This window comes from Pseudophryne corroboree, chromosome 6, assembly GCF_028390025.1.
Source record: "Pseudophryne corroboree isolate aPseCor3 chromosome 6, aPseCor3.hap2, whole genome shotgun sequence".
Lineage (NCBI taxonomy): Eukaryota > Metazoa > Chordata > Amphibia > Anura > Myobatrachidae > Pseudophryne > Pseudophryne corroboree.
The window spans coordinates 435,706,231-435,850,409 of NC_086449.1; the positions used below are offsets into that span (position 1 = coordinate 435,706,231).

General features: G+C 44.8%; 1 protein-coding gene across 1 annotated transcript; it reads right to left on the bottom strand.

Moving 5' to 3' along the window:
• Positions 1-25,405: 25,405 nt before the first annotated feature.
• Positions 25,406-86,288, bottom strand: LOC134934587 (integumentary mucin B.1-like). Its single transcript, XM_063929993.1, has 7 exons — positions 86,280-86,288; positions 84,610-84,781; positions 58,055-58,092; positions 35,571-35,681; positions 33,515-33,554; positions 27,166-27,304; positions 25,406-25,681 (listed from the first exon to the last, which is right to left on the bottom strand). Exons 1-7 carry the CDS (start codon positions 86,286-86,288, stop codon positions 25,525-25,527), a joined length of 666 nt encoding a protein of 221 aa, XP_063786063.1. The 3' UTR covers positions 25,406-25,524.
• Positions 86,289-144,179: the final 57,891 nt, after the last annotated feature.

The following is a 144,179-nucleotide window of genomic DNA, read 5'->3' on the forward strand; positions in this document are numbered from 1 at the left end:
CGGTTAACCCGAGCGCGCCCGAACGTCATCATGACGCTGTCGGATTCTCGCGAGACTCGGATTCTATATAAGGAGCCGCGCGTCGCCGCCATTTTCACACGTGCATTGAGATTGATAGGGAGAGGACGTGGCTGGCGTCCTCTCCATTAGAAATTAGATTAGAAGAGAGAGAGAGATTGTGCAGAGTCAGACAGAGTTTACCACAGTGACCAGTGCAGTTGTTGTTAGTTAACTTTTATTTATTTTAATATAATATATCCGTTCTCTGCTATATCCGTTCTCTGCCTGAAAAAAAACGATACACAGCAGCAGCCAGTCACACAGTGTGACTCAGTCTGTGTGCACTCAGCTCAGCCCAGTGTGCTGCACATCAATGTATAAAAGGCAAAGCTTATAATAATTGTGGGGGAGACTGGGGAGCACTGCAGGTTGTTATAGCAGGAGCCCCCAGGAGTACATAATATTATATTAATTTAAAATTAAACAGTGCACACTTTTGCTGCAGGAGTGCCACTGCCAGTGTGACTAGTGGTGACCAGTGCCTGACCACCAGTATAGTAGTATATTGTTGTATGTATTGTATACTATCTCTTTATCAACCAGTCTATATTAGCAGCAGACACAGTACAGTGCGGTAGTTCACGGCTGTGGCTACCTCTGTGTCGGCAGTCGGAACTCGGCAGGCAGTCCGTCCATCCATAATTGTATTACAATATATACCACCTAACCGTGGTATTTTTTTTTCTTTCTTTATACCGTCGTCATAGTGTCATACTAGTTGTTACGAGTATACTACTATCTCTTTATCAACCAGTGTACAGTGCGGTAGTTCACGGCTGTGGCTAACTCTGTGTCGGCAGGCAGTCCGTCCATCCATAATTGTATTATTATTATAATATATACCACCTAACCGTGGTTTTTTTTTCATTCTTTATACCGTCATAGTGTCATACTAGTTGTTACGAGTATACTACTATCTCTTTATCAACCAGTGTACAGTGCGGTAGTTCACGGCTGTGGCTACCTCTGTGTCGGCAGTCGGCAGGCAGTCCGTCCATCCATAATTGTATTATTATTATAATATATACCACCTAACCGTGGTTTTTTTTTCATTCTTTATACCGTCGTCATAGTGTCATACTAGTTGTTACGAGTATACTACTATCTCTTTATCAACCAGTGTACAGTGCGGTAGTTCACGGCTGTGGCTACCTCTGTGTCGGCAGTCGGCAGGCAGTCCGTCCATCCATAATTGTATTATTATTATAATATATACCACCTAACCGTGGTTTTTTTTTCATTCTTTATACCGTCGTCATAGTGTCATACTAGTTGTTACGAGTATACTACTATCTCTTTATCAACCAGTGTACAGTGCGGTAGTTCACGGCTGTGGCTACCTCTGTGTCGGCAGTCGGCAGGCAGTCCGTCCATCCATAATTGTATTATTATTATAATATATACCACCTAACTGTGGTATTTTTTTTTCTTTCTTTATACCGTCGTCATAGTGTCATACTAGTTGTTACGAGTATACTACTATCTCTTTATCAACCAGTGTACAGTGCGGTAGTTCACGGCTGTGGCTACCTCTGTGTCGGCAGTCGGCAGGCAGTCCGTCCATCCATAATTGTATTATTATTATAATATATACCACCTAACTGTGGTATTTTTTTTTCTTTCTTTATACCGTCGTCATAGTGTCATACTAGTTGTTACGAGTATACTACTATCTCTTTATCAACCAGTGTACAGTGCGGTAGTTCACGGCTGTGGCTACCTCTGTGTCGGCAGTCGGCAGGCAGTCCGTCCATCCATAATTGTATTATTATTATAATATATACCACCTAACCGTGGTTTTATTTTCATTCTTTATACCGTCGTCATAGTGTCATACTAGTTGTTACGAGTATACTACTATCTCTTTATCAACCAGTGTACAGTGCGGTAGTTCACGGCTGTGGCTACCTCTGTGTCGGCAGTCGGCAGGCAGTCCGTCCATCCATAATTGTATTATTATTATAATATATACCACCTAACTGTGGTATTTTTTTTTCTTTCTTTATACCGTCGTCATAGTGTCATACTAGTTGTTACGAGTATACTACTATCTCTTTATCAACCAGTGTACAGTGCGGTAGTTCACGGCTGTGGCTACCTCTGTGTCGGCACTCGGCAGGCAGTCCGTCCATCCATAATTGTATTATTATTATAATATATACCACCTAACCGTGGTTTTTTTTTCATTCTTTATACCGTCGTCATAGTGTCATACTAGTTGTTACGAGTATACTACTATCTCTTTATCAACCAGTGTACAGTGCGGTAGTTCACGGCTGTGGCTACCTCTGTGTCGGCAGTCGGCAGGCAGTCCGTCCATCCATAATTGTATTATTATTATAATATATACCACCTAACCGTGGTTTTTTTATACCACCTAACCGTGGCAGTCCGTCCATAATTGTATACTAGTATCCAATCCATCCATCTCCATTGTTTACCTGAGGTGCCTTTTAGTTCTGCCTATAAAATATGGAGAACAAAAAAGTTGAGGTTCCAAAATTAGGGAAAGATCAAGATCCACTTCCACCTCGTGCTGAAGCTGCTGCCACTAGTCATGGCCGAGACGATGAAATGCCAGCAACGTCGTCTGCCAAGGCCGATGCCCAATGTCATAGTACAGAGCATGTCAAATCCAAAACACCAAATATCAGAAAAAAAAGGACTCCAAAACCTAAAATAAAATTGTCGGAGGAGAAGCGTAAACTTGCCAATATGCCATTTACCACACGGAGTGGCAAGGAACGGCTGAGGCCCTGGCCTATGTTCATGGCTAGTGGTTCAGCTTCACATGAGGATGGAAGCACTCAGCCTCTCGCTAGAAAACTGAAAAGACTCAAGCTGGCAAAAGCACCGCAAAGAACTGTGCGTTCTTTGAAATCCCAAATCCACAAGGAGAGTCCAATTGTGTCGTTTGCGATGCCTGACCTTCCCAACACTGGACGTGAAGAGCATGCGCCTTCCACTATTTGCATGCCCCCTGCAAGTGCTGGAAGGAGCACCCGCAGTCCAGTTCCTGATAGTCAGATTGAAGATGTCAGTGTTGAAGTACACCAGGATGAGGAGGATATGGGTGTTGCTGGCGCTGGGGAGGAAATTGACCAGGAGGATTCTGATGGTGAGGTGGTTTGTTTAAGTCAGGCACCCGGGGAGACACCTGTTGTCCGTGGGAGGAATATGGCCGTTGACATGCCAGGTGAAAATACCAAAAAAATCAGCTCTTCGGTGTGGAGGTATTTCACCAGAAATGCGGACAACAGGTGTCAAGCCGTGTGTTCCCTTTGTCAAGCTGTAATAAGTAGGGGTAAGGACGTTAACCACCTCGGAACATCCTCCCTTATACGTCACCTGCAGCGCATTCATAATAAGTCAGTGACAAGTTCAAAAACTTTGGGTGACAGCGGAAGCAGTCCACTGACCAGTAAATCCCTTCCTCTTGTAACCAAGCTCACGCAAACCACCCCACCAACTCCCTCAGTGTCAATTTCCTCCTTCCCCAGGAATGCCAATAGTCCTGCAGGCCATGTCACTGGCAAGTCTGACGAGTCCTCTCCTGCCTGTGATTCCTCCGATGCATCCTTGCGTGTAACGCCTACTGCTGCTGGCGCTGCTGTTGTTGCCGCTGGGAGTCGATGGTCATCCCAGAGGGGAAGTCGTAAGCCCACTTGTACTACTTCCAGTAAGCAATTGACTGTTCAACAGTCCTTTGCGAGGAAGATGAAATATCACAGCAGTCATCCTACTGCAAAGCGGATAACTGAGTCCTTGACAACTATGTTGGTGTTAGACGTGCGTCCGGTATCCGCCGTTAGTTCACAGGGAACTAGACAATTTATTGAGGCAGTGTGCCCCCGTTACCAAATACCATCTAGGTTCCACTTCTCTAGGCAGGCGATACCGAGAATGTACACGGACGTCAGAAAAAGACTCACCAGTGTCCTAAAAAATGCAGTTGTACCCAATGTCCACTTAACCACGGACATGTGGACAAGTGGAGCAGGGCAGGGTCAGGACTATATGACTGTGACAGCCCACTGGGTAGATGTATGGACTCCCGCCGCAAGAACAGCAGCGGCGGCACCAGTAGCAGCATCTCGCAAACGCCAACTCTTTCCTAGGCAGGCTACGCTTTGTATCACCGCTTTCCAGAATACGCACACAGCTGAAAACCTCTTACGGCAACTGAGGAAGATCATCGCGGAATGGCTTACCCCAATTGGACTCTCCTGTGGATTTGTGGCATCGGACAACGCCAGCAATATTGTGTGTGCATTAAATATGGGCAAATTCCAGCACGTCCCATGTTTTGCACATACCTTGAATTTGGTGGTGCAGAATTTTTTAAAAAACGACAGGGGCGTGCAAGAGATGCTGTCGGTGGCCAGAAAAATTGCGGGACACTTTCGGCGTACAGGCACCACGTACAGAAGACTGGAGCACCACCAAAAACTACTGAACCTGCCCTGCCATCATCTGAAGCAAGAAGTGGTAACGAGGTGGAATTCAACCCTCTATATGCTTCAGAGGTTGGAGGAGCAGCAAAAGGCCATTCAAGCCTATACAATTGAGCACGATATAGGAGATGGAATGCACCTGTCTCAAGTGCAGTGGAGAATGATTTCAACGTTGTGCAAGGTTCTGATGCCCTTTGAACTTGCCACACGTGAAGTCAGTTCAGACACTGCCAGCCTGAGTCAGGTCATTCCCCTCATCAGGCTTTTGCAGAAGAAGCTGGAGGCATTGAAGAAGGAGCTAACACGGAGCGATTCCGCTAGGCATGTGGGACTTGTGGATGCAGCCCTTAATTCGCTTAACAAGGATTCACGGGTGGTCAATCTGTTGAAATCAGAGCACTACATTTTGGCCACCGTGCTCGATCCTAGATTTAAAGCCTACCTTGGATCTCTCTTTCCGGCAGACACAGGTCTGCTGGGGTTGAAAGACCTGCTGGTGACAAAATTGTCAAGTCAAGCGGAACGCGACCTGTCAACATCTCCTCCTTCACATTCTCCCGCAACTGGGGGTGCGAGGAAAAGGCTCAGAATTCCGAGCCCACCCGCTGGCGGTGATGCAGGGCAGTCTGGAGCGACTGCTGATGCTGACATCTGGTCCGGACTGAAGGACCTGACAACGATTACGGACATGTCGTCTACTGTCACTGCATATGATTCTCTCAACATTGATAGAATGGTGGAGGATTATATGAGTGACCGCATCCAAGTAGGCACGTCACACAGTCCGTACTTATACTGGCAGGAAAAAGAGGCAATTTGGAGGCCCTTGCACAAACTGGCTTTATTCTACCTAAGTTGCCCTCCCACAAGTGTGTACTCCGAAAGAGTGTTTAGTGCCGCCGCTCACCTTGTCAGCAATCGGCGTACGAGGTTACATCCAGAAAATGTGGAGAAGATGATGTTCATTAAAATGAATTATAATCAATTCCTCCGCGGAGACATTGACCAGCAGCAATTGCCTCCACAAAGTACACAGGGAGCTGAGATGGTGGATTCCAGTGGGGACGAATTGATAATCTGTGAGGAGGGGGATGTACACGGTGATATATCGGAGGGTGAAGATGAGGTGGACATCTTGCCTCTGTAGAGCCAGTTTGTGCAAGGAGAGATTAATTGCTTCTTTTTTGGGGGGGGTCCAAACCAACCCGTCATATCAGTCACAGTCGTGTGGCAGACCCTGTCACTGAAATGATGGGTTGGTTAAAGTGTGCATGTCCTGTTTTGTTTATACAACATAAGGGTGGGTGGGAGGGCCCAAGGATAATTCCATCTTGCACCTCTTTTTTCTTTTCTTTTTCTTTGCATCATGTGCTGATTGGGGAGGGTTTTTTGGAAGGGACATCCTGCGTGACACTGCAGTGCCACTCCTAAATGGGCCCGGTGTTTGTGTCGGCCACTAGGGTCGCTAATCTTTCTCACACAGTCAGCTACCTCATTGCGCCTCTTTTTTTCTTTGCGTCATGTGCTGTTTGGGGAGGGTTTTTTGGAAGGGACATCCTGCGTGACACTGCAGTGCCACTCCTAGATGGGCCCGGTGTTTGTGTCGGCCACTAGGGTCGCTTATCTTACTCACACAGCGACCTCGGTGCAAATTTTAGGACTAAAAATAATATTGTGAGGTGTGATGTGTTCAGAATAGGCTGAAAATGAGTGTAAATTATGTTTTTTGAGGTTAATAATACTTTGGGATCAAAATTACCCCCAAATTCTATGATTTAAGCTGTTTTTTAGGGTTTTTTGAAAAAAACACCCGAATCCAAAACACACCCGAATCCGACAAAAAAAATTCGGTGAGGTTTTGCCAAAACGTGGTCGAACCCAAAACACGGCCGCGGAACCGAACCCAAAACCAAAACACAAAACCCGAAAAATTTCAGGCGCTCATCTCTAGTATAGACTAGTGATGAGCGGGTTCGGTTTCTCGGAAACCGAACCCCCCCGAACTTCACCTTTTTTACACGGGTCCGAGGCAGGTTAGAACCTTCCCGCCTTGCTCGGCTAACCCGAGCACGCCCGAACGTCATCATCCCGCTGTCGGATTCTCGCGAGATTCGGATTCTATATAAGCAGCTGCGCGTCGCCGCCATTTTCACTCGTGCATTGGAGATGATAGGGAGAGGACGTGGCTGGCGTCCTCTCCGTTTATTGTAGAAGTTGATTGGTTTATTTCTTATTTGTGGGGAGGATTGGGGAGCAGCTGTTAGGAGGAGTACAGTGCAGAGTTTTGCTGATAAGTGACCACCAGTTTTTATCCGTTCTCTGCCTGAAAAAAACGCTCCATACCATATCTGTGCTCCGTGTGCTGCATAATATATCTGTGCTGAGTGCTCACACTGCTTAATTGTGGGGACTGGGGATCAGCTATAGCAGGAGTACAGTGCAGAGTTTTGCTGACAGTGACCACCAGTATACGTTGTCTGCCTGAAAAACACTCCATATCTGTGCTCAGTGTGCTGCTTTATTGTGGGGACTGGGGACCACCAGTATAATTAATATTATATAGGAGGAGTACAGTGCAGAGTGCACCAACTTGCCTACTTTTTGGCAGCTCTCTCCGAGAGAGAGCTGCCAGGACGGCTCAACGGAGGGGCTGGGCAGGAAAATGACGAGGAGTGGGCAGGAAGGAGGCGGAACGGGGCGGGGTGGAGGAGGGACAGAGGAGGAACGAGGGCTGGGTTACACAATTGAGCCACGCCCCCCGCTCGGTAATGCCGCTATAACCGGCATTTTATAGCAGGGGGCGTGACTATGATGACGCGATTCAACAAGAATCGCGTCATCTACTGTCCTGACCGCCCACTTTACTCTCAAAGTGGGCGGCCGGGCAGGGGGTAAGTTAAAAACCGGGAGACTTGTCTGCTCTTCCGTGGGGCGGGAGGGTCACCCGATTTTCGGGAGCCTCCCGGCCATTCCGGGAGATTAGGCAAGAATGGAGTGCACTGCTGTACCTACCTCACTCGTCACTCGTCATCCATTAAGTATACTATCCATCTACATTCTATACCTGTGGTGCATTTTAGTTTTGCAGTTTGCTGACAGTGTCCACCACTATACTATATATATACTTATAGCAGTACGGTAGGCCACTGCTGTACCTACCTCTGTGTCGTCATCCATTAAGTATACTATCCATCTACATTCTATACCTGTGGTGCATTTTAGTTTTGCAGTTTGCTGACAGTGTCCACCAGTATACTATATATAGCAGTACGGTAGGCCACTGCTGTACCTACCTCTGTGTCGTCACTCATCATCCATTAAGTATACTATCCATCTACATTCTATACCTGTGGTGCATTTTAGTTTTGCAGTTTGCTGACAGTGTCCACCAGTATACTATATATAGCAGTACGGTAGGCCACTGCTGTACCTACCTCTGTGTCGTCATCCATTAAGTATACTATCCATCTACATTCTATACCTGTGGTGCATTTTAGTTTTGCAGTTTGCTGACAGTGTCCACCAGTATACTATATATAGCAGTACGGTAGGCCACTGCTGTACCTACCACTGAGTCGTCACTCGTCATCCATTAAGTATACTATCCATCTACATTCTATACCTGTGGTGCATTTTAGTTTTGCAGTTTGCTGACAGTGTCCACCAGTATACTATATATAGCAGTACGGTAGGCCACTGCTGTACCTACCTCTGTGTCGTCACTCGTCATCCATTAAGTACACTATCCATCTACATTCTATACCTGTGGTGCATTTTAGTTTTGCAGTTTGCTGACAGTGTCCACCAGTATACTATATATATATATATACTTATAGCAGTACGGTAGGCCACTGCTGTACCTACCTCTGTGTCGTCACTCGTCATCCATTAAGTATACTATCCATCTACATTCTATACCTGTGGTGCATTTTAGTTTTGCAGTTTGCTGACAGTGTCCACCAGTATACTATATATAGCAGTACGGTAGGCCACTACTGTACCTACCTCTGTGTCGTCACTCGTCATCCATTAAGTATACTATCCATCTACATTCTATACCTGTGGTGCATTTTAGTTTTGCAGTTTGCTGACAGTGTCCACCAGTATACTATATATATACTTATAGCAGTACGGTAGGCCACTGCTGTACCTACCTCTGTGTCGTCACTCGTCATCCATTAAGTTTACTATCCATCTACATTCTATACCTGTGGTGCATTTTAGTTTTGCAGTTTGCTGACAGTGTCCACCAGTATACTATATATAGCAGTACGGTAGGCCACTGCTGTACCTACCTCTGTGTCGTCACTCGTCATCCATTAAGTATACTATCCATCTACATTCTATACCTGTGGTGCATTTTAGTTGTGCACAGTAAATATAGTAGTAGGCCATTGCTATTGATACTGGCATATAATTCCACACATTAAAAAATGGAGAACAAAAATCTGGAGGTTAAAATAGGGAAAGATCAAGATCCACTTCCACCTCGTGCTGAAGCTGCTGCCACTAGTCATGGCCGAGACGATGAAATGCCATCAACGTCGTCTGCCAAGGCCGATGCCCAATGTCATAGTAGAGAGCATGTAAAATCCAAAACACAAAAGTTCAGTAAAATGACCCAAAAATCTAAATTAAAAGCGTCTGAGGAGTAGCGTAAACTTGCCAATATGCCATTTACGACACGGAGTGGCAAGGAACGGCTGAGGCCCTGGCCTATGATCATGGCTAGTGGTTCAGCTTCACATGAGGATGGAAGCACTCATCCTCTCACTAGAAAAAAGAAAAGACTTAAGCTGGCAAAAGCACAGCAAAGAACTGTGCGTTCTTCTAAATCACAAATCCCCGAGAGTCCAATTGTGTCGGTTGCGATGCCTGACCTTCCCAACACTGGACGGGAAGAGCTTGCGCCTTCCACCATTTGCACGCCCCCTGCAAGTGCTGGAAGGAGCACCCGCAGTCCAGTTCCTGATAGTCAAATTGAAGATGTCACTGTTGAAGTACACCAGGATGAGGATATGGGTGTTGCTGGCGCTGAGGAGGAAATTGACAAGGAGGATTCTGATGGTGAGGTGGTTTGTTTAAGTCAGGCACCCGGGGAGACACCTGTTGTCCGTGGGACGAATATGGCCATTGACATGCCTGGTCAAAATACAAAAAAAATCAGCTCTTCGGTGTGGAATTATTTCAACAGAAATGCGGACAACAGGTGTCAAGCCGTGTGATGCCTTTGTCAAGCTGTAATAAGTAGGGGTAAGGACGTTAACCACCTCGGAAACATCCTCCCTTATACGTCACCTGCAGCGCATTCATCATAAGTCAGTGACAAGTTCAAAAACTTTGGGTGACAGCGGAAGCAGTCCACTGACCACTAAATCCCTTCCTCTTGTAACCAAGCTCCTGCAAACCACACCACCAACTCCCTCAGTGTCAATTTCCTCCTTACCCAGGAAAGCCGATAGTCCAGCAGGCCATGTCACTGTCAAGTCTGACGAGTCCTCTTCTGCCTGGGATTCCTCCGATGCATCCTTGAGTGTAACGCCTACTGCTGCTGGCGCTGCTGTTGTTGCTGCTGGGAGTGGATCGTCATCCAAGAGGGGAAGTCGGAAGACCACTTGTACTACTTCCAGTAAGCAATTGACTGTCCAACAGTCCTTTGCGAGGAAGATGAAATATCACAGCAGTCATCCTGCTGCAAAGTAGATAACTCAGGCCTTGGCAGCCTGGGCGGTGAGAAACGTGGTTCCGGTATCCATCGTTAATTCAGAGGCAACTATAGACTTGATTGAGGTACTGTGTCCCCGGTACCAAATACCATCTAGGTTCCATTTCTCTAGGCAGTCGATACCGAAAATGTACACAGACCTCAGAAAAAGACTCACCAGTGTCCTAAAAAATGCAGTTGTACCCAATGTCCACTTAACCATGGACATGTGGACAAGTGGAGCAGGGCAGACTCAGGACTATATGACTGTGACAGCCCACTGGGTAGATGTATTGCCTCCCGCAGCAAGAACAGCAGCGGCGGCACCAGTAGCAGCATCTCGCAAACGCCAACTCGTTCCTAGGCAGGCTACGCTTTGTATCACCACTTTCCAGAATAGGCACACAGCTGACAACCTATTACGGCAACTGAGGAAGATCATCGCAGAATGGCTTACCCCAATTGGACTCTCCTGGGGATTTGTGACATCGGACAACGCCAGCAATATTGTGCGTGCATTACATCTGGGCAAATTCCAGCATGTCCCATGTTTTGCACATACATTGAATTTGGTGGTGCAGAATTATTTAAAAAACGACAGGGGCGTGCAAGAGATGCTGTCGGTGGACCGAAGAATTGCGGGCCACTTTCGGCATTCAGGCACCGCATACAGAAGACTGGAGCACCACCAAACATTCCTGAACCTGCCCTGCCATCATCTGAAGCAAGAGGTGGTAACGAGGTGGAATTCAACCCTCTATATGCTTCAGAGGATGGAGGAGCAGAAAAAGGCCATTCAAGCCTATACATCTGCCCACGATATAGGCAAAGGAGGGGGAATGCACCTGACTCAAGCGCAGTGGAGAATGATTTCAACGTTGTGCAAGGTTCTGCAACCCTTTGAACTTGCCACACGTGAAGTCAGTTCAGACACTGCCAGCCTGAGTCAGGTCATTCCCCTCATCAGGCTTTTGCAGAAGAAGCTGGAGACATTGAAGGAGGAGCTAAAACAGAGCAATTCCGCTAGGCATGTGGGACTTGTGGATGGAGCCCTTAATTCGCTTAACCAGGATTCACGGGTGGTCAATCTGTTGAAATCAGAGCACTACATTTTGGCCACCGTGCTCGATCCTAGATTTAAAACCTACGTTGTATCTCTCTTTCCGGCAGACACAAGTCTGCAGAGGTTCAAAGACCTGCTGGTGAGAAAATTGTCAAGTCAAGCGGAACGTGACCCGTCAACATCTCCTCCTTCACATTCTCCCGCAACTGGGGGTGCGAGGAAAAGGCTAAGAATTCCGAGCCCACCCGCTGGCGGTGATGCAGGGCAGTCTGGAGCGAGTGCTGACATCTGGTCCGGACTGAAGGACCTGCCAATGATTACTGACATGTCGTCTACTGTCACTGCATATGATTCTCTCACCATGGAAAGAATGGTGGAGGATTATATTTGTCACCGCATCCAAGTAGGCACGTCAGACAGTCCGTACGTATACTGGCAGGAAAAAGAGGCAATTTGGAGGCCCTTGCACAAACTGGCTTTATTCTACCTAAGTTGCCCTCCCTCCAGTGTGTACTCCGAAAGAGTGTTTAGTGCAGCCGCTCACCTTGTCAGCAATCGGCGTACGAGGTTACTTCCAGAAAATGTGGAGAAGATGATGTTCATCAAAATTAATTATAATCAATTCCTCCGTGGAGACATTCACCAGCAGCAATTGCCTCCAGAAAGTACACGGGGACCTGAGATGGTGGATTCCAGTGGGGACGAATTAATAATCTGTGAGGAGGGGGATGTACACAGTGAAAGGGGTGAGGAATCGGAGGATGATGATGAGGTGGACATCTTGCCTCTGTAGAGCCAGTTTGTGCAAGGAGAGATTGATTGCTTCTTTTTTGGTGGGGGCACAAACCAACCAGTCATTTCAGTCACAGTCGTGTGGCAGACCCTGTCGCTGAAATGATGGGTTCGTTAAAGTGTGCATGTCCTGTTTATACAACATAAGGGTGGGTGGGAGGGCCCAAGGACAATTCCATCTTGCACCTCTTTTTTCTTTCATTTTTCTTTGCATCATGTGCTGTTTGGGGACAATTTTTTGGAAGTGCCATCCTGTCTTGATTGACACTGCAGTGCCACTCCTAGATGGGCCAGGTGTTTGTGTCGGCCACTTGTGTCGCTTAGCTTAGTCACACAGCCACCTTGGTGCGCCTCTTTTTTTCTTTGCATCATGTGCTGTTTGGGGACAATTTTTTGGAAGTGCCATCCTGCCTGACACTGCAGTGCCACTCCTAGATGGGTCAGGTGTTTGTGTCGGCCACTTGTGTCGCTTAGCTTAGTCACACAGCCACCTTGGTGCGCCTCTTTTTTTCTTTGTATCATGTGCTGTTTGGGGAAATTTTTTGGAAGTGCCATCCTGTCTTGATTGACACTGCAGTGCCACTCCTAGATGGGCCAGGTGTTTGTGTTGGCCACTTGTGTCGCTTAGCTTAGTCAAACAGCCACCTTGGTGCGCCTCTTTTTTTCTTTGCATCATGTGCTGTTTGGGGACAATTTTTTGGAAGTGCCATCCTGTCTTGATTGACACTGCAGTGCCACTCCTAGATGGGCCAGGTGTTTGTGTCGGACACTTGTGTCGCTTAGCTTAGTCACACAGCCACCTTGGTGCGCCTCTTTTTTTCTTTGCATCATGTGCTGTTTGGGGACAATTTTTTGGAAGTGCCATCCTGTCTTAATTGACACTGCAGTGCCACTCCTAGATGGGCCAGGTGTTTGTGTCGGCCACTTGTGTCGCTTAGCTTAGTCAAACAGCCACCTTGGTGCGCCTCTTTTTTTCTTTGCATCATGTGCTGTTTGGGGCTATTTTTTAAATCGGCCATCCTGTCTGACACTGCAGTGCCACTCCTAGATGGGCCAGGTGTTTGTGTCGGCCACTTGGGTCGCTTAGCTTAGTCATCCAGCGACCTTGGTGCAAATTGTAGGACTAAAAATAATATTGTGAGGTGTGAGGTGTTCAGAATAGACTGGAAATGAGTGGAAATTATGGTAATTGAGGTTAATAATACTATGGGATCAAAATCACCCCCGAATTCTATGATTTAAGCTGTTTTTTAGGGGTTTTTGAAAAAAACACCCGAATCCAAAACACACCCGAATCCGACAAAAAATTTCCGGTGAAGTTTTGCCAAAACGCGTCCGAATCCAAAACACGGCCGCGGAACCGAATCCAAAACCAAAACACAAAACCCGAAAAATTTCCGGTGCACATCACTAGTATAGACGGGGCTACCAGGAGCCATTGGCACTTTAAGAGTTTGAGAGTGTGGGCTGGCTCCTCCCTCTATGCCCCTTCTACCAGACTCAGTTTAGAAAATGTGCCCGGAGGAGCCGGTCACAGCTAGGGGAGCTCTACAAAGCTTCTTTAGTAAAAGTTTTTCAAGTTTATTATTTTACAGGGAGGCTGCTGGCAACAGCCTCCCTGCTTTGTGGGACTAAGGGGGGAGTAGTCTCCACCCTGCGGCATCTGAGCCACTATCTCCGCTGACAGGACACTGAGTTCCTGAGGGGATAGATCATTCCCTGCCACAGGGGATCACTCACCCCAGCAGCATGCCGCCACCCCCTTACAGAGCCAGAAGATCAGTGGCGAGTGAGTCACCGACCCCCCTAGCAAGCAGGGGGGGGCTGGTTTGAAGATTGCGGCAACAGGGTACAAAGCGCGGTTTTTAACTGCGTTCTGGAGCTCAGAGGTACACTGTGCAGCGCTGTGAGGGGCGCCCTGAGCCCCAGCGCCTGAACCCTGCACTGTTCAGCAAGCCTGTCGGGGTCCATGGATCTCAGCCAGCATATATATCAGGCCAGTATAATCCTTGTGAAGAGCGGGAAGACAGCGCCATTTTGGTGGCGGAGCTTCTCCTCAGAGGGGACCCAGCAGCGTTCAGCGTCATTTTCCTGCCTGCACAGCACTGTCCAGGAAGAGCAAGTCCCTCCACAGCAGCTCCAGCTATCTCTCATGGTACCAGGGGGTTGTAGAAGGGGGGGGGGGGGGGCTGAATAAAGACTGTGTAACCTATTATGGTGCACATTCAGCACTGGTAGGGGGTCTCCCTTTACCTTAAAAGCACTGTATGTGGGTTGTCTCCAATCTCTGTGTCTCTCTTGCCATTCTTGGGGGTGAAACTCTGTCTGTCCACCCCTGTGTATGTGTGGAGTGTCTGTGGTCTCCTATACGCTGTGTCCAGGGACTCTGTGTCATATGCTGCAGAGGATATGTCCTCTCAGGATGATCCCATTCCATGTAATCAGGATTTCACTGTTTTAGCACAGACACCAGCTAGGGAGCCTGAATGGTTATCCTCTATCAAATCTATGATTTCTCAGATTTCTAATAGGGTTGCGCAAAATTAATCTGCAACTCAGGCTTTACAGAACTCTATGGCAGTCTGGCCCAGTTCTGGTGCCTCAGGACCCCCCCGCTGTATATTCCCAAAAACATGCTCTTGCACAGATCATGCAAGACGACACGGATACCGATTCTGACACTGTGGACGGTGATGGGGATGTGTTGCGGGGGGCAGCGTCTCTTGCAAAAGGGGTGCAGTTGGTGATAGAGGCCATTAGGGATGTGTTGACTATTGCTGATACACCACCTGAGCAGGTTGAGGAGGCTTACTTCACAAAAAATAAGAAAGCCTCGCTAACTTTTCCTGCATCAAAAGAATTAAATGCTATTTCTGAAAAGGCTTGGGAAAACCCTGACAAAAAATTCCAGATCCCTAAAAGGGTCCAGGTGGCGTTTCCTTTCCCTGTGGAGGATTGGAAAAAATGGGGAATCCCTCCCATTGTTGATGCGTCTGTATCCAGACTCTCAAAAAATGTGGTTTTACCTGTTCCAGGATCTACCGCCTTGAAAGATCCGGCTGATCGTAAAATTGATAATACGCTTAAGTCCAAGTCCTGCTTCAGGGGCAATACTACGTCCCACTATTGCCAGTGCTTGGATTGCCAAAGCTATAGTAATGTGGTCAGGCACGTTACTTGAAGATTTGGACACTATGGATAAATGTGATGTTGAATTGTTTTTGCGTCACATTCAGGATTTGGCAGGATTTCTAGTAGAATCCATGAAAGATCTGGGTTCCATGGCTGCAGGAATTTCTTCCATGTCTGTCTCAGCTCGTCGTGGACTGTGGCTGCGTCAGTTGTCTGCGGATGCGGAATCCAGGAGAAGTGTGGAGACCCTACCCTACACAGGTCAGGCTCCCTTTGGGAAAGCGCTAGATGTGTGGATCTCCACGGCTACAGCGGGTAAGTCACCTTTTCTTCCCTCTGCTACACCTGCTCCGAAGAAACCCTTTTCTTCAACTACATCACAGCCCTTTCGGGCTGTCAAGCCCAGAAAGGCCAGGCCGTCCAACTCCTTTTTTCAGGTAGGTCGGCCCAAGTCAAAGAAACCTGCTGCTGCAGGTTCCCAGGAACAGAAACCTGCTTCAGGTACACCAAAGTCCTCCGCATGATGATGGACTGTTCGCCCCAGAGGTGGGGCTGGTGAAAGCGAGACTCAGGCATTTCAGTCACGTCTGGGTGTCATCCGGCCTGGACCCCTGGGTGCAAGATATTGTGTTCCAGGGGTACAGGCTGGAATTTCAAAATCTCCCTCCTCACTGATTTTTCAAATCAGACTTGCCAGCTCTGATGGCAGACAGGACCGTCTTGCAAGGAGCCGTCCAGAAGCTGGTGGAGGCATAGGTCATTGTGCCAGTACGACCTCATAACAAAGGTTACTATTCGAACCTTTTCGTGGTGCCGAAACCAGATGGTTCGGTCAGACCCATTTTGAACCTAAAATCGCTAAACCCCTTTCTGAAGGAGTTCAAGTTCAAAATGGAATTTCTAAGAGCGGTGATATCAGGTCTGGAAGAGGGGAAATTCCTGGTTTCCCTGGATATCAAGGATGCGTACCTCCGCATTCCGATTTGGCCACCGCATCAAGCTTATCTCCGAGTCGCACTGTTGGACTGTTACTATCACTTCCAGGTCCTGCCATTCGGCCTCTCCACAGCACCGAGGGTATTCACCAAGGTGATGACGGAAATGATGGTTCTCCTCCGCAGACAGGGGTTGAACATAATTCCATATCTGGACGATTTGCTGATAAAGACATCGTCCAAGGAGAAGCTGTTACAGTCCATTCTTCTCACGACCCACCTACTCATGGAACATGGTTGGATCCTGAATCTTCCAAAATCAAATTTGGAACCAACCAGGAGGTTTTTCTTTCTGGGAATGATCCTCGACACAGAAGTGCAGAGGAAAAAGCGTTGGTGATACAAACAATGATCCGGGATGTCCTGAAGCCAGCCCGGGTGTCGGTTCATCAGTGGATTCGCCTTCTGGGAAAGATAGTGGCCTCTTACGAGGCTCTGTAGTATGGGAGGTTCCATGCTCGGTCCTTCCAACTGGATCTCCTGGACAAGTGGTCGGGATCCCATCTACATATGCACCAGAGAATACATCTGTCGCCAAAGGCCAGGATTTCACTCCTCTGGTGGCTGCAATTACCTCACCTTCTGGAGGGCTGCAGGTTCAGGATTCAGGACTGGATCCTTCTAACCATGGATGCAAGTCTCCGGGGCTGGGGTGCAGTCACTCAAGGGGAGACCTTCCAAAGAAGGTGGTCAAGTCTGGAAACCGGCCTGCAGATAAACATTCTAGAACTAAGAGCTGTCTATAACGGTCTTCTCCAAGCGGCCCATCTTCTGAGAAATTGAGCCATTCAAGTGCAGACGGGCAATGTAACGACAGTGGCTTACATCAACCGACAGGACGGAACAAAGAACAGAGCTGCAATGTCAGAGGTAACAAGAATCATCCTCTGGGCAGAAAAACACATGTTGGTGCTGTCAGCAATCTTCATTCCGGGAGAAGACAACTGGGAAGCGGACTTCCTCAGCAGACACGATCTCCATCCAGGAGAGTAGGGTCTCCATCCGGAGGTGTTCAAGGAGGTAACCGATCTTTGGGGTGTACCTCAAATAGACATGATGGCCTCTCGTCTCAACAAGAAGCTTCGGTGATTTTGTTCCAGGTCGAGGGACTCGCAAGTAGTGGCGGTGGACGACCTAGTGACTCCGTGGGTTTTCCACTTGGTGTACGTGTTTCCTCCACTCTTCCTCATTCCAAGAGTGTTAAAGCTCATAAGGAGAACAAGGGTTCAAGCAATCCTCATTGCTCCAGATTGGCCAAGAAGGTCTTGGTACGCGGATCTTCTGGATCTACTGCTAGAAGAGCCGAGGCCTCTTCCTCTTCGGGAGGACCTGCTGCAGCAAGGGCTGTTCACCTATCAAGACTTACCGTGGCTGCATTTGACGGCATGGAAGTTGAACGCCAGATACTAGCTCGGAAGGGCATTCCGAACAAGGTTATTCTTACCCTGATACAGGCTAGGAAAGGAGTAACGTCTAAACATTACCATCGTATTTGGGAAAAAAAATTATCTTAGTGTGAGTCCAAGAAGTTTCCTACGGTGGAATTTTAACTGGGACATTTTCTCCTCTTCCTGCAAGCAGGTGTGGATTTGAGCCTGAGGTTGGGATCCATTAAGATCCAAATTTCGGCCCTATACATTTTCTTTCAGAAACAGTTGGCTGCCCTCCCTGAGGTTCAGACTCTTTTGAAGGGAGTTCTGCACATCCAGCCCCACTTTGTACCGCCTATGGCGCCCTGGGATCTTAACGTGGTGTTGCAGTTCCTCCAGTCGGACTGGTTTGAACCTCTACAGGAGGTTGAGGTCAAGTTTCTCAAGTGGAAGGCTGTCACTTTGTTGGCCTTAGCTTCTGCTAGACGTGTGTCGGAGTTGGGGGCTTTGTCATGTAAATGCCCATATTTGATCATCCATGAAGATAGAGCTGAGCTTTGGACACGTCAGCAATTTCTTCCAAAGGTTGTGTCGGCATTTCATATCAACCAACCTATTGTGGTGCCAGTTGCGACTGACTCCTCCATTTCATCAAAGTCCTTAGACGTTGTAAGGGCTCTGAAAATCTATGTGAAGAGAACTGCTCATCACAGAAAATCAGACTCTCTCTTTGTCCTGTATGATCCCAAGAAAATTGGGTGTCCTGCTTCTAAACAGACGATCTCTCGCTGGATCAGGTTTCACTATCCAGCATGCTTATTCTACGGCAGGATTGCCGTGTCCTGCGTTTGTTAAAGCCCACTCTACTCGTAAGGTGGGGTCTTCCTGAGCGTCTGCCTGGGGTGTCTCGGCATTACAACTTTGCCGAGCAGCAACTTGGTCTGGGTCAAACACGTTTGCAAAGTTTTACAAGTTCAATACTTTGGCCTCTGAGGACCTGAAGTTTGGTCTATCGGTTCTGCAAGAGCCTCCACGCTCTCCCTCCCATTCTCGGAGCTTTGGTACATTCCCATTGTACTAATGTGGACCCCAGCATCCTCTAGGACTTAAGAAAACATAGGATTTTGTTTACCTACGGGTAAATCCTTTTCTCGTAGTCCGTAGAGGATGCTGGGAGCCCGCCCGCCCAGTGCTTCGTTTTCCTGCTATCGTTATTTTGTTCAGTTCAACTTCGTTTTAGTTGAGTACTGTATTGTTACTTGGTAAGTAATGTTTCAGCGGTTGCTGAGTTTCAAGCTAGTTAGCTTGATGTGCCTTGTATGTGTGAGCTGGTGTGAATCTCGCCACTATCTGTGTAAAATCCTTCTCTCGAAGATGTCCGTCTCCTCGGGCACAGTTTCTAGACTGAGTCTGGTAGATGGGGCATACAGGGAGGAGCCAGCCAACACTCTCAAACTCTTAAAGTGCCAATGGCTCCTGGTGGGCCCCATCTATACCCCATGGTACTAATGTGGACCCCAGCATCCTCGAACTTCAAGAAAAGGATGTACCGGTAGGTAAACAAAATCCTATTTTTCACAGCACCCCTGTATTTTTACAGTATACAGGACCAGTGTACTTTTATTTTATCAACAGCACCCTTGAATTTTTACAGCTTACAGGACCAGTGTACTTTTATTTTAACAACAGCCCTCCGTATTTTTACAGCACATAGGACCAGTATACTTTTATTTTGACAGCAGTACCCCTGTATTTTTACAGCATATAAGACAGGGCCAGTGTACTTTAATTTTAACAACAGCACCCCTATATTTTTACAGCATACAGGACCAGTGTACTTTTATTTTAACAACAGCACCCCTGTTGTCATGAACCGATCACTCACTGCTGTGGGTTCTGGGGTCCGTCCATTGCTGGTGTGGTTGCTCGCGGTGCTGTGTGGCCATGTGGTGATGCGGCGTTATCGGCAGCAGAGGTGATGCAGGTTCTGGGAGCTGGGAGTGCGGGTACCGAATGGCCAGAGGCACTGCTGTGTATCTGCAGTATAGGAGGTGGCCATGTTGGAGATCAAATGCAGCACCTGTGGTTAAGTGTTAGCTAATCCTGTGCTTGTGCTGCCTATAAGTAGGCTGGTATTATTTTACTCTTGGCCAGTGGTTTGTTGTAGCTACTCTGTACCCTAGCTCTGTACTCTCCCTGTGGTTTCTGTGTGATTTCAGTGGTCCTGATATCGCCTCCGCTCCCAGAAGTCTGCCTGCAGCCTACACCAGCACCCCAGAATTTTTTACAGCATACAGGACCAGTGTACTTTTATTTTAACAACAGCTCCTCTGTATTTTTACAGCATACAGAACCAGTGTACTTTTAACAACAGCACCCCAGAATTTTAACAGCATACAGGGCCAGTGTACTTTTATTTTAATAATAGCGCCTCTGTATTTTTACAGCATACAGGACCAGTGTACTTTTATTTTAACAACAGCACCCCAGAATTTTTAAGCATACAAGACAGGGCACCCCTGTATTTTCACTGTATACAGGAGGACAGTGCCCCTGCTTCCTGTACAACACAGTGACAGCCAGGATGGCAACATCCATGTACAGCTGCAGCACACTTAACAACACATGAAACACCAGTGACAGCCAGGACAGCACCATTAACATCACAGGGATACCACAGTGGCAGGAACAGCACCTCTACAGAGCACACAGTGACCCCACCCGATGCCATCACCCACTGAGAGAGGCAGAGGTCTATCTTCCTCACTCTCCAAGTCTGGAGTGAAAATGGCAGCAATGCACGGCTGTTTATATGGTATCCAAAACCTGCGATAATCTGACTGTGGGATGATGACGTTTTGCCTGGCACATTGTTTCTAAAATTGCCAGCCCGTGAGCCAATCAGAGCTTGCTGCCCGGCAGCCAACATCAGGAGCATTAGCTGCCATGCCGTGAGCTTTGATTGGCTAATGGACCGGCGCCTAATCGAAGATAGACACCGCCACTGGAGAGGTGCATGCTGCGCTCTCCTCCGCTCTCCTCCCTACCCTCACCACGGTGAGCAGCACTTGGGGGGGCACAGTGGGGATATATGTATTAGTGATGAGCGAGGTTCGGTTTTACTCGGTTTTACTCGGTTTTACTCGGTTCTCAAAACGGCATCTTATTGGCTATCCAAAACACGTGACATCCGTGAGCCAATAAGATGCCGTTTTGAGAACCGAGTAAAACCGAGTAAAACCGAGTAAAACCGAACCCGCTCATCACTAAATTATGTATCTGGCACTGGGGGCATATCTGGCACTGTGGGGACCAGTGACGTGCGGTGGGGTGAGGCAAGTGAGGCAGAGCCTTTCCTGTCATAATAATTGTGCCAGAGTTTTGACTGTATAAAATATATGAAAAATACAAAGAATATGTTTGAAATATCTTCTTTGCATTATTATAATAATTTTTATTGCCAAAACTCTGGAGTAAAAAGTCTATGGCAGGTGAGGCAGTGCCTCACCTGGCTTACTTTTCCGCACATCTCTTATCAAAACTCACCATATTTCCAGGAGTTTATACTGCTGCACCTGTGTATAATGCCCAGATATATGCTTTGGCTCATATATTGCATGTAAATCTGGCTCTGGTGCCAGCCAGTGCCTCCTGATCTATTTAGCTCACCGTACGTCCCTGGTGGGGACATGTGTATCTGTCACTGGGGGCATTTCTGGCACTGTGGGGACGTGTGTATCTGGCACTGGGGGCATATCTGGCACTGTTGGGATGTTGGTATCTGGCACTGGGGGCATATCTGGCACTGTGGGTACCTGTGTATCTGGCACTGGGGGCATATCTAGCACTGTGAGGACATGTGTATCTGGCACTGGGGCAAATCTAGCACTGTGGAGATGTGTGTATCTGGCACTGGGGGCATATCTGTATCTGGAACTGTGGAAACGTGTATCTGGCACTGGGGGCATATATGGCACTGTGGGGACATGTGTATCTGGCACTGAGGGCATATCTGTATCTGGCACTGTGGGGACATATGTTTCTGGCACTGTGGAGACGTGTGTATCTGGCACTGTGGGGGACATGTGAATCTGGCACTGGGGGCATATCTGGCACTGTAGGGATGTGTATATCTGGCACTGTGGGGATATGTGTATCTGATACTGGGGGCATATCTGTATCTGGCACTGTGGGGACATATGTATCTGGCACTGTGGAGACGTGTGTATCTGGCACTGGGGGCATATCTGGCATTGGGGATGAGTATTTGGCAGTAGGGATGTGTGTATCTGGCAATGTGGCAAATCTGGCACTCTTGGGCCATGTGTATCTGGCACTGGGGGGGCATGCGGCATGTGTGTATCTGGCACTGTGGGGGCATGTGTATCTGACACTGTTGTGGCATGTGTATCTGGCACTGTGGGGGCATGTGTATCTGGCACTGTGGGGGCATGTGTATCTGGCACTGTGTGGCATATGTGTATCTGGTACTGTGGGAACATATCTGGCACTGTGGGGACATGTGTGTCTGGCACTGTGGGGGCATATATGTATCTGGTACTGTGAGGACTGTGTGTATATGGCATTGTGGGTACTGTGTGTATCTAGCACTGTGGGGATGTGTATCTGGCACTGTGGGCATATATGTATCTGGCACTGTGGGGCATGTATGTATCTTACACTGTGGAGCATACAGTATATGTATTTGGCACTGTGGGGCATATATGTATCTGGCACTGTGGGGCATATATGTATTGGCATTGTGGGGCATATATGTATCTGGCACTGTGGGGTATATCTGGCACTGTGGGGACATGTGTATCTGGCACTGGGGGCATATCTGTATCTGGCACTGTGGAGACATGTGTATCTGGCACTGTGGGGGACATGTGAATCTGCCATAAATGGGGGCATATCTGGCACTGTAGGGATGTGTATATCTAGCACTGTGGGGATATGGTGTATCTGGCACTGGGGGCATATCTGGCAATGGGGATGAGTATTTGGCAGTAGGGATGTGTGTGTCTGGCAATGTGGCAAATCTGGCACTCTTAGGCCATGTGTATCTGGCACTGTGGGGGCATGTGTGTATCTGGCACTGGGGGGGGGGCATGTGTGTATCTGGCACTGTGGGGGCATGTGTATCTGACACTGTTGTGGCATGTGTATCTGGCACTGTGGGGGCATGTGCATCTGGCACTGTGGGGGCATGTGTATCTGGCACTGTGTGGCATATGTGTATCTGGTACTGTGGGAACATATCTGGCACTGTGGGGACATGTGTATCTGGCACTGTGAGGCATATGTGTATCTGGCACTGTGTGGACATATCTGGCACTGTGGGACATGTGTATCTGGCACTGTGGGGGCATATATATATATATATATATATATATCTGGTACCGTGAGGACTGTGTGTATCTGGCACTGTGGGTACTGTGTGTATCTGGCACTGTGGGGCATATGTGTATCTAGCACTGTGGGGACGTGTATCTGGCACTGTGTGGCATGTATGTATCTTACACTGTGGAGCATACAGTATATGTATTTGGCACTGTGTGGCATATATGTATCTGGCACTGTGGGGTATATATGTATCTGGCACTGTGGGGCATATATGTATCTGGCACTGGGGGCATATCTGGCACTGTGGGGACATGTGTATCTGGCACTGGGGGAATATCTGTATCTGGCACTGTGGGGACATATGTATCTGGCACTGTGGAGACGTGTGTATCTGGCACTGTGGGGGACATGTGAATCTGGCACTGTGGGGGACATGTGAATCTGGCACTGGGGGCATATCTGGCACTGTAGGGATGTATATATCTAGCACTGTGGGGATATGTGTATCTGGCACTGGGGGCATATCTGGCAATGGGGATGAGTATTTGGCAGTAGGGATATGTGTATCTGGCAATGTGGCAAATCTGGCACTCTTGGGCCATGTGTATCTGGCACTGTGGGGGCATGTGTATCTGGCACTGTGGGGACATGTGTATCTGACACTGTGGGGGCATGTGTATCTGACACTGTGGGAGCATGTGTATCTGGCACTGTGGGAGCATGTGTGTATCTGGCACTGTGGGGACATATCTGGCACTGTGGGGACATGTGTATCTGGTACTGTGGGGGCATATATGTATCTGGTACTGTGAGGACTGTGTGTATCTGGCACTGTGGGTACTGTGTGTATCTGGCACTGTGGGGCATGTATGTATCTTACACTGTAGAGCATACAGTATATGTATTTGGCACTGTGGGGCATATATGTATCTGGCACTGTGGGGTATATATGTATCTGGCACTGTGGGGCATACATGTATCTGGCACTGTGGGGCATATGTGTATTTGGCACTGTGGGGCATATATGTATTTGGCACTGTGGGGCATATATGTATCTGTCACTGTGGGGCATACATGTATCTGGCACTGTGGGGCATGTATGTATCTTACACTGTGGAGCATACAGTATATGTATTTGGCACTGTGGGGCATATGTGTACCTGGCACTGTGGGGGCATATATGTATCTCACACTGTGGAGGCAGATATTGTTTGTTGTATTTATATGTATGTGGCATTATATGTATGTAGCACTGTACAACATGACTAATAATGGGATTATGACACAAGGTCATACTCTTACAAACGTCATACCAAAAGTTGTGCACACAATAATGGGGAGTGGCTTTCTGACAACTAGGCCATGCCCCTATTTTGCACACACACATTATAGTGGCTCTTATCCTTGACTACAGATCTTTTCTGGCTCTTGCTTCTGACTGATTGGCCACCCCTGCTCTACACACTTCAAGATTTTTTTTCTCTGTTACCAAGTTTCTGCCACATCACACTGCATTTGCATATGTCCGTCCACAAGGAGGATGACATAGTGACAGAATAACATAGGAAATATGGGCAGATTATTGAGAATGCACACACACTGCTAGATATTGGAAGATTGTGGCCAAGATTTTTGGTTTAGGACAAGAGTCTAAAATCGATTGCTCATGTGTGTGGCCAAGATTTTACAGAATTATCGGCGAAACTATTGTTCGTACACACTATAAGATAAATCAGTCCGATGTCCCAATTATTGGCAACTTGGCCTAATAATTGTATAGTGTGCACTTAGCTTTAGTGTGTTTTGTCAGTCTGAACTGTGTATAGTGATCAGTATATTTCTGATGTGTAATGTCAGTGTGACTTGTGTATCAGTGTGTATAGGGTAGGTAAATATAGTGGTATCGACATATTAAAAGAGGGTGTTTCAAAACTGAGTGCAGAGATCAGTCCCCTGATGTGCTGCTCTTCTTGAGTGTGTGAAGGGGTTAATAACAGGGGGAGGGTATCTCATGGTCACTGGAGAGTACTCTAAACCTTTGTACATTATAATCATCTTCACAGTGTTTATTATTAAAGTTTGTGACTTTATTATTTTACTAGTTATCAGCCCGTAAAAATGCTGAAACAACACAACAGTAATGTCAGCGTCGGCAGCTGTGCATGCCAGAACAGAACAACACTTGAATTGCTCTGTCAGGCACCACCTTGTGGCCACCGGTGCGCAACACACTTGAATTTCCCCCACAGAGGTGATGTTTATTTTACACTCCTGGGTCTTTCAGTTTGTTTGTTTTTTATTATTGAAATAAAAGCTAAAGTCCGGTAATGTAGTCTATCATTATGTATCTCTTCAGATTATTTAATATTTTGTGGACTACGACAATACATTTTACTGTAATTATCAAATAAACCATGCAAGAAAAATAGAGAATAAATGTTTTATTACTGAAGCAACAGTGTAATACATGATGCAGTATTATTACCCCAATGCTCACTACAAATATACCTATAAAGCTTGGCACTAGCAGGTCTCAATATAATTTTGTCTTTGTTTAATAATGTGCATTCATTTAATCAATGTTTGAATATTTCTAAATTATTATTTATTAGGCACAATCAATGCATTTGCAAGAGGTTATGTGCTTGTACAAATATGTCCTATTGCTGCCGTCTTTACATGCCAGTGTAATGTTCCTGTCTTCCGTAGATTGTTGTTTGCAGCAGAAGCAATCATTCTTCACTATATGAACATCGGAGTCGTATCTGAAAAATATAAGTTATTAATGAGATGCCTTTCTGATATAAAAAAGGGCAGACCATTTCGTTACTAATTCACATGGTTATATTGATGGATATTTCTGTGAAGTTATAGGACACTCTTTCTTGCATGACCCAACTTTGAGCTGAAGGGGTTACCCCCTTTTGGTCAACAGTTCTCATTACATCCTGTCTTCCTATGTAGCAGATAAAGGGAAAATAGAGTAAAATGATTTTCATGCTTCTCAATTACTGTATGGATTTAGAAATATTGCTATGTTAGCCGCATCAGTCGATAAGTTAATAACTTAAGTTAAGAATGCCCAGGCAGGGGGGTTAACACATGAACCTACACTTGGTTGAGATAGATATTGCATCTAACGTCAGGTGTTATCAGGCTTTAGAGGAACGCTAAACTGAAAGCACAGTGGTCAACCAATCACAATATAGTATCAACAAAATGGCATGGCTGCAAATTGTACCATGGAGATCACTGTCAAATTCCTGTTCAATTGGTAGAGAAATGTGCTCTTGTGAGTACAAGCTAACAGTAGTTGGCCTGCGAATGCAGTATACTCCCCACAAGATTAAAAAGGTGTTCCACACCTTTCTGGTGCCTGATGCAGACCACTATGTTGAAAGTCAGCAGCTAAGATAAGAGATACCTCAGGGGGGCTGAGAAGTATCTGGAGAAAAATCATGTTTGATGGCCAAAAAAAGTTAATTAATGTTTAAAAAATAATAATTATATATATATATATATATATATATATATATATATATATATACAATCACTGTAGGGTGGCACTCACGGGACTTGCTGTACGTGAATAAAGGACTGTCTGAGTCAGTTCAGTTCAAGAACTGAACTGACTCAGACAGTCCTTTATTCACGTACAGCAAGTCCCGTGAGTGCCACCCTACAGTGATTGGATAGATTGGGGTGCAGCAGACCCGGGAGGGCACCAGGGCACGTAATGTTTTTTTTGCAATGGAGTGCCGGCACTCGTGAAATATATATATATATATATATATATATATATATATGTGTGTGTGTGTGTGTGTGTACGTATATATATCCTGAATACTCCAAGCTTTAGAAAGGCGTGACAACAATTGCCTTATTGAGTCTACTGGTGAGGGCCTGAACTGATGTCTCTCTGACTAATTTTAGTCTGCACCACCTGCACTAAAAGATGATCAGCATGCGTATAGCAATTAAATCCTCTTTCTCCTTTTAATAGATGTAGACCACAATATACCTACGAAGTACTGTAAGGTATAAAGTACAATTGTGATCTATAATAAGTATTTGGTGCAAGTACTGCAGTTTCGTCCTTTCATCATACAAGTTTCAAAATAAAACTTCTTTGAAATTATTATAAAATATGGAATATGGTGGCACACATCATAAAATAATGCAATACAAACGAGACATTGTTTTTCATGTTTAAAGCTTTAAGAAAGATTTGACAGCTGTGAAAATGTACCTTAGTACATCTTTACACTCTCCATTGCATTTTGCCATTTGAACAGACGCTGAGCATTTTTGGAGGACCTTATCTTTTGAATCTGCATATGTAACCGATAAATTCATTGATGTTGATACTGGTTTACATGATGTGTCACCTACATAAAAAAAGGAAACATACAGTATGTCAAAGTCTGGAATACATCAATTGCAACTTAGCCCATTGTAACAGCTGGCTTCATGTAGCAGCCCTGCAACATTTCCCTTTAGAACTAGACAGGAGATCTTGATCTGTACTTGTTTTATGTGATTGCAGCATATATTCTAGGAACATGGCTTGCAGGTTTACTGTAGACTCCAAGGAAAATATTCTATATTCTACTATTATTCTAGCACTCATAAAATGTATTATTGCATAGACCTCACGTGCATTGGCTCTTTCCTCACCTAACATTTGTCAGAAGCTGGAATCACTTTGGATTACAGTGCTAGCTCAAATAAAAGATTTGCTATGATTACTATCTGTGATACCCACAAAGCCCTGCATATGCAGCAAACTGATCAGCTCCATCACCTTCACCAGCGGCACTGTACACTCCCGCGCCCTCGTTGCCGGGTATCTACAGCGGAGGCTTCGGTTCCTCTTTGTCAGTCACACACACCACCACTGTCCTCCTGGATCACGTGGCTGCACACAGGGAGGAGGTAAGAGGGTCCTCCAGGCGGGACCCGTGGGAAATCGCGATCCGGCACTGCCGGAGGGAGGCGGGTCGTGCTCGCTGGTGTGGACACTGTGACAGTACAGGGACCCCACTAGATTACCAGGGCAAGGGCACAGGTCGGTTTTATTAAAAACCGTTTATTATACAGCCCACAGTACCCTGTGGTGAAGTCCAGCAAGGGGATAAAGCTCTGACCTGTAGCCCCTCCTCCAGCGCCAGGGTGCCATTTAGAGTAAATGTTCCCACCCTGGAGCTGCATATCTCTCCCTCACTCCCTGTCAGCATTTGGGTGCCATTAGGACAAGCTGAGCTGATCCTGGGACTGTTTGGACAAATCCTCCTCTGTAAAGCCACCTGCATGTTAGCGCTGTGCATTTTACAGGACACTTAAGTATTCTACATGTCTGTTGACAGTGTTAGTTAAGAAAGAGTGCATTTAGTCAGGGTTATTTAGTACAAGTATCCTGTGATATACATCCAGTATTTACTGTGCATTGTTATATCTATTGTTTGTATAGCCATACTTAGTATTACTCTGTATTGCTAGTCCAGTGCAGTTTTATTGCATGTCATAATTTCTGCACTGTTTATTGTGACTCTATGTGTGTGCATATAGCTGCTGTGTGACCTCCATTTTGTGTATCTCACTCAGATTGCTTTTCCTATATTCTATAACCTGAGGGGGCTACGTGCGTCAGGGTTATTATCTAATATAGGTGTTTCACAAGATATACTTATTGTGTATTTTTCTCTGTGAATTTTAGTCACCATATACCTCTGGAATTCTCTGTTTGTGCACATACACTGCACAGGGGGTTCTTGTCAGGTATTGTGCTGCTGTTATTGTACTGGGTTGCCTCGCATTGCGCTTTCAGATATGTCAGCTACAAGGGGTGACGGAGCTGGGGCTGATCCCACATTGCATGGTGGTGACGCTGCAGACTTGTTTGAGGAGAATATAGCAGCTGAGGGTTCTGGTTCTGGGGGGTACTTTTTCCACATTATTGAGTACGCTAGTAACTAGACTTGTGCCCCCTATGGGACCTTCTGTGCTGGTACAACCGCTTATGGTCCCTGTGGTTAATCCGCCATGGGCAGATTAACTGTCCTCTCAGTTACAGCAATTGAACCAATCTCTGACTAAACAGAAATCTAACTCTCGCCCGCCTAAGATGACGGGGTCCTCTAAGCGGGCTATTACTTCCTCACAATCCACCAACATCCCAGACACCTCGTCTGATGAGGATGGCGTATATACTGACTCCACAGATTCTGATCCTGATGCTTCTGATGGGGAATCTGTTTCACAGGTGGATGTTCCTGACTTGTTGGAGGCTATCAGGCAAATTCTTCAAATTACTGATGACCCAGAGCCGGATGCTGCCCCTAAGAAACCGGACATGTTTAAACATCAGAAAGTGGTTAAACAAGTTTTACCTCATTCTGACCATTTAGGTGATTTACATCTGGAATCCTGGGAAAATCCAGGAAAGAAATTCACGCATCACAGGAAGATTCTGGTTCACTTTCCCCTCGCGGCGGAACTGAGTAAAAATTGGGAGACACCCCCGCCAGTGGATTCGCAGGTGGTGTGGCTGGTGGTATCCTCTGCTCTGCCTGGAACTACCATCATGTCTCTGAAAGAACTGACAGATAAGCATGTGGAGGGTTGTTTAAAGGCGATTTACACTCTAACGGGTGCTGTGCATCGGCCCACCATTGCAGCGACTTGGGCTGCAGAGGCTATTGAAGCGTGGGCTCAGGAGTTGGAAGCTGAGATGTCTTCCAACGCTTCTGATCATGCTAGACAATGTCTATCGTATATTGTCACAGCTTCTCATTACGTTAAGGAGGTGGCTTCTGATGCTGGTATTCTGGCGGCAAAGACTTCTACTACGTCCATACTGGCTCATCGGAATCTCTGGCTGCGGTCCTGGTCTGTGGATCTGGACTCTAAGAAAACCCTGGAGGTGCTCCCTTTTAAGACATTCTTTTTGGAGAAGACCTCAACAAGATAGTGGCTGACTTAGCTTCTGCTAAATCAGCATGTCTGCCTAATATTGCTCCTTCGGTACAGAAGGCTAAGAGTACTTCCTTTCGCTCCTTTTGTCCTTCAGGGAAAGCAAAGGGTCAGGCATACCTGAAACAGGCTCGCACTTCCAAACCTACTATGCCCAAACCCAAACGGGCCTGGGCTGCCCGTCAGCCTGCTTCCAAGACTGACAAGCCTGCCACATGACAGGGCGGGCCTCCCTCTGGGGGATCCCAGGGTGGGGGGATGACTTCTAGGGTATACCCAGGAATGATTAAAGATTACGTCCAATGCCTGGGTATGGGAAGCCGTCACTTGAGGTTACGCCATATCCTTCAAAAATCGTCCCACTCATCGATTTTGCCTGACAGATGTACCTTCGGATCAGGTGAAGGCAAAAACTCTTTAGTCGGTGGTACAGTCCCTCCTGGACACAGGAGTGGTAGTACAGGTGCCTCTGGCTCAGAGAGGCAAGGGGTACTATTCACCGCGATTCCTAGTCCCGAAACCGAATGGGTCTTCCCAGACCATTCTCAACCTCAATTCCTTGAACAAATTTGTGAGGGTCTCCGAGTTTCATATGGAAACTCCTCATCCTATTGTTCTGGCCTTGGAACCTGGCGATTATATGGTCTCCCTGGACATACAGGATGCTTACCTGCATATTACCATTGCAATGTCACATCAGAAGTACCTGAGGTTTGCGGTTGGCAACCTCTATTACCAGTTTCGGGCGTTACCTTTTGGTTTGACCACGGCTCCGCGAGTCTTCACCAAGGTCATGGTGGTAATGATGGCTGTGCTCCGCCGTCAAGGGGTCAGGATACTGCTGTATCTGGATGACTTGTTGAGCCTGGCGAAGTCCCCAGAAATTCTCCTACGCCATCTGGATCTGACGCTCCATTTTCTGCAAGCCCACGGGTGGCTCATCAACTGGAAGAAATCTTCCCTGGTCCCTGCTCAGAGCATGGTGCACCTGGGGGCATTGTTGGACACTCACAACCAGCGGTTGTTCTTGTCTCAGGAGAAAGTCCTGAAGCTTCAGGTCAGGATTCGATGCTTCCTATCTCATCCACAAGTGTCGATACATTCGGTGATGCAAGTGCTAGGTCTCACGGTGTCGGCTTTCGACATGGTTGAGTATGCTCAATTCCATTCCCGCCCTCTACAGAAGCTGATTCTTACCAAGTGGGTTGGCCTGCCTCCCCGGATCAGGTCTCAAATGATCTCTTTGTCTCCGGAGGTCCATCTGTCACTGAGCTGGTGGCTTCAGGACCAATGATTAAGCAGGGGTCATCCCCTCTGGATTTCCAACTGGGTCCTTCTGACAACGGATGCCAGTCTGAGGTTGGGGCATGGTGTTAGAGCAACACTCCCTTCAGAATCGGTGGACCAAGGAGGAGTCTCTCCTCCCGATAAACATTCTGGAGTTGCGGGCAGTGTTCAACTCATTGAACTTGGCCCAGCATTTAATACAACACAGACCTTTTCAAGTACAGTTGGACAACGCCACCATGGTGGCATACACCAATCATCAAGGCAGCACTCGAAGCCGCATGACAATGAGGGAAGTATCACGGATACTTCAGTGAGCGGAAGCCATCTGCCAGCCATATCGGCAGTATTCATTCCGGGGGTCCTAAACTGGGAAGCGGACTTTCTCAGTCATCAGGACGTACACGACGGACAGTGGAGCCTCCATCCAGAAGTGTTTCAAACTCCTCGTGGACAGGTGGGGCCTTCCAGATGTGGACCTGATGGCATCTCGACACAATCACAAGGTTCCGGTTTTCGGAACAAGGACAAGGGATCCTCAAGCAGCGTTCATGGATGCACACTGGCAATTCCATGGAACTTTCAGCTGCCATACGTGTTCCCTCCAGTGTCACTACTGCCCAGAGTAATAAGGAAGTTCAACCAAGACGGAGGAATCCTACTTCTGATTGCGCCCGCGTGGCCCAGACGGCATTGGTTCTCAGACCTTCATGGTCTCTCGATAGAGCATCCCCTTCTTCTTCCACAGTGCCCAAATCTCCTCGTTCAGGGCCCTTGTGTATATCAGGATTCAACCCGGTTGGCTTTGACGGCGTGGCTCTTGAAGCTTCCGTCTTGAGGGCCAAAGGATTTTCTGAGGCGGTCATTCAAACCATGTTGAAGGCCCGGAAACCGGCTTCAGCTTGGATTTACCATAGGGTCTGGAATTCTTACTTTGCTTGGTGCGCATCTAACAATTATGACGCTTACAAGTTTAGTATGGCCACATTTTTGGCCATTCTACAACAGGGCCTGGACTTGGGCCTTCATCTGGCCTCCATCAAGGTTCATATTTCTGCCTTGTCGGTTTGGTTTCAGAGAAAATTGCGATCTTACCTGATGTGTTCACTCAGGGTGTGTTGTGGATTCAACCTTCTTATGTCCCGCCTGTGGCTCCTTGGGACTTGTCGGTGGTTCTAGAGGCATTGCAGGGATCTCCGTTTGAGCCTCTTTATTCTGCAGACCTTAAGTAGCTTTCTCTTAAGGTAGTGTTTCTGCTGGCTATTGCCTCTGCTAGACGGGTGTCAGATTTGGGTGCCTTGTCTTGTAGGTCACCATATCTGATTTTTCATCATGATCGGGCGTATCTTAGAACGCGTCCCGGGTATTTACCTAAGGTGGTGTCTTCTTTCCACCTTAATCAGGAGATTGTGGTTCCGGCCTTTGCCTTTCCTGAATTGTTCTTCAAAGAGCGGTCTTTGGATGTGGTACGTGCTCTCCGTATCTATGTGAAGAGAACTGCTTCCATTTGGAAGTTGGATTCCCTCTTTGTACTGTTTGGTTTTCACAAACGTGGCTGGCCTGCTCACAAGCAGACCTTGAGCAGATGGATTAGAATGGTGAATGCACATGCTTATGTACAGGCTGGCCTTCCAGCTCCTGCTACCATCAAGGCCCATTCTACTCGGTCTGTTGGACCATCTTGGGCGGCCCACCGTGGTGCGACCCTTGAACAATTGTGCAAGGCGGCTATGTGGTCCTCAGTGAACACGTTAATAAGGTTTTATGCCTCCGATACATCCACCTCCCAGGATGCTTCCTTTGGACGCTGGGTTCTTGTGCCAGCTACAGTGTGTCCCCTCCCATAAGGAACTGCTTTAGGATATCCCCAATGTCATTCCCTGTGGAGCCTAGTGTACCCCGCAGCAGAAAACGAGATTTATGGTAAGAACTTACCGTTGTTAAATCTTTTTCTGCAAGGTACACTGTGCTCCACAGGACGCCCACCCTAACGCACTTGGCTTCTTTGGGTTGGTAAGGCATTAGCCGCTGACACCTTCTCCTGTCGTGAGAATGTGGTGTATGTGGCTACTAACTGCCTGCTACTGCATTGGACTGGTTAGCAAAAACTGAACTACTGTGCACGGAGGCGGGGTTATAGAGGAGGCGGCGCTATGCATTCTGGGAACAGTCAAAGATTTTAGCTTGCTGGTGCCTCGGATCAAGATCCTACACTACACCCCAATGTCATTCCCTGCGGAGCCCAGTGTACCTCGCAGAAAGAGATTTAACAATGGTAAGTTCTTACTATAAATCTCATTTATACTGTACATACAGTTTCAATGCATAGTTTCACTTACATGTATAGCAGCAATTATGTTCATCATACTCTCTTCTATCCTAAAAATACAAATATAAGCAGAAAGTACAGTAGTAAGTGCAACTGAATAAGAATTTATTTTATTTTAAATATACATTTAGGGGCTAATATAGAATTGAATGCAAGTCAGTCATAATTGCTTTACTATTGTGTGCATGGAACTAAATGAGTATATTCACCAGTGAGCATTTTTGCATGCATCTTTGAGTAGATCAACCCTATCAGTATGTTTAGGTTTTTTTTCTAGCATCATCATTGGTGTGCTCTTGTATTAGTCCTATAATTGGTGCAAAAGAATTGTCTGAAAACTGTGCATTTATGATTCTGGCCAACTCTGCATAGCTCACAATTATTTCAAACACACACTCACTGAATATTGCATATGTGAATATTATTACACCCCTTCATTAACATATGCAGATCCAACTGAAGTGGGCACGACTATGTGTACGCTTGATTAATGAGCGTACACAGTGCAAAAACACACACAATACGCTATGCAAACAGCTGGAAATTCACATAATCATAGCTTCATAACTGCATTTCTTACCATATTAAGGCATTGCAGTGTGTGCTCCTGGCCGCTCTTATCTCTGATAGCCGCTCAGTGTGTCCTCAAATGCAGAGTTTTAGGGCTGGAGCAGTCGGGTCAGGGTCACAGCACAGCCAGCCTTACCTATACAGCTGCAGTCTGAGATTATTGGGGCCCATCCCCTAGGACCAACCATCAATGAGCTGAGCTTCTATACTGGCTGGCCCCTCCTCTCCTGTCTCCCAATCTCTTCCCTCCTGATTCACTTCTCCCACCACGGTCATCATCATTCTACTCACTTCCTTCTCCACCCACCAGGTAAAAAAATGCTTGGAGGTGTTGGGGGCTAAATAATTTGTAAAAAAAATTAAGAAAAAGTATGGCATACATTTGTGTGTGTGTGTGTGTACACACACACTAAGTGTGTCTATGCTGTGGTTCCGAGGGGAGGGGTACTAATTACCTGGGCCAAGGTCTGATTGGGTTACCCAGTGGGGGCCACTGCAGTGTGATGGGCAGCAGTGAGGCCAGGGAGGCGCTTAAAATACAATTTTTTCACTATTTTTTTCCTAAGGATGCATGACCACGCCTTCTGTGATTAGTCCACACCCCCTGAAAAGTACCTGGGCCCAGCCAGACTCTCTACTGTCACCTGTCTGTAGGTGAGTGTGTGTATATGGCAATATACATATGTAGGTGTGGCATACAACTGTGTGTGGCGTGGGAGGGTTATTGTTTTGTTCTTTATTAAATGTGTGTGTGTGTTTACAAATATGCCTTGGGGTCTGTGGAGCACAAAGGTTGTGTGTAAAAAAGTGTCAGTGTGGCATACATTTGAGTGTGCGAATGAAGTGCGTCTGTATGTGGGTTGTGTGTGTGTGTGTGTGTCTGTGAAACAATACATGTGTAAGTGTGGCATACATATCTGCAGGCAAACCACGCCTCCAACATTGTGATGCCCATTTTTACATTGCATGTGCTGGTAGACAGAGCGGGGCCACTTGCTTGTGTGTGCACCCTCCAGACTGAAAGTTACCAGCTAGTCCTTGCTCCAGAGAGAGACAGAGACAATGTACAGTTGATTAAGAAAAACTGAGTGTTGGAAGAAGTTACTAGAGTTAGGTCTAGGCAGGGAAGGTAATATTAAAAGACTAAAGGAGAATCCGTCTTTAGAGATTTTTCTAACACCACATGGGTCAAGGAGTGAGATCAGAAAGCAGAAGTGGTGGAGGAGATTAGAGTCATTTTGCATGTGCTTTTCCTGAATTACCTCCCATGTAAATATGGATTTTATTGATTTTAAGTGTTGCTAAATTATTAATCAAACATTATACATTTTCAATGATGTTAGTATAGTACATACAGTATTACATTTATCATACCAACCTCGAGTTTGTGAATATTATTGTATGATTTTAATGCTGTTATTCCTACATCTATTGGATGGATTTAAATATATAATATCAATGTGATTTATAGGAGACAACATTGTTCCGCATGTTACCTTTGTGCAGTACTTCTGTTTTGGACATGTGTCAACCCATGCTGTCAAACCAGTCGCATTACATGTGTAAACTACACATGGATTCTCTGGATCCCTGAAGGAGTCATTCATCTAGAACATTAGAAGAACAGGATTTACTAAGGCAACATGAAATCATATCACAGAATCATATTTCATTAATATTCAACTGAAAAATTTATTTTCTGGGTTGGGTATACAAACTAATTTTACATATATAGGGATGTGTGCTGACCCCCGTGTTTGGTTTTGGTTCTAATTCATCATTGTGTTTTAGTTTTGGATTTGTATTATTTTCAAAAATGTATAAAAACAGCTAAAATCACATAATTTGAGCCTTTTTTTGATCCAACAGTATTATTAAACTTGTTCACTCATTGCTAGTCAATTTGGATCACCTCACAACTCATAATATATATTATTATTTTTTTAATATTGGCCAAAGGCTGCAGCGAGCTGGATGGTTACTAAGTGACAGAGCAGTGCCACAAACGTAATTCAGTTTATATCACATCTATGAAACATTGCAACACAGCAGTGGCAGAAAATAAAAGCTAACAAAACAAGATACCAATGCGTTTAAGGCAGCTACAGTAAGCTAACAGTGCTGTCAATAATCTCTACAGTGGCAAGATGTCATCATCATTATCATCTTCATCCTCATTAGTGAATACATCATCTTCACAAAATTTTAATTCATCTCTGCTGGTATCCCCAAATACAGAAGTCTCTATACTTTGACACAATTTCTGGTAACGGTCTTCCTTGTGGAATTTGTAATTCATTTTAAACAACATCCTTTTCCATATTTTGAAGTAGCCTCCTATGCCGATCACTGACAAAGTTCCTGGCTGTGCTGAAAACTTTTTCTAAGTATACCCTGGAGAGTGGGCAGCTTAAGTAAAGAAAAGCAAGGGCTTCCAGATTGCCTTTTTTCCTTCCAGTAGTCAAAGGGAATCTGTGACTACTGGAAGTCTATTTGTATTTGGTTATTAAAATAATTTTCCACCATTTTTTTTATGGTGACCATTTCAGATGCAGTTACAGTAGAGGTGTCACTAATTTTGAGCAATTCTTTTAGACCAGACTAAATATCAAAATGTTGTGTTGACTCATCTGCATCATCAGTGGGTCTCTCTTAGGAAAGCTCAGTTTTTTCCTGGTAGCAGCAGTTGCTAGAGAAACTGAAGGAGGAGAGCACTTGAGCTGCCAACTAGCTCACCAGGAGTTCTTTGTACTGTATCTCTTAAAATCTGGGACAGTTGGAAAGAAAGAAATTACATATGACTTAAACCTAGAAACAAGCACTGTTACCAAAATGTAGTGATCCAATTTCAAGATTTTGGCAATCCTTGGATCTTGGCAAAGTGAATAAAGGACTTGATCTATAAGCCCAACATATTAAAAGGAATCACCTCATTTCATCTAATCTTTCAGTTTCTTGACCTGTTTTTCAAAAATCTAATTATGGGAATCACTTGACTCATGGAGCTGCTGGAGGAAGCCGTAGCAGAAGCCGCTGGAGGGAGACATGTAGCCCACTGCCAGTTGGAGGAGCCTAGCCAGGGGGATGCCAGTCATAGGTACCTGCCCACCGGTAAGCACTCTCTCTCTCCCTCCCTCGCCCCGTTTCCCCAACTCATCTTCTCAATCCGACTTTTTTTCAAGTCAGATTGAGATTGTCAGAAACGGGGCCAAAACCTGCAGATTTGGCCACATTTCCAACAAAAGCACGTGGATCCGTGGCTATTCTGACGATCCACATGTTTTCCGACAAGTCGGGAATTCCCGAGTTGTCAGAAAAGAACAGCCCCTATTGAATAGGTCGGAAAACACTTTCCGACTTAAGTCAGTCGGAAGCTGCTGTCTTTCTGACAAGATGGCAGCTTCCGACTCTTATTGAATACACCCCCTAATTGGGGTAAGATTTTTTGCTGTGGAATGCCATCATTTTTCTAAAAGGTTGTCAGCAGTATACCTCTTGGTGAAGCTGGTGATACAGAGAGTAGGTTGTCTCTGAGTGAGCTGCAATTGTTTGTAAGATGCTGCTGGGCTTTCATAGTGGGTTGGGTTCACATGACCGGTCACCATACCGATGCTGGGATCCCAGCTTATAGATGGCCAGCGGTGGGGACAAGTGCAACGAAGCCCCTTCCAGGCTCTCTGTGCTCACCACTTTGCAAGCTTGGTGGTGAGCTGCGCTCACCACAGGTTCTATTCCCACAATATGGGTGTTGTGGACACTCACAACATGCAGACTGTCAGGAATGTGAGGGGGCAGGATCCCAGCACCAGTATTGTCACGTAACTACATCTTGTCACAGTCATGTAATCTTTAGTTTGTCCGGTTCCACTTGCCTACATATCTGTGGATAAGTGGACAGTGGGTACAATGACATTTTGTATGCCAATAATAAATATACTTTATGTCCTCGTACAGGTGAAAAAATGCTTTTCTAGTAAAATGGAATTGAGATGGAATTTGGTAGTGGGGACACAGTACCAAATGTAATTGTCTAAAACCTGCTGCATTAATGGCAGATATTGGATGTAGATGTAATACTAGCATAGCTGTCATAGCATCAGTGATCCTCTGTGCAACTGGGTAATAGCTATCATACTTGCTTCCTCTTGCAAATGATTGTTTAACAGTCAATTTTTTTATGTTTTTTTTAAAATACTATTTGTAGTCTTGGTCCCCTTCTGGTATGAAAATCCACCCCCAGTAGCTGCAACAGCAGGCCTGGTGCTGAAGGATACTTCTGAGGAATCCTGGATAAGGATGAATCAGATAGCCTTATCAAATTGGATGCAGGACTAACTCTAATCATTAGTGAGGATATTGAAGGTGTTGGTGGTGGAGATTGTAGGTGCTGGGATCAAGCCTAGAGAAGGGAACTAGGTGATGCTGGACTGCTTGTTGTTATTTTTTAGCAGATGTTTCTGATTTGACACAAACTTAATGAACTCGTTGCAAATGTAACAGGAAGGAGGTTCCTGAATGCTTAACATCACCACATCTACTTTATGTGGCTTTGCAAACACTACAGATGGCTTGACAACTGTTTTCAGGATTTTGGTAAAAATAATTTCACACATAATGGATTTTTTTGTCTTATGCCCAGGCATGACAATGTCTTCTTCTTAATGTAACACCCAAGTAAGTATTACATGAAGCTGTTCGAAGGTAAGTATTTAGTTCTGTAGTAGTACCTTGTCTCTTTCTCTTTTACCGGATCTCCTAGAACTTCAATCTTCGCAGAGAGGCATTGCAGAATCCCATAATCAGAACTTATTTAAAAGTTTTGTTGTACAATGTAGTTATTAACCAACATCCTTTTATAATGGACTCAATAACATAACAGATTCACAACAGCAATGTATCATTTAGCAGAGTTATGTTACTAACAATGCAGTATAATTTGCACATCCAAAACAATAAAATAGTTTTATTGTACAGGAACACACCATCACCATGTCTTCTTTAACCTGGTTATGCTAGAATATCCTAGGCATAAATGGTTAGTGTAAAATTTAAGTCAATACCATATCCTATCCACAACTAAGAGTAACATGCAATACTCCCTCTGGCCAATCTAGCAATCAATATTGACTTAACTGGCAAAGCAATAAATCATTAAATTCACAGTATGCGTCCATATTTACTCATATATCACAGTCTATCTGAGTACTCTCTCACGTTAGTGCACATTTAAAGTGTTCCAGGTAATAAAAACAAGCGCTTTCTATGTCAGAATTACTTGAATCTGTGTTCGCTTTTAGAATGAGAGTCTGGTTAAAATGACTAAAGATTTAATTAGGTTTGACTGGACCATCTCAGTTTATCTCTCACTCTGTATGGCTCCTCAGAATCTGAGCAAGAGTTAAGAGTGTTCAAACTCCAGTTGCTCTGGTGGAAAAGCTGACAATAACCTCTCAATAAAATGGGGAATATTTCCTGCTTAAAGTCCTTGTTTTTTTGCTTACTTAAATGAATGCTTTAACTTTATACTTTCCTGGTCACTGACTATCCTTTGCATAAGTAGCAGACAAGGGGTTAATGTAGCACTTTAGAGGCTGTGATGAGGCAGATTAAGTGTTTTTTACAAGATGCTGCAGGCTTTTAACTTTAAATGATTCCTTTTATGTAGTCTAACTTTAAATGGTAGCTCTGCACTGATGACATCAGCCTGAGCTGCTGCATTAATCCCATATACTGCAGTCAATATGTACAGTTCATGGCTACTTAGGAAAGGACACTAATCCGGAGTAGGTTTATTACTTGTAACACTTTCTAGGGTCAGTCTCCATCCATATATATATATAGTCTTGCCACTGTAAGGGGTTTGGTTTATACCTCTCCTGTTGAGTCGGTATGGATTCCAGGCTGTCAGCAGCTGTCCTGCCTTTTGCCTTATTTAGAGGTCATAGGTCCGCCTCCCACCCCACCTCAGTAACCACTGCCAGGGATGTAAGGGCTGCTTTGCTTGCTGCTGTCACTCTCAGCCTTGACTATGGCCAGTAACTGTGCCAACCACCTGAGGTAAGTTTACACAGGGCATGGCACTCACTTCTCACTGCTCTGTTACCTCAGGAGACTCTCCTCACAACGGCTACCACAGACATTCTCCTGACAAGACGAATCACTCTCTGGCTGAATCACTTCACCCCTCTCCAAAGAGACAGATCACACACATTAACTGCTCTGAATCACTCCACCCCCTCAATCTCCCCTCTGTGAGGGATACCTGTGTATAGCTATGAACTTCAGTGTCACATGTTATTTTTTAATAAATGTGTTTAGAACATATATATATATATATATATATATATATAAACCCCCATACCACAGGGGTATCTTTCAGCGTGTCACATTTACATGGGCAAGAACTGCTTCTACTGGTGCCCATCCCACACAACCAGCATCCTCATCATCAACATCTTCATTAGCACCAATGTCAGCTACACAAATATCCTCCTCATCCGGTTGCACTTCCAAAGTAGTTTGTTCAGTTTCTAAGTCAGCATGTTGGCTTGTGCTGCTCATCCCCACATTTGCAGAGGGTGCAGAAATGCTGGAAGGAAGCTTCTCTATGAGTATCAGAAAGGTCATGCACACACGTAGCACTGGTGTACACATTTAGACTCTCCTCAGGGGTTTATGATGTTTCTGATCACACAATTTGCTCTACTGCCTTAGTGTTTATTTTTCAGCACTGATTTTATGATTTTTATTTTTGTGATAACTCTTCTAGACTCTGAGTAAAAAAAAAAGTCTTGCATTATCATGTTAGGCAGAAGAAGATGCCTGGCTGACAGTTCACCACTCAAAAGTAAAGGACAAGGCCTGAACTTTTCCTTGCCATTGCATACTACATGTATGGCATGTTGACAATTTAATGTTTTTCTGCCGTAAATGTTCCCTTTATTATAGGTGATTTTTCTTTAGCAATGTAAAATATTGTTTTAATATCAGATTCCCTGACATAAACGCTCTATACCCTTGATTATCGGCTTTAGTAGATGCCATTAAAGGACTAGTGTCATCATGACTGGCGGCAGCAGCTGCAGCAGCACTAGTTTTGGTCTAAAATCTAAACAGCTTTTTTCCAGTTGTGTCAGAAATGACATCACATTGCTGACTCACAGTGCTTATATTTATTAATGCAGTGGTACAGCATCTACTCAGCTTTATTGAACACACAAGTTGTAGAAAACAAAAAAATATAAAACAGCTTTTTTCTGTTTTTTTTCACAAATGACATCACCAAACACTTTTGTGGGCACCAGTGTGAACTGTAACCAATAAAGGGGTTAATGCTGCCCAGTATTAGGATCTGTGGGCTGCAATCCAGATACTGGGCAGTGTCAAAAAAATACCAGTGTGCACCAAGGGTTAATGCTGCCCTATATTAGGAGCTCTGGGATGCTAGGGTGGCCAATATTTACACTAAGAGCCTTAGGAGTTGACTGTCACATAGGTCAGAGGTCAGTTCAGCAGTCATAAGCACACAGCCCACAGTTGATCCTGTGTTAAATGTCACCAGAATTAGAGCGGGAGGGATTTATATAAAATCCAAAACATGCGAGATCCAATGCCGGGAAGATTACATTTTGCTTTGTTTTGGATCCAGAGCCTGTCAGTTAAACCCAAGCCCAGGGTTTGGATTTATTCTGAAACCAGAAATTTGGATGGGCTCATTTTCTGAAAACTAAGCCCACATATCTCTATTTATATATAGCTGCATAGTTTTCCAGGATTGTATAGGATACTTTCAACTTAGGGCAGAACTTCAGAACTATTGCAAAAACCAGTAGTATTTCTGCAAGTGCTCTTACTTGCAGAAATCATTGTACTCCAGGTCTTGTTTCATCAGGGTGCACCAATCTCTTATTTTCATTTCCTTTCTCGGAGTATCTTGGAGGGCATGTATGAAAAGTAGGCTAGTATGTTTTTAAAATTATATGGATTCCTTTGTATCGATATCCATATTATAATTGTACTGTTCCCAGGTGTGTGAATATCATTCTGCTGCATGGGAAATGGCAACCAAAATGACATCATTTCTGATCTTTTCCACAAGTGATCATAAATAAGACACACAAAAAAGTCACAATGACAAAATATTCATTATTATATCTGCTAACAAGGGTGAAACAATCATTTAGACATTTGCAGCAAGAGAATTAGAAATTTAGTTAATTAGTTCACCACATTGTTATGCTCCTCACAACTTTCTGCCTTATCCCATAAGTGTATTTTACCTATCATTTGTCACAACATATGTTTTTTCTTTATAATAAACCAGCTATCTTTGAAAAAATAATGATTATACAATATGAGTGCAAACATTGTTATAAATTATATTACATTATATAATAATTAATTCCTATCTGATTGATAGCACATGACAAATCCAGCATAAAAAAGAACGAGAGACTGTATAGGATAGAGTGAATATAAGCACCCTGTTTGTTATGTAGCTAAGCTAGTTAGAGCTGGTTTTTGTGTTGATAATTTTTAATAGGTGCTGATGTATGTCAATTAAACATTGTCCAATAGGGAGTAGTTAAGTAGGCGGGTTCCCTGGCTGTTTGTGTAGATAAGCTGGTTAGATCTGGTTTGGTGTTGATATTTTATAATAGGTTATTAATAGATGTCAATCAAGCATTATCCAATGGGGAGTAGTCAGGTAGGCGGGGTAGATTAGTTTATATAAGTGCTGGCAGAGGATTCATATTCCTCTTGCCATTTTGTGATCCACTGGACTGGTAAAGTATTTGTGGTATCACACTGCAGGTGTTTCATTAGTCATTAAATTGAATTCTTAGGTTTAAATTTTCATATTATTATCAATTAGTTTAATTATATTTACTGGTTTTGTTGCATTAATTTAAAAAAGTTTTTTGTGAGGTAAATTGCGGGAGCTAAAATTATCAGTGTGCTGCTGCTATTTTAATTCTTCTGGTGGCTATAATGCCTCGTCCCCGCCGAAGTGCACCCCCTCCCCGCCGCCTGGTTGAGGCGTCCAAGCCTCTCTCAGCCGCCGCTGCCTCTTCGGCGGTGAGGGGAGCGAGGCGTTTCACTGTGAGAGGAGCCGGTCACGCGGCTCCCAGCGCTCGCGCGGCTCCGTCACAGGCAGCAGTGACGAGTCACTCGCCTCCCCCAGCGTCTCCCTCAGTGCTGCGGGCCTGGCTGTCGGGAGCGACAGCCAGCCCTGCGAGCACTCCCCGCCGGCCATCCCCAGCAGTAAGCAGCGGGTCCGGTGCATCGGCACCCGCTGCTCCAAGCCCCGCCCCCGTTACCATGACGACAGTCCCGGCGGCCGTTAGCCCCTCTCTCACGGCTTTAGGAGCTGGGGAGGGGAGCGCGGTTGCAGGGACAGGAGTGCAGCCACCAGTAGCCCAAGGGAGAGGCAATATATTAGCCTCTCCCATTGTGGGTGATAATAACAGTAATCTAAATATAGTGGGGTCAGCAGGGTATATGAGGAGTTCCCCAGGGCCTGCAGTTGCAGGTTTAGGTGCGGCAACGGGATTGTTTGCAATCCCCCCCCCTCCCTCTTTTTTCCATCAATTTAATGTACAGACAAGGGGGAATTTTCAACCCCAGCAAGGGTCATGGTCCCCGTATTTTAGTCAAGGGGCACAAGAAAATGTTGCGCAGCTGCCTTTAACAAGACAGCAGCATTTCTTTAACCCTCAATATACCCAGCAGTTAGGTAATTCATATCAACCGTTTGCATTTCCGCAGTTTATGCATATGACGAGCCCCACGCAGGCGGGCCCTCAATATGGGCATTGGTTGCAGCCTGCGCCTAATCAATTCATGGGGGTTCCTCAGATAGGGATGCCGCCTCTGCCACAAGTTCCTCCTCCAGCTAGACCCCCATCACCAGGGCGGTCAGAGAGTCAAGCGAACGTGCACTCACAAGCACGCGCATCGTCGGTAGCAGCCGATGGGTCAGACGGGGCGGGTCAGGCAGGAAGTAACGATGTTTTATTGAGTCCGCAGGTGTTAGCGTCTCACGCAGCTTCGTTAGATTCATCGGCAGGCGTTGGGATTTCGCAGGATCAACAATCATCAAGTCAAGTTGCGGCAGGTGCATCGCACAACGTGGGACAGGAGACCGCAGGAGACCCAGGCGAAGGTCCTTCTACATCAGGAGCTGGTAAGATAATTACAGAAATTCAGCTTAGCGCAAAATCTTCACATTCGGACGAATCATCGGATACGTCTAGTTCGCTGGAGAATCCGCGTAAATTTATGCGGACATTCGTGCAGCATCTTAGGGGAAAGCGTAAGGTTTCGAAGGGAGGGCGCAGTTTAGCGGGCAGTTCGGCTCCAGATGCTTCAGGAGATAGTGTGCATTGTGCAAATACAGCAATATTGAGGGGAGTAAGGTCTAAGGTGAGGGAGCGTATAAAGAAAGGGCGCTTTGTAGATATGTTCGCGATTACACATGAGGCTAAAAAGGCTCTAGATACAGCAAAAGCCGGGGGGCCGGTGGCGGAAGAGGCAAGGAGGAGTTATCCCAATTGGCTTACGGGGATGTACATTTTTGCGGCTTGTTATATAGAATCTCGTCCATCGGAGTTTCTTAACGTGATTAAATATCTGCATCTTATTCACAATATGTTTTTGACGGCTAGGCATAACGTTTGGCGTCAGTACGACGAGTTATTTAGGAAGAAGCAAGACGGGCAGAAATTGCTAAGTTTAGGTTTCAAAGATGTAGAGGTTTGGTTGGAGGTAACTCATAGTAATAGGTCTTTTACGGAGTCGATGGGTCGTAAACAGCCCTTTCAGTTTAGACCGGGCTTTAACACAGGAGGAAGGGGAAAATGTTACGCGTTCAATAACGCGCAATGCAGTAGGGGAACAGCATGTAGATATAGACATATCTGCATGCTGTGTGGCGGAGGTCACGCAGCAAAGGATTGCAGCAGGTCCGCAACTCAATCAGGGGGGAGAGGGGAGCAGAGGGCCGCTAATAGGTAAAGCGGAGTCCCCGGTAGATGTGGTAGTTTTAGAGAGTTGGTTGGACCGCTATCCTCTCAGGGAGGAGGCGGCATTTTTGTTGCAAGGTTTTAAGTTCGGTTTTAAATTGCCAATAGTTAGGCCAGTGTCGGTTTTAGCCAGGAGAAATCTTAAATCAGCTAGAGATTATCCAGAAATAGTAAGAGCCAAAATTGCTGCGGAAGTTAGGTTGGGCCGTATGTGTGGACCTTTTAAAAGTCCGCCTTTAGCGGAATTTTGTGTTTCACCATTGGGGGTAGTTCCAAAGAAGGAGCCGGGTAAATTCCGGATAATTCAGCACCTTTCCTATCCGGAGGGTGGCTCAATAAACGAGGCTCTGGACCCTTCTTTGTGTAGCGTTAAGTATCAGTCTTTTGAAGAAGCCGTTGATATGGTTCAAGGTTTTGGATTAGGAGCTATGTTAGCAAAGGTGGATATAGAATCGGCTTTTAGATTGTTGCCGTGGCATCCTGATTCATTTAAATATATGGGTTTTAAGCTTGAGGGACAATTTTATGTGGACAGGTGTTTGCCAATGGGCTGTTCAATTTCGTGTTCTTATTTTGAATGTTTTAGTTCGTTCTTACAGTGGTGTGTGAAGGCCGGCACAGGTCAGACAGGAATCACTCATTATTTGGATGATTTTTTGTTGGCAGGCCCTGCGAGTACCTCGGCTTGTAATGAATTGCTGTTTTCGGTTCAAGCTCTTTTTTCAGTTATGGGTGTACCGGTAGCTAAAGAAAAAACAGAGGGGCCTGTGACCTGTTTGTCTTATTTAGGTATAGAGATTGATACTGAAGCAGGCTTTTGTAGGTTGCCAGCAGAAAAAGTGAATGGTTTAAGGAGTTTATTGGAGAATTTTATTTCTGCAAAAAAGATGACTCTGAAACAGGTACAATCACTTCTGGGGTTGTTAAATTTTTCGTGTAGGGTCATTCCGATGGGAAGGATTTTTAGTCGTAGGCTAGAAAGAGCCACTGCAGGGGTTAAGAAGTCACACCATTTTATACGCATTTCATCGGAATTGAAGGAAGATTGTAAGGTTTGGTTAGAATTTTTAAGAGATTTTAATGGAGTTTGTATTTGGCTGCAGGAAGAAGTAAGTAACAGAGATTTGCAATTTTTCACGGATGCATCAGGGTCGCTAGGCTTCGGTGCATATTTTGAAGGTGAATGGTGTGCAGAAGCTTGGCCTGAGGAATGGCGTAGGAAAGGGCTTACTAATAGCATGCTTCTACTTGAGTTTTTTCCAATCATTGTCGCGGTGGAGATCTGGGGCTATAAGCTAGGTAATCAGAGGGTTTTGTTTTGGTGCGACAATTTAGGGGTAGTTCAAGCGATAAACAACCAAAAGTCTTCATGCTATCATGCGTTGAAGTTGTTAAGGCATTTAACTCTTAGATGTATGCAGAAGAATATAGAGTTAAGTGCTAGGCATGTGCCTGGGGTGAGGAACGAGATAGCGGATGCTTTGTCTCGTTTTCAATGGGATAGATTTAGAGCATTAGCTCCAGCGGCTAGATTAGAGAGTTTGTCATGTCCTGAATTTGTATGGCAGATCATCAATCCGGTATGAAAGCGTTAGCATTGAAGGCATTGGCACCTGGGACGTTGAGATCGTATTCTGCAGCATGGAATGAATGGCAGGCGTACATGAACTCGGAAGGTGGTGGTAAGAGTGTACAGGATGTTATGTTAGCTTTTGTATGGTTAGGGCATGAAAAGGGTCGTTCTAGAGCGGCTATGTCGGGTGTTTTAGCAGGAATCTCGTATTTTTCACGTTTAGAAGGGTTGATCGACCCAACAAAAAATTTTATGTTATCAAAGGCAATGAAGGGGTGGTCTAAAGAGCAGGCAAATATAGGGGATGAGCGTAGGCCAATTGACATCGAGCTTTTGAGAGATCTAATTAGGGCCGTTTCGGGTGTTGCGATAGGAGAGTTCGAGGTTAACCTTTTTAGTTTGGCGTTTGCAGTGGCCTTTTTTGGTGCATTAAGAGTAGGTGAACTAGTTGCAAAAAACAAGGGTTCAGTTGATACGGGTATATTGTTGAGCAATGTAGTAGTTAGGAGTGATAAGCTGCTTATTAAGATACACAGGTCCAAAACGGATCAGTTAGGAAGGGGTAAATGGATTTCTGTGCCTGCGCAATTGGAGCCGAGCATCTGCCCAGTAAGATTAGCTGAAGCTTTCGGGCGAATTCGTCCGGAAAGGGGGGATCAGTGGTTGGTGCATAGGGATCGGAGTCCTTTAACTAAATTTCAATTCACAAGTATTTTTAACAAATGTTTAATCGCATTGGGCCTTTCATTAGAACATTATGGGACACATTCTTTCAGGATAGGAGCAGCGACTTGCGCAGCAGTGTCAGGCTCTTCCAAGGAAGAGATTAAGAGGTTGGGACGGTGGAAGTCAGATGCTTACAAGGGTTATGTTAGATGTGATAAGTTGCATTAGTAGAGGCATCCTGCGAGTTTGTTATTTCGGAAACCCAGGGCCATAAGCTACCCGCCGTTAAAGGGGGATTGGAGTTCTTTTCACCTTTTCCCTCACAAGAATTTTTGAGGTTTGGTGTCGTTCACCTCCATCTGGGTCGCCAAAATAGCTAAGTTTTATCCCTCCCTGTTTTTGTTAAAGGTTTGTTGAATCATAAGTTAAATAAAGTATTATTTGTTTTGCTGTCTTTTCTGCAGGTTTTTTGACATTGTCAAGCCGGGTGTGGATTGTGGGGCATTCATATGTCTATTGGGCCAGTAGGCACAAGGCATCTAAGTCGTTCCCTTTTAAAGTGAGGTGGATAGGTATAAGGGGAATGAGATGGAGCAATTTATTGAGTGTGCTTTGGGATGGCGAAAAGAAGTGGGGTGCCCCTGATTGTTTGTTGATACACTTAGGGGGCAATGATTTAGGTACTTGTAAGGGTATAGAGTTAATTAACAACATAAAGAAAGATTTTCAAATAATTGCTGAATATTGGCCGGCGGTTAAGGTGGTATGGTCAGAAGTGGTACCGCGTAGATTTTGGAGGGGCACCCAAGGGGGAGTGGCGTTGGATAAAGTAAGAAGGAAGCTCAATGCCGCAACCTCCAGATTTGTTATTAGTTTAAAAGGGAAAGTGGTTAAACATCCTGAATTACGCTACGAGAAGGTAGAATTGTATAGATTAGATGGAGTGCATTTATCCGAAGAGGGTTTGGAGTTGTTTGTCACAGCATTGTTGAAAGGTTTAAGCGAATTGTGAAGGGAGGTTTGTTTGGTGGCGGTTTCGAAGTCTGGAGTCTTCGAATGTGGCGGAAAGCAGTGCTATTCGGCGGCTCAATTTTAGCGCAGCAGAGCTTGGCTAGCATTTCCCCTTTGAGAAAGGCGAGTCGGTCACTACCTCAGGGGAGGACCAGGTCACCATCTTAAGGAGGGACCAGCACTGTGCTAATTAAGGGGAGATGGTTCTACCCAGGACGGACTGCGCAAGGGGCGGAAACTCCGCCCCATTTATTTAAAGATTATAAAGTTTTAAGCCATGGCCGAGTTGCCACTGCTTTTTTCGCCACCGGTGATTAACAATTCTAATTCCAATTTAATAAATTTGGCTGTGACCTCCAATTTTTCCAATCTATACAGTTGTACGTGTCATTATTTCTAGGTTATTGGTTCTAGTTTGCATAATAATAAAACATATGGGTGACTTAAAAAGAACGAGAGACTGTATAGGATAGAGTGAATATAAGCACCCTGTTTGTTATGTAGCTAAGCTAGTTAGAGCTGGTTTTTGTGTTGATAATTTTTAATAGGTGCTGATGTATGTCAATTAAACATTGTCCAATAGGGAGTAGTTAAGTAGGCGGGTTCCCTGGCTGTTTGTGTAGATAAGCTGGTTAGATCTGGTTTGGTGTTGATATTTTATAATAGGTTATTAATAGATGTCAATCAAGCATTATCCAATGGGGAGTAGTCAGGTAGGCGGGGTAGATTAGTTTATATAAGTGCTGGCAGAGGATTCATATTCCTCTTGCCATTTTGTGATCCCACCCACCCACCCAGCAATTAAAATTCGTGAATTGTGTTTTTCTGTCAATGTAATTTGAAAGTTTTTTATCGTTGGAATAATAAGCTATAATTATTCCAGCAAGTGAGAGGCGCAGCGGGCGGAAAGCAGTGCTATTCGGCGGCTCAATTTTAGCGCAGCAGAGCTTGGCTAGCATTTCCCCTTTGAGAAAGGCGAGTCGGTCACTACCTCAGGGGAGGACCAGGTCACCATCTTAAGGAGGGACCAGCACTGTGCTAATTAAGGGGAGATGGTTCTACCCAGGACGGACTGCGCAAGGGGCGGAAACTCCGCCCCATTTATTTAAAGATTATAAAGTTTTAAGCCATGGCCGAGTTGCCACTGCTTTTTTCGCCACCGGTGATTAACAATTCTAATTCCAATTTAATAAATTTGGCTGTGACCTCCAATTTTTCCAATCTATACAGTTGTACGTGTCATTATTTCTAGGTTATTGGTTCTAGTTTGCATAATAATAAAACATATGGGTGACTTACTGAGATTGAACTACCTAGTGTCAGTTTAAATCACTAATGTTTAAATCATTGTCTGACCAATTATACAGCATTACAAACCAGATGTAGAGTGAACATACTTGCCTACTTTTATTTTCTCCCCTGTGGTATCGTGCCCAGAGAGGAGATGCCGCTGATCTCTAATGGGGTGTGTTTGGGCACTTTAGTCATTAGAGCCTTCCACCTCACAGCATTATGCTGTGAATCACAGATCGTTGAAGAGGCATTATATTGACTTTGCCCTTCAAATGGAAATGTGATTCACAGCATTATCTGTGTCCCGCAGTGCACAGGGTAGGGAGTATCCTCTGTGAAGTTTGAAGTCCAAAGGAGACTGTTTCCACAAAGTCAATGAAAGTCCATAAAGTCTAAATTACTGAAACAGGAGGTAATATGAGGTACTGTAGGTTGACTCTAGAGATGAGCGGGTTCGGTTCCTCGGAATCCGAACCCGCCCGAACTTCATGTTTTTTTTCACGGGTCCGAGCGACTCGGATCTTCCCGCCTTGCTCGGTTAACCCGAGCGCGCCCGAACGTCATCATGACGCTGTCGGATTCTCGCGAGGCTCGGATTCTATCGCGAGACTCGGATTCTATATAAGGAGCCGCGCGTCGCCGCCATTTTCACTCGTGCATTGAGATTGATAGGGAGAGGACGTGTCTGGCGTCCTCTCCATTAGAATAGAGATAGATTAGATAGAGAGAGAGAGATTGTGCAGAGTCGCAGACAGAGTTAGTTTACCACAGTCAGTGACCAGTGCAGTTGCTAGTTAACTTTTATTTAATATAATATATCCGTTCACTTCTCTCTGCTATATCCGTTCTCTGCCTGAAAAAAAAAACGATACACAGCACAGTCAGTCACACAGTGTGACTCAGTCTGTGTGCACTCAGCTCAGCCCAGTGTGCTGCACAGTCATCAATGTATAAATTAAAAGCTTATAATTAATTGTGGGGGAGACTGGGGAGCACTGCAGGTTGTTAGCAGGAGCCAGGAGTACAATTATATTAATTAACAGTGCACACTTTTGCTGCAGGAGTGGTGACCAGTGCCTGACCACCAGTATAGTATTGTTGTATACTACTAATATCTCTTTAAATATCAACCAGTCTATATTAGCAGCAGACACAGTACAGTGCGGTAGTTCACGGCTGTGGCTACCTCTGTGTCGGCACACGGCAGGCAGTCCGTCCGACCAGAATTGTATTATTTATTATTATATACCTACCACCTAACCGTGGTTTTTTTTTCATTCTTTATACCGTCATAGTGTCATCCTAATTGTTACGAGTATACTACTATCTCTTTATCAACCAGTGTACAGTGCGGTAGTTCACGGCTGTGGCTACCTCTGTGTCGGCACACGGCAGGCAGTCCGTCCGACCAGAATTGTATTATTTATTATTATATACCTACCACCTAACCGTGGTTTTTTTTTCATTCTTTATACCGTCATAGTGTCATCCTAATTGTTACGAGTATACTACTATCTCTTTATCAACCAGTGTACAGTGCGGTAGTTCACGGCTGTGGCTACCTCTGTGTCGGCACACGGCAGGCAGTCCGTCCGACCAGAATTGTATTATTTATTATTATATACCTACCACCTAACCGTGGTTTTTTTTTTCATTCTTTATACCGTCATAGTGTCATCCTAATTGTTACGAGTATACTACTATCTCTTTATCAACCAGTGTACAGTGCGGTAGTTCACGGCTGTGGCTACCTCTGTGTCGGCACATGGCAGGCAGTCCGTCCGACCAGAATTGTATTATTTATTATTATATACCTACCACCTAACCGTGGTTTTTTTTTTCATTCTTTATACCGTCATAGTGTCATCCTAATTGTTACGAGTATACTACTATCTCTTTATCAACCAGTGTACAGTGCGGTAGTTCACGGCTGTGGCTACCTCTGTGTCGGCACACGGCAGGCAGTCCGTCCGACCAGAATTGTATTATTTATTATTATATACCTACCACCTAACCGTGGTTTTTTTTTCATTCTTTATACCGTCATAGTGTCATCCTAATTGTTACGAGTATACTACTATCTCTTTATCAACCAGTGTACAGTGCGGTAGTTCACGGCTGTGGCTACCTCTGTGTCGGCACACGGCAGGCAGTCCGTCCGACCAGAATTGTATTATTTATTATTATATACCTACCACCTAACCGTGGTTTTTTTTTCATTCTTTATACCGTCATAGTGTCATCCTAATTGTTACGAGTATACTACTATCTCTTTATCAACCAGTGTACAGTGCGGTAGTTCACGGCTGTGGCTACCTCTGTGTCGGCACACGGCAGGCAGTCCGTCCGACCAGAATTGTATTATTTATTATTATATACCTACCACCTAACCGTGGTTTTTTTTTCATTCTTTATACCGTCATAGTGTCATCCTAATTGTTACGAGTATACTACTATCTCTTTATCAACCAGTGTACAGTGCGGTAGTTCACGGCTGTGGCTACCTCTGTGTCGGCACACGGCAGGCAGTCCGTCCGACCAGAATTGTATTATTTATTATTATATACCTACCACCTAACCGTGGTTTTTTTTTTCATTCTTTATACCGTCATAGTGTCATCCTAATTGTTACGAGTATACTACTATCTCTTTATCAACCAGTGTACAGTGCGGTAGTTCACGGCTGTGGCTACCTCTGTGTCGGCACACGGCAGGCAGTCCGTCCGACCAGAATTGTATTATTTATTATTATATACCTACCACCTAACCGTGGTTTTTTTTTCATTCTTTATACCGTCATAGTGTCATCCTAATTGTTACGAGTATACTACTATCTCTTTATCAACCAGTGTACAGTGCGGTAGTTCACGGCTGTGGCTACCTCTGTGTCGGCAGTCGGCAGGCAGTCCGTCCATCCATAATTGTATTATTATTATAATATATACCACCTAACCGTGGTTTTTTTATACCACCTAACCGTGGCAGTCCGTCCATAATTGTATACTAGTATCCAATCCATCCATCTCCATTGTTTACCTGAGGTGCCTTTTAGTTCTGCCTATAAAATATGGAGAACAAAAAAGTTGAGGTTCCAAAATTAGGGAAAGATCAAGATCCACTTCCACCTCGTGCTGAAGCTGCTGCCACTAGTCATGGCCGAGACGATGAAATGCCAGCAACGTCGTCTGCCAAGGCCGATGCCCAATGTCATAGTACAGAGCATGTCAAATCCAAAACACCAAATATCAGAAAAAAAAGGACTCCAAAACCTAAAATAAAATTGTCGGAGGAGAAGCGTAAACTTGCCAATATGCCATTTACCACACGGAGTGGCAAGGAACGGCTGAGGCCCTGGCCTATGTTCATGGCTAGTGGTTCAGCTTCACATGAGGATGGAAGCACTCAGCCTCTCGCTAGAAAACTGAAAAGACTCAAGCTGGCAAAAGCACCGCAAAGAACTGTGCGTTCTTTGAAATCCCAAATCCACAAGGAGAGTCCAATTGTGTCGTTTGCGATGCCTGACCTTCCCAACACTGGACGTGAAGAGCATGCGCCTTCCACTATTTGCATGCCCCCTGCAAGTGCTGGAAGGAGCACCCGCAGTCCAGTTCCTGATAGTCAGATTGAAGATGTCAGTGTTGAAGTACACCAGGATGAGGAGGATATGGGTGTTGCTGGCGCTGGGGAGGAAATTGACCAGGAGGATTCTGATGGTGAGGTGGTTTGTTTAAGTCAGGCACCCGGGGAGACACCTGTTGTCCGTGGGAGGAATATGGCCGTTGACATGCCAGGTGAAAATACCAAAAAAATCAGCTCTTCGGTGTGGAGGTATTTCACCACAAATGCGGACAACAGGTGTCAAGCCGTGTGTTCCCTTTGTCAAGCTGTAATAAGTAGGGGTAAGGACGTTAACCACCTCGGAACATCCTCCCTTATACGTCACCTGCAGCGCATTCATAATAAGTCAGTGACAAGTTCAAAAACTTTGGGTGACAGCGGAAGCAGTCCACTGACCAGTAAATCCCTTCCTCTTGTAACCAAGCTCACGCAAACCACCCCACCAACTCCCTCAGTGTCAATTTCCTCCTTCCCCAGGAATGCCAATAGTCCTGCAGGCCATGTCACTGGCAAGTCTGACGAGTCCTCTCCTGCCTGTGATTCCTCCGATGCATCCTTGCGTGTAACGCCTACTGCTGCTGGCGCTGCTGTTGTTGCCGCTGGGAGTCGATGGTCATCCCAGAGGGGAAGTCGTAAGCCCACTTGTACTACTTCCAGTAAGCAATTGACTGTTCAACAGTCCTTTGCGAGGAAGATGAAATATCACAGCAGTCATCCTACTGCAAAGCGGATAACTGAGGCCTTGGCATCCTGGGTGGTGAGAAACGTGGTTCCGGTATCCATCATTACTGCAGAGCCAACTAGAGACTTGTTGGAGGTACTGTGTCCCCGGTACCAAATACCATCTAGGTTCCATTTCTCTAGGCAGGCGATACCGAAAATGTACACAGACCTCAGAAAAAGAGTCACCAGTGTCCTAAAAAATGCAGCTGTACCCAATGTCCACTTAACCACGGACATGTGGACAAGTGGAGCAGGGCAGGGTCAGGACTATATGACTGTGACAGCCCACTGGGTAGATGTATGGACTCCCGCCGCAAGAACAGCAGCGGCGGCACCAGTAGCAGCATCTCGCAAACGCCAACTCTTTCCTAGGCAGGCTACGCTTTGTATCACCGCTTTCCAGAATACGCACACAGCTGAAAACCTCTTACGGCAACTGAGGAAGATCATCGCGGAATGGCTTACCCCAATTGGACTCTCCTGTGGATTTGTGGCATCGGACAACGCCAGCAATATTGTGTGTGCATTAAATCTGGGCCAATTCCAGCACGTCCCATGTTTTGCACATACCTTGAATTTGGTGGTGCAGAATTTTTTAAAAAACGACAGGGCCGTGCAAGAGATGCTGTCGGTGGCCAGAAGAATTGCGGGACACTTTCGGCGTACAGGCACCACGTACAGAAAACTGGAGCACCACCAAAAACTACTGAACCTGCCCTGCCATCATCTGAAGCAAGAAGTGGTAACGAGGTGGAATTCAACCCTCTATATGCTTCAGAGGTTGGAGGAGCAGCAAAAGGCCATTCAAGCCTATACAATTGAGCACGATATAGTAGGTGGAATGCACCTGTCTCAAGTGCAGTGGAGAATGATTTCAACGTTGTGCAAGGTTCTGATGCCCTTTGAACTTGCCACACGTGAAGTCAGTTCAGACACTGCCAGCCTGAGTCAGGTCATTCCCCTCATCAGGCTTTTGCAGAAGAAGCTGGAGGCATTGAAGGAGGAGCTAACACGGAGCGATTCCGCTAGGCATGTGGGACTTGTGGATGCAGCCCTTAATTCGCTTAACAAGGATTCACGGGTGGTCAATCTGTTGAAATCAGAGCACTACATTTTGGCCACCGTGCTCGATCCTAGATTTAAAGCCTACCTTGGATCTCTCTTTCCGGCAGACACAGGTCTGCTGGGGTTGAAAGACCTGCTGGTGACAAAATTGTCAAGTCAAGCGGAACGCGACCTGTCAACATCTCCTCCTTCACATTCTCCCGCAACTGGGGGTGCGAGGAAAAGGCTCAGAATTCCGAGCCCACCCGCTGGCGGTGATGCAGGGCAGTCTGGAGCGACTGCTGATGCTGACATCTGGTCCGGACTGAAGGACCTGACAACGATTACGGACATGTCGTCTACTGTCACTGCATATGATTCTCTCAACATTGATAGAATGGTGGAGGATTATATGAGTGACCGCATCCAAGTAGGCACGTCACACAGTCCGTACTTATACTGGCAGGAAAAAGAGGCAATTTGGAGGCCCTTGCACAAACTGGCTTTATTCTACCTAAGTTGCCCTCCCACAAGTGTGTACTCCGAAAGAGTGTTTAGTGCCGCCGCTCACCTTGTCAGCAATCGGCGTACGAGGTTACATCCAGAAAATGTGGAGAAGATGATGTTCATTAAAATGAATTATAATCAATTCCTCCGCGGAGACATTGACCAGCAGCAATTGCCTCCACAAAGTACACAGGGAGCTGAGATGGTGGATTCCAGTGGGGACGAATTGATAATCTGTGAGGAGGGGGATGTACACGGTGATATATCGGAGGGTGAAGATGAGGTGGACATCTTGCCTCTGTAGAGCCAGTTTGTGCAAGGAGAGATTAATTGCTTCTTTTTTGGGGGGGGTCCAAACCAACCCGTCATATCAGTCACAGTCGTGTGGCAGACCCTGTCACTGAAATGATGGGTTGGTTAAAGTGTGCATGTCCTGTTTTGTTTATACAACATAAGGGTGGGTGGGAGGGCCCAAGGATAATTCCATCTTGCACCTCTTTTTTCTTTTCTTTTTCTTTGCATCATGTGCTGATTGGGGTGGGTTTTTTGGAAGGGACACCCTGCGTGACACTGCAGTGCCACTCCTAGATGGGCCCGGTGTTTGTGTCGGCCACTAGGGTCGCTAATCTTACTCACACAGCTACCTCATTGCGCCTCTTTTTTTCTTTGCGTCATGTGCTGTTTGGGGAGGGTTTTTTGGAAGGGACATCCTGCGTGACACTGCAGTGCCACTCCTAGATGTGCCCGGTGTTTGTGTCGGCCACTAGGGTCGCTAATCTTACTCACACAGTCAGCTACCTCATTGCGCCTCTTTTTTTCTTTGCGTCATGTGCTGTTTGGGGAGGGTTTTTTGGAAGGGCCATCCTGCGTGACACTGCAGTGCCACTCCTAGATGGGCCCGGTGTTTGTGTCGGCCACTAGGGTCGCTAATCTTACTCACACAGCTACCTCATTGCGCCTCTTTTTTTCTTTGCGTCATGTGCTGTTTGGGGAGGGTTTTTTGGAAGGGACATCCTGCGTGACACTGCAGTGCCACTTATAGATGGGCCCGGTGTTTGTGTCGGCCACTAGGGTCGCTTATCTTACTCACACAGCGACCTCGGTGCAAATTTTAGGACTAAAAATAATATTGTGAGGTGTGAGGTATTCAGAATAGACTGAAAATGAGTGTAAATTATGGTTTTTGAGGTTAATAATACTTTGGGATCAAAATGACCCCCAAATTCTATGATTTAAGCTGTTTTTTAGTGTTTTTTGAAAAAAACACCCGAATCCAAAACACACCCGAATCCGACAAAAAAAATTCGGTGAGGTTTTGCCAAAACGCGTTCGAACCCAAAACACGGCCGCGGAACCGAACCCAAAACCAAAACACAAAACCCGAAAAATTTCAGGCGCTCATCTCTAGTTGACTCAATGGGGGAGATTCAAATGTTTGAAAAGTCGGTTGGGTGTCGGTTTTTTCCTGTCTATTAGATAGGAAAAAACAGACTCCCAACTGACTTTACAAACATTTGACTCTCCCCCAATGTGTTTTGATCTACAACACCAGTGTGCAGTATGACTTTCTCCGGGGTAATGCATTACCTCCGTGTCCAGCAAGATTGAATTTTTTAATTCTCATTGTGTTCTTTGTGGAAAACAGTTTCCTTTGGACTTCAAACTTTATAGAGAACAGTCCCCACCCTGTGCACTGGAGGACACAGATAAGCCCATCAAATGATGGAACAAAATAACAGTAATGTCAGTACCGCTGGCTGTGTATGCCTGAATGGAGCAAGATTTCAATTGCTCCACTGGATGCAATTTAGTGAGAGAGAGAGAGAGAGAGAGAGCGAGAGAGAGCTTTTATTCATCATGGTCTTATCTAATGTACTACACTATTGGGTGCCTATTTTATTTTCACCCATTTCTAGATCTCTTCACTGACCTACCTGTTGGTAACCTAATGACCAAGCTGCTACCCATTAATAAGCAATTGGGGAAGTGTGTTTTTTACCTCATCAGGGGATTGCTGGTTTTTTTTGTTTTTTAACCACATTTCACTTTTTTGCACATTGTATTGCTGTCTGCCAATAATTATTCAAGAGTACAGTTGGAAGTGCCATAACCCTTCTATTTCTGTATATATTTCATTCTGGTCTGTTTAGCGCTTATAGGGTTCATTGTTTCTGTACTATATTATGTTATGTATCTGTTAAGCACCTTGAGTCCTAGTGGAGAAAGAGCACTATATAAATTAAATTATTATTATTATTATTATTATTATTATTATTATTATTCAATTACATGCGATACCCGTGATGTGCCATTCCAGAAAAGCACATTGCATCCAGCAACAATGCATGTTTTTCCTTGCATTCCATAGAGGTGTACAGGAAATCTTGTGATGCCTCTCACAATAGGCATATATGTGCACAGACAAACATTGTGTGATGTTCAGTGACATGTCAATGGTAAATGAGCAGCCCCTATAAAATCTTCAAAATTACAACAGATGAAATTAGTCAAAATAGCTTACCTTATATTCCGTTCCATTATGTCTGCATGTCAGTGGCTCTGTTTGTTAAAAAAAAAAAAAAAGCCCATTAGAGAGCTGTCATGATTAATTCTAGACTGCTATTTAACTAAATATTTATGTGATGAATTGCTTTTAAGTATTAACCTGTGTAACATAGTAGTAGGATAGCTTAGGTGACTCGGGGAACTGCAGCCATGTATGATTCACTATACAGTAGAACAGTATTTTCTTTACAACCATGATTCATTTAAGGTTAAAAAATTACTTTAATTGTCAAATAAAATTACTACTGTATGAAAAGTATGTGAATCACAGGCGTATTTATAATGGGTGCACCCATTTTTGAAATACTCACCCTCCGGAGTCCCGCGCCGAAGTCAGCAGCACTATTAAAACGCTGTGAAAATGGTGCAGCGACCATTTTCACGGAGTTCTGCACATGCGCAGTAGAGAAATCACTGGGAAAATGGCTGCTGTACCATTCTCCCTCTAGTGCTCAGACCCTCAGCGATGCCGGCAGATAGGAGGGGGGCCGAATGCAGGTTGCACACGGGCCTCCTCCTCTCTTAAAGTGCCACTGATGTGAATATCTGAGTAAAGACATTTATTTAACCTATATAGCTAGATGGACATTTTTATGTTTACAGCTCACTGAACTTTAGTGACATTTAGAAGGATTATTCAATGTAAAGAGTTAGAGTTTTTTAAAGACAATTAAGCTATATAGTGAACAATACTGTGCCAGAGTTATTTCAGTATATGTTTAGTAAGAACCCTTCACTTGTTCATGGAAAATGTTGTAAAATGATTATATATATATATATATATATATATATTGTAAGTAAATCTATATAACAATGACATATACTCAGTGATGCTTAGAGGGAGGGTTCTCTTTACCCGAGCCTTAGCCTGTAGGAGGGGTCCGCATGGGGGGACATGGGTACTGCTGTCCCTCCAGGGGTTAAAGTGGGGGGAAAGAGGTGGAACTAAGTTCCACCACTTGTAATGGTAGGGGTAACTAGCTCCGCCTCCTCCATTGCCCTGCACAGTAATTCTAACAGAAAACAAGGAAGATCGAGGACTGCGTTTCTTGCCTCACTTGATAGGTTAAAGTTGCTAAGGAGAGATGAAAGGATTCCACAATCCTCTCAGTTTAAAACAGAAACATATAACACAGATGTCACCCAGCGCTAATTTCTTCAAGTGAACTATAAGATTTCCCACTATAACGCCTGAGTGTCTAAAAAATGAATCTAATACATTTAAATATTAAAATAAATATATTTCTTTTATTGGAATACAATAGTAAAATTTATTGCAGAAATGGGTTTCTTTCCCCTCTCCTACTCAATTAAACATATAAAATTAACAGCTAGAATTTCAATTGATCCTGATTACGGATTATAATAGTGACACCATAGTGAGTAATTCGCCAAATGGGCGTATCACGGGTCGTTATATGTTTTATGTGTGTTTGCTATATATTTGTCAAAGTATACCAGTATTAGGATTCACAAGTAGCTGTTAATTGAGTAGGAGAGGGAAAGAAACCCATTTCTGCAATTCATTTTACTATTGTATTCCAATAAAAGAAAAATATTTATTTTAATATTTAAATGTATTAGATTCATTATTTAGGTGTTATAGTGGGAAATCTTATAGTTCACTTGAAGAAATTAGCGCTGGGAGACATCTGTGTTATATGTATCTATTCTAACACAAAAGCCCGCCCCATCATCTATGTCAATAGATTATTCAGGTGGCGCTAGTGTCACTGATGATCTGCAGCCACCTCCCCCTTCCACAGGTCCTCGTGGCTCCATGGTCCTCCTCCATCTACAGCCCACCCCTCCTGGTACTCACACATGCTGCATCTGTTGGACAGCATACCCTCCTGAGGTCCCAGTGGCTTCCTTTTCTGGCACGGTGTATGTGATGTAATACTGTCATCGCTGCGGAAGTGAAGAAGAGCCATAAAGAGGATCAGGCTCTGTGCATCTTGAAGACAAGATGAGAGGGGACTGAAGGGACAAGATAGGTGGGGAAGCTGCTGGAGGGAGGCAGGGCATGGAGCTGCTGGAGGGACACAGGCAGTGAGCTGCTGAAGTCATAGAGGCAGAGATGTATATAAGGGGCACTGCTGTGGTCATTATGTGTAAGGGGCACTACCATTGTGGGCATTATGTGTGAGGGGCACTAATACTGTGGACATTCTGTATATAATATTGCCCTACTACTGTGGGCATTTTGTGTATAAGTGGCACTTCTGTGGGCATGTGTATAAGCGGCACTACTGTAGTCAATATGTGTAAAGCGTACTACAGCTGTGGGCATCATGTGTAAGGGGCACTACAACTGTGGAAATTGTGTATAAAGGGTAACATTGTGTAGCACAGTGTGAATAAAGGGCACTACTGAGTGATGTAACCTGAATAAGGGGCATTACTATGTGGTGTAATATGAGTCAGGGGCACTACATGCATTGTAATGTGAATAATATTGTGGTACTGTGTGGTGTCATTTGAATTGGGGGTGACCATGCTGCTTCTTTGTAAGATCAATGTCCCTTTATAAAGTATGGGAAGTAGGACACTAATTTATAGTTTGTAGGTGGTGCCGAAAACCCTAGCACTGGCCCTGGCTCTGCTTAATGTGAGGGGACAGGGGGTAGGTGGCGGGGTAAATGAGTTCCACCATCTCTCCAGGACCACTTTAATTCCTGGCCTTCCCCATTGTAGGGTGGCACTAGGAGCTGGGAGAGAGAGAGGAGTGACCGCTGCAGCCTCTCTACCCAGCCCAGCCCAGCACACACGCTGCTGTGTTCTGCACTGGGGAGAGAGGTAGCTGCAGTAGCAGTAACTCCTCTCTCACCCCCTGCAAGCTGCATGATGTGTTGGTGCCATCGCACCTGCCCCCTTCTACCCCCAAACCTGCACCCCCCTGTCTAGTGCATGCGGTCCACACACAATTGCTAATCTTTTTAACATTTTAGAAGGAGGGAGGTTGGCCACACCTACCTACATTGACCACACACCCTTCCATTACCTGGGCCTTGCACAGCTGGCACTGTTTCTGCATATAATAGCAAACTCTTCGTGAGATTATTTGACAATTTTTTCCAGTGGGAGTCTCTAATATAGAATTATTATTTTGGCGGGTCACACATGCACTCTACCCATGATTTTGGGCTTCCAGGTGCAGATTAATCTAAACTAAAATTAAAAAAAGTACATTTATTTTTAACGTATTATCTGAATATAAGTTTTAAAAGAAACAATGCTTTACTTATATAAGCATTTTTTTCTTTGCACTGAATCTGCTTTGCCATGGTTGCATAGTGAAAGTATCGCTTCAGAACCCTGCGATGTCCCCCACCAGTGATACCAGGCAATGGCCATTGTATTCTCTGGGCTTTGAGAATTAGAAGGAATTCCTAAAAAGGTAAAAAAAGAAATACCCATTGTCACTGGATTAAGGGATCTTCTGCCTTTGATAAAAGGCCCATAAATGTATGTAGATAACTGGAACAAAATTAGGAACTGCCTTTTAAAAACCTTAGGAAATTAAATAGAGCAGGGGTAGTATTTAGAGCTGGTGCTTTAGAGCTTCCAACAGTTCATGTTTTCCAGGCCACCTGTAGATCCATAGAATGTGACAGTTAGTAATGACTACACCTGTGCTAGGTGGTCTGGAAAACGTGAACTGTTTTGTTTTGCATAAATTAGGTGTAGACTTTTTTATTTTAAATTAAACTGACATTATAAAACCCAAAAGGGTCTATCTTACTAAGGTGCATATATCTTACCATTGGTTAGATACTCACTCTGGGGCAGATGTATCAAGCATTGGATAGAGATAAAGGGGAGAAGCTGCCCAAAGCAACAGATCAGTTTCTAGCTATCCTTTCATAGGCTGTGCTACATAAAATGAGATTTATGGTAAGACTTACCATTGTTAAATCTCTTTCTGCAAGGTACACTGGATTCCACAGGAAATAACATTGGGGTGTTGAGTTGGATCTTGATCCAAGGCACCAAAAGGCTAAAGATTTGACTGTTCCCAGGATGCACTGCATCGCCTCATCTATAGCTCCGCCTCCAGGCACTGGAGCTCAATTTCGTTAACCAGTCCAATGCAGTAGCAGGTAAGAGAGATGGTAGATGTTAGCGGCTAATGCCATACAAACCCAAAGAAGCTAAGTGTGTCAGGGTGGGCGCCCTGTGGAATCCAGTGTACCTTGCAGAAAGCGATTTAACAATGGTAAGTCTTACCATAAATCTCCTTTTCTGCAGCGGAGTACATTGGTATTCCTCAAGGAATAACATTGGGGATGTCCTAAAGCAGTTCCTCATGGGAGGGGATGCACTGTAGCGGGCACAAGAACCCAGCGTCCAAAGGAAGCATCCTGGGAGATGGAAGTATCAAAAGCATAGAACCTAATGAACGTGTTCACTGAGGACCACGTAGCCGCCTTACACAATTTTTCAGCGGACGCACCACGGCGGGCTGCCCAAGAAGGTCCAACAGACCGAGTAGAATGGGCCTTGATAGCAGCAGGAGCTGGGAGTCCAGCCTGCGCATAAGCTTGTGCAATGGTGGTCATTCCGAGTTGATCGTAGCTGTGCTAAATTTAGCACAGCTGTGATCATGTTCCCAGACATGCGGGGGGACTCCCAGCACAGGGCTAGCCAGCACCACATGTCTGTCCAGCCTTCCCTGCACAAGTACAGAAGCATTGCACAGCGGCTATGCTTTTCTACTTGTTGAGTAACTCCCAGCCAGTGCAGCTCCTGTGGCTGGGCTGACCGGGAGTTGCTCGTCGCTGCCCCTGGTTGTAGCAGCTGCATGTGACGTCACGCAGCCACTGCAGCCCGCCCTCCACACAGTCTGGCTATGCCTGCGTTGGCCGGACCATTCCCCCAAAACGGTGGCCAAATGCCGCCCCTCCCACCCATCGACCGTCTCTGCCTGTCAATCAGCCAGAGGCGATCACTAGGGAATGACGGCCTTCAGCCGTCTGGCAAGCACTGGCACATGCACAGTTCCGACCCGATCGTTGCGTTGTGAACAACTGCAGCGAGCGATCAGGTCGGAATGACCCCCCAATAACCATTCTAATCCATCTGCCCAAGGTTTGCTTATTCGCAGGCCAGCCACGCTTGTGAAAACCAAAAAAGTACAAAAAGGGAATCTGACCTCCTGGTAGAGGCAGTACTTTCCACATAAATACAGAGAGCCCATACCACATCTAAAGATCGCTCTTTGGAGGACAAACCAGTAGAGATAAAGGCCGAAACTACAATCGCTTGGTTAAGGTGTAAGGATGACACCACCTTAGGTAGATAACCAGGGCAAGTTGTAAGAACTGCTGGGTCACGGTGAAAAATCACAAAGGGTGGACGATAGGACAAAGCGCCTAAGTCTGACACCCGAGACTCTTGAAGGGCATTAAGAACAACAGACAGATTCCATGGAGCCACAGGAGAAATACAGGAGAAATATAGGGAGGCTGAATCCGTAGTACTCCCTGAGTGAATATACTGTATAAACATCAGGAATAGATACAATTTTTCGCTGAAACCACTCCGACAAGTCAGAAATGTGAACCTTGAGGGAGGCCAGGCGAAGTCCTAACTCCAAGACTTGTTGCAAAAAAAAAGCCAGAAGTCTGGAAGTACTAAACTTGTATGCATCATAATTATTAGCAGCACACCAGGGGAAGTAAAAATTCCAGACGCTATAATAAATCCGTGCAGAAGCAGGATTGCGGGCCTTCAACATAGTTTGAATAACCGCCTCAGAAAATCCTTTGGCCCTCAGGAGTGAAGCTTCAAGAGCCACGCCATTAAAGCCAGTCTTGCCAGGTCCTGGTAAACACAAGGGCCCTGAACGAGGAGGTCTGGGTGTTGAGGAAGTAGATGAGGATGCTCGATCAAGAGACCCTGCAGATCTGAGAACCAATGCCGTCTGGGCCACGCTGAAGCGACTAGAAGCAGTATTCCTCCTTCTTGCTTGAACTTCCTTAGAACCCTGGGCATGGTGACACTGGAGGGAACACGTATGGCAGCCAAAAGTTCCATGGAATTGCCAGTGCATCCACGAATACTGCTTGAGGATCCCTTGTCCTTGCTCTGAAGACCGGAACCTTGTGATTGTGTCAAGACGCCATCAGGTCTACATCTGGAAGACCCCACTTGTCCACAAGGAGTTGGAAGACCTCCGGATTAAGACTCCACTCCCCAGCGTGTACATCCTGACGACTGAGAAAGTTCGCTTCCCAGTTGAGGATTCCCGGAATGAACACTGCCGATATTGCTGGCAGATGGCGTTCCACCCATAGATTAATTTTTGACACTTCCATCATTGCCAGGTGGCTTCAAGTGCCACCTTGATGATTTATGTATGCCTCCGTGGTGGCATTGTCTGATTGTACTTGAACAGGCCTGTTCTGTATGAAAGGCAGGGCCAGTGTCAACGCATTGAACACTGCCTGCAATTCCAGAATGTTTATCTGAAGGAGAGATTCCTCCCTGGTCCACCGACCCTGGAGAGAGTGTTGCTCCAACACCGCGCCCCAACCCTGCAGACTGGCGTACATCAATAGGAGGACCCAGTTGGAGATCCTGAAGGGACGACCCCTGTTCAATTGTTGGTCCTGTAGCCACCAACTCAGTGACTGACGAACCTCTGGAGTTAAGAAGATCATTTGAGACCTGATCCGGTGAGGCAGGCCATCCCACTTGGAAAGAATTAACCTCTGCAGAGGGCGGGAATGGAATTGAATGTACTCTACCATGTCGAAAGCCAACACCATGAGGCCTAGTACTTGCATCGCCAAGTGTATCAGAGGAAGTATCGGATTCTGTCCTGAAGCTTCAGGACCTTCTCTGGAGACAAGAACATATGTTGGTTGTGTGTGTTCAGTAACGCTCCCAGATGCACCATGCTCTGAGCAGGGACCAGTGATGATTTCTTCTAGTTGATGAGCCACCCGTGGGCTTGCAGGAATTGGACCGTCAGTTCCAGATGACAGATGAGAACCTCTGGGGAGTTCACCAGGACCAACAAGTCATCCAGAAACGGCAGGATCCTGATACCCTGATGGTTGAGAAGGGCTGTCATGACCACCATGACCTTGGTAAAGATCAGAGGAGCCGCGGTCAGTCCAAAAAGCAAGGCTTGGAATTGATAATGAAGGTTACCAATAGCAAACCGAAGATATTGCTGATGCGACATGTGTAGGTAAGCATCCTGTATATCCAGGGATACCGTATAGCCTTGGGTTCCATAGCCAGAACAATAGAGCACAGTTTCCATATACGGAATTTGGACACCCTCACAAATTTATTCAAAGATTTGAGGTTGAGTATAGGTTGGGATTATCCATTCAGCTTCGGAACTAGAAACAGCGTCAAATAGTATTCCCTGCCTCTCTGAGACAGAGGCACCGGCAATATCACTCCTGCATCCAGGAGGGATTGGACAACCAAATGTAGAGTTTGTGCTTTCAATGGATCCGAAGGGATAACCACTGAGCAAAACTTGCAAGGGGAGACATCTCTTGAAAGAGATTGCGTACCCATGAGAGACAACTTCCTGCACCCAGGCGTTCAAAGTTGTCTTTAACCAGGCCTGGGCGAACTGCAGAAGTTGGCCTCCCACCCAGGGGGAGGCCCGCCCGGTCATGCAGCAGGCTTGTGCAGTTTGGAAGCAGGCTGACGGGCACCCCATGAACATTTATGTTTGGGCTTAGAGGACTTGGAAGTGCAAGCCTGTCCTGGGTATGCCTGACCCTTTGCTTTACCTGAGGGTCAAAAGGAATGGAAAGTAGTACTCTTAGCCTTCAGAACCGAAGGATTAGTACTTTGGAGAAACGCAGTCTTGGCCGACACCAAGTCGGTCACAATTTTGTTCAGATCATCTCCAAATAGTATATCTCCCTTAAAAGGGAGTACCTCCAAGGTCTTCTTAGAGTCCAGGCCCACCGACCAGGACCGTAACCACAGAATCCGGCAAGCCAGAATAAACGTAGTAGATGCCTTCGCTGCTATAATGCCTGCATCAGAGGCCGCCTCCTGAATATAATGGGAGGCTGTGGTAATATAGGTCAGATATTGTCTGGCAGTGTCAGAAACATTCAGAGGTAGCTCCTCCTCAATTGCTTGAACCCATGCTTCAATGCCTTTTGCAGCCCAAGAGGCTGCCATAGTGGGTCTATGTACAGCACCTGTAAGAGTGTAAATAGACTTCAAGCAACCCTCCACATGCTTATCCATTGGCTCCTTCAAAGAAGTGACAGTGGTGACAGGCAGAGTAGATGACACCACAAGACGGGCTACACATGAGTCCACTGGTGGCGGGGCTTCCCACTTGTTACTCAACTCCGCAGAGATAGGATATCGAGCTAGCATCTTTTTAGACAGGGAAAATTTATTTCCTGTAGAAGACTAGGATTTCTGACGTATGACAATTAAATGGTCAGAATGTGGTAAGACTAATTTAGTAACCTTCTAACGTTTGAACTTCTCAGGTTTCTTTTGCTAGCCATACATCAGACCAACTTTTCTCCAACACTCCAAACTTCCAACCATCCAACTTGTCTGTTCAACTAAAACAGTGCCCCACACATCTCACCAACTTTTTACCAGTGCTCCACACATCTAACCAACTTTTCATCAGACCAACCAACCTTCCAACTTCTGTCCAACTTGTGATGTCACCGAAGTAGGCGGACAGTGCCTGCCTACAGTTCTTCAGTTTTGTTTTGTTTTTTAATTTCAAAACATGCAGAAGTGTCTTTTTTTCAGTGAAACTGGGCTTTTCTTTCACCACCATACATTTATTAGATTTACTTATTTTTATACTGAACTATGGATACCAGCATGGTTGGGCTGCCAAGGCAAATATATATATATATATATATATATATATATATAAGATGTAGATATTCGGCACTCCCAATGTAGTAAAATGTACAGCTTGCCTGGTGCCCTCTTTTTTGGAGGCACAAGTATTATTTATATATTTTTAAAAAGATCATTATTATATATATATATATATATATATATATTTTTTTTTTTTTAAATGGAATGGGAAAAACCCGAAATTTTTTTGCGTGGGGTCCCCCCTCCAACGCATAACCAGCCTCGGGCTCTTCGAGCCGGTCCTGGTTCTAAAAATCCGGGGGAAAAACGGACAGGGGATCCCCCGTATTTTTAAAACCAGCACCGGGCTCTGCGCCTGGTGCTGGTGCAAAAAATACGGGGGACAAAAAGAGTAGGGGTCCCCCATATTTTTTACACCAGCATCAGGCTCCACTAGCTGGACAGATAATGCCACAGCCGGGGGTCACTTTTATACAGTGCCCTGCGGCCATGGCATTAAATATCCAACTAGTCACCCCTGGCCGGGGTACCCTGGGGGAGTGGGGACCACTTCAATCAAGGGGTCCCCCCCCCCAGCCACCCAAGGGCCAGGGGTGAAGCCCGAGGCTGTCCCCCCCCATCCAAAGGCTGCGGATGGGGGGCTGATAGCCTTGAGAAAATTTAAAGAATATTGGCCCTCATTCCGAGTTGATCGGTCGCAAGGCGAATTTAGCAGAGTTACACACGCTAAGCCGCCGCCTACTGGGAGTGAATCTTAGCTTCTTAAAATTGCGACCGATGTATTCGCAATATTGCGATTACTAACTACTTAGCAGTTTCAGAGTAGCTCCAGACTTACTCTGCCTGTGCGATCAGTTCAGTGCTTGTCGTTCCTGGTTGACGTCACAAACACACCCAGCGTTCGCCCAGGCACTCCCACCGTTTCCCCGGCCACTCCTGCGTTTTTTCCGGAAACGGTAGCGTTTTCAGCCACACGCCCCTGAAACGCCGTGTTTCCGCCCAGTAACACCCATTTCCTGTCAATCACATTACGATCGCCGGAGCGAAGAAAAAGCCGTGAGTAAAAATACTTTCTTCATAGTAAAGTTACTTGGCGCAGTCGCAGTGCGAACTTTGCGCATGCGTACTAAGCGGATTTTCACTGCGATGCGATGAAAAAGAACGAGCGAACAACTCGGAATGAGGGCCATTGTTTTTTCCAGTAGTACTACAAGTCCCAGCAAGCCTCCCCCGCAAGCTGGTACTTGGAGAACCACAAGTACCAGCATGCGGGAGAAAAACGGGCCCGCTGGTACCTGCAGTTCTAATGGAAAAAAAATACCCAAATAAAAACAGGAGACACACACCGTGACAGTAAAACTTTATTTCACACATGTCGACACACACATACTTACCTATGTTGACACGAAGCAGTCGGTCCTCTTCTCCAAGTAGAATCCACGGGTACCTGAAAATAAAAGATAATTATACTCATCTGATCCAGCGTCCTTATACGTAATGCCACCCCTGTAGTAGTAGCATCCTTATACGTAATGTTCCCCCAGTAGTAGTACCGCCCTTATACATAATGCCCCCCCAGTAGTAGTAGCATCCATACATGTAATGCCCTCCCAGTAGTAGTAGCACCGTCCTTATACATAATGCCCCCCAGTAGTAAGAGTCCTTATACATAATGCCCCCCAGTAGTAAGAGTCCTTATACATAATGCCCCCCCAGTAGTAGCGTCCTTATATGTAATGCCCCCCCAGTATTAGTAGCCTCCTTATACATAATGCCCCCCCAGTAGTAGTAGCATCGTTATATGTAATGCCCCCCTGTAGTAGTAGCGTTCTTATACATAATGCCCCCCAGTAGTAGTAGCATCGTTATATGTAATGCCCTCCCAGTAGTAGTAGCATCGTTATATGTAATTCCCCCCTGTAGTAGTAGCGTTCTTATACATAATGCCTCCCCAGTAGTAGTAGCATCGTTATATGTAATGCCCCCCTGTAGTAGTAGCGTTCTTATACATAATGCCCCCCCAGTAGTAGTAGCATCGTTATATGTAATGCCCCCCTGTAGTAGTAGCGTTCTTATACATAATGCCCCCCCCCCAGTAGTAGTAGCCTCCTTATACATAATGCCCCCCCAGTAGTAGTAGCATCGTTATATGTAATGCCCCCCTGTAGTAGTAGCGTTCTTATACATAATGCCCCCCCCCAGTAGTAGTAGCATCGTTATATGTAATGCCCCCATGTAGTAGCAGCGTTCTTATACATAATGCCCCCCAGTAGTAGTAGCATTGTTATAGGTAATGCCCCCCCAGTAATAGTAGCGTCCTTATACATAATGCCCCCCCAGCAGTAGTATCGTTATATGTAATGCCCCCCCCCAGCAATAGTAGCGTCCTTATACGTAATGCCCCCCCTATAGTAGTAGCGTCCTTATACGTAATGCCCCTCCTATAGTAGTAGCGTCCTTGCATGTAATGGCCCCCCTAGCAGTGGCGTCCATAAAGCGCGCACACACAGACATACCTCACACACACACAATTCACACATATATACTAGAGATGAGCGGGTTCGGTTCCTCGGAATCCGAACCCGCCCGAACTTCATGTTTTTTTTCACGGGTCCGAGCGACTCGGATCTTCCCGCCTTGCTCGGTTAACCCGAGCGCGCCCGAACGTCATCATGACGCTGTCGGATTCTCACGAGGCTCGGATTCTATCGCGAGACTCGGATTCTATATAAGGAGCCGCGCGTCGCCGCCATTTTCACTCGTGCATTGAGATTGATAGGGAGAGGACGTGTCTGGCGTCCTCTCCATTAGAATAGAGATAGATTAGATAGAGAGAGAGAGATTGTGCAGAGTCGCAGACAGAGTTAGTTTACCACAGTCAGTGACCAGTGCAGTTGCTAGTTAACTTTTATTTAATATAATATATCCGTTCACTTCTCTCTGCTATATCCGTTCTCTGCCTGAAAAAAAAAACGATACACAGCACAGTCAGTCACACAGTGTGACTCAGTCTGTGTGCACTCAGCTCAGCCCAGTGTGCTGCACAGTCATCAATGTATAAATTAAAAGCTTATAATTAATTGTGGGGGAGACTGGGGAGCACTGCAGGTTGTTAGCAGGAGCCAGGAGTACAATTATATTAATTAACAGTGCACACTTTTGCTGCAGGAGTGGTGACCAGTGCCTGACCACCAGTATAGTATTGTTGTATACTACTAATATCTCTTTAAATATCAACCAGTCTATATTAGCAGCAGACACAGTACAGTGCGGTAGTTCACGGCTGTGGCTACCTCTGTGTCGGCACACGGCAGGCAGTCCGTCCGACCAGAATTGTATTATTTATTATTATATACCTACCACCTAACCGTGGTTTTTTTTTCATTCTTTATACCGTCATAGTGTCATCCTAATTGTTACGAGTATACTACTATCTCTTTATCAACCAGTGTACAGTGCGGTAGTTCACGGCTGTGGCTACCTCTGTGTCGGCACACGGCAGGCAGTCCGTCCGACCAGAATTGTATTATTTATTATTATATACCTACCACCTAACCGTGGTTTTTTTTTCATTCTTTATACCGTCATAGTGTCATCCTAATTGTTACGAGTATACTACTATCTCTTTATCAACCAGTGTACAGTGCGGTAGTTCACGGCTGTGGCTACCTCTGTGTCGGCACACGGCAGGCAGTCCGTCCGACCAGAATTGTATTATTTATTATTATATACCTACCACCTAACCGTGGTTTTTTTTTTCATTCTTTATACCGTCATAGTGTCATCCTAATTGTTACGAGTATACTACTATCTCTTTATCAACCAGTGTACAGTGCGGTAGTTCACGGCTGTGGCTACCTCTGTGTCGGCACACGGCAGGCAGTCCGTCCGACCAGAATTGTATTATTTATTATTATATACCTACCACCTAACCGTGGTTTTTTTTTTCATTCTTTATACCGTCATAGTGTCATCCTAATTGTTACGAGTATACTACTATCTCTTTATCAACCAGTGTACAGTGCGGTAGTTCACGGCTGTGGCTACCTCTGTGTCGGCACACGGCAGGCAGTCCGTCCGACCAGAATTGTATTATTTATTATTATATACCTACCACCTAACCGTGGTTTTTTTTTCATTCTTTATACCGTCATAGTGTCATCCTAATTGTTACGAGTATACTACTATCTCTTTATCAACCAGTGTACAGTGCGGTAGTTCACGGCTGTGGCTACCTCTGTGTCGGCACACGGCAGGCAGTCCGTCCGACCAGAATTGTATTATTTATTATTATATACCTACCACCTAACCGTGGTTTTTTTTTCATTCTTTATACCGTCATAGTGTCATCCTAATTGTTACGAGTATACTACTATCTCTTTATCAACCAGTGTACAGTGCGGTAGTTCACGGCTGTGGCTACCTCTGTGTCGGCACACGGCAGGCAGTCCGTCCGACCAGAATTGTATTATTTATTATTATATACCTACCACCTAACCGTGGTTTTTTTTTCATTCTTTATACCGTCATAGTGTCATCCTAATTGTTACGAGTATACTACTATCTCTTTATCAACCAGTGTACAGTGCGGTAGTTCACGGCTGTGGCTACCTCTGTGTCGGCACACGGCAGGCAGTCCGTCCGACCAGAATTGTATTATTTATTATTATATACCTACCACCTAACCGTGGTTTTTTTTTTCATTCTTTATACCGTCATAGTGTCATCCTAATTGTTACGAGTATACTACTATCTCTTTATCAACCAGTGTACAGTGCGGTAGTTCACGGCTGTGGCTACCTCTGTGTCGGCACACGGCAGGCAGTCCGTCCGACCAGAATTGTATTATTTATTATTATATACCTACCACCTAACCGTGGTTTTTTTTTCATTCTTTATACCGTCATAGTGTCATCCTAATTGTTACGAGTATACTACTATCTCTTTATCAACCAGTGTACAGTGCGGTAGTTCACGGCTGTGGCTACCTCTGTGTCGGCAGTCGGCAGGCAGTCCGTCCATCCATAATTGTATTATTATTATAATATATACCACCTAACCGTGGTTTTTTTATACCACCTAACCGTGGCAGTCCGTCCATAATTGTATACTAGTATCCAATCCATCCATCTCCATTGTTTACCTGAGGTGCCTTTTAGTTCTGCCTATAAAATATGGAGAACAAAAAAGTTGAGGTTCCAAAATTAGGGAAAGATCAAGATCCACTTCCACCTCGTGCTGAAGCTGCTGCCACTAGTCATGGCCGAGACGATGAAATGCCAGCAACGTCGTCTGCCAAGGCCGATGCCCAATGTCATAGTACAGAGCATGTCAAATCCAAAACACCAAATATCAGAAAAAAAAGGACTCCAAAACCTAAAATAAAATTGTCGGAGGAGAAGCGTAAACTTGCCAATATGCCATTTACCACACGGAGTGGCAAGGAACGGCTGAGGCCCTGGCCTATGTTCATGGCTAGTGGTTCAGCTTCACATGAGGATGGAAGCACTCAGCCTCTCGCTAGAAAACTGAAAAGACTCAAGCTGGCAAAAGCACCGCAAAGAACTGTGCGTTCTTTGAAATCCCAAATCCACAAGGAGAGTCCAATTGTGTCGTTTGCGATGCCTGACCTTCCCAACACTGGACGTGAAGAGCATGCGCCTTCCACTATTTGCATGCCCCCTGCAAGTGCTGGAAGGAGCACCCGCAGTCCAGTTCCTGATAGTCAGATTGAAGATGTCAGTGTTGAAGTACACCAGGATGAGGAGGATATGGGTGTTGCTGGCGCTGGGGAGGAAATTGACCAGGAGGATTCTGATGGTGAGGTGGTTTGTTTAAGTCAGGCACCCGGGGAGACACCTGTTGTCCGTGGGAGGAATATGGCCGTTGACATGCCAGGTGAAAATACCAAAAAAATCAGCTCTTCGGTGTGGAGGTATTTCACCACAAATGCGGACAACAGGTGTCAAGCCGTGTGTTCCCTTTGTCAAGCTGTAATAAGTAGGGGTAAGGACGTTAACCACCTCGGAACATCCTCCCTTATACGTCACCTGCAGCGCATTCATAATAAGTCAGTGACAAGTTCAAAAACTTTGGGTGACAGCGGAAGCAGTCCACTGACCAGTAAATCCCTTCCTCTTGTAACCAAGCTCACGCAAACCACCCCACCAACTCCCTCAGTGTCAATTTCCTCCTTCCCCAGGAATGCCAATAGTCCTGCAGGCCATGTCACTGGCAAGTCTGACGAGTCCTCTCCTGCCTGGGATTCCTCCGATGCATCCTTGCGTGTAACGCCTACTGCTGCTGGCGCTGCTGTTGTTGCCGCTGGGAGTCGATGGTCATCCCAGAGGGGAAGTCGTAAGCCCACTTGTACTACTTCCAGTAAGCAATTGACTGTTCAACAGTCCTTTGCGAGGAAGATGAAATATCACAGCAGTCATCCTACTGCAAAGCGGATAACTGAGGCCTTGGCATCCTGGGTGGTGAGAAACGTGGTTCCGGTATCCATCATTACTGCAGAGCCAACTAGAGACTTGTTGGAGGTACTGTGTCCCCGGTACCAAATACCATCTAGGTTCCATTTCTCTAGGCAGGCGATACCGAAAATGTACACAGACCTCAGAAAAAGAGTCACCAGTGTCCTAAAAAATGCAGCTGTACCCAATGTCCACTTAACCACGGACATGTGGACAAGTGGAGCAGGGCAGGGTCAGGACTATATGACTGTGACAGCCCACTGGGTAGATGTATGGACTCCCGCCGCAAGAACAGCAGCGGCGGCACCAGTAGCAGCATCTCGCAAACGCCAACTCTTTCCTAGGCAGGCTACGCTTTGTATCACCGCTTTCCAGAATACGCACACAGCTGAAAACCTCTTACGGCAACTGAGGAAGATCATCGCGGAATGGCTTACCCCAATTGGACTCTCCTGTGGATTTGTGGCATCGGACAACGCCAGCAATATTGTGTGTGCATTAAATCTGGGCCAATTCCAGCACGTCCCATGTTTTGCACATACCTTGAATTTGGTGGTGCAGAATTTTTTAAAAAACGACAGGGCCGTGCAAGAGATGCTGTCGGTGGCCAGAAGAATTGCGGGACACTTTCGGCGTACAGGCACCACGTACAGAAAACTGGAGCACCACCAAAAACTACTGAACCTGCCCTGCCATCATCTGAAGCAAGAAGTGGTAACGAGGTGGAATTCAACCCTCTATATGCTTCAGAGGTTGGAGGAGCAGCAAAAGGCCATTCAAGCCTATACAATTGAGCACGATATAGTAGGTGGAATGCACCTGTCTCAAGTGCAGTGGAGAATGATTTCAACGTTGTGCAAGGTTCTGATGCCCTTTGAACTTGCCACACGTGAAGTCAGTTCAGACACTGCCAGCCTGAGTCAGGTCATTCCCCTCATCAGGCTTTTGCAGAAGAAGCTGGAGGCATTGAAGGAGGAGCTAACACGGAGCGATTCCGCTAGGCATGTGGGACTTGTGGATGCAGCCCTTAATTCGCTTAACAAGGATTCACGGGTGGTCAATCTGTTGAAATCAGAGCACTACATTTTGGCCACCGTGCTCGATCCTAGATTTAAAGCCTACCTTGGATCTCTCTTTCCGGCAGACACAGGTCTGCTGGGGTTGAAAGACCTGCTGGTGACAAAATTGTCAAGTCAAGCGGAACGCGACCTGTCAACATCTCCTCCTTCACATTCTCCCGCAACTGGGGGTGCGAGGAAAAGGCTCAGAATTCCGAGCCCACCCGCTGGCGGTGATGCAGGGCAGTCTGGAGCGACTGCTGATGCTGACATCTGGTCCGGACTGAAGGACCTGACAACGATTACGGACATGTCGTCTACTGTCACTGCATATGATTCTCTCAACATTGATAGAATGGTGGAGGATTATATGAGTGACCGCATCCAAGTAGGCACGTCACACAGTCCGTACTTATACTGGCAGGAAAAAGAGGCAATTTGGAGGCCCTTGCACAAACTGGCTTTATTCTACCTAAGTTGCCCTCCCACAAGTGTGTACTCCGAAAGAGTGTTTAGTGCCGCCGCTCACCTTGTCAGCAATCGGCGTACGAGGTTACATCCAGAAAATGTGGAGAAGATGATGTTCATTAAAATGAATTATAATCAATTCCTCCGCGGAGACATTGACCAGCAGCAATTGCCTCCACAAAGTACACAGGGAGCTGAGATGGTGGATTCCAGTGGGGACGAATTGATAATCTGTGAGGAGGGGGATGTACACGGTGATATATCGGAGGGTGAAGATGAGGTGGACATCTTGCCTCTGTAGAGCCAGTTTGTGCAAGGAGAGATTAATTGCTTCTTTTTTGGGGGGGGTCCAAACCAACCCGTCATATCAGTCACAGTCGTGTGGCAGACCCTGTCACTGAAATGATGGGTTGGTTAAAGTGTGCATGTCCTGTTTTGTTTATACAACATAAGGGTGGGTGGGAGGGCCCAAGGATAATTCCATCTTGCACCTCTTTTTTCTTTTCTTTTTCTTTGCATCATGTGCTGATTGGGGTGGGTTTTTTGGAAGGGACACCCTGCGTGACACTGCAGTGCCACTCCTAGATGGGCCCGGTGTTTGTGTCGGCCACTAGGGTCGCTAATCTTACTCACACAGCTACCTCATTGCGCCTCTTTTTTTCTTTGCGTCATGTGCTGTTTGGGGAGGGTTTTTTGGAAGGGACATCCTGCGTGACACTGCAGTGCCACTCCTAGATGTGCCCGGTGTTTGTGTCGGCCACTAGGGTCGCTAATCTTACTCACACAGTCAGCTACCTCATTGCGCCTCTTTTTTTCTTTGCGTCATGTGCTGTTTGGGGAGGGTTTTTTGGAAGGGCCATCCTGCGTGACACTGCAGTGCCACTCCTAGATGGGCCCGGTGTTTGTGTCGGCCACTAGGGTCGCTAATCTTACTCACACAGCTACCTCATTGCGCCTCTTTTTTTCTTTGCGTCATGTGCTGTTTGGGGAGGGTTTTTTGGAAGGGACATCCTGCGTGACACTGCAGTGCCACTCCTAGATGGGCCCGGTGTTTGTGTCGGCCACTAGGGTCGCTTATCTTACTCACACAGCGACCTCGGTGCAAATTTTAGGACTAAAAATAATATTGTGAGGTGTGAGGTATTCAGAATAGACTGAAAATGAGTGTAAATTATGGTTTTTGAGGTTAATAATACTTTGGGATCAAAATGACCCCCAAATTCTATGATTTAAGCTGTTTTTTAGTGTTTTTTGAAAAAAACACCCGAATCCAAAACACACCCGAATCCGACAAAAAAAATTCGGTGAGGTTTTGCCAAAACGCGTTCGAACCCAAAACACGGCCGCGGAACCGAACCCAAAACCAAAACACAAAACCCGAAAAATTTCAGGCGCTCATCTCTAATATATACAGACACACACACCCCACCTTGCACACACACACATCTCCACCATACACACACACACACACACACACACTTCACATATATACAAACACACACACACACACACACACACACACACACACATATACAACACACACACACACACACACACACACACACACACACACACATATGTACAAACACACACACACTCACTTCTCTCTCACCCTCCACTTACCAAGTCTGGCTGGCCGTCACTGCAAAGCTGTCTGGTCCCGTGTAGCTCCGCCCCTCTATTCCGTGTAGCTCCGCCCCTCGTGTCGCCGTAGCTCCGCCCCCTTTTCAGACCCCGCACTGCACAGCCCGCTGTCACAGGTGATTGGGGGGGAGGGGGCTTTTCATGCTGCCGGCACAGTAGGCGGACACTAGCAGGCAGTGTCCGCCTACTTATCGTTCAGTTGGGGGGAAAGTTTCCCCTACACCTGAACGATTGGTTGGGAAAATCAAACAGGTTTGATTTTCCCAACTAGTTGGACAGACCGTTTCTGTCCGTTTTTCAGCGGTGGGAGCAAACGGCTGATAATCGTTTGCTCCCACACACTGCCACATTATCTTTCCAACCAGCCAACTAGTTGGCTGGTTGGAAAGATATCGTCCTGATGTATGGCCAGCTTTAGACGTATCAAGATGGTCAATCTCATCATCAATCTGAATAATCAGCTTAATCGCCTCCACTAGGTCAGGAACATCAACCTGTGTTGTAGAATCTTCATCAAAAACAGCAGTAACAGCATCTGATGGATCAGTATTTTCCCCATCCGAATCGGAAGAATCTTCCGAAATATTAGTGGATTGTGAGGAAGAAATGGTCCACTTCAATGACCCTTTGGTCCCAGTAGGGCGAGGGTTAGGTTTTTATTTAACTGGGTTGACAGAGTATCCGCCCATGGTGGATTAACTACAGGGACAATATGTGGTTGTAATGGCACAGGAGGTCCCACAGGGGGCGTAATGTGTGTTAGAAGTGTAGTCTGCATATTTGAAAATGCAGCCCAAGGTGGATCTGCCACAGGTGCTTTGGGCTGACTAGGGGGTTCAGAACACCCAGTACCTGGACCCTCAGCAGAGATATTTTCTCAGGTAAATCCACAGCACCAGCACTACATGATGCAGGAGCATCTGCGGATTTCCCGCCCTGTGCAGAAGACATTATTGGAAATGTAGCCTTAGGGCGTATTAGTACAGTATAGCCAGACAAACACAATACCTGGCAAAAAAACCCTAAGATATGTTACTGCAATTGCAGAGCACAAACAGAGGATTTAAGTGGTATTAGGTGACTGAAAAACACAGTGAAAAATACAAAACAGTATATCCTGTGGAACACTATATGGTATGTGAGACCCTGACGCACTTACACCCCCAAGGCACAGAATATAGTGATAGCAAGATGTGTGATACACAGAATAGAATCAACACAGCAGCTATAGGCACACACAGTCACAGGTACTGTACAATGCAGAAATTATTACATATAAACAATAAGACTGCACTGGACTAGTAATACTGCATAGAGATATGCATGTAAACAGATATAACAATGCAAAGTAAACACTGGATGTATATCACAGAATACTTGTACTAAATATTCAAATAGTAGTGTACTTGTTCTTAACTAACGCTGTCTAAATGACATGTAGAATACTTAAGTGTCCTGTAAATGCACAGCGCTGATGAGACAAGCGGCCTTTACAGAGTAGACCGTGCCCATGCAATCCAGGAGAGCAGCAACAGTGATGTGTGCCTGATGACCGGAGCGCCTCCGCTGTAAGTACCTGGCAACCAGGGCGCGGGAGTATACAGCGCTGCTGGGAGACGTGATGGAGCCGCACCACAGAATGTCAGCATGACATGCCTGTGCTGCGGCCTTTGAAGTCTTCTTTCTTCGTAAAAAGCTCTTATTAGGGCTGCTTAGAGCAGTCCATCCTGTCAGCTGCCTGCCAGGTGGGGCTATAGAGGAGGCAGGGCTATAGAGGAGGCGGTGCAGTGCATCCTGGGAACAGTCAAAGCTTTAGCCTGTTGGTGCCTCAGATCAAGGTCCAACTCTACACCCCGATGTTATTCCCTGTGGAATACCAGTGTACCCGGCTGCAGAAATGACAGTTACAGTATTATAGAAGTTGATTGGTTGCTTTGAGCAACTTCTCCACTTGATCTCTCTCCAAGGCTTGGTACTTGACACCCTCTTATCATTATGTATCTAAAATAACCTGCCGCTGAAGGCTTTCTTCTTCTTTTTCAGGGAACTAACATTCCCAACTGCTGTGTCCTCTGCTTAATATATATGGGTTTAAATAGGTTTACCATACTATCCATTTATAGTTGGACACCCATGAATTACACAGGTTCTTTGACTGGCCGGCTATAAGCCTGCATTTCACCTGGTTTTAATCAGCCACAGAACCTGTGTAATTCATGAGTGTCCCACTTTAAAAGGGATAATATGGTAAGCCTAGTTTTAAACCACCATCATCTAAATTTATGTCAGGAATCAGGATTATATTTGGGCACAAAACCAGGGAACCTGGGACTGGGACCAAGAAGATGCTGGTAACAGACTAAATATAGAAGTGGGTAGTGTTAATTTTGTTGATGAAAATTTTGAAAAAAGTATTCATCGACTACAGTTTATTTCAGGACTTAAATTAGACTAAAATTAAAACTGAGATTCACTGACTAAATCTTAACTAAAATCAATCATAAAAAAGTGACCAACACTTAAACAATTGTCAAAATAAACACTGAATGTAGGGTTTTACATTTTTAAAGAACAATTTTGTATTCTAGATATTTGCAGTATAGAAATAGGACCTGCTGTCAAGGAAATAGGATTATGTATTGCACTTATTAGCAAACCTAAGGCATGCATTTGTATCTGATATATGGGAGTATTATGGTAAGTCAGACTCGGTATATAACACATTCTCAACCTACTGAGCCTAGATTACTAAACACATTGGTTCAGATGTAATGAAAACAGAGTTGGCCTGAGGTGCGGGTCCCCAGCTGGACTCATGTATGATTTCTACTTAAAAAAAAAGTCCAAGGCAAAACCATGCCTTGTAAATGATTGCTGCTTTAAAAAAAAAACATCCAAGTTCAGCCAGGAACCCGCACCTCTGGCCAACTTGGACTCCATTACATCTGGCCCAAAGTTTTAGAGAAATGTTCTTCAGCAAAACTAAAACTAAATTGAAACTCCTTGTCAAAATTAACATTGGGAGTGGGACAGCACTGAAATATTTAGGCTAAACCGGAATGGGACCAGAGTGGAGTATATAAGGCTTTCAGGCTGGATCGCATCTGAGATGCATTTGCAATTAGATTGCGAGTGCTGCACAGGTTGGTCCCCAGCATGCAATCCACAGCAGTAGCAGATTCTGCTTTTTGGCAGAATCTGCCACTGATGCTGAATTAGGTTCATAGACTGAACAAGAATGGGACCGGACTAGAGTATATAGACTGAACTGGAATGGTACTGGATCGTAGTATGTAGGTTGAATTGGAATGGAACTGGATTGGTTACAGAATACTGGAACTTACAGTAAATAAAGTATGATAACTGGAGAGCTGCTACTGAGATAATTAACTGGGATCCACAATCAGAAAATGTGGTGCGACACACAGGAAATGCAGAGCTCAGGTAGATGCACATATATAGGGGCTAATTGAAACCTGATCGGTGCTGTGCATTTTCGCACAGCAGCAATCAGGCCTAAACTGCGCATGCGCTGGCACTGCAGTGCACCAGCGCATGCCAGACAGCCGACGGCTGTCTTAAGCTAGCGATCGCCTCTGCCTGATTGACCAGCAGAGGCGGTCGCTGGGCTGGAGGGGTCAGGACGGCGGTGTTAAGCTGCCATTTAAGGGGTGCAATCCGGCCAATGCAGGCATGGCCGGACCGTGCCGGGAGCGGGCCGCGGCAGCTGCGTGACGTCACATGTAGCCGCTGCAACCCGGCCAGTGTTGAGTAGCTCTCGGCCAGCGCATAGGAGCTATTTGATTTTTCATGAGGACAGCTGAACTCAGAACTCATCAGCAATTTCTTCTAAAAGTGGTGTCTGCATTTCATATCAACCAACCTATTGTGGTTCCAGTGGTTACCAACACCTCTTCTACCTCAAAGTTCTTGGATGTCGTGAGGGCTTTGAAAATTTATGTGAAGCGTACAGCTCATCGCAGATCGTTGGACTCGCTGTTTGTTATCTATAATCCCAATAAAATTGGGTGTCCTGCTTCAAAGATGTCTATTGCTCGCTGGATCAGGCTTACTGTCCAGCATGCTTACTCTATGGCAGGTTTGCCGGTTCCAACATATGTACAGCCCCACTCTACTAGGTCAATGGGTTCTTCCTGGGCGGCAGCCCAGGGTGTCTCGGCTTTACAGCTCTGCCGGGCAGCTACTTGGTCCGGTTGGAACACATTTGCTAAGTTCTACAAATTTGATACTTTGGCCGCTGAGGACCTTCAATTTGGTCAATCAGTTCTGCAGGAACCTCTGCACTCTCCCACCCAGTTTTGGAGCTTTGGTACATCCCCATGGTACTAATGTGGACCCCAGTATCCTCTAGGGAGTAAGAGAAAATAGGATTTTAAATTACCTACCGGTAAATCCTTTTCTCCTAGTCCATAGAGGATACTGAGCTCCCGCCCAGTGCTTCGTGTTTCCTACACTGTTACTTGGTTAAGTATTGTTGTTGGTTCAGCTGTTGCTGTTCCTGTTCAAGTTTCGTTAGCATGGCTTTCCTATTGTTTGTGTGTGCTGGTTCGAATCTCACCACTTTACTTTAAATCCTTCTCTCAAGCTATGTCCGTCTCCTCGGGCACAGTTTCTAAACTGAGTCTGGTAGGAGGGGCATAGAGGGAGGAGCCAGCGCACATTGTTAATTTCTTAAAGTGATCAAGGCTCCTAGTGGATCCGTCTATACCCCATGGTACTAATGTACAAAGACATGCATTGTATAATACAAAGCTATATGAATGCAGATGTATAAATGATTATATAGACAGAATAGTGTCTGTCTCCCAGCAGTTAATGTCTGGTGTACAAATGGAATGATGAAGAAATAGCAATGGCCATGTTTCCAAATTTAACACCAGAGTTTGACTTCTAAGTTGTGGCATTAGAGGCCAACACTGCAAAGTAACAATTTCAGTGATGTGTACCCTGTGAATCTAATGCTGAGACAACTGCATTACAAGTAAAAAGTGAGAAGTACAGAACATTTAAGTTAAAGTGTTATAATTAGAATTAGAAATGTGATGACAGAGACCTACAGGCACAATATACCAGCAATTGTATGTCCTTGATACTTGATGGTCACTGCTATGCAATGATGACAATGGAGTCGCAGTTATTGGAACTTGGGCATAGAAGAGCTGGTCACCTTGGATATGACAGTGCTCAAAAGCTACAGAATGGGATGGTTGCAGGAAACTCAACAACTTATACAGAGAAATCTATGTGTGAAAACTATCATCAGCCATTTCCAATGTCAAAAATAAAACTACGACTTGCAATAGAACATTCTGATGTGTGTGAACCAATGGAAGTACAGCCTGTTAGGGCAGGCATACCTAATCCTTGGTCCTCAAAGCCCACTAACAGTACAGCTTTCAGTGATATCCATGCTTGAGCACAGGTGACAAGTAATACCTCAGTTATTTTGATTTAACCATCCATGCTGAAGCCTGGATATCACTAAAGCCTGGACTGTTAATGTGCCTTGAGGACCAAGGTTGGGAATGCCTGTGTTAGGAGATACAGATACTTTGTGATATTTATAGACAACTTTATGACAATGACACATGTATTTCATAAAGGAGAAATCTGAAGTAGCAAAGACAATTTCAGACTACAAAAGACTTGTGAAAAACCAAACAAGCTGCAGACTCAAGGTTCTGAGATCTGGTAATGGTGGAGAGTATCTTAAGAGAGCAGTGGAACAATTCTTGAGAAAATATGGAAGACAGCATCAGTTTACCATTGCTTATAGTCTGAAACAAAGCGGACACTAATGGAGAAAGCGAGATGTATACTGAAAGGTGCAAACATAGAGAAACCGTTTTGGGTGTAAGCCATCAGCAGTTTATTCAAAGAATCATTCTCCAACAGTTGTCCTACAAAACCTAGGGAGTAATCCAAACCTGATCGTTGGGCTGCTAACTTTGCTGTCCTCTGTTCAAATAGTCACCGCCGAAGGGGGAGTGTAAATTCACAGTACAAGTGTGCAATCGCATGTGTACACCGCACTGCAAAAATCCAGTGTGTGTGCGCAGCCCAGGACTTACTCCTACAGTACAATGAGAACTGACTGATCGGGGCCAGAGCTGACATGACACACCCTCCCAGAAAATGCTTGGGAATGCCTGCATTTTTCCAGACACTCCTAGTAAACAGTCAGTTACCACCCACAAATGACTTCTTCCTGTTAATCACCTTGCGAACGCCAGTGCAATCAGAATTTTTGCACCATCCTGACGCTGACCGGCGATGCCCATTATTGTTGGCCGGCTCATGTGCGCATTGCGTTGCATATACATGTGCAGTCTATTGCTGATCACCTGCTGTGCGAAAACGTGCAGCAGGGATCAGGTCTGAATCAGCCCTTAAGCACATATTGAGGCATGGTCAAAGAGAAAACCAATTTTAAAACATCTAAAAGCATTTGGAAGTACTGATTATGTTAATACTGTAGAACAAAAGAGATAAGCTTGATTCAAAATTGATAGGGTGCATAATGCTTGGTTATCACACAAAATCAAAGGCTACAGATTTTGGAATCCAGTTACAAGCTGATTAAGTCAAGGAACATTGTATTTATAGAAACAAGAGATCATGTGCTAGATCAAATATTGATAATCCACTTAGAAGATGGTGCAAACATTGGATTTTGTGTACCTCAAGAGATTAAAAAACTAAATTTAAAGACTGATTGGTGTGAGTTGAAGTCTAAAAGAGGAGAGAGGAAAAGAGAATTTGCAAGATTTAGGAGTGTAGAGTACAAAGGGGGTCATTCCGAGTTGTTCGCTCATTATTTTTTTGTCGCAACGGAGCGATTAGTAGCTAATGCGCATGCGCAATGTCCGCAGTGCGACTACGCCAAGTAAATTTGCTATGCAGTTAGGTATTTTACTCATGACATTACGAGGTTTTTTCTTCGTTCTGGTGATCGTAATGTGATTGACAGGAAGTGGGTGTTTCTGGGCGGAAACTGGCCGTTTTATGGGTGTGTGTGAAAAAACGCTACCGTTTCTGGGAAAAACGCGGGAGTGGCTGAAGAAACGGAGGAGTGTCTGGGCGAACGCTGGGTGTGTTTGTGACGTCAAGCCAGGAACGAAACTGACTGAACTGATCGCAGATGCCGAGTAAGTGTCGAGCTACTCAGAAACTGCTAAGCAGTGTCTATTCGCAATATTGCTAATCTTTCGTTCGCAATTTTGATAAGCTAAGATTCACTCCCAATAGGCGGCGGCTTAGCGTGTGCAAAGCTGCTAAAAGCAGCTTGCGAGCGAACAACTCGGAATGACCCCCAAAGACATCAAAATATGTGACATTGAAAGCAATTCTAAAGTTCTGCCATGAGAATGTTGCTGAGACCTACAGGTATGTTGTCAGTGAAATGACCTCTGCTGAAGTTCCAGACAAGCAGGCCAAAACAAAGTTGTGCTGATGTTTTTTTATATGTGTAACCTCACCTATTTTTACAGGTTGCTACTTTAAAACTTCAATTGTGAGTTTGTGTATAATGGAGAAGCTTGTAGCAAGGGGGTTGTTAGAAGTGGAGAGCACTACTGTACAGTCTCCAACTTTGCTCCTCAATGGATGCTTCATTTCTCGTTAACAAGATGAACACCAGTACTTATATTACACATGTGCGGCACCATCTTGTGTATGAGGGGAGAAGGACATCTCCCCCATAGCTCCAGAGACCTGCAAACAATTATCTGCATTGATCACTGTTACAGCACCTGCACCTCTACCAATTACCTGTGTCAGCCACCAGCTGGTGAGCTGTCTGACCCCATTCCATTACAAGCTCCACTTCATACTTTCAACCTGTTTAACAGTGAGTATGGCTGTACTATCACTTATTCAATAAACCCCACTGCCTGGTGAAGTTCCTGGACTTTTGTTTAGATCATTTACAATTCTGCTCATGTGTACATTATTCTGCTAAACCACTAAGTGTACACACATTTTCAACAGAGGACACTTACCACAATATCCACAGCAAGAGTCCCCAGACTGCTTTGTTGGATCTCCAAATACCTTTCTTTCATTTTCACCACAGACTGTTTCATTTTCACACTTATTTGGTGTACATGTCACCTTTCCAGTGTACCCATTACAGGTGCATTTGTTGCAGCCAATATCCCAGGTGTGTCCATGCTGTAATTACAACAAAAGGCTTAGAATCCTACTGTAGAAAGTTGTGATGACACAGCATGCACCCTGTGTTGCACAGTGTTAAAAGACACATACACCAACCCTTTCCTAGCCCTGGTCCTGCCCATGGACTCCACTAATTGACAATACGTTATTAGTTATATGCTGGGTAATATTGTATTCAATTGTGTTTTATTACATTGTATAGTTATATTGGGATGTAGTTACCATCCCAGCAATTGGGATCCCGGCAGTCAGGAAACCGACACAGAGATCCTGACCGCCAGAATGCTGGCAGTGGTCTGAGGGCTATTCACGCTCGTGGGTGTCCCTGACACCCATAGAGTGGGAATATAACCTGTGGCGAGCGCAGAGAGCCACCATGCCCGCAAAGGGCTTCATTGTGCCAGCGTCGGTATGCTGACCCCCGGGATCCTGACCGCCAGTTACATGTACCAAATGAGTTACACCTTTTCTGTTATATTTTGAATATGTAGTTTATTTGGTTATACTGTGTTCAATGTCATTGTTAACAAGAGTATGCCTAAAACAGAGTGTTTCAATATAGTTAAATAAGCCCACTGTTCTAAGCCACCTGACTATACCATCAGATATGATTAGGATGAGTTTGTTAGAATAAGTAAAAAACAGTTTATCTATGGAGCTGCTGGTAATCTGATCGGTATGCAGTTGAGTTGCCAGCAGTCGGGATCCCGGCAGTCAGGATTCCGACTGCTGACAATGTCGACAGCCAGAATCCCAGCGGCCTGGGGCTATTCCCACTTGTGGGTGTCCACAACACCCAAAGAGTGGGAAAAGAACCTGTAGTGAGCCAGTGAGCCAGCAGCGTGGTGAGCTCAGCAAGCCCGCAAGGGGACTCTTTTCACTCGCCCTGCTGCCGGCACACTGACAATTAGGATGCCATTGTCTGTATACTGACAGTCAGCATCTCATTCGTCTGTAAAACCTGCAGATCCCATCTGATCCTATACACCCATTGTGTACAGGAACCCAGACATTTCATCTCCACTCCTCATCAGACTCTCATACCCTGACTGAACTGCTAATGTTATGAACAGACAGGGTAAGGTATAAAAAGAGCAGTGATCTCTACTGGTGGGGAATATGTATCTCCAGAAAATGTTTAGAGAGAAGTAGATGGAGTTCTGGAATTCAGGACCTGGCTAGGCATTAAGGTGCCATCAGTGGCGAGAATTTGTGGTGAAGGACAGACACACAACTAGTGCCATTATGTGCCAGCAGAAGACTGCATGTGACAGCAGGAGACTGCAGGCATCTGTATTCCTATATGACTGTGGGGACCTAGTAAGTGAGACATCATCCTGGCTGGTAATTGTTAATGCTATAGTGTACAGTGGGTGTACAGTATATGTACAATAAATGCATTCACCATTTTACTAAATGGTTTACCTGGGTAATCAGAGAATCTGTATCCTCACACTAGTATTTTAAATTTTGCAATGTCTTTTTTAAAACTTACCTTTACCATATCTCCTGAAAGCCCACAACAAGCTGTTAAAACAGAATTTTAGTAAAATTTAGTGTGTGGAGGAAGATGGAAATAATTAAGATGATATGTAGAAGCATTTTTGTCATTTTTGCAGGCATGGAAAATACAAAACAAAATATGGAGAGTTTAACTTAATCAGCGCTTTCAAAGATGTCTTTCTTGTTTCACTTCGTTCTGTTAGCAATCTTGATTGCAAAACATAGGTACATATAAAGCAAATAGAAAATTGCATATAGTGAAATACCGCTTATATTTTTGCACATGTGACAAGTAGAGATGAGCGCCTGAAATTTTTCGGGTTTTGTGTTTTGGTTTTGGGTTCGGTTCCGCGGCCGTGTTTTGGGTTCGAACGCGTTTTGGCAAAACCTCACCGAATTTTTTTTGTCGGATTCGGGTGTGTTTTGGATTCGGGTGTTTTTTTCAAAAAACACTAAAAAACAGCTTAAATCATAGAATTTGGGGGTCATTTTGATCCCAAAGTATTATTAACCTCAAAAACCATCATTTACACTCATTTTCAGTCTATTCTGAATACCTCACACCACACAATATTATTTTTAGTCCTAAAATTTGCACCGAGGTCGCTGTGTGAGTAAGATAAGCGACCCTAGTGGCCGACACAAACACCGGGCCCATCTAGGAGTGGCACTGCAGTGTCACGCAGGATGTCCCTTCCAAAAAACCCTCCCCAAACAGCACATGACGCAAAGAAAAAAAGAGGCGCAATGAGGTAGCTGTGTGAGTAAGATTAGCGACCCTAGTGGCCGACACAAACACCGGGCCCATCTAGGAGTGGCACTGCAGTGTCACGCAGGATGTCCCTTCCAAAAAACCCTCCCCAAACAGCACATGACGCAAAGAAAAAAAGAGGCGCAATGAGGTAGCTGACTGTGTGAGTAAGATTAGCGACCCTAGTGGCCGACACAAACACCGGGCCCATCTAGGAGTGGCACTGCAGTGTCACGCAGGATGTCCCTTCCAAAAAACCCTCCCCAATCAGCACATGATGCAAAGAAAAAGAAAAGAAAAAAGAGGTGCAAGATGGAATTGTCCTTGGGCCCTCCCACCCAGCCTTATGTTGTATAAACAAAACAGGACATGCACACTTTAACCAACCCATCATTTCAGTGACAGGGTCTGCCACACGACTGTGACTGATATGACGGGTTGGTTTGGACCCCCCCCAAAAAAGAAGCAATTAATCTCTCCTTGCACAAACTGGCTCTACAGAGGCAAGATGTCCACCTCATCTTCACCCTCCGATATATCACCGTGTACATCCCCCTCCTCACAGATTATCAATTCGTCCCCACTGGAATCCACCATCTCAGCTCCCTGTGTACTTTGTGGAGGCAATTGCTGCTGGTCAATGTCTCCGCGGAGGAATTGATTATAATTCATTTTAATGAACATCATCTTCTCCACATTTTCTGGATGTAACCTCGTACGCCGATTGCTGACAAGGTGAGCGGCGGCACTAAACACTCTTTCGGAGTACACACTTGTGGGAGGGCAACTTAGGTAGAATAAAGCCAGTTTGTGCAAGGGCCTCCAAATTGCCTCTTTTTCCTGCCAGTATAAGTACGGACTGTGTGACGTGCCTACTTGGATGCGGTCACTCATATAATCCTCCACCATTCTATCAATGTTGAGAGAATCATATGCAGTGACAGTAGACGACATGTCCGTAATCGTTGTCAGGTCCTTCAGTCCGGACCAGATGTCAGCATCAGCAGTCGCTCCAGACTGCCTTGCATCACCGCCAGCGGGTGGGCTCGGAATTCTGAGCCTTTTCCTCGCACCCCCAGTTGCGGGAGAATGTGAAGGAGGAGATGTTGACAGGTCGCGTTCCGCTTGACTTGACAATTTTGTCACCAGCAGGTCTTTCAACCCCAGCAGACCTGTGTCTGCCGGAAAGAGAGATCCAAGGTAGGCTTTAAATCTAGGATCGAGCACGGTGGCCAAAATGTAGTGCTCTGATTTCAACAGATTGACCACCCGTGAATCCTTGTTAAGCGAATTAAGGGCTTGATAAAGCTGAATCTATTTATCGTGTATATATATAACCCTTTATGAGGTCTAAGAACACTATACGCTGTTTACTTAAGAAGTACCGTAAGGGTACGTAAGTTGCGTAACGATCGTTCAGCCGTAGGCGAGACGCTCAAGCGTCGCGTTCGCTTACGGCCCAGAGATCACCAGACTGACACACTATTGGCTACAGACAAACGTAATGATTCGCTATGGCGTAGCGGACGCTCGAGACCACGAGGAGATCACCAGCGGCGCAGACGCTCACAACGCTATACCTTGATATCTATGCCTTTAACAATGAGATACACAGAATACCTTAATGTGAATACAGGGTGTAAGTGCAACCTTGTGTAACCTGACTAACTACAAAGCTGCTTGAGCGTCACCGACGCTCAAGTGGACACAACACTATAGGAAATACACAGATACTGGTTTAGGGTCCAAAGCCTATTAACTGTATTATAACTAATATACTTGTAAAAAGGAATCACAGTACAAATGATACACTACAATATAACAGAGACTTCCTAACCAAATAACTACACTATAAAATACAATACAATACAATTAGAGACACTTTAAGGAAAATATGGGAGAAAGAGTAGCGAGAGCGAGAGAGAGAGAGAGATGAGATGAGATAGATGGCTCACAGTAAGACAATATGATCACGGAGAAAAACTTACGCATAAGGGGAAACGATCGCATGCGCCTGGACATCCAGCACCCGATTTTCAGCAATGAGAACCGTTGAAGAGTGAGAGCTGGATGTGGTCGGCCTGCCTATTTATGCCCCACACACAATGCAATCTAATGGTCCCTACAATCTTGTCGTCCATTGGACACAGGAATTCGGCTTCGCATCATAACAAAAGGTCATTGGGTAATTCATACAGGTGGGCTGTGACGATTTCAAACAGCTCAGGTGGGTGGGAAACTGGGTTTCCCGCCGCATACCTGAGTAAGAGTAAATAATAGTAATGGACATAAACTTCTTATGTCCATAACTATTCGCACGAGCGATTAATACGCTCCAAACCAACACCGGAATATTGCTATTTAAATACTCTTCCGATGGGTACCAAACACTACTGTATGACTCCTGTTAGACCCTTCCTACAATACAAAGAGGGATCCCTCCGTTTAGGGACATTCTATATTAACCAAACTTTCAGAATCTATCAAAGGGACCATGATCTATAAACTACGTTAATTGTGGAAATATGTAACGATTGGGTCGCACGCTACGACTACATACTCTTTACCGTAAATACGCATACCGATGCGAGCGGGTGCACGCATCAGCGGGTATGCGCTATCACGGGAAAGCGCACGCATGCGCAGCGCGGACCAGCGTGAGGTGCAAATATGGCAGCATGTATAGGGATATTTTTCTGACTTTGACAGTCCACCCTTTGGCAGTCAATAATAACTGCCACCTTCTAAAACATTTCAAAAGGAGAAAAATATATGTCAGGGGTTAATTCATTTCCATGGTTGGGTAGGGGAGGAGAGAGGAGTAGGTGTGAAGAGGGTATGACCTAGTGAGATAGCAGAAGCATGTGTGTATGAGTCCATGTTTGAGGGGGGGGTCATGTATCATCGTGCCGTACGTGTTGTAAATCAAGCTTCGAGGTATTGCGAAGTATACATTTGAATTCCTTCTTATCCTGTGGTACAGGTCTGTGGATGGGCTGTCAAACTTTACCGAGCTCTTTTCGGATTTTTTTTTTGAACAAAATGGGGAGCACATTTTAGTTGATGATACATGAATGGGGGAATATGTGATTGCTGATATCTGTGCCTGTATTCCCTATACTATGTGTGTTATTACCTGAGGGTTGTAGAGATGAAGATGAAGAACACTTATGGAAAATGCAATGATATTCTATGTCAGGTAAATGTACATCTGTCGTCGAAGTTTTGTTCGGTATCAGTTGAAAGTCGTCTTCTTTGCGCTGTTTTGCTCCTTAGGCATGAGCAACAAGCTTTGTCAGTGCCATCAGATTTACAAAAAAAATGTTGGGCTAGCGTGAGTTTAAAAATACTAGGGAAACTGGGGATCCATGGCAAAGTTCATCAAGTGTCCATTTCTCAAGTGGTCAAAACTCTTTCTTTGGTCCATCCGTTGTCTGTATAGCGTCTCGTCAACTTCCTCGTCCAAGGGGGTCTTGTTATCTTGGAGAAAAGCAGAAAAACAGGTGAAAGAAACGGACCGTATAATCACATTTTCATCACATCCTGGTTTCTATCATTGGGTCATAAATCAAATCCAGGTTAATTACAGTTTCCTCACTCCTCAAACTCATCACTCTTGTACTTTGTTTGCACCTCATTAAAGCCTGCCCGCATCTAAATATCAATCCAATAGATATAACAACACCTAAAATACATAGGAGAAACTTTCCAACATCCATTATGACTCCTTGAGCCCAGTCTCCCAAACCGGAGAACCAATTTCGCGGGTTCAACCATGACACCCAACCAGTCAGCTCATTACCTACAGCAGCAAGAGTGAGATTGTGTTTTTGGCGAAATTCCCACTTCAATTGGAGAATATCGTCCATCTTTTGGTCTATGACCTCTACCGGATCCTCTGTGCTATTTGTGATATACGTGCAACACTTCACGCCGTACTGTGTTGCCAATGTAACACAATATCCGCCTGTCACTGCTGTGAGGTAATTAAGAACCATTCTATGCTGTACCAGTTCTGTTTTATAAGCTTGGAGTTCTCTTCCAGTGTATCTAAACGTGTCATCATACATTTCAGTGATATTATCTAACAAATTGGCGAGTGCGGAAATGTATCTATAATTCATCACTCCTCGAGCGGTGCGAGTGAAATCTAACGCCACCAGAACCTGAATCCCGGTGGATTCATGGATCAGATCAGAGGCCGGATGCTCTAACCTTTCTGACAGTTGTCTTTTAACGAGGTGCTCGTAATGAGTGTGAGTATAAGGAGCTTGGGCACCACGGTGTATGTCTTTCATTTTATCATGAGTTACAGTCATCACTTCAGGCAATACTTTTCCAATATAACACAATCCTTCAGAGTTTGGGGCAAGCCACTTGTACGCCTTTCTCCCGCATATGAAATAAGCATCATCGGGGAGAACATATGGGACGGAGTAGGACATTACCATATTACATACCTTCCAGGTGAAATCTCCTGACCCTAATTCTTCCATCTGCTTAATACACGTATCGGGTTGTACGATATGTGCACAGTATCCTGGTGATACTTCTCCAACTCTAGTAATCCTATTTCCTAAGGTATATCTATACCTGAAAGATTTTCCTCTACTGGCTATGTGGCGTACAAGCTCTGTATCTGTAGGCATTCTATCTGCTCTATGCGAGAAGGTCATGGTCAGGTTGCTCCATGACACTTCCCAATTTCCCGGCTGTCGGGGATTGGAGAGGTTGAAACATAAGAGGGACCTATCCACATGGTATTGGTGGAGCTTCAAACTAGGAGGGCTGGAGATATTAAACCTCCTGTCCACCGGTCTCCCACCATTTAACTCAAGTACCTCCCCTATCGCTAAAGGAAATGGTACTAGCCCTGATTTGCTATGACCCTGAGGTACTTGAGAGCATACCCAACAATCTGTTTTGTTTAATACATTACCCACTAAGGAGTGATAATCACTCAATGGATGCCGGTCCATATGGATATTAAAACTGGATTGGCATTTCTTTATGCACCCATCCTCAATCAAGTTGTTACAAAGCCTGCAGATACAGTTTTCTTCAGCTAACAATCCATCACAATTTCTTCTATCGGATCGTTTTCTGATACTCGCCTTTGCTTGTTGGTTAGGTTGATCTTGGAAAACTACGCCTTCATCATCATAATCGGAACCCATTCCAGAACCTCTCTCGACCTCCATGGTACTCTCGCCGGAACGGACTGCTCTGGTTAACATCATGGTCAACAGGAAAATCCGGATCACAGTCTCTTGGGGCAAGTCCATCTTTGAGGAGGAAATGGAGAAGTATGAGAAGGGGGAAAAAGAAATTTCAAGGGAGAGGGGATGGGAAGTGGAGAAAAACAATAAAAGGGATTGGGGAGTCGACAACTGCTTTCGGTCTTCAAGGCTCAGGTGCCGCCTCAGTCCTCCTGGAACAGACACTCCAGTGATACAACCTCTACCGTCTGTTCCTTATCACGGGACTTCTCTGGATCAGCAACCTTCTTGCAGTGGGATGAATGGACCCAAGTCTCTCTCTCAGCAACCTTCAATGCTGTGGTGCTAGTCAATAAGACCTGGTATGGTCCTTCCCATCTATCAATAAGACAACCTGAGCGTAGAAAATTTCGTATCATTACATAATCCCCAGGTTCAATGTCATGACAATTACTATCAGGTAGATCAGGAATCACCAACTTCAGATTTTCATTTTGGTTCCTCAACTGTTTACTCATGTTAATTAAGTACTTTACAGTTACTTCATTGTTACATTTCAAATCATCCTGAGGGTTAATCATGACATGCGGTTGTCGACCAAACAAGATTTCAAAAGGGGACAGATTAAGAGGGGATCTGGGAGTGGTTCTGATGCTATACAAAACAATTGGTAAAGCTTCTGGCCATGTCAATCCTGTCTCTGCCATTACTTTACTCAATTTATTTTTAATCGTGCTGTTCACTCTTTCGACCTTCGCACTTGCCTGTGGACGGTACGGAGTGTGCAGCTTGCTATCAATTCCCATCAACTTACACATTCCTTGAAAGACATCACCTGTAAAATGGGTACCCCTATCACTTTCGATTATTCTAGGGATACCATATCTACATACAAATTCCTGCACAATTTTCTTAGCTGTAAACATAGCGGTATTTGTAGCCGCTGGAAATGCTTCGACCCAATTCGAGAAAACATCTATACAAACAAGTACATATTTCAAATTCCGACATGGGGGTAATTGAATGAAGTCAATTTGTATTACCTGAAAAGGGCCGCCGGCAGGTGGGATATGGGATGGTTCTGTAGGTATTGCCTTTCCAATATTCTTTCTCAGACAGTTAAGGCATGACATTGCTCTTTTACTCGCATGAGAGGAGAATCCTGGGGCGCACCAGTATGCTCTTACCAATTTGCACATCCCCTCCTTGCCTAGATGAGTCAGCCCGTGAGCTGCTTCAGCCAGACATGGAAGATATGTCCTGGGGGCCACTGGTTTACCATGTCCATCCGTCCAGAGCCCTGAGGACTCCTGGCCATATCCCTTTGCCTTCCAGACTGCTCTTTCCTGTGCGGAACACAAATTCTGCATTTCACACAACTTCTGTGTGTTGATGGTATTGAATACCATCAGTTGTGTGGTGTCTGTCGGTATGGGGGTAGCAGCTGCTAACTTAGCAGCTTCGTCTGCTCGGCTGTTACCAAGTGATACTGGGTCTTGACTATATGTATGTGCTTTACATTTGATAACAGCCACTCTGTCGGGTTCCTGTATCGCTGTTAGAAGCCTTTTTATGTGAGCTGCATGCGCTATCGGTGTACCAGCTGCCGTCATGAAATTTCTGAGGCGCCATAGGGCTCCGAAATCATGGACTACCCCGAATGCGTATCTAGAATCGGTGTAGATATTGGCTGACTTACCCTTAGCCAATTCACATGCTCTGGTTAGGGCGACCAGTTCAGCAACCTGGGCTGAGTGAGGTGGGCCTAGCGGTTCTGCTTCTATGGTGTCTTGGTCATCTACGACTGCGTATCCAGTACACAAGTCTCCCGAGTCTGACTGTCTGTGACAACTACCGTCCGTGTAGAACGTGAGTTCTGCATCTTCCAGTGGATTGTCACTGATGTCAGGCCTTGCGGTAAAATTTTGGGTCAAATATTCCATACAATCATGTGTATCTTCCTTTGTATTAAATCCTCCTTCCCCAGCACTCTCACCTTCCACCCTTTGTGCATGACCAGGCACACCTGGGAGATATGTTGCAGGATTTAATGCACTGCATCTCCTTATGGTGATGTTTACTGGGGCCATTAGCGCCAATTCCCATCTTGTAAACCTCGCTGATGAGACGTGTCTGGTTTGGGCAGAATTCAATAAGGCTGACACTGCATGTGGTGTATGGATTGTGAGGTTGTGGCCTAGCACGACATCTTCGCTTTTTGTTACTAGCAATGCTATTGCAGCAACGCTTCGCAAGCATGTGGGGAGGGATCGCGCTACCGTGTCTAGCTGAGCGCTGTAGTATGCAACTGGCCTGCTGGCATCACCGTGTTTTTGGGTTAGTACACCTGCTGCGCAACCAGCACTTTCTGTTCCGTATAGTTCAAAGGGTTTCCCATAGTCTGGCATACCTAGTGCTGGCGCCTGCGTTAGGCACTGTTTGAGTCTCTCAAATGCTGTTTCGGATTCGTCGGTATGCGAAATCCTATCAGGTTTGTTTGAGGAGACCATTTCCTGCAAAGGTAACGCCAATATGGAAAACCCTGGGATCCAATTACGGCAATACCCACACATTCCTAAAAACGTCCTGATCTGTTGCTGGGTTTGTGGTAGAGTCATGTCTCTAATTGCTTGGATTCTATCAGCGGTCAGGTGTCTCAGTCCTTGTGTTAGACAGTGTCCCAAATATTTTACCTTAGTTTGGCATAATTGCAACTTGTCTTTGGAAACCTTGTGTCCTGTGTCTGAAAGATGAAACAGGAGCTGTTTCGTATCCTTCAGGGATGCTTCCAATGAATCAGAACACAGTAGTAAATCATCCACATACTGTATCAATACTGATCCACTCTCTGTTTGGAAAGACTGTAAACAATCATGCAAAGCCTGAGAAAATATACTTGGACTATCTATGAAACCTTGGGGTAGTCGAGTCCACGTGTATTGGACTCCTCTGTATGTGAATGCAAACAAATATTGGCTGTCAGGGTGCAGAGGTACCGAAAAGAAAGCGGAGCAGAGGTCAATAACAGTGAAAAATTTGGCAGTGGGAGGAATTTGCATTAGGATGACAGCTGGATTTGGCACTACGGGGAACTGACTCTCAACTATTTTGTTAATCCCCCTTAGATCCTGCACTAGCCTGTAACCCCTCCCCCCCACTCTTTTTAACAGGGAAGATGGGACTATTGGCAGTGCTGGACGTTCTTACCAGAATGCCCTGTTGTAGCAAGCGCTCTATTACTGGGTAAACTCCTAACTCCACCTCTGGCTTCAGAGGATACTGTGGGATTTTTGGAGCTATCCTACCATCTTTTACTTGTACAACTACTGGAGCTACGTTTGCCATTAATCCAGTGTCCTGTCCGTCTTTTGTCCAAAGTGACTCTGGTATTTGAGATGTCATCTCTTCTACTTGGGATGGATTCCTATTTGTCATACTGGAATGTGACATTAATTTTGATGGGGAGTCTAACATGTCTCGTACTTCCTGAGCGTGATTCTCAGGTATGTCCAAGAATACACCTTCAGAAGTACAATAAATGACGCACCCCATTTTACACAGTAAGTCTCTTCCCAGGAGATTGGTCGGTGCCGATGCAGCCAGCAAAAAGGAATGCTTGGTATGCAAAGGCCCTATTGTAATCTCGGCTGGTTTGCTAACAGGGTAATGCTGGACTACTCCTGTTACTCCCATGGCTGGAATGGTCCTACCAGTGGTTCTCATGCCCACTGTCGAATTTATCACTGACTTGGCCGCCCCTGTGTCTACAAGAAAGTTTAAAGTTTTACCAGCTACATTGATTGCAATCTCTGGTTCACTTCCAAGACTGGCAATCAATTTAACCGGCTGCAGATTACAGGTATGGCCACACCCCTATTGGGTATGCTGACCTCCCTGAATCCCGCTGGCAGCAACTACTTGTGAGGGAGTTAGTTGGGAACTACCAGAGGCATGCCAATCTCTGTTCGGGGGGTATCTTTTTGTTTCCCCTGTATGTGGCTCAAAACTCCGCCTCTGTGGACCCTGCTCCCAATGTCGTGTGTCGTGTCGTTGTCTAGGGGGTTGAAAAGATCTTTGTACACTCTTTGTTCTACAGTCTCGTGCATAGTGTCCCTGTTTGTTACAAGAAAAACATGTTATTACACTTGACTTACCCACAGGATTCGGTGGTACATACGCAGGCTGCCTTGTGGTCAGCGCCTGTATACTTACTGACATTAACTTATCACTTTGCGATTCTCGGTGCCTGGTGATGTTTCTGTCGTGATCAATAGCAGCCTCTCTCAAAGTGGACACTGACAGACCTCGCCAACATGGTTGCGTGGTCTGTACCCTAGCCTTTAATGTTTCCTTTAAACCATCCATCAGTACAGATACTGCTACTTCTTGGTGGTTTGGGTTGGTCTTAATGTCTTCTATACCAGTGTATTTTGCCATTTCTAATAGTGCCCGGTGAAAATATTCTGTTGCCGTTTCGGACTCTTTTTGTCTAATGGAGAATATTTTGTTCCATTTAACAACGGCTGGGAAATACTCCTTTAGCTGTAAATTTATCCTTTTTACGTTATCTTTGTTGTACACATCTGAAAGCGGTACATCTTTATCTAGTCCACAATCAGCCAAGAATTGAACTGAGTCGACATTTGGAGGTAAACAAGCTCTTAGCAGTATCTGCCAATCTTTGTGGTTGGGTTCTACAGTGTTCCCTAGATCCCTGATGTATTTTTGGCTAGCAACTAAGTCTTTCCTGGGGTCAGGAAATTCGGACACTATGGTTCTTAATTCCATTCGGGAAAATGGAGTGTACATGGCAATGTTCCTTATGGGAGTGGCTCCCGATGCATCTGTTTTCCCATTGGGGACTGCTATTACTCTAACAGGGTTAACTCTAACAACCTCATTCTGTGTAGATACTACAGCTTGTGGTGAAATTGTTTCGGTATAATGCATGGTGCCGTACTTACCCGTTGACACGACCTCACCTATCCCTCCGCTAGGGGCCTTCACTAATCTCGTGAGTGGTGCAGTTCCTACTGTGGTTTCTGATATGGTGGCCGCTAGAGAGAGCGCTGAAATCGTTGCCGAATCGTCTTCTTGATCACACTCCTGAGGAAAGTTCAGAACAGGGTACAACTTGCACGGGTCAATAATTGCATGGGTTACTTGGTTAACATCATTAACATTTACAAGGTTGCTAAGAGTTTGTGTTTTACGCCCCAGTGCGTTTTTCTCCGCAATCAACTTCTCTCCTGCAATGTATGGTGGAGGCGGGGCTGTGGCTATCAGTTTCCTGACAGCCCCAGATCCCGCCGCCAGAGCCAACCCTCTCTGTATCTCACCTTCCTGTTGCCATAACTGTAAATAATCATGATGCTGGATTCGTCTCTTTGTTGATTTTATGAGACATATCCTCCTCCTTAAATTTTGTAACACTTCTGGACTGAAGCTACCTATTCTTGGGAATTTCTCCCTGTCTCGTACAGTCATTCTCTCCCATTCATCACATAAAACCTCTGTGTGACTTCCATATTTCTCACACATGATGTACCTTGCCGACCCAACTGGTCGGTTCTCTGAATCAACCCGAACCGAGGTTGATCGCCCCCTACCTGAACAACTGGCCCCCATAATCTGCAGGTGTTGCTTACTACTCCTTTGATCTTTATATCACGGTCTTCAGCGAACCCTTACAGCAAACCAAATTATTCAAAATAGGCCGGCGGTGGCGGTTTACCGAGTACCCCACTCACTCGCCCACCTCGACCAATACGACCTGATCACACCGACATGGTGCTGGCGTACTCGATACAGGGCCCTACCAAAAACCTTCTGTTTACTGGAACATATGAGGGTTACCCGCAGGACACTTACTCTTTCCAGTAAAGGTGGGGTTGCTAGATAGTTCCTGAGTGACCAGCGAACTTCCCTTTAAAAATAAAAAATTACACAAATCACGTCAGAGTGTACAACTAGCTTTTATGACTTTTGTACGCAAAATGATACTAGTCAGGTTTACTAATGCACACAATGACGTGCGGTACAATCGTTCAGTACATAAGCACTACCTGTTATGTACTGAGAGATCAGTGGAATCGAAAATTTCGGCTGCGAATTCCTTCAGCCAGAGCTTATATGGCCTATATGGGTTCTGCACCAACCCCCGGGGTTGTGCCTCTTACCTTTATAGCGGACCTCTTTGTCTCCTTATGACCTCCTGGTCTTGTCTGTACGACCTCCTGGTATGACCTCCTGGTCTTGTACTGGTCCGCTATACTCTAATGCTCAAATATTATTTAACCAAGGATGCCTCCTTAGCCACCGTGTATGTCACTTACACGTATGTCCTACCCGATTTCTTTTGGTTCAACCTCTAAGTTGTATAAACTTGTATACAAAAACACACTCACTCAACACATGTACACTTTCATTTATATCTATTTCTGCGCAGAAATTTTCTTCAGCCCAGCTGTGTTACCAATTAGGAGCAGGATCTGTTAAACTAAATTTCAGATTTTCCAAAAATAGACTTGCGTTATTTATCGCCTCTTGCGCTATTTACCGCTTTGCGCTAAAATTTCAACTTTTCGTGATTTGAGCTACGTGGGCGTAACCGGACGCTCCGTTGCGTAATGCACGCTGCGTGCGTCGGCCTTTGGATTGCGTACGCTAGTCTTTGTTAGAGACACGTGTACGCAATGCAAAGATCCACCGTAACACAATATACTTTTATCAATGTAGACGATCCCTGATCATCTACCGCGTACCCCACTGGCTTTGCCTTATCTCCCAGGCAAACCTGTGTGTTTCTCTACACTTTTAACTATTACCTCTATTCTTAAACTATAAAATAACAGCAAGTCTCTTTTAGCACTTTTCTATCAACTATAAAATTGGCAAACAGGATAGTGATATACGAAAATGAAAAAGAAATGCAGATATATGTATGCGTGCGTGTGTACGCAAGACAGAAGACAAATAAACAGTTGTTTTTTTTTAAAAGACACAAGCGTTTTGTTCTTACCTCCGGTTCCCGGATTCCTTCAGCACTCTTTATCTAAGTGAAGCAGACGCTTATCCCGTCAGCACTGCGAGACAACCTCCCACCCTTTGCTGGGGGATAATGTCTGCTGATCTACCTAGTGCAGATATGTGAAGGACAGGACGAGCCGCCAATTGATAAAGCTGTATCTATTTATCGTATATATATAACCCTTTATGAGGTCTAAGAACACTATACGCTGTTTACTTAAGAAGTACCGTAAGGGTACGTAAGTTGCGTAACGATCGCTCAGCCGTAGGCGAGACGCTCAAGCGTCGCGTTCGCTTACGGCCCAGAGATCACCAGACTGACACACTATTGGCTACAGACAAACGTAATGATTCGCTATGGCGTAGCGGACGCTCGAGACCACGAGGAGATCACCAGCGGCGCAGACGCTCACAACGCTATACCTTGATATCTATGCCTTTAACAATGAGATACACAGAATACCTTAATGTGAATACAGGGTGTAAGTGCAACCTTGTGTAACCTGACTAACTACAAAGCTGCTTGAGCGTCACCGACGCTCAAGTGGACACAACACTATAGGAAATACACAGATACTGGTTTAGGGTCCAAAGCCTATTAACTGTATTATAACTAATATACTTGTAAAAAGGAATCACAGTACAAATGATACACTACAATATAACAGAGACTTCCTAACCAAATAACTACACTATAAAATACAATACAATACAATTAGAGACACTTTAAGGAAAATATGGGAGAAAGAGTAGCGAGAGCGAGAGAGAGAGAGAGAGAGATGAGATGAGATAGATGGCTCACAGTAAGACAATATGATCACGGAGAAAAACTTACGCATAAGGGGAAACGATCGCATGCGCCTGGACATCCAGCACCCGATTTTCAGCAATGAGAACCGTTGAAGAGTGAGAGCTGGATGTGGTCGGCCTGCCTATTTATGCCCCACACACAATGCAATCTAATGGTCCCTACAATCTTGTCGTCCATTGGACACAGGAATTCGGCTTCGCATCATAACAAAAGGTCATTGGGTAATTCATACAGGTGGGCTGTGACGATTTCAAACAGCTCAGGTGGGTGGGAAACTGGGTTTCCCGCCGCATACCTGAGTAAGAGTAAATAATAGTAATGGACATAAACTTCTTATGTCCATAACTATTCGCACGAGCGATTAATACGCTCCAAACCAACACCGGAATATTGCTATTTAAATACTCTTCCGATGGGTACCAAACACTACTGTATGACTCCTGTTAGACCCTTCCTACAATACAAAGAGGGATCCCTCCGTTTAGGGACATTCTATATTAACCAAACTTTCAGAATCTATCAAAGGGACCATGATCTATAAACTACGTTAATTGTGGAAATATGTAACGATTGGGTCGCACGCTACGACTACATACTCTTTACCGTAAATACGCATACCGATGCGAGCGGGTGCACGCATCAGCGGGTATGCGCTATCACGGGAAAGCGCACGCATGCGCAGCGCGGACCAGCGTGAGGTGCAAATATGGCAGCATGTATAGGGATATTTTTCTGACTTTGACAGGCTGCATCCACAAGTCCCACATGCCTAGCGGAATCGCTCCCTTTTAGCTCCTTCTTCAATGCCTCCAGCTTCTTCTGCAAAAGCCTGATGAGGGGAATGACCTGACTCAGGCTGGCAGTGTCTGAACTGACTTCACGTGTGGCAAGTTCAAAGGGCATCAGAACCTTGCACAACGTTGAAATCATTCTCCACTGCACTTGAGACAGGTGCATTCCACCTACTATATCGTGCTCAATTGTATAGGCTTGAATGGCCTTTTGCTGCTCCTCCAACCTCTGAAGCATATAGAGGGTTGAATTCCACCTCGTTACCACTTCTTGCTTCAGATGATGGCAGGGCAGGTTCAGTAGTTTTTGGTGGTGCTCCAGTCTTCTGTACGTGGTGCCTGTACGCCGAAAGTGTCCCGCAATTTTTCTGGCCACCGACAGCATCTCTTGCACGCCCCTGTCGTTTTTTAAAAAATTCTGCACCACCAAATTCAAGGTATGTGCAAAACATGGGACGTGCTGGAATTTGCCCAGATTTAATGCACACACAATATTGCTGGCGTTGTCCGATGCCACAAATCCACAGGAGAGTCCAATTGGGGTAAGCCATTCCGCGATGATCTTCCTCAGTTGCCGTAAGAGGTTTTCAGCTGTGTGCGTATTCTGGAAAGCGGTGATACAAAGCGTAGCCTGCCTAGGAAAGAGTTGGCGTTTGCGAGATGCTGCTACTGGTGCCGCCGCTGCTGTTCTTGCGGCGGGAGTCCATACATCTACCCAGTGGGCTGTCACAGTCATATAGTCCTGACCCTGCCCTGCTCCACTTGTCCACATGTCCGTGGTTAAGTGGACATTGGGTACAACTGCATTTTTTAGGACACTGGTGAGTCTTTTTCTGACGTCCGTGTACATTCTCGGTATCGCCTGCCTAGAGAAGTGGAACCTAGATGGTATTTGGTAACGGGGGCACACTGCCTCAATAAATTGTCTAGTTCCCTGTGAACTAACGGCGGATACCGGACGCACGTCTAACACCAACATAGTTGTCAAGGACTCAGTTATCCGCTTTGCAGTAGGATGACTGCTGTGATATTTCATCTTCCTCGCAAAGGACTGTTGAACAGTCAATTGCTTACTGGAAGTAGTACAAGTGGGCTTACGACTTCCCCTCTGGGATGACCATCGACTCCCAGCGGCAACAACAGCAGCGCCAGCAGCAGTAGGCGTTACACGCAAGGATGCATCGGAGGAATCCCAGGCAGGAGAGGACTCGTCAGAATTGCCAGTGACATGGCCTGCAGGACTATTGGCATTCCTGGGGAAGGAGGAAATTGACACTGAGGGAGTTGGTGGGGTGGTTTGCGTGAGCTTGGTTACAAGAGGAAGGGATTTACTGGTCAGTGGACTGCTTCCGCTGTCACCCAAAGTTTTTGAACTTGTCACTGACTTATTATGAATGCGCTGCAGGTGACGTATAAGGGAGGATGTTCTGAGGTGGTTAACGTCCTTACCCCTACTTATTACAGCTTGACAAAGGGAACACACGGCTTGACACCTGTTGTCCGCATTTCTGGTGAAATACCTCCACACCGAAGAGCTGATTTTTTTGGTATTTTCACCTGGCATGTCAACGGCCATATTCCTCCCACGGACAACAGGTGTCTCCCCGGGTGCCTGACTTAAACAAACCACCTCACCATCAGAATCCTCCTGGTCAATTTCCTCCCCAGCGCCAGCAACACCCATATCCTCCTCATCCTGGTGTACTTCAACACTGACATCTTCAATCTGACTATCAGGAACTGGACTGCGGGTGCTCCTTCCAGCACTTGCAGGGGGCGTGCAAATGGTGGAAGGCGCATGCTCTTCACGTCCAGTGTTGGGAAGGTCAGGCATCGCAACCGACACAATTGGACTCTCCTTGTGGATTTGGGATTTCGAAGAATGCACAGTTCTTTGCTGTGCTGCTTTTGCCAGCTTGAGTCTTTTCATTTTTCTAGCGAGAGGCTGAGTGCTTCCATCCTCATGTGAAGCTGAACCACTAGCCATGAACATAGGCCAGGGCCTCAGCCGTTCCTTGCCACTCCGTGTGGTAAATGGCATATTGGCAAGTTTACGCTTCTCCTCCGACAATTTTATTTTAGGTTTTGGAGTCCTTTTTTTACTGATATTTGGTGTTTTGGATTTGACATGCTCTGTACTATGACATTGGGCATCGGCCTTGGCAGACGACGTTGCTGGCATTTCATCGTCTCGGCCATGACTAGTGGCAGCAGCTTCAGCACGAGGTGGAAGTGGATCTTGATCTTTCCCTAATTTTGGAACCTCAACATTTTTGTTCTCCATATTTTAATAGGCACAACTAAAAGGCACCTCAGGTAAACAATGGAGATGGATGGATTGGATACTAGTATACAATTATGGACGGGCTGCCGAGTGCCGACACAGAGGTAGCCACAGCCGTGAACTACCGCACTGTACTGTGTCTGCTGCTAATATATAGACTGGTTGATAAAGAGATAGTATACTCGTAACTAGTATGTATGTATAAAGAAAGAAAAAAAAACCACGGTTAGGTGGTATATACAATTATGGACGGGCTGCCGAGTGCCGACACAGAGGTAGTCACAGCCGTGAACTACCGCACTGTACTGTGTCTGCTGCTAATATATAGACTGGTTGATAAAGAGATAGTATACTCGTAACTAGTATGTATGTATAAAGAAAGAAAAAAAAACCACGGTTAGGTGGTATATACAATTATGGACGGGCTGCCGAGTGCCGACACAGAGGTAGCCACAGCCGTGAACTACCGCACTGTACTGTGTCTGCTGCTAATATAGACTGGTTGATAAAGAGATAGTATACTCGTAACTAGTATGTATGTATAAAGAAAGAAAAAAAAACCACGGTTAGGTGGTATATACAATTATGGACGGGCTGCCGAGTGCCGACACAGAGGTAGCCACAGCCGTGAACTACCGCACTGTACTGTGTCTGCTGCTAATATATAGACTGGTTGATAAAGAGATAGTATATTCGTAACTAGTATGTATGTATGTATAAAGAAAGAACAAAAAACCACGGTTAGGTGGTATATACAATTATGGACGGGCTGCCGAGTGCCGACACAGAGGTAGCCACAGCCGTGAACTACCGCACTGTACTGTGTCTGCTGCTAATATATAGACTGGTTGATAAAGAGATAGTATACTCGTAACTAGTATGTATGTATAAAGAAAGAAAAAAAAACCACGGTTAGGTGGTATATACAATTATGGACGGGCTGCCGAGTGCCGACACAGAGGTAGCCACAGCCGTGAACTACCGCACTGTACTGTGTCTGCTGCTAATATATAGACTGGTTGATAAAGAGATAGTATACTCGTAACTAGTATGTATGTATAAAGAAAGAAAAAAAAACCACGGTTAGGTGGTATATACAATTATGGACGGGCTGCCGAGTGCCGACACAGAGGTAGCCACAGCCGTGAACTACCGCACTGTACTGTGTCTGCTGCTAATATATAGACTGGTTGATAAAGAGATAGTATACTCGTAACTAGTATGTATGTATAAAGAAAGAAAAAAAAACCACGGTTAGGTGGTATATACAATTATGGACGGGCTGCCGAGTGCCGACACAGAGGTAGCCACAGCCGTGAACTACCGCACTGTACTGTGTCTGCTGCTAATATATAGACTGGTTGATAAAGAGATAGTATACTCGTAACTAGTATGTATGTATAAAGAAAGAAAAAAAAACCACGGTTAGGTGGTATATACAATTATGGACGGGCTGCCGAGTGCCGACACAGAGGTAGCCACAGCCGTGAACTACCGCACTGTACTGTGTCTGCTGCTAATATAGACTGGTTGATAAAGAGATAGTATACTACTAATATTATATATACTGGTGGTCAGGTCACTGGTCACTAGTCACACTGGCAGTGGCACTCCTGCAGCAAAAGTGTGCACTGTTTAATTTTAATATAATATTATGTACTCCTGGCTCCTGCTATAACCTATAACTGGCACTGCAGTAGTGCTCCCCAGTCTCCCCCACAATTATAAGCTGTGTGAGCTGAGCAGTCAGACAGATATATAATATATATAGATGATGCAGCACACTGGCCTGAGCCTGAGCAGTGCACACAGATATGGTATGTGACTGACTGAGTCACTGTGTGTATCGCTTTTTTCAGGCAGAGAACGGATATATTAAATAAACTGCACTGTGTGTCTGGTGGTCACTCACTATATAATATATTATGTACTCCTGGCTCCTGCTATAACCTATAACTGGCACTGCAGTAGTGCTCCCCAGTCTCCCCCACAATTATAAGCTGTGTGAGCTGAGCAGTCAGACAGATATATATAATATTATATATAGATAATAGATGATGCAGCACACTGGCCTGAGCCTGAGCAGTGCACACAGATATGGTATGTGACTGAGTCACTGTGTGCTGTGTATCGCTTTTTTCAGGCAGAGAACGGATTATAAATAAAACTGGTGGTCACTATCAGCAAAACTCTGCACTGTACTGAGTACTCCTAATGCTCCCCAAAATTAGTAAATCAAGTGTCTCTCTAATCTATTCTAAACGGAGAGGACGCCAGCCACGTCCTCTCCCTATCAATCTCAATGCACGTGTGAAAATGGCGGCGACGCGCGGCTCCTTATATAGAATCCGAGTCTCGCGATAGAATCCGAGCCTCGCGAGAATCCGACAGCGTCATGATGACGTTCGGGCGCGCTCGGGTTAACCGAGCAAGGCGGGAAGATCCGAGTCGCTCGGACCCGTGAAAAAAAACATGAAGTTCTGGCGGGTTCGGATTCAGAGAAACCGAACCCGCTCATCTCTAGTGACAAGTTAATATACAATGAGGCAGATTGTTTGAATATGTGACACAATCCTTAAGTCAGTGTGTAAAATAAAAAATTACCAGAAACAGTGGGAACTGTAATTATACAGTTCCTAACTGCGCTTGTATCCCAATCTGGGTACCCCGTGGTCTCTTCACCATTTTACTTCATTGCCATAAAACTCTTGTCCATAGAAGCATGGTGTCATATAAAGTAATGGACGAGATTTGTATATAGTGAAGTACCGCTTTAATCAATAAACATGTAAAATAACATACAATGGGATCAGGTGATGATACAATCCCTTAGGAAGTGTGAGAAATGAGTAATTACCGGAATCAATGGGAACTGTGATCAAACAGTCCCTGACAGCGCTTATGTCCCAATGTGGGTGCTCCGGATCAGCCCACACGCAACACTGATCATCACTGCTGGATACCAGGTTTAATTAGCTTCACTCACCCACACCTCCACGGGAACAAACCGACACGTTTTTACCCCTAAACTGGGGTCTTTTTCAAGGTTGAGTCAAATCACTGATCCTTCAGTCCAATCCCTTATTTAAATGTATGTCCACCAATCAAAAGATTCTATTCCCAGTTGAATCCACTTCTCTAATTAGTCTCCTTCCGGTATGAACCTCCTAGGACACTGTCCCAAGCTCCAGTGTCCATTTCCGTATTTTTGGGTTGCCATGGGGACCGGCCCAGGCACGTAACGTCACTTCCATCCCCGTACTGTATTGCTTCCGTGTTTGTGGGTTGCCCTGGGTACCGGCCCATCGTGTAACGTCACTTCTGTCCCCGCACTTTAATGGCTCGATCTAGTGTCTGGATGCTCGTTTTTAATGTCTATATATATTAAGGAAGGATCCTATTATTGGAAATCTTTTACCACAAAAACCGAAGTGTATATTTAGGAAAGCCCCCAACCTCAAAACTACTCTAGTAAAGAGTGCACAACCATCAAGAAAAACCATGTGCACTATTAAATCTAAGGGTTTTTTCAGGTGTGGGCTATGTATAGGTTGTAGGGGCATAAAGGTAGGGATGAGTAAAATCACGGAAGTTTCCATCAATGGGAAGAAGTGAAAAATAAATGATTTTATTACTTGCAATAGTACGAATGTAATTTATGCTGTCAACTGTAACTGTGGATTGTGGTACATAGGACGTACGTCCAGACCACTAAAAGTTCGCATTGGCGAACATCTGCGTAATATTAGAAATGGACTGACAACGCATTCATTGTCAGAACATTTCAGAATACACCACCAGGGGAATGTGGGAGCCATTAAGATGTTCTGTGGCATTAGGCACATAAAAGGCATTGGAGTCGGAGTGATAAAGCCAATCAATTAGCGAAGGCAGAAATGAAAGCTATTTTTGATTTGGGAACCCTCAGACCTGGTGGTCTAAATTCTGATTTTGAGGTGAAATGGTTTTTATAAGATCAGGCCCCTTTCACTTGCATTTATATATTTATATATTTATTCCTTTTACCCAATACACTTGTCACTTTCTATTATCTGCTGCTATTTTATATTTCGTTTTACAGCTCAAAAGAAATTTAGAATTGCTGCTACCTACTGTTTATATATTGTTCACTGAGTTTTAAGTCTGTCTTTGTTTTAGAAATCTATGTTTTTATTCCATTATGACGTCACCGGAAGTGACGTTATGCTTCGTTGTATGTAAATATAGGTCTACCAATCGATAAAAGCCACAATCCAATAAAGTTTTATTTATATCATATGTAAAAAGAACTATATAGACATTAAAAATGAGCATTCAGACACTAGATCGAGCCATTAAAGTGCGGGGACTAAAGTGACGTTACGCGATGGGCCGGTAACCAGGGCAACCCGCAAACACGGAAGCAATACAGTACGGGGATGGAAGTGACATTACACGCCTGGGTCGGTCGCCATGGTAACCCGAAAATATACGGAAATGGACACCAGAGCTTGGGACAGTGTCCTAGGAGGTTCATATCGGAAGGGGACTAATTAGAGAAGTGGATTCAACTGGGAATAGAATATTTTGATTGGTGGACATACATTTAAATAAGGGATTGGACTGAAGGATCAGTGATTTGACTCAACCTTGAAAAAGACCCCAGTTTAGGGGTAGAAACGTGTGGGTTTGTTCCCGTGGAGATGTGGGTGAGTGAAGCTAATTTAACCTGGTATCCAGCAGTGACGATCAGTGTTGCGTGTGGGCTGATCCGGAGCACCCACATTGGGACATAAGCGCGGTCAGGGACTGTTTGATCACAGTTCCCATTGATTCCGGTAAGTACTCATTTCTCACACTTCCCAAGGGATTGTATCATCACCTGATCCCATTGTATGTTATTTTACATGTTTATTGATTAAAGCAGTACTTCACTATATATAAATCTCTTCCATTACTTTATATGACACCATGCTTCCATGGACAAGAGTTTTATGGCAATGAAGTAAAACGGTGAAGAGACCACGGGGTACCCAGATTGGGACACAAGCGCAGTTAGGAACTGTATAATTACAGTTCCCACTGTTTCTGGTAATTTTTTATTTTACACACTGACTTAAGGATTGTGTCACATATTCAAACAAACTGCCTCATTGTATATTAACTTGTCACATGTGCAAAAATATAAGCGGTATTTCACTATATGCAATTTTCTATTTGCTTTATATGTACTGTACCTATGTTTTGCGACCAAAATTGCTAACAGAACGAAGTGAAACAAGAAAGACATCTTTGAAAGCGCTGATTAAGTTAAACTCTCCATATTTTGTTTTTAACTGTGCACCTTTTGGTGAGGGATAAAGGAAACCTCATAAGAGAGGGATACTTTTTCAGTTGCTACTCTTGCGCACTAAGTAGTTCTATACTCTATATACATTATGGAAAATACAAAACATTTGCACATCTGCACATAAAGAAATGGTATCTGGAACTGTTAATAGATATACAGTAACTACCTTTCAGCATGTTATGCAAACATAAGGGGGGATTCACAAGGGATCTGGGAAAATCCTTGATGGTTGATGATGCTGTCTGGCTGTTCTGCCCACTACCCTAGGATACACAGGACCCAAACTTTATATTGCTCCCTGCACTCAGACTGACCATAAGAGCATTGCATATTATTTGTTAACATCAGTGATGCGGTCAGTTCAGAGGAGCCAGAGAGGAGAGAAAGAGGCATATTAATTAATTATCAGGTCCTAGAGCCGATAATTATATTATATTAACAACACTATTTCCAGCAATAAGAAATTAATAACCATCAGAATGTATTAAAATACATCCACAGGGACAGGGACTCTGCGGAGTGTGTAAGAAGTGAAGGGTTTCACATTAGTGATCTCTTCACTACTTCTTCAAGATTCATGCACACTACTGAACATGCCTAGTTTGCTGATCATGCATGAGTAGAGAGTGCCAATGAGTTCTAGGGAGGGATACTACAGATTCTTCGTCTAGTAGCTCTTGCAAAAAGTAACCCATACTGTATGTTATAAAAGCTTTGGATAGTGTTAGGTATTAGAGCCAAGTTCCAGAATACATTGTATTCCAGAGCTTGGTAAATTTTGGCAGAAAGCAGTCCAGTAAGTTTGGTGTGCTACTCCTCTTGGAGAGTATCACTTGTGCTGGATACTAAATGTCATACATATGCTAGGTGTCTAATGACACATCTGTATCTAACAAATATATATCTCACATCACTCCACCATGCAACAGCTCTTTACCTCTCCCTTTCTCATATTCGCTTACCCCATATTTCTCTTCAGCCCTAGACAATAGTCTGTTTTGCCAAAACTGCCCTTGTGTGTTTTGGTTCTAATTTTTTTTTAAATCATAAAAACAGCTAAAATCACAGAATTTGGGGGTGATTTTGTTCCTACAGTATTATTAACCTCAATAACATTAATTTCCACTAATTTTCAGTCTATTTTGAACACCTCACAACATTGTTTTTATCCAGTTTAGGCCAAAAAGGTTGCACCAAGGTAGCTGGATGACTAAGCTAAGTGACAGAAGTGGGTGGCACAAACCCTGGCACATCTAGGAGTGGCACTGCAGTGGCAGACAGGATGGCAGTTTTAGAAACTATGCAATAAAAATGCTCTAAAGAGCACATAACACAAAGAAAAAGGTGCAAGGTAGAATTGTCCTTGGGCCCTCCCACCCACCCTTATGCTGTATATATTAAACAGGACATGCACAGTTTAACAAACCAATCATTTCAGCGACAGGGACCATCACTTGTGGCTGAAATTATTAGTTTGTTTGGGCCCTCAAAAAACATTTTTTTTTAGAAGGACTTCCCCCATTAAGAATTACTGTGATGTTGATGATGAGGTGCTAATTGCATTATAATCTTGTACAATAAATTTCATGTCTTTGCCACAAATGACGTAACATGGAGGAGGTGCCTAGATGGCTAACGTTCCTACCTCTACTAAATTTGTCCTCACTAATAGAGGAGATGCTTACATAAACATTGTCAATATTGGGCTAAAAATAATCCTACATCCAAGATGTGGCTTTTTTTGTCAGTCAACAACTGCAGCCACCGGTGGCTGACTTACGCAAACAACATCATCATCAACATCCTCATATACACACATATCCCCCTCATCCTGTCCCACTGCCACACACAAATCCTCAATTTGTATTATGTCTCCTCATCAGATTCATCATCACCATATTTATTTGTACTGATCCCCACGTGTTCAGATGGTTCACAAATAGTGGAAGGAGGTGAAAAAGGCCTCTCTATTAGGACAGTGCGAGAAATGTCAGCTGACATGGACACCCCTAAACGTTCCTCAAGAATGTCTGATGGTTCTGATTCTGAATGCGCAGTTTGTGTTACTGCCTCTTCAGCCAACTTTCCTTTATTTTTCTTTACCACTCTATAATTAAATGATTTTACATACCCTGGCCTAAGTCTTCTATGCCCCTGGGCATCTTCATTAGCAGAGGACATAGACAAACTTGAATTGTCAATATCATGACTAGTGGCATCAGCTTCAGCACTAGTAGTAGCCTCCATTATCAACACAAACTGGGGTTTACCTTCACCGACAGCATTGCACCAATTAGTCAGAAATATATACAATAAATAATTACATACTGCAGTTGACTTCACCGACAGCGTAGCACAAATGAGTCAGAAATGTATATAATAAGTACACACTGCAGTTGACTTCACCGACAGCGCAGCACAAATGAATCAAATGACTCAGAAATGTATACAATAAAAATTACACACTGTGGTTGACTTCACCGACAGCGTCACACAATACATGTATGAGTAGGAAATACTATACTGCAGTCTGACAGGCAGTGCCACAATACTTATGATATTAAAATAAAAATTGTATACTGGAGTTCAGCACAAACAAACAAAAAATTATAATTTTAGGCTTTTTGTTTTCAGCTTTTATAAAAATTTACACTCGGGCAGAGCTCCTGGATGGATGAACAGATCACCCCTTTCACTAGATACAGCAGACAGGGCACTCTGGAACTGATACAGTAGACTTAGTAGCACCCCTGGACTGATATGGCAGACAGGGCACCCCTGGACTGATATGGCAGACAGGACACACCTGGACTGATATGGCAGACAGAGTACCCCTGGACTGATAACGCAGACAGGGCACCCCTGGACTGATACCGCAGACAGGGCACCCCTGGACTGATACCGCAGACAGGGCACCCCTGGACTGATACCGCAGACAGGGCACCCCTGGACTGATACCGCAGACAGGGCACCCCTGGACTGATACCGCAGACAGGGCACCCCTGGACTGATATGGCAGACAGGGCACTTCTGGACTAATACAGCAGACAGGGCATCCCTGGACTGATACGGCAGACAGGGCATCCCTGGACTGATACGGTAGACAGGGCATCCCTGGACTGATACGACAGACAGGGCACCCCTGGACTGATACCGCAGACAGGGCACCCCTGGACTGATACGGCAGACAGGGCACCCCTGGACTGATACCGCAGACAGGGCACCCCTGGACTGATACGGCAGACAGGGCACTTCTGGAATAATACAGCAGACAGGGCATCCCTGGACTGATACGGCAGACAGGGCATCCCTGGACTGATACGGTAGACAGGGCATCCCTGGACTGATATGACAGACAGGGCACCCCTGGACTGATACGGCAGACAGGGCACCCCTGGACTGATACGGCAGACAGGGCACCCCTGGACTGATACGGCAGACAGGGCACCCCTGGACTGATACCGCAGACAGGGCACCCCTGGACTGATATGGCAGACAGGGCACCCCTGTACTGATACGGCAGACAGGGCATCCCTGGTCTGATAGGGTAGACAGGGCACCCCTGGACTGATACGGCAGACAGGGCACCCCTGGACTGATACGGCAGACAGGGCACCCCTGGACTGATACGGCAGACAGGGCACTCCTGGACTGATACCGCAGACAGGGCACCCCTGGACTGATATGGCAGACAGGGCACCCCTGTACTGATACGGCAGACAGGGCATCCCTGGTCTGATAGGGTAGACAGGGCACCCCTGGACTGATACGGCAGACAGGGCACCCCTGGACTGATACGGCAGATAGGGCACCCCGGACTGATACGGCAGACAGGGCATCCCTGGACTGATAGGGCAGACAGGGAACCCCTGGACTGATACGGCAGACAGGGCATCCCTGGACTGATAGGGTAGACAGGGCACCCCTGGACTGATACGGCAGACAGGGCACCCCAGGACTGATACGGCAGACAGGGCACCCCTGGACTGATACGGCAGACAGGGCACCCCTGGACTGATACGGCAGACAGGGCATCCCTGGACTGATACGGCAGACAGGGCACCCCTGGACTGATACGGCAGACAGGGCACCCCTGTACTGATACCGCAGACAGGGCACCCCTGGACTGATACCGCAGACAGGGCACCCCTGGACTGATACGGCAGACAGGGCACCCCTGGACTGATAGGGTAGACAGGGCACCCCTGGACTGATACGGCAGACAGGGCACCCCTGGACTGATACGACATATAGGGCACCCCTGGACTGATACGGCAGACAGGGCATCCCTAGACTGATATGGCAGACAGCGCACCCCTGGACTGATACGGCAGACAGGGCACTCCTGGACTGATACAGCAGACAGGGCACCCCTGGATTGATACGGCAGACAAAACACCCCTTTGAAATACAGCAGAGAACACCGGCCCAATAGCTCACCAGACCACCCTCCCCACATGACGCCAAGCAGACACAGTACTGAGATGGACACGTCTGTCCAGTACACTCTCCAATGCCAGGGTGAATATGGTGCCAATCACTGAGAACTTTTATAGAATCCAAAAACCCGCGAGAATCTGACAGCGGGATGATGATGTTTTACATTGATGACGTTATCCAGGCATGTGGGAAAACCCGAGCCAGGCTCGAATCCCAGCTTGGATCGCAAAGTTCGGTGGGGTTCAGCTCTCAGGGAACAGAAACCATTCATCTCTACACCAAACATGCTCTCTACCAGAAAAAGTGCTCCCACACTGCTGGCTAAAACTAGAGGTGATCTCACTTCTATTCTATGCACTGTCATGATCCTGACTGTATTTCTCATATTCTGGGCCTTACCTCAGCATATCCTGTAATTTGCATCTATTCAACTCAGCATGAAGACTGCAAATCTGTAATCAGCTGTGTGCAGAATTTTGATTCTTCACTGTGTTCAGCAATCTTGAGTTTAGGCCTAAAAGTCAGCATTTGTAGAAGTTCAGACTTCTGTGTTTTTTTGGCCTGCTAGGCCTCACTCCACATCAGAGCCTAACCTGTAGTACTGACATGACAGGGTCTGATCACCTGACCTGGAGCTATCCAATCCTGTGCCAGCCTGAAACTCTCTGAATCACCTGACTCTGTTCACCAATCACCAAGGACCAGGCAGAAGTAAAGAGACTTGTGATACAGAAACTGCCAGTTACTTGTGTCACACAGCTCAGTGTGAACTTAGTAGCTGAGCTCCCTAAGAGGTAACACTATTACCTTAGTTCCTGTAAAACTCTGATCTTTTGCTACCCAGTCTGGATTACAGTTGTGTTACCAGTTATATCCAGTATTCTTCAGTCTCGTCTTAAAGACACAGTCACAGTATTCTTGTCTTGTCTTAAAGATACAGTCACAGTTCTTCAGCCTCGTCTTAAAGTCACAGCTACAGTCTTCAATTCTTCAGCCTCATCTTAAAGTCACAGCCACAATCATTGTTCTTCATACAGTTGCGTTTCCAGTTATATCCGGTACCAGCCCGGATTACAGTTGTGTTCCAGTTATACCGGTACCCAGCCCTGTTCACAGTGTGGTTCTCAGTCTTACCGGTAACCATCCCAGTTCTCAGTATCACCGGTAACCAGTCCAGGCCAATGTCTCCAGCTCTCCTCCCAGTTCTGCGTAACACTAGAGAACACATTTCATAGTAACCTTGAGTACACAAACACCTTCTCCTGTGACAGTATACATTAAATCACATTTGTTAAGAATGTGATTTAAGAATGGAGTTAGAACCGGAGTTTGAACTGGATTTGGACTACGCTAAATTCTCGAATAAAACAATTTCCCCAAACATTGCAACTCAGGACCATCATGTGACCTCTCCTCACCTCTGCCTTGAGAACACCAGGACCAATGCCTACTACTTCTCTGTCCAAGAACATCATGACTGCCCCCAAGACTACCCCTCAAGCTGAGCAGGGAACTGAGGGGCGTGCGCATCAGGACCAGATTTTGCTGGGTCAGTTCCATTGGACATTAGTGTGCACTCCACATTCTTACACCCACCCGCACTGCTCCCCACACTCACACACCCACCCGCACTGCTCTCATGAGACCAGGACATTTATCATTTTCACAAATTAATGTTTTCCTGCAAATGTGTCTTTCTCTTCTTTCTTCTTACAGGGTACTTTCCCCCCACTGTGTGCTATTCCTGTAATGTGTACCTCCATTGATTGCACACCCTGCCAGCAGTAACCTACACAGTGTGCCTCACATGGCTGCCTCAGATGGTTCCTCCATGGGCATGGTGTGCTTCATTTGGATCTTTACATGCAGGGTATAGCATACTCCTACACTCATGTCAGTTTTCCCGTGAATGCATTTGGCCCTTGTATGGCTCATCTCCCACTGTGTAACCTTCGTAGTGTGCCCAACATGGCTGCCTTATCTGGTAAACTTGTGGATGGGATGAAAAATACATGGACCTGATGGTTTTATTGGAACCCTACTCTGAACCTAAGGACTCTGCAATCTCCCCGTTTTGTGTTCTCTTCTAGGGGTGGACTATTCAACCCTGAGTAATCCTACGCAGAGCGCCTAAAATGGCTGCCGCACCTGGTACCTTGTGAGGGTGGAATACACAACCCCTGGAGGTTATTACCCAAAATGCTTACACCAACCCTGCATTATGCTTTTTGTCTTTATTGTCTGTGTGGTTTATCTTTTGATGTAATACTTAAATCTTCTGTATGATGTGCATTGTTTGAGTTCTAGTTGGCGCCGCGGATGGCTGCCTCGGTGCTGCTCTGCCAAGCAGCCTTTGTGTTTAGTCCTACGTGTATAATATGTCTAATATGTTGAGTCTATTGTACAGTTGCAATGTGCAGTATCAACTCATACGTGTAATGTATGCTATGTTCTTCCCCCTTCGTATGCTATGTATTCCCCCTTCATGTTGCTGCTTGGCAATGCATTGTACCACAAAGAATTCCTAGTGTACGTGAGTACACCTGGCCAATAAAGCTGATTCTGATTCTGATTCACCATCCCGCTATCAACACTAAGTCCCTGGTGATCCAGTGGTCAGGATACGGCTCCCTCTGCCGAGGTCTGGGTTCATCTCCCGGTCAGGGATTGCTCCTTACTACTTCATCGCACTGATTCCCACAGACCAGCAAATTATACATATAGTCTTCCAGTTACCCGCACGGACTTCACATATATGCCGGGCTCACAAAACTACAGTCATGACATGCACTTATTTATGCCTGCATTGATTATTACAATAATAATAATTATTTTATTTATATAGCGCTCTTTCTCAAGGTGCTTAACAGATAGAATGAACATAATATAATACAGAAACAATACTTACATCAGGCATGGTCCCCAAAGACTGGCGTATAGTAGAAGTAGTGCCGATATTTAAAAAGTGAAGTATATCTGAACCAGGTAATTATAGACTAGTAAGTCTTACATCTACAGTGGGGAAAGTACTGGAAGGTATTTTAAGAGATAGAATACTGGAGTTCCTTGAAACCAATAAGGTTATTAATAGGAACCAACATGGATTTGTGAAGGATAGATCATGTCAAACTAACATAATAAGCTTTTATGAAACAGTTAGTGAAAACCTAGATCAGGTTAAAGAGGTGGATGTAATCTTTTTAGACTTTGCAAAAGCTTTCGATACAGTGCCTCACATGACACTTATCTACAAATTAAGAGAACTTGGGCTAGGGAGCACAATATGCACTTGGGTTAGGAATTGGTTGGATAAAGGGGAGCAGCAAGTTGTGGTAAATTGAATGTTTTCAAATTGGTACTAAGTAGTGTTCCAAAAGGGTCTGTACTTGGACCACTATTGTTTAAAATTTTCATAAATGATCTAGAAGTAGGTCTAGAGAGTACAGTGTAAATTTTTGCAGATGATACCAAATTGTATAAGGTTATAAATTCAGAGGGGGATGCTAAGTCTCTATAGAACAACTTATTTAAATTGGAATAATGGGCAGCAAAATGGAGAATGCGTTTCAATATAGATAAATGTAAGGTAATGCACTTTGGTAGCAAGAACACAAATACAACTTACATACCAAATAGAGAGAAACTAGAGGATTCTGTATTGGAAAAATATTTAGGTGTTCACATAGATAACAAACTTAGCAGTAGTACCCAAAGTAGGAATGCAGCAAAAAAAAAGCAAATGCATAAAGCCGAGAATTGTTGCAAGGGATTAGGGTGTTATATTCCCATTATATAAATCACTAGTGAGGCCACATCTCAAATACTGCACACAACTATGGGCACCATACTACAAAAAGGATATCCTGGAACTAGAAAAGGTTCAGAGATGGGCGACCAATTTGATTAAGGGGATGGAGACGCTAGAATACGAGGAAAGGCTAGGCATGTTAATACTGGAAAAAGGAGATTAAGAGGGGACATGAATAACATTTACAAATATATAAGGGGTCAATACACAGAGCTAGTAGGGGATTTGTTTTTGGTAAGATCATCACAAAGGACACATGGACACCCACTTAGGTTAGAGGAGAGGTGATTTCGCACAGAGATGGAAAGGTTTCTATACAGTAAGGAGGGTCATTCCAACCCGTTCGCACGCTGCTTTTTTTCGCAGCCGTGCAAACATATCTGAACTACGGCTGTGTGCGGGCCCCAATGCGCATGTGCATTGGTGCCCGACGGCCGTCACCAGGCAGCGACCAGAGCAACAACAGAAGTGTTCACAGTGGTGAACGCTAGAAGATTGACAGGCAGAAGGTGGATCTGGGTGTCAACTGACCATTTTTGGGGAATGGTGAGGCGAACACAGACGTGTTGAGGCGTTTGCAGGGCAGGTGTCTGACGCCAATTCCGGGACCTGACAGGCTGAAGTGATCACAGTGGGTAAGTCAGAAGCTACACAGAAACTGCACAAAATGTTTTTGCATACCCCGGCTGCACAAGCGATCGCCCCCTTGCTATGCAAAGAAATCCTCCCTCATAGGCGGCGTCTATCTGATCACACGGGCAGCAAAAAGTTGAAGCGTGCGATCAACTCGGAATGACCCCCAATATGTATTTTTGAATTCCCTGCCTGTGAGAATAGTAATGGCGGACTCAGTCATTGCTTTTAAGAATGGGCTTGATAAATTCCTAATGGATAAGGATATACAGGGATATGGTGGGTAAATCATGCACTATAGTAATAAAATAAAATATAATATAATAAAAAAGGAGTACTTGACATAATGGCTAAACATTCATGACAGTTAAAATTAGTCTTAAAAATGTTACAGTGTAGGAGATCACTAACAGGTTGAACTCGATGGACAATTGTCTTTTTTCAACCTCAGAAACTATATTACTATGTTACTAACAAAACCACAAAATCCCTAGCACTTATACAGCCACTGATCCTGCTCCATTCTTTTATGTATGTAAAATTATTATTAATAATTATTATTTAGCTGCTTCCAAATGGCACTACTGGGGTACCAAACAATAAATATAAAATAAGAGAGATATAAAAATATATCAAGGGAGCGCTTTATAAAATAAATAAAAATGTATTAGTTACACTTTCCGAATATAACAATTAAAAACATTGTAGCACATTAAACATAATGGTTGACATATATAACATGCAGCAAAAAAATATGAAACAGTTAAAACTATAAAACTGACACAATTAGTAATCAAAACAAAAAGTAATGTACTGTAATGTATAAGGGCTCATTAAAATGCTACAATTAGAGACAACTGTGTCAGTTTTATAGTTTAAAACTGTTTTATATTTTTTTGCTGCATGTTATATATGTCAACCATTATGTGTAATATGCTACAATGATTTTAACTGTTATAGTCGAAAGTGTAACTAACACATTTTTTTATTTTATAAAGCGCTCCCTTGATATATTTTTATATCTCTTTTATTTTATACTATGTTACTATGTAAGTACAGAAAAGCTATTCATAAAATACAGAGAACATGGAGATACTAAATGAACATTACAGATGCTGACACCTCAGTGTCAGAATCTGGCTTTTGGCATGGATCCTTCTACTTAGTCTATGCTTCTAAAAATATATTATTAGAACAATATACAAATGTACATCATTATCTGTACTAAAGCATGCACAACAGATCTCATCCTGCAGGGGATTCAAACATGTGCCAGTCAGATATTTTGGTATTTGGTTGGTTGCATTAGGTTGCAGTAGGTCACACACAAAGAGAAGGACATTTTCCCAATTGACAAAACCCTGGCTTAGCAGTTGTAAAGGATTAGATAGTGTTCACTTTAGGATTTTTTTTTTTAAGGCAGCAAGATGATCACCAGCGTGTGCCAGGAAAGGGATGTTGGCTCCCTGTGAGGGGTGTGTGCTCATGGCACATCCCCCCTTCCATCATACAACAGAAAAAGAGACATACTGTATGATGGTTAAATGAATATAAACTTAAACACCTGAGCCACAGCATAATGTGAGCCTAGTTTGACCTCACATACGAAAGATACACAACAGGAGCACAGGAAATTCACTTTGGATGAAAATAATAACATACAGAATTAATCTCACATTTACTACTACACTGATATATTATCTGTTCAGCAACATGTGGGAGGGAGCTGCACTCACACTTCTCCTTCTCATCCAGCAGTGGATATGACAGTCACATCTGCACTCAGCTGTGTGGGGATGTGGAGTGTGACACTCAACACCAGCAGTCCTGTTGCCATTACCAGCATCACTGCCCCTTCCCCCAACAGGCCTGTACTACCAAGCAGGGTCCCCAATTCAAAGCATGGCACACAGCAGGGACCTCAATTCATAGTAAGACACACAGTTGGACCCCTAATTCAAATAATGCCATACAATAGGGTTCCCAATTAAAAGCATGCCACACTGCAGGACCCCCCAATTCATAGTAAGCCACTCTACAGGACCCACACTTCACTGTAAGCCACACAGTAGGATCCCCAATTCAGAGTAACACACAGTAGAATCCCACCGAATTCCTAGTATGCCACACATTAGGACCCTCATTCACGTTATGCCACACAGTAGTAATGCCCAGGGATGGACTGGGGGCTTAAATTGGCCCAGGGGCACGCAAGCTGCTAAAGGGGGCATGCAGACACTAGCAATGAGGGCATGGACTCGTGGCATTTCCATGGAGATGGGCAGAGAGGCGGGAGAGCATCCACAACAGAAAGCTGGAGGCTGCGCTGTGTGCTGCCATTCCGGCTTTCTGAATGACAGGACAAGCCCACCATTTCATCAGCCCTTCTGGCATTTGCCAAAAGTGCCAGAGGGGCAGTCCAGCCCTGGTAATGCCCCTTATAACACATTAGACCACACATCAGTAATGCCCCTTGTGACACATTATGCAACACAGTAGTGCCCATTATCCATGACAGACTCATACTTATCAGGCTGATGGTTTTCTTGATATATCTATCATATATGTACTCCCACAGCAGTGGGTGCAGGTGGACCATGTAGCTGGAGGCCAGGCACAGGGTATCCAACTTCAAGAGCTTGGTGTTCTTGGGCACCCAGCACAGGCTGGTCTTCAGCTGGGAAAAGACCGGTAGAGCTGTAATACTGCCTTGCATGCTGCATGTACTCTGCTCCTTGCACCAGTGTTTATGATGCTATAATGTGACAGCATAAAAGTATGTCACAAATAGCCATGTTTTACAAAAATTCCACCTGCCAAGGATACAGACAGAAGGCGTATCCAGGGCCAGTTCTAGACTGTGGAGCTCATGGTGACAATTTCCTTGGGTGTACCGTCAATCCACAACATAAACATATGTAAGGCTAATTCAGATTGATCGTAGATGTGCAAAATTTATGGGGGGATGCCCAGCACAGGGCTAGTCTGCCCCACATGTCAGCACCCTCCCCACACAGGTGCAAAAGCATCATACGGCAGTGATGCTTTTGCCCCTGGCAAGTAGCTCACTGCCAGCGTAGCTCCTGCGTGCTGGCAGGCCGCTACTCACCACATCCTGGGTCACAGCGGCTGCATGTGAAATCACACAGCCACCATGGCCCGCCCCCCAATGGTCCAGACACACCTGCATTGTCCAGTATGCATCCCACCAATGGTGTTCTAATGACATTGGCATGCCATCTCCCACCCTGCGACTGCATCTGCCTGTCAACCAGGCAGAGGCGATCGCAGCCCTGAGATGCTGATTGCAGTCTGAAGCCCTTGCTGGAGTATCCTGCAAGCCAAGCCTCAGTCTATCCTGCAAACCAGGTCTATTTGCAAACATCATACAAGGCCAAACTTAAGTTAATTCTGCACACCAGGTTTGTTTACTACTTGTTGCTAAATTGAGCTACTGCAGTTCTTGTTTATGTGGCCTGCCAGCTATTATCCTACACGGAAAACTCACAGCCATTCTAGAAATACAAGCCAGTCTGCACCTGCCTACATCTAACTCAGCCTCTTTGCCCTTTCATGTAGGGAGTAGATCTTATAGGACCCTGTGGCACTGATGTCTCATCAAGTCACTGCAGTACCATCTAATTTTAGTCATTATTCTGTGCAATCTGGGGTCTTTGGTCTATTTGAGCTCCTACTGTTGGAGGAATTAAATCCAGGGGGCCCCCTAAGTACTGGTGTGCACAACTAGCACTAAGGGAACAGCAGGGGGTTGCTAATGGTGAAAAGCCTCTTTAGTGCTCTAGGAGTCTCACCTCAATAGTACCAGAGCTCCCCACAATGTCTAGCCAGTCTAATGCCTTTCTAGTAGTCCTGGAGTACTCTGCAGCATCTTGCAAGTCCTAGGACTCCAGCATTGGAGCAGTCCACAGCATCTAGCAAGTCCAAGGATCTAGTCTTTCATAACATTATAACTGGCCAACACTGAGAAGTCCTTGGGAGTTCAATGCTTAGAGTGGATCAATCACCACGGAATCCATCTCAAATTCTGGCTGGAAAAATTCAAGGATTGACCCAGAATCTCCAGAAACTTACAAGTATCCTCTTAGGGTGATCAAATTAAGGCTGCTATGTCTTCCTAAAGAATGAATTAACTGAAGGTGAACCTTCTAAATTGGATCTCAGGGGATCGGAGTAAATTCTTTAATTTCTGGGAGGCTTGCAAATTGTATTTTAAACTAAGACCCCTCTCCTCATGTTCCGAGACTCAACGGGTTGGGATCATCATTTCCTTGCTTCAGGGAGATACACAAATCTGGGCCTTTGGATTACCAGGGGGTTTACAAATCTTTTCATTCTGTAAATTACTTCTTCACTACTATGGGACTCTTGTACAATGACTCGGACCAGGCAGCCTCTGCTGAGGCTAATCTCCGAATGCTCAAACAAGGACATGGTCCTGCTGAGGCGTACTGTACAGAGTTTAGGAGATGGGCCATTAACTTTGGATGGGACAATGCTACCTTTAGGAGTCAATTTTGGATAGGCCTCTCAGAACAAATCAAGGACTGTCTGGTACAATATCCAACTCCTGCATCTCTGAACAGCCTAATGCAACTAGCTATCCAAGAGGACCAATGTTTCTGGGAATGGAGGTGTGGAAAGGTGTGCTAGGTGACTTCTTCTCGTCCTACATGTTTGGATACTTCAGATGATTCCAATGAGCCTATGCAGCTAGGTGCTGTCCACTTGTCTGCAGAGTAAAAAGAGAGAAGACATTCTCAGGGTCTTTGTCTTTATTGTGGTGAAAACCGTCACTGAGTCAGTGTGTGCCCTCATAAACCATCAAAAGACAGAGCCTAATTGATGTTGAGGAAATTCACTTGGGCATATCCACCATTCCGCCCTCAAATTCCATCTTATTACCTGTGGAAGTCTCCTTCTCAGGGAGAAAGGCTAGTGTCACAGCCTTTTTGTATAGTAGAGCAGCAGGCATTTTCATGGATTTGACATTGGCGTCATCTTTAGGAATACCAGTTGAATTGTTGAACTCTACAATCTATGTCTGCAGACTCAATGCTAATTCCCTGATTATTATTTTCTCAGACTCCTCCTCTTTATTTTACGGTTGGAATCCTCCATTCTGAAAATCTCAATTTTATTTGTTTTCACTGTATTTTAGCTCCTGAGGTTCTTCAACTGCCTTGGATGAGGAAACATAATTCAGTCATTGAAGAGAGATTGTAGAGATTGTCCAATGGGGTTCTGATTGTGGGGCCAATCTCCTTATACTTCCTGTTTGTATGGTCCAGCCAGTTTTGGAAGGCTTACCCTCACCCTATCAAGCATTTCAAGATGTCTCCAAAAAGGAGGCTGATGTTCTCCCTCCTCATTGTCCATTTGACTGTCCAATCAATCTGGATTTGGATGCAAGGTTACCAAAAGGAAGATTATATAGGCCTTCCATTCTGGAGAAACAGGCCATAGAACATTATATTGAAGAGAATTTGGCCAAAGGATTCATTCATCCTTCTAGATCCCCAGTGGGGGTCAAGTTTCAATTTTGGTGCGAAGAAAGAGGACTCGTTATGCCCTTGTATAGATTACAGAGCTCAAAATAAGGGGACCATAAAAAAATCTTATTCTCTTCCCCTTATTTATGTTCTATTCAATCAGCTCCATGAAGGCATCATTTTTTCCAAGATCGATCTAAGAGAAGCCTATAACTTGGTACGGATCAGGAAAGAGGACGAGTGGAATACTGCATTTAATATGCACACAGGGCTTTATGAATACCTTGTTGTGCTGTTTGGACTGCCCAATGCACCAGCAGTTTTTCAAGAGTTAATTAATGAGGTCCTCTTGGTCATTTCATTGTGGTTTATTTAGACAACATCTTGATTTGTCCAGGTCTTTATTGAAACATCATCATTATGTCAAGATGGTTCATAAGAAATTGCGTGAACATGGACTCTATGTTAAGCTGGAGAAGTGTGAATTCGAAGTGGAGGTGGTGTCATATCTTGGTTATATAATCTCATCTAAAGGCTTCTCAGTGGATTAGGTAGAGATCCAAGCTGCACAGTTGTGGACTTGTCCAACCAGTTTAAAGGTGGATCAATGATTTTTTTGTTTTTCTAATTATTTTTGCAGATTTATTTGTTCTTTTTCTACCATCATTGCTCCCATTATAGAATTGACCAAGAAAGGATCAAACCCTCAATTATGCTCACTTCAAGCTATTCAAACCTTTGAAGATCTAAGTAAAGCCTTTGTCTCTGCACCTGCGCTTTGGCATCCCAATCCTGATGTTCCTTTTGTCTTAGAATTGGATGCCTCAGACGTAGGGGATGGTGTAGTAATTTTGCAGAGAGATCCTGAAGACCAAAAGATTCACCCATGTGCCTTTCTTTCTGAAACGTTCTCCTCATCTGAGAAGAACTATGATATTGGTAAGGTAAGTGTAAGTTTCCTGCTATCAAGTGGCCATTTGAGGACTGGTGGCACTGGTTGGAGGGTGCGAAACATGTGGTAACTGTTTTTACTGATCACAAAAATCTGGTGTACATTGTGTCAGCTAAGAGGTTAAATCCAAGGCAAGCTTGTTCGGCATTGTTTTTTACAAGGTTTAATTTCATCATTACTTTCAGACCTGGTCCTAAAAGCTCATGCCCTGTCATGCAGTATTCTACCTTTTCAGGATCCTAAAGGCCAAGAATTCCCTATTAACTTGACCTCTATTATTCATGCTGGGCTGGCTCAAGATCTGGTGTCCCAGGTTCTCTCTTGTCAATCTCAAGCTCCCACTGAAACTCCCACCAGACAATTGTTGATTTCTAAGAGTCTCCATAAAGAAGTACTTATGAAGTTTCAATCCAATAAGACTTGTGGGCATCCTGAGATCACAAAGATGCTGGAACAGTTGATGTGCAGTATGGTGGCCCACTATGGTTCAAGATATCCATCAGTTTGTATTGTCTTGTATTGTTCGTGCTTAAAATAAGACATTCCGGAGATCACTGGTGGGACAGCTTCTTATGTTATCTATTCCCAAAAGGCCTTGGTCCAATATTTCTATGGATTTGATTCATGATCTGCCTCTCTCCTCCCAACTCAGTAATATCTAGGTAACAGCTGACCGTTTTAGCAAGATGGCACACATTGTACCTCAACACAGACTTCCGAGTGCAAAGGATTTGGCTGTGCTGTTCATCAGTCACATCTTCAAGCTTCATGGCTTACCTCGGGATATTGTCTACGACAGGGGATACCAGTTTATTGCTAAGTTTTGGAGGTCGTTCTGTTCCGTTCTGGGTGTTCACAATAGCTTATCATCTGGATATCACCCTCAGTTCAATGGTCAAATGGAGATGATAAATCAGTCCTTGGAAAAGTATTTGCATTGCTTTGTCTCTAAGTGTCATAACGACTGGGAGGAGTACTTGCCCTTGGCAGAGTTTTCATATAATTATTCCTGCCACTCTGCATCCAAGATGTCACCATTCTTCTGCAATTCTGATTTCCATCTTAAAGCTAATGCCACTGATCCCATTCAAACAGATTGTCATCCTCTGGCTTGGTGTCACAGGTGAAAAATGCATGGAAAAAAGGTGCCTCAATCACTCAAACAAGCATAGTTTTGTTCCAAGGGATTTTTAGACATAGAAGGCCATGTAAATTCAAGGTTGGGGACACAGTGTGGCTGTTGGCTTGGCATGTTAAACTTTGGCAACCATCTCAAAAGCATGGACCAAAATCAATAATGTCTTTCATTGCTCACTTATTAATCAAGCATTTCTTTCTTCCAAGTTCTCAGTGGGTCATTGTCAGAGGCTGTCCCCAGTGTTAGTCCAGAATCAAATGGAATGTGTGGTGGAAAAGATCTTGGACTCTAAGTTGATTCATGGACAAATTAAGTTTCTAGTCTATTTGGAATGACATTGGCCCTAAAGAGAGGTCTTGGGTACCTGAAAGATTGTTAAATGCACCATGGTTGAAGAGAGCCTTTTTTAAAGAATTTCTGTGGAAACCTGGTTCCAAGGGTTTGTTGACCCCTCCACAGGAAGGGTACTGCCATGAGCCACTGCAGCAGCTTGGCGCTAGTCCCAGTCATTTCTAGGTAACTGGGACATCATGGTGCTTTAGTTTGGAAGCTTCCCTGACAGTCCTCGAGGTAATGGGTCGGCTGGCGGCTGTTGGGGATTGTGGGCCTACTGCAGTGACGTGCAGCACTTTGTCTGCACAGAATTAGTAATTAAAGGAGGCTGGTCTCATTCAACCTCTGAATTGACTCAACATGTTTTTATCTTTCAGACACTTACCACTGCCCTTACCAGTTATAATCCTAATTTACTGTGGGAGCCCTTGTCACTCTGTGTTGTAATGTGGATCATCCTGCCCCCCTTGCTGCAGCTAATCCTGCAAACCTGGTCTGTTATATATCCCAGGAGTCCACGCTGAAACTAATCCTGCAAACCTAGTTTGTCAGCTAATATCTTGCAAGTCCAGACTTCAATCAATTCTCCATGCCTGGTCTTTCTGCTGACATCCTGATAGGCTTAGCTTTGGGAAATCCTGCACACCTGGCCTGTTTGTTAATATCCAGCAAGGCCAATCCTCTATCTCACCTGCACACTTGCTCATGACATCATACAAGGCTGAGCTTTTGCCAATTCTGTACACCATATTTGTTTACTACTTCTTACTAAATTGACCTACTGCAGTTCTTGTTTATGTGTCCTGCCAGCTATTATCCTACATGGCAAAGTCACAGCAATTACAAAAATACAAGCCAGTATGCATCTGCCTACATCTAACTCAACCTCTCTGCCACCTCTGCAACAGGGTGAAGTCTCATCAAGTTGTTTCTTATACCAAGTCACTGCTGTACCATCTCTTTTCAGCAATTAATCTGTGCAATCTGGGGTCTTCAGTCTATTGGGTAAGCTCTTACAACTGGAGGTATTAAGTTCAGGGGGCCCCCATGTACCGGTGTGCACAACTAGCACTAAGGGGACAGTGAGGGAGTGCTAATGGTGAAAATCCTCTGGAGATTTCTTAGAGTCTCACCACAATATGACTAGAGCTCCCCAAGAGGGGAGCAAGTCCAAGGCCTAAATATTTTCTAGTAGTACTGGAGTACTCTGAGGGATCTTACAAGTCCTAGGACTCCAACATTGGAGCACTCCACAGCATCTAGTAAAGTCCAAGGAACTAGTCTTTCATAACAGGTAAACAGAAATGATTGTGTTCAGGAAAACGCACTATATTTTGTCAAAGCAATAGCAATACTATATTAAGATACCTTTTATTCTACCATTAACAGAATTGCAATCAGTTATATGTATTTCACACTTCTTTCTACGTAATGTTTCCATGTGCATATTAAGAGGTTATTGTACTAATCCTTTCTGTTACAAAACAGTACATGTGTTTTATAAAAATCCTATAGTGCATTATGGTAAAATATCAGAATTTAATAATGTGTTAAAAATTTAGAGTACATCCCTTTAGACCTTTTATATGTCTAAAAAATATATTGTGACAGTTGTTTGGGTTAAATATATCATAGTACAGATAGTATGGCCCAGAAAAGAAGTGTATCTGACATAAATGTGAAATGACACATTAAGTCATAGTATGGATATTCTGTAAAAAATATAAGTATTACAGAGTGATAAAAAAAGAAATAACACTAGCATATGATTTCTAGATGTTGCTATGTACAAGTGAATAACTGCATTTAAAAAGCAATTTTATTATAGGTTTGGAAAAACTGGATATTTACATTGAGGTCCATATTCTAAAATATATAAAAAAAGAAATTAATAAAAAAAAGTAATTTACTTTAAAAAGGTAAAAAATAAAAATAAAATTAATCCTGTATCAAGAAACCATATTAAGAACATTTTGTAATATTATAAAGTAATTTTCTAGAGATTTTTTGATTAAAGAAAACAATACTGACAAACCAAATCACCGTAACAGTATGTCATCCATTGTTTTTGGCTAAATTTTGGCTGCAAGTCTGTGACAGTGAAATGCTTACCACTTTCAGCTGGTGGGGTTACTGAAAGAGAAAATAGAAAATAATATAATTAATTCCAGTAACAAAGAAGAAAGGAAACAAGTTTCTACCATGCACAGAAATGCAATAAGTTATATTTATTTCAAACTTCTTTCTAATTAACGTTTCTGTGTGCATTTTAGGCGTTTATTGGGTTTCATTCCGAGTTGATCGCTAGCTGCATTTGTTCGCAGCGATCAGGCTAAAAAATGGCAACTCTGCGCATGCATATGCTGCACAATGCACACGCATGACGTACGGGCACAAAGAATGATGTAGTTTTACACAGGATCTAGCGATGCATTTTAGTCGTACTGCTTGCCGCAGAGTGACTGACATAAAATGGGAGTTTCTGGGTGGCAATGGACCGTTTTCAGGGAGTGGAAAAATGCAGGCGTGGCTAAGCAAATGCTGGGCGGGTTTGTGACATCAAATCTGGAACGGAATAGTCTGAAGTGATCGCAATCGCTGAGTAGGTTTTGAGATACTCTGAAACTACACAAAAAAAAATTTTGCAGCCATTCTGTGATACAACCGTTCACACTTCTGCTAAGCTAAAATACACTCCCAGTGGGCGGCGGCATAGCATTTGCACGGCTGCTAAAAACTGCTAACGAGCGATCACCTCATAATGACCCCCATTGTACTACTGATTTCTGTTACAAATCTACATGTATTTTATAATGATCCTAAAGTGTATAATGATAAAATATAAGAATTTTATAAAGAATTTAGAGTATATCTCTTGGTCTTTTTATAGGTCTATAAAATCCTATCTTACAGTTGTTTTGGTGAAATACCTCATAGTACAAAAAGCATATCCCAGCAAACAAGTAAATCTCTGATATCAAAGTAGAATGACACTTGATGTTATAGTATGGATATTCTGTACAAGTTATAAACTTTACAGAGTGATAAGATAGAAATCCATGTACTAATGTTATTTCTATGTGCTTCGATGTACAAGTAAACTACTGCATATAAACAGCAATTTTGTTATTGCTTTGGAACAATTGAATATTTACCTGGGGGTCCATATACTAAAATGATATAAAAGAAAACAAAAAAAAATTACTTTAAAAAGTTACAAAACGGAAATCAAAGGAATCCTGTATCACTAAAACCAAATGTACAGCATTTTGTAATATAATCAAGTCATTTTCTAATGAATTTTTTGAAAATAGATTTGGTTTAAAGAAAGCTATATAAGGACAAGCTAACTCATCATAACAGTATGTTATCTATTGTTTTTGGCTAATTTTTGGTTGCAAGTCTGTTACAGTGAAATGCTTACTGCCTTCAGCTGGTGGGGATACTGGAAGAGAAAATAGAAAATAATATAATTTATTCCAGTAACAAAGAAGGAAATAAGTTTATTCAGATTACTGTAACAAATGTAGTGGCAATATTAAGACTTAAAATCTTGCTGAATACTGATTCATATGGTGGTCTTTGAAAAATATAATATGTGTCTTCAGAAAAACTTTAAATTCCAAAACTGTAACATACAGGTATTAATTTTGAAAATATATCCTCCTTATAGATATGTTTACAAGTACTTAATTTACAAGTACTTAATTTTAATACACAATGTAATAAATACAAACTAAATATTGTAGCATACATAGTGAGTTTGGGAGTTTGAGGTGAATATTAATCAACAAATAAATACTATTATGTTTACTTTTAATATATGGTAAATAGAAATAAAGGTGTTCTGAAAAGGCATACACTATATTTTGCCCATGTAATGGCAGTACTAAATTAAGCTATCTTTTCTTCTACCATGCACAGAATTGCAATATGTTATAGGGATTTCACAATTCTTTCTAAATAACTTTTCTGTGTGCATTTTAGAAGTTTATTGTACTAATGAATTCTGTTGCAAATCTACATGTATTTTATAATAATTCTAAAGTGCATAATGGTAAAATATGAGACTTTAATAATGTGTTAAGAATGTAGAGAATATCTCTTGGTCTTTCTATAGGTCTACAAAATCTTATGTTACAGTTGTTTTGGTGAAATACCTCATAGTACAAAAAGTATGTCCCAGTAAAAAAGTATATCTCTGACATCAAAGTAGAATTACACTTGATGTCATAGTATGGATATTCTGTACAAGTTATAAACTTTACAGAGTGATAAGATAGAAATCCATGTACTAATGTTATTTCGATGTGCTACGATGTAAAAGTAAACTACTGCATATAAACAGCAATTTTGTGATAGTTTTGGAACAATTGAATATTTACCTGGAGGTCCATATACTAAAATGAAAAAAAGAAAACAAAAATTTTACTTTTTAAATGTTACAAAATGGAAATTAAATGAATCCAGTAGCACTAAAACCAAATGTACAGCATTTTGTAATGTTATCAAGTAATTTTCTATAGAATGTTTTGGAAATAGATTTGGTTTAAAGAAAACTATAGTGCCAAAGCAAATCATCATAACAGTATGTCATCCATTGTTTTTGGCTAAATTTTGGTTGCAAGATTGTGATAGTGAAATGCTTACCGCCTTCAGCTGGTGGGAATACTGGAAGAGAAAAAAATAATAATATAATTTATTCCAGTATCAAAGAAGGAAATAAGTTTATTCAGATTACTGTAACAAACATAATGGCAATATTAAGACTTAAAATCCTGATGAATACTGATTCATATGGTGGTCTGTGAAAAATATAATATGTGTCTTCAGAAAAACTTTAAAATTCCAAAACTGTAACCTACAGGTATTAATTTTGATAAGATATCCTCCCTAGCGATATGTGAGTATTTAAAAGTACTTAATTTTAATAACAATGTAATACATACACACTAAATATTCTAGCATACATAGTGAGTCTGGGAGTTACAGGTGAATTTTAATCAACAAATAAATACTATAATGTTTATTTTCAAAATATGGTAAACAGAAATGAATGTATTCTTAAAAAGCATACACTACAGTATATTTTGCCCATACAATGGCAGCACTAAATTAAGCTATCTTTTCTTCTACCATGCACAGAATTGCCATAAGTTATATGTATTTCACACATCTTTCTAATTCACATTACTGTGTACATTTTAGGAGTTTATTGTACTAATGATTTATGTTGCAAAACTACGTGGGTTTTATAATGAACCTGAAGTGCTTAATGGAAAAATATGAGAATCTAATAATGTGGAAGAATTTAGAGTATATCTCTTGGTCTTTTCATAGGTCTAAAAAATCTTATGTTACAATTGTTTTGGTGAAATACCTCATAGTACAAAAAGTATGTCCCAGTAAACAAGTATATCTCTGACATCAAAGTAGAATGACACTTGATGTCATAATATGGATATTCTGTACAAGTTATAAACTTTACAGATTGATAAAATAGAAATCCATGTACTAATGTTATTTCTATGTGCTACAATGTACAAGTAAACTACTGCACATAAACAGCAATTTTGTGATAGTTTTGGAACAATTGAATATTTACCTGGTGGTCCATATACTAAAATGAAAAAAAGAAAACAAAAACTTTACTTTAAAAAAGTTACAAAATGGAAATGAAATGAATCCTCTATCACTAAAACCAAATGTACAGCATTTTGTAATGTTATCAAGTAATTTTCTATAGAATGTTTTGGAAATAGATTTGGTTTAAAGAAAACTATAGTGCCAAGGCAAATCATCATAACTGTATGTCAGCCATTGTTTTTGGCTAAATTTTGGTTGCAAGTCTGACAGTAAAATGCTTACCGCCTTCAGATGGTGGGGATACTGGAAGAGAAATAGAAAATAATATAATTTATTCCAGTAACAAAGAAGGAAATAAGATTTTAAACCTACCGGTAAATCTTTTTCTCGTAGTCCATAGAGGATGCTGGGGACTCTATAAGGACCAAGGGGAATAGATGGGCTCCGCAGGAGACATGGGCACTCAAAAGAACTTTAGGTATGGGTGTGCACTGGTTCCTCCCTCTATGCCCCTCCTCCAGACCTCAGTTAGAGAAACTGTGCCCAGAGGAGACAGACAGTACGAGGAAAGGAATTTGTAAATCCAAGGGCAAGATTCATACCATCCACACCTTATAACTTGTGATATACGAACCAGTCAACAGTATGAAACAAAACCAGTATCAGTCCAAAACTGATCCAACTGAAACATAACCCTTAGGCAAGCAACAACTATATACAAGTCCTGCAGGATGTTCTCCGCACTGGGACGGGCGCCCAGCATCCTCTCCTGACTACGAGAAAAAGATTTACCGGAAGGTTTAAAATCTTATTTTCTCTTACGTCCTAGAGGATGCTGGGGACTCCGTAAGGACCATGGGGATTATACCAAAGCTACAAAATGGGCGGGAGAGTGCGGATGACTCTGCAGCACCGAATGAGCAAACATTAGGTCCTCATCGGCCAGGGTATCAAACTTGCAGAATTTTGCAAAAGTGTTTGAACCCGACCAAGTTGCTGCTCGGCAAAGCTGTAATGCCGAGACGCTCCGGGCTGCCGCCCAATAAGAGCCCACCTTCCTAGTGGAATGGGCCTTAACCGAATTTGGTAACGGCAATCCAGCCATAGAATGAGCCTGCTGAATCGTGTTACAGATCCAGCGAGCAATAGTCTGCTTAGACGCAGGAGCACCAACCTTGTTGGCTGCATACAGAATAAACAGAGCCTCTGTTTTCCTAACCCGAGCCATTCTGGCCACATAAATTTTCAATGCCCTGACCACATCTAGGGACTCGGAATCCTCCACGTCCCTTGTAGCCACAGGCACCACAATAGGTTGGTTGATATGAAAAGAAGAAACCACCTTAGCCAAAAATTGGGGATGAGTCCGCAACTCAGCTCTATCCACATGGAAAATCACATAAGGGCTTTTGTGAGACAAAGGCGCCAACTCCGACACTCGCCACGCCGAAGCCAAGGCCAATAACATGACCACTTTCCAAGTGAGATACTTCAACTCGACTGTTTGAAGCGGTTCAAACCAGTGAGACTTAAGGAACCCTAACACCACGTTAAGGTCCCAGGGTGCCACCGGAGGCACAGAAGGAGGCTGGATATGCAGCACCCCTTTCACGAAAGTCTGGACTTCTGGAAAAGAAGCCAATTCCTTTTGAAAGAAAATGGATAGGGCCGAAATCTGAACCTTAATGGACCCTAACTTTAGGCCCGAATTCACTCCAGTTTGCAGGAAGTGGAGAAAACGGCCCAGATGGAATTCTTCCGGAGGAGCAGTCTTGGCTTTGCACCAAGACACATACTTCCTCCAGATACGGTGATAATGTTTCGATGTCACCTCCTTCCTAGCCTTTATCAGAGTAGGAATGACCTCCTCCGGAATGCCCTTCTCCGCTAGGATCCTGCATTCAACCGCCATGCCGTCAAACGCAGTCACGGTAAGTCCTGGAACAGACAGGGCCCTTGTTGTAACAGGTCTTCCCTGAGAGGAAGAGGCCACGGATCTTCTGTGAGCATTTCCTGCAGATCCGGATACAAGGACCTTCGAGGCCAATCTGGAGCAATGAGGATTGCCTGAACTCCTCTTCGTCTTATGATTCTCAGTATTTTTGAGATGAGAGGAAGAGGAGGGAACACATAGACCAACTGAAACACCCATGGTGTCACCAGTGCGTCCACTGCAATCACCTGAGGGTCCCTTGACCTGGCGCAATACCTCGGAAGTTTCTTGTTGAGGCGTGAAGCCATCATGTCTATTTGAGGCAGACCCCACTGACTTGCAATCTCTGTGAAGACTTTCTGATGAAGTCCCCACTCTCCTGGATGCAAATTCCCAGTTGTCCACTCCCGGAATGAAGACTGCTGTCAGAGCGCTTACATGACTCTCCGCCCATCGAAGAATCTTTGAGGCTTCTGCCATTGCCACTCTGCTCCTTGTGCCGCCTTGGCGGTTTACATGAGCCACTGCTGTGATATTGTCTGACTGAATCAGAACCGGTAGACCTTGAAGTAAGGTCTGCGCCTGACGAAGGCTGTTGTATATGGCCCTTAATTCCAGAATGTTGATGTGTAGACAAGCCTCCTGGCTTGACCACAGACCTTGGAAATTTCTTCCCTGTGTGACTGCTCCCCGTCCTCGGAGGCTCATGTCCGTGGTCACCAGAACCCAGTCCTGGATGCCGAACCTGCGACCCTCTAGAAGATGAGCACTCTGCAGCCACCACAGGAGAGATACCCTGGTCCTGGGGGACAGGCGGATCATCTGATGAATCTGTAGATGTGATCAGGACCACTTGTCCAGAAGGTCCCACTGAAAAGTCCTGGCATGGAACCTGACGAATGGAATGGCCTCGTAAGACGCCACCATTTTTATCCAGCACTCGAGTGCAGTGATGTACCGACACCCTGTCTGGCTTCAACAGGTCCCTGACCAAGCTCTGAAGTTCCTGGGCCTTTTCCGTCGGGAGAAAGACCCTCTTTTGTTCCGTGTCCAGAATCATGCCTAAGAAAGGCAATCTGGTCGTTGGAACTAACTGTGACTTCGGTAGATTGAGAATCCAACCGTGTTGTTGCAACACCCTCATGGAGAGTGATACACTGTCCAGCAACTGTTCTCTCGACCTCGCTTTTATCAGGAGATCATCCAAGTTTGGGATAATTGTGACACCTTGCTTGTGCAGGAGCACCATCATCTCTGCCATTAATTTGGTAAAAATCCTCGGGCCGTGGAAAGCCCAAACGGCAACGTCTGAAATTGGTAGTGACAATCCTGCACCACAAATCTCAGGAACGCCTGATGAGGTTGATAAATGGGAATATGAAGGTATGCATCCTTTATGTCTAGGGACACCATATAATCTCCCTCTTACAGACTTGCAATGACCACCCTGAGCGATTCCATCTTGAACTTGAACCTCTTTAAGTATAGGTTTAATGATTTTAAATTCAGAATGGGTCTGACCGAACCGTCCGGTTTTGGAACCACAAACAGGGTTGAGTAATAGCCCATCCCCTGCTGCTGCAGGGGAACTTTGACCACCACTTGTTAAAGGTACAACTTTTGAATTGCTGCCAAAACCACCTCCCTCTCTGGGGAAGAAGTCGGCAGTGCCGATTTGAAAAAACGGCGAGGAGGCACCTCTTCGAATTCCAGCTTGTACCCCTGGGAAACAATGTCTATTGCCCAAGGGTCCACCTGAGAATGAACCCAGACCTGGCTGAAAAGATGAAGACGTGCCCCCACAGGAGCGGACTCCACCCGCGGAGCCCCAGCGTCATACGGTGAATTTAGTAGAGACCGGGGAGGACTTTTGTTCCTGGGAACTGGCTGTAGTTGGCAGCTTTTTCCCCTTGCCCTTACCTCTGGCAAGAAATGAAGATCCCCGAGCTCTCTTGGATTTATGCGACCGAAAGGACTGCATCTGATAATGTGGCGCTTTCTTAGGCTGTGAGGAAACACAAGGTAAAAAAGTTGATTTACCTGCAGTAGCTGTGGAAACCAGGTCCGCGAGACCTTCCCCAAACATCTCCTCACCCTTGTAAGGCAAAACCTCCATATGCCATTTTGAGTCGGCATCACCCAACCACTGTCGAGTCCACAGTGCTCGCCTGGCAGAAATCGCCATAGCGTTTGCTCTGGACCCCAGTATGCCTATATCCCTCTGAGCCTCTCTCATATAAAGGACCGCATCCTTAATATGGCCCAGGGTCAATAAAATAGTTTCCTTATCCATCGTATCCATATCAGCAGATAAGGTATCGGTCCACGCTAGTACAGCGCTACAAACCCAAGCCGATGCTATTGCCGGTCTGAGTAATATACGGTAAGTGTGTAAATTGACTTCAAGGTAGTTTCCTGCTTGCGGTCAGCAGGATTCCTGAGGGCAGCGGTATCCTGAGATGGCAGCACCACCTTTTTGGGGAGGATTCCCACCGTATCCTGTCCTTGATAGGGAAAGGATACGCCATAAGAATCCTTTTGGGAATCTGCAGTTTCTTATCTGGAGTTTCCCAAGCACTGTCAAATAACTCATTTAATTCAAAGGAAGGTGGAAAAGTAACCTCAGGTTTCTTTTCTTTAAACATGTGGATTTTAGGATTAGGCACCGTGGGGTCATCTATAATATGCAGCACATCCTTTATAGCAATAATCATATAATGAATACTCTTTGCCAATTTTGGCTGCAACCTCACATCATCATATTCGACACTAGAGTCAGGATCTGTGTTGGTATCTGGGTCAACTATCTGAGAAAGTGGCCGCTTTTGAAACCCAGAAGGCCCCTGTGACATAGGGAAAGGCAGGGTATGACCCTCTGTACTGTCCCTGGACTCTGCTTTGTCCAAACGTTTGTGCAATAAATTCACATTTGCATTTAAAATATTACACATATCCATCCAGTCATGTGTCGGCGTTGCCGACGACGACACCACACTCATGCGCTCCACCTCATCCCTAAGAGAGCCTTCCGCTTCAGACATGCCGACACACACGTACTGACACACCCAGGGAAAGCTCTATCTGGAGACAGTTCCCCCACAAGGCCCTTTGGAGAGACAGAAAGAGTATGCCAGCACACACTCAGTGCCAATAACCCTGGGAAAAAGAAAAAAATTACCAAGTTACAGCGCTATTCACTGAGCCAAATTATGTGCCCCCCTTCTTTAAAACCCTCTGTCACCGGTGATCAGCAGGGGGGAGTCCGGGGAGCCAGCTTCTCAGCATGTGCTTGTGGAGAAAATGGCGCTGGTGAGTGCTGAGGGAGAAGCCCCGCCCCCTCAGTTACCTCTGATGAAGTCTTCTGCCGCCTGTGAAGTCTTCTGCCTTCCTATACTCACCCGGCTTCTACCTTCCAGCTCTGCGAGGAGACCTGCGTTCTGACTCCCTCTGGAGCTAATGGTGTCCAGAAGCCTAAGAAGCAGAGCCTAGCATTTAAGTAGGTCTGCTTCTCTCTCCTCAGTCCACGATGCAGGGAGCCTGTTGCACACCCATACCTAAAGTTCTTTTTAGTGCCCATGTCTCCTGCGGAGCCCGTATATTCCCCATGGTCCTTACGGAGTCCCCAGCATCCTCTAGGACGTAAGAGAAAATAACTTTATTCAGATTACTGTAACAAACAAAGTGGAAATATTAAGACTTAAAATCCTGATGAATACTGATTCATATGGTGGTCTTTGAAAAATATAATATGTGTCTTCAGAAAAACTTAAAATTCCAATACTGTAACCTACAGGTATTCATTTTGAAAAAATATCCTCCCTAGATATGTGAGTATTTACAAGTACTTAATTTTAATATACAATGTAATAAATACAAACTAAATATTCTGGCATACATAGTGAGTTTGGGAGTTTGAGGTGAATATTAATCAACAAATAAATACTACAATGTTTATTTTTAAAATATGGTAAATAGAAATGAAGGTGTTCTGAAAAAAGCATACACTATATTTTGCCCATGTAATGGCAGTACTAAATTAGGCTAACTTTTCTTCTACCATGCACAGAATAAAAATAAGTTGTATGTATTTCACACTTCTTTCTAATTAACGTTTCTGTGTGCATTTTAGAAGTTTATTGTAGTAATGATTTTTGATGCAAAACTACATGGGTTTTATAATGATCCTAAAGTGCATAATGGTAAAATATGAGAATTTAATAATGTGATAAGAATTTAGGCCCTCATTCCGAGTTGTTCGCTAGGTAAAAATCTTCGCATCGCAGCGATTTTCCGCTTAATGCGCATGCGCAATGTCCGCACTGCGACTGCGCCAAGTAAATTTGCTATGCACTTAGTAATTTTACTCACGGCTTTTTCATCGTTCTGGCGATCGTAATGTGATTGACAGGAAATGGGTGTTACTGGGCGGAAACAGGCCGTTTTATGTGCGTGTGGGAAAAAACGCTACCGTTTCCGGAAAAAACGCAGGAGTGGCCGGAGAAACGGGGGAGTGTCTGGGCGAACGCTGGGTGTGTTTGTGACGTCAAACCAGGAACGACAAGCACTGAACTGGTCGCAGATGCCGAGTAAGTCTGAAGCTACTCAGAAACTGCTACGAGGTGTGTAATCGCAATATTGCGATTACTTCGTTGGCAATTTTAAGATGCTAAGATTCACTCCCAGTAGGCGGCGGCTTAGCGTGAGCAACTCTGCTAAAATCGCCTTGCGAGCGAACAACTCGGAATGAGGGCCTTAGAGTATATCTCTTTTTATAGGTCTACAAAATCTTACATTACAGTTTTTTTGTGAAATACTTCATAATACTAAAAGTATATCCCAGTAAACAAGTAAATCTCTGATATCAAAGTAGAATGACACTTGATGTCATAGTATGGATATTCTGTACAAGTTATAAACTTTACAGAGTGATAAGATAGAAATCCATGTACTAATGTTATTTCTATGTGCTCTGATGTACAAGTAAACTACTGCATATAAACAGCAATTTTGTTATTGCTTTGGAACAACTGAATATTTACCTGGAGGTCCATATACTAAAATGAAAAAAGAAAACAAAAAAATAATTTTAAGAAATTACAAAATGGAAATCACATGAATCCTGTATAACTAAAACCAAATGTACAGCATTTTGTAATATAATCAAGTAATTTTCTAATGAATTTTTGGGAAATAGATTTGGTTTAAAGAAAGCTATATACTGACAAGCCAACTCATCATAACAGTATGTGTTAGGATCTCCTGCTCTGTGCTGCCACGTCGCCATGGCAACCGGGAGGCAAGTGTTAGCGAAGTAACCTGAGCGCAGCTGATACTCCGGTCCGGGCTTTTACTGTGCAGTGGTTACAGGCTCTGTGCACGGCAGGGAATTCGGCGCTGGTTTTGTGCTCACAGTCTGTGAGGTCTGAGTGGGGCGTGGACAGCACCTGCTATATAAACCATCCTCTCAGGCTAGGCAAATGCTGCTGAATCTTTGTTTGTTAGTCAGTTCCAGAGAGTTAGCTAGTACTGTGTGACTTTGTATTTACTTGTTGCTTACTGCAAATAGGCCTTGGGATTCGGTACTTCATTCTGCCAATCCGGACCTAGCAGTAAGACTGGAGTCAGTTGTTTAACCTGCTGGGGTTCTTTTGCTATTCTGTGAACCCAGCAGGTTTGCGGCTGTACTCTCAGACCTGCTTGCTTAATCCTCCCTCACTGTGCAGGGCGTCCAGGTGTCAGTTTAGTGGCAGTAAGCTGAACCTATGCCCTGCAAGTGGGGGTTAGGTTTGTGGATACTCTCCTTGTGTCTATATTTCTATCTCTGACCAAGGAGTTTATTCCCACACCCGTTGGTAACCCTTTGGGGTTTTTTCTGTTGCTCTTAGCAACTTCATTTCGGGTGCTTTACATGTTAAATCACTACATCTCGCTTCATTGTCCGCTCTACTCCATCTGAGCATTCCTGACACTAGGGAGACACCCAGTTCCTGAGCCTTTGGGCTTCTCTGTTCACTTTGTGTTTATTAGTTATTCCATCACCTCTTGTGTATGTTATGTTATACTGTCTGTGAGTTAATTTGCTTTGCATCCCTCTCTGTTCATACACCGGTATACTCCTGTTAGCACTGGTGTGCGTAACATATTCAGCAGCCCTACTCCTGTTGAAATTTTGTGGGAATATGGAGCATACCCCTCAAAATACTTTGCAACAGGTGGTCGATCAGATGCAGATCCTGACTCGACAATTTAATGAGATGTCCATTAAAATGAACACCCCGCAGGCCGCTAGCGGAGCTCCCGCTGCAGCAGCGGCAAGTTCAGGGGTTAAGGAGCCGAAAGTAAATCTCCCGGATCGTTTTTCTGGAGATCGCTCGCAGTTCTTTTGTTTCAAGGAGAGCTGTAAGCTATATTTCAGGCTTAGGCCCCAGTCTTCTGGGTCGGAGATTCAGCGGGTGGGCATGGTGATTTCCTTGCTACAAGGAGACCCACAGGTCTGGGCATATGGGTTGCAGCCTGACTGTCCGTCGCTTAAAAGTGTTGATGCTTTTTTTTACGGCACTGGGCATTTTGTATGATGACCCTGACAAGATGGCTTCAGCCGAGGCTCAGATTACGGTCCTTAAGCAAGGGCGACGGCCAGCTGAGGTTTATAGTACGGAGTTTCGGAGGTTGGCTCATGATACCCAGTGGAATGACCCAGCCCTGAGAAACCAGTACCGAAGGGGCCTTTCTGACCAGATAAAGGACCAACTGGTACAATATCCCTCGCCTGATAGCTTAGATCAGCTCATGCAGTTATCCATCCGGGTGGATAGACGGCTGAGAGAGCGTAGGCTTGAAAGGGAGACTGCAGTTTCCTTTTTTCCCAAGGGAACCTCAGACTCTGAGGAATATTCCGAGGAGCCTATGCAGATTGGGGCTACCCGCCTCTCCTCGCGTGAGAAGACGCAGAGGAGACAGCAGGGTTTGTGTTTGTACTGTGGGAATAAAGGTCATGTTGTAGTATCATGCCCAGAAAAGCCGGAAAACTTCAGGGCCTGAGGGTGATGGGAAATATCCTGTCAGGCCAAAAGTCAGAATTTCCCAAAGAGACTTTTCTCATTCCGGTGACTTTGGAGAGCCTTGGCCAAACTGTCAAGACTGAGGCCTTTGTTGACAGTGGGGCCGATGGGGTTTTCATGGACCGTCAATTTGCCCTGGAACACTCTGTTCCCTCAGTACCTTTGGCATCAGAGATTGAGATCTGTGGGTTAAACGGGGAACCATTGCCCCAGGGTAAAATTACCTCCTGCACCAGCCGAATTCCTTTGTTTATTGGAGCCACACACTCTGAAAAATTGTCTTTCTATGTGACTGTCTGTTCTTTTGCCCCATTGGTTTTGGGGTTACCCTGGTTAAGGGCCCATAACCCTCAATTTGACTGGGTCTCTGGGGAGATTCTTAGTTGGGGTAGTGATTGTTTCAGGAGTTGCTTGAGCCTTCCAGTCAGGCTCTCGCAGCTAAGTTTGCCAGGATGTTATGCAGATTTTGCGGATGTGTTCTCCAAAAAAGTTGCGGAGGTACTACCTCCCCATCGCCCCTATGACTGTGCCATTGATTTGTTGCCGGATGCTAAGCTTCCCAAGAGCAGGTTGTACTCCCTGTCATGTCCTGAGACTCAGGCTAGGGCAGAGTACATTCAGGAGAACTTGGCTTAGGGATTCATCAGACCCTCACAGTCCCCAGTTGGGTCGGGGTTCTTCTTCGTGGGTAAAAAGGACGGTTCGTTGCGACCCTGCATCGACTTCAGGGAATTGAACCGTATCACGATTAAAAACTCGTACCCACTGCCTCTCATTTCGGTTTTGTTTGACCAGCTTCGTACTGCCACCATTTTTTCTAAGATTGACCTACGCGGTGCTTACAATCTAATCCGAATAAGAGAGGGGGATGAATGAAAGACTGCCTTTAATACCCACTCAGGGCATTATGAATATTTGGTGATGCCTTTTGGGCTCTCTAATGCCCCGGCAGTCTTCCAGGAATTCATGAACGATGTGCTCAGGGAATATTTGGATAGATTCTTAGTTGTTTATCTAGATGACATCCTAATCTTCTCCCATTCCCTGGAGGAACATCGGAAGCATGTACGCTTAGTCCTCCAGAAACTCAGAGACCATCAGCTTGGGGCGAAGCTGGAGAAGTGCGAATTTGAAGTCCAGCAAATCGCATTTCTAGGGTATATTATCTCCTCAGAAGGTTTCCAAATGGAGGGTTCTAAGGTACAGGCAGTCCTGGATTGGGTGCAGCCCACTAGTTTGAAGGCGCTTCAGCGATTTCTGGGCTTTGCAAATTTTTATAAACGATTTATCGCTGGATTTTCGTCTATAGTGGCCCCCTTGGTGGCACTCACTAAGAAAGGGGCGGATGTTGCTCACTGGTCTTGTGAGGCCAAAGCGGCCTTTGCCCGTCTCAAAAGGGCATTTGTCTCGGCCAAGGTGCTGCGACACCCAGATCCAGAGCGTCCTTTTGTGGTAGAAGTGGATGCCTCTGAGATAGGTATTGGGGCAGTGCTCTCTCAGATGGGGGTGTCTGATAATCGCCTTCATCCCTGTGCTTACTTTTCCCGTAAATTTTCGTCTGCCGAGATGAATTATGATGTGGGTAACCGGGAATTGTTGGCTATAAAGGAAGCACTCGGGGAGTGGAGACACTGGCTTGAGGGGGCTAAGTTTGTGGTCTCAATTCTCACTGACCATAAGAATCTGGCATATTTAGAGTCAGCGAAGCGTCTCAATGCCAGGCAGGCACGATGGGCTTTGATTTTTGCTCGCTTTAATTTTTTGATAACATATCACCCTGGGTCAAAAAACATCAAGGCTGATGCGCTCTCGCTGAGTTTTGCTCCAGTCCAAGAGACCACCGAGGAGCCATTGCCCATTGTGTCCCCATCATGTATTAAAGTGGGCATTACCCAGGACCTCTTGTCATTAGTCCTTAGAGCACAGGAGCAGGCTCCTCCAGACCTTCCGGTAGGTCTCTTGTTTGTGCCTCCTAGGTTGAGACAGCGAGTGTTCCTGGAATTCCATGCCAAGAGGTCGGCAGGGCATCCGGGTATTGCCAGAACTCGGGAGTTGCTGTCTAGGGCGGTGTGGTGGCCCTCGGTGGCTAGGGATGTGGATCAGTGGGTTCGGGCATGTGACGTTTGTGCCCGAAATAAAACTCCTAGAGGGGTTCCTGTCGGCCCATTACATCCACTCTCTATTCCATCTAAGCCATGGACCCACATTTCCATGGATTTTGTGGTGGACTTGCCCAAATCCTCGGGGATGACAGCCATTTGGGTTGTCGTGGACAGGTTCTCGAAGATGGCGCATTTCGTTCCACTGGTTGGGTTGCCATCGGCCAGATGCCTGTCTGAGTTATTTATGCAGCATGTTGTGCGCCTCCACGGGTTGCCACTTGATGTGGTCTCTGACCGTGGATTCCAGTTTGTGGCCAAATTCTGGAGGGCATTTTGTTCTGATCTCCAGATTTCTGTGAGCTTGTCGTCAGGCTACCATCCACAGTCTAATGGGCAGACTGAGAGGGTGAACCAGTCCTTGGAGCAGTTCCTTAGGTGTTATGTCTCCAAGTGTCATACTGACTGGGTTGCTCATCTGTCCATGGCGGAGTTTGCCTATAACAACGCGGCTCACTCTGCTACAGGGATCTCTCCCTTCCTTTGTGTGTATGGGCATCATCCTAAGGCCAATTCTTTTGACCCCCCTGGATTCCACGCCTGGTGGTTCCTCTGTGGTTTCGGCCCTTAGGGGTATTTGGAGGAAAGTGAAGAAAGCCCTTGTGTCTGTGTCATTAGTGACCAAAAGGGTTTTTGATAAGCGGAGAAGACCCTGCAGCTTCAAATTAGGAGACTACGTCTGGTTGTCCACCAAGAATTTGAAGTTGAGACAGCCATCTCATAAGTTAGGCCCCCGGTTCATCGGCCCTTATAAGATCACCAGGGTTATCAATCCGGTGGCATTTCAGTTAGATCTGCCCCGTTCATTGGGTATCAATAAAACATTTCATTGTTCCCTTTTAAAACTGGCAGTTAGTAATCCTTCTGCCAGTGGAAGACCTTCTCCTATTCTGTGACGGGGTCAGAGGGAGTTTGTGGTTGAAAGGGTTCTTGACTCTAAGATGGTTCGGGGTCAGCTGTCATTTTTGGTGCACTGGAAGGGGTATGGCCCGGAGGAGCGGTCGTGGGTGCGCAGTTGTGATCTTCATGCCCCCAGACTGATACGCTCTTTTTTCTCGCAGTTCCCCGATAAACCCGGTGGTAGGGGTTATTTGACACCTCGTCAGAGGGGGGATACTGTTAGGATCTCCTGCTCTGTGCTGCCACGTCGCCATGGCAACCGGGAGGCAAGTGTTAGCGAAGTAACCTGAGCGCAGCTGATACTCCGGTCCGGGTTTTTACTGTGCAGTGGTTACAGGCTCTGTGCACGGCAGGGAATTCGGCGCTGGTTTTGTGCTCACAGTCTGTGAGGTCTGAGTGGGGCGTGGACAGCACCTGCTATATAAACCATCCTCTCAGGCTAGGCAAATGTTGCTGAATCTTTGTTTGTTAGTCAGTTCCAGAGAGTTAGCTAGTACTGTGTGACTTTGTATTTACTTGTTGCTTACTGCAAATAGGCCTTGGGATTTGGTACTTCATTCTACCAATCCGGACCTAGCAGTAAGACTGGAGTCGGTTGTTTAACCTGCTGGGTTCACAGAATAGCAAAAGTACTGTACTCTCAGACCTGCTTGCTTAATCCTACCTCACTGTGCAGGGCGTCCAGGTGTCAGTTTAGTGGCAGTAAGCTGAACCTGTGCCCTGCAAGTGGGGGTTAGGTTTGTGGATACTCTCCTTGTGTCTATATTTCTATCTCTGACCAAGGAGTTTATTCCCACACCCGTTGGTAACCCTTTGGGGTTTATTCTGTTGCTCTAAGCAACATCATTTCGGGTGCTCCACATGTTAAATCACTACATCTCGCTTCATTGTCCGCTCTACTCCATCTGAGCATTCCTGACACTAGGGAGACACCCAGTTCCTGAGCCTTTGGGCTTCTTCGTTCACTTTGTGTTTATTAGTTATTCCATCACCTCTTGTGTATGTTATGTTATACTGTCTGTGAGTTCGTTTGCTTTGCATCCCTCTCTGTTCATACACCGGTATACTCCTGTTAGCACTGGTGTGCGTAACAGTATGTCAATCCATTGTTTTTGGCTAAATTTTGGTTGCAAGTCTGTGACAGTGAAATGCTTACCACCATCAGCTGGTGGGTTTACTGGAAGAGAAAATAGAAAATAATATAATTTATTGCAGTAACACAAAA

What these genes read in the sequence shown, in the direction of transcription:
- LOC134934587 (XM_063929993.1), bottom strand. An exon ending in ATAATGGAACGGAATATAAG is followed by an intron (nt 35,682 to 58,054) that starts GTAAGCTATTTT and finishes CTAATGTTCTAG; the next exon opens with ATGAATGACTCCTTCAGGGA. An exon ending in GAGTGTAAAGATGTACTAAG is followed by an intron (nt 25,682 to 27,165) that starts GTACATTTTCAC and finishes TATATTTTTCAG; the next exon opens with ATACGACTCCGATGTTCATA.